At 38.9% G+C, this 122,466-nt stretch overlaps 3 protein-coding genes across 4 annotated transcripts; 2 read left to right on the top strand and 1 right to left on the bottom strand.

Moving 5' to 3' along the window:
* Nucleotides 1–835: 835 nt before the first annotated feature.
* On the bottom strand, nucleotides 836–52,267 carry myom2b (myomesin 2b). The gene is given in 42 exon segments (XM_034680027.1): nucleotides 836–1,543; nucleotides 1,876–2,001; nucleotides 3,964–4,053; nucleotides 4,149–4,204; nucleotides 5,229–5,251; nucleotides 6,753–6,789; nucleotides 7,426–7,522; nucleotides 7,946–8,012; nucleotides 8,944–9,049; nucleotides 10,651–10,689; nucleotides 11,457–11,544; nucleotides 11,842–11,955; nucleotides 13,012–13,079; nucleotides 13,467–13,529; nucleotides 14,214–14,358; nucleotides 14,600–14,736; nucleotides 15,054–15,098; nucleotides 17,054–17,160; nucleotides 17,267–17,429; nucleotides 17,584–17,698; nucleotides 19,049–19,227; nucleotides 19,434–19,560; nucleotides 19,767–19,954; nucleotides 20,104–20,225; nucleotides 20,409–20,583; nucleotides 20,726–20,909; nucleotides 21,358–21,485; nucleotides 21,610–21,663; nucleotides 21,978–22,177; nucleotides 22,783–22,924; nucleotides 23,120–23,281; nucleotides 23,700–23,831; nucleotides 23,834–23,863; nucleotides 23,972–24,022; nucleotides 24,546–24,634; nucleotides 27,843–27,929; nucleotides 28,079–28,233; nucleotides 28,426–28,483; nucleotides 31,359–31,448; nucleotides 46,168–46,324; nucleotides 49,476–49,613; nucleotides 52,107–52,267. Coding segments are annotated over 40 exon segments (4,293 nt in total). The 5' UTR covers nucleotides 46,215–46,324; nucleotides 49,476–49,613; nucleotides 52,107–52,267; the 3' UTR covers nucleotides 836–1,336.
* On the top strand, nucleotides 37,671–42,224 carry rnaset2 (ribonuclease T2). Its single transcript, XM_034680031.1, has 9 exons — nucleotides 37,671–37,883; nucleotides 38,744–38,906; nucleotides 40,261–40,310; nucleotides 40,409–40,466; nucleotides 40,794–40,858; nucleotides 41,240–41,353; nucleotides 41,528–41,573; nucleotides 41,733–41,807; nucleotides 41,987–42,224. The coding sequence occupies exons 2-9, from the start codon at nucleotides 38,751–38,753 to the stop codon at nucleotides 42,188–42,190; spliced, it is 768 nt and encodes a 255-aa protein (XP_034535922.1). The 5' UTR covers nucleotides 37,671–37,883; nucleotides 38,744–38,750; the 3' UTR covers nucleotides 42,191–42,224.
* On the top strand, nucleotides 45,348–67,557 carry LOC117810279 (ribosomal protein S6 kinase alpha-2-like). Of its 2 annotated transcripts, XM_034680030.1 has the most exons (22): nucleotides 45,348–45,452; nucleotides 49,507–49,623; nucleotides 52,726–52,807; nucleotides 53,539–53,619; nucleotides 54,071–54,150; nucleotides 54,821–54,927; nucleotides 55,012–55,049; nucleotides 55,141–55,283; nucleotides 56,605–56,675; nucleotides 57,094–57,182; nucleotides 57,518–57,582; nucleotides 60,307–60,409; nucleotides 60,605–60,750; nucleotides 61,048–61,170; nucleotides 63,436–63,525; nucleotides 63,631–63,789; nucleotides 63,895–64,056; nucleotides 64,268–64,344; nucleotides 64,700–64,817; nucleotides 64,949–65,005; nucleotides 65,324–65,404; nucleotides 65,674–67,557. In XM_034680030.1, the coding sequence occupies exons 1-22, from the start codon at nucleotides 45,348–45,350 to the stop codon at nucleotides 65,839–65,841; spliced, it is 2,262 nt and encodes a 753-aa protein (XP_034535921.1). In that variant the 3' UTR covers nucleotides 65,842–67,557. The 2 variants fall into 2 exon arrangements, with proteins under 2 accessions (XP_034535921.1, XP_034535920.1); XM_034680029.1 differs by lacking the exon at nucleotides 45,348–45,452 and having other exon boundaries at nucleotides 49,495–49,623; nucleotides 57,091–57,182.
* The last annotated feature ends 54,909 nt before the right edge of the window (nucleotides 67,558–122,466 follow it).

The following is a 122,466-nucleotide window of genomic DNA, read 5'->3' as shown; positions in this document are numbered from 1 at the left end:
GCAAGTCTGTGCACTGTCACATTCATTTGCCAATAAAGATGTCAATCATAACGTAATATGCCACTGTTATAATCAACTAATAAAAACCAGAAGTCTCAGGAAATTAATATTTACACCTAAATTACCACAGTAAGAACTGACCATAGTGACAGAAACTCTGTTTGAGAAATTTTTCTTTGATATTTTTATTTTTTATTTTAAGTTTGACCCATGTCCCATCTGTTAACAGATGCTGCCTGTAAGTGGGGGGAGCACTAAATATTTTGGCTTCAACTTTGGGGAGCTGTCTGTTGTTGTCCATCTTTTTTATGTATTTAATGGTTTTAGCATGTTCTCTTTTAAAATTTGCATTATTTCTAATGATTAGGCTTCACAAAGTATGGTTTGGATAATGTGTTATTAATAATAATAATAATAATAATAATAAGGGAGTGAGGCACTTGTTACATGCCCCAACATCCTGAAGTAACCATGAAAGAAGGGAACATTTTCTGAAACATGTAAAGGAAATCCTTCATGTATTAAACACCTTTCATAATCTTCACACTGAGCCAAACCATTGATCATATGCTGTGCCGCCCCTCCCTATAGGCAGAGTGGGCCCACCTCCATCCAAAGTCATGACTTGGCTTGGCCTGGTTTTCAAAGCCTGATGTTGTGTGAGGGCTAAATGAAAAACTCTGCCAAGGGCTATAAGCACAATGTTTTGAACAACAACAAAAAAGCAGAATTGATGAAAAACAAGACTTTTCTATGCAAGATATTTATAAGGGTTTATCCTAAAGTGCTAAGTTTTTATGTCATGTTAAAGTTGTTATCAAATGTTCAGAAACAGTTATCAATCAATGAATCAGTTTCTTTTATTCCTTTATTTGAGCCAGACACACTTTACATTTATTTGAATGTGTACACAATTGTCCATGAAAACTACACATTCAACTGTTCTGCTTCACCTACAATCCAGCGTCAGCTTCAAACAAATTCTTTTCATTTCTCAGTGACGTTTTTCATCAAATTTCAGCTCTATTTAAGTTTCAGTTCATCTGTTTTCAGTTCAGCTCTTTTTCTACTTTAGTCATCCTCTGATGAAATAAAATAGCTTTGTATGTTTTTTTTGTCTTCATACTATGAAATCACAGTAAAACATTTTTTTATTTTTCATACAGTTTTTATTTTAGCGATTTATTTCATTAGTTTCCAATTTAACGCTAAGTTTATTGGCTCATTTTATTGAATGTGGTTAATGTTTTTATCCAGACAAAGAATACTAAAACAGATTGTGTGGACTGCATGTGTTTGGACAAGTTTCTTCCTTACTAATGTTTATCAATACGTTCTACTTCCTCCGAGTAGGAGTGGGACTCTTCACTCCTCTACCTGCTGCAGCCTTAGGGGCGGGGCTAGGAGAGGAGGGGGCGGGGCTGGGAGCAGGCTGCGTCTTTGGCTGAGGGAGCTCAATGGGGAGTTTGGGTGGGATGAGTGTTTTAGGGGTCAGAGTTGGCTTGGCCTCAGGGATTTTCTCTCCATGACGGTACACACTGACCTGAAGAGATGAAAAAGAAAAGAAAAATACATTAAGTAAGCAATACATATTTGAACATTTTCACATGTTTACTTATTCTTACATCTGTTTAGGTCTCAGTTAAAATATCCTACGTCAGGATGTTCGACTAAATTGCAAATTGATGGCTGGACAAATATCACAAGGTCAAACGTGAGCTCTGTGGCAGCTCTGAGTAACACTGGAGTGTCATCACAAACACCTCTCACTGTCAGGCCCCCATGAAAAGACGAGATTTGTGCCACAGATGGTCGAAAACAATTCGTGGCTCTGAGTAAATCCAGTAATTTGTGGCACACAGCAGGGACACTCACCACTATATCCACAGACTCCCCTCCGTATTTGTTCTGGACAATCATGGTATATCTGCCGGAATCCTCCATGGTAACACCTTTGATCGTCAGACTGGCAAACCTACCCTGGTCCAGGGAGACCACGTACTGAAATATGAAATCAAAAGGTAGGAAGAGTGAGGGAGGCAGCACAGGGATTTTTTAAGCATGATTTAACATTAAAACTCCTGTCACTCCAAGCTCTATTAGAAAAAGATTTATCTTTCACTCAGAGCAGCAGCTTTTGCTTTGAATACTCCCTTAAGCAGAGACAGAGCCCTGCTGTGGACATGAGGACAAATTATCTGATTGAGTCTACTGTCTCCCATAATCTGCTCAGCCCTGCTAACTTAACCAAAATATGACCACATGACAGTAAAACCTATTTCCTTAAATGTTCTTTAGACCACAAAATGTGATGTTGAAAACCTTTAAAGCTGAGTCTTTCTTTTTCAAACACCTGAGACATGATAAATATCTCCACTTGTACTAAGAGTGATGCCGGTAATGCAGTAATCCCTTCTCTAAAACCAGCCCACTCATTGCAAGTTGCACTTGTAGCAAGATAATCACATTCTTATTAAGAAAAACACACTTGTCTTTAATTATGAGAAATTAAAAGCAGACATTTAAGTCAAATAGACAAAAAAAAAGGAGGTCACATACTCCAAATGACCCCCTTTTAACTAACACGTTATCATCTTTTGGATACAGTCAGCTCTTATAACACATGCTACTTTTTCTTCAACAAATGGAAGTAAAAACTGTGATATCATCCTGTTATACTTGTTTGGTTGAGATGTTATTACTCTAAGCCCCAAAAAAATCTTATAAATATCAACAAAATGTGTGTGATGATTTCATTCTGGTGCAGCGTTACAACACTACCCATTCCTATAGTCTCAGTTTCAGTGGATTAATCTCTAGATCTGTGCATGTTACTGTTTGTTTGCTGTTCATATCTTTAGTAGCCGCTGTTCTAACTTTGGGGAGACACACACTCCTGAGGTTTGGAAAACACATCATCAAGGATGTCTGTTCTTGTTTTCGACAGATTATTAGCAGGTGAGGGGATGAATAAAGGAGAGGGCAAACTTCAACACATATTCCACCTGGACCCGGGTTTCTCAAACTTCAGTTCTTCAAAGCTGCAAGGAGCCCCAGGATGCTGATACGCTTGAAAGAGCCGTCACTGACTGGGGAAAGACTAGTGTAGACTTTTACTGGATGGCAAGTAGGTCAATGAGTTATGAGAGGAAGATTTGTTCAATTACAGACCCAGGAGCGTGCTGATGATACTGACCTCACCCAAAGGATGTCGATCCCTCCAGTGAGGGATTGTAACTGATGATAAAGAGTCAATAATAGCACATAGAGGCCTTTTGTTTCTTTTAATCCTGACCATCTCTGTAGCACGTATACGCTGTACGGAGACTTCAAGCAGTGCAATCTGTCTGCTTCCAACAAGGAACTAAAGGAACCAAACTGTATCATTTGAGATCCACTAAATTAACTTAGAGTAATAATTTAAACTTAATTGAAAAAATACACCATGTGAAGCACCACCTTGATAATCCTTCTTTATTTCCTTCTTTTCATGTTCAAATATTACTCTCCACTGCTTGGTGTGAGTGTGTGCATAATTTAAGAGCTGGAATCTTTTTCTCTCCCAAGATTCCTGCCCCACTATTAAAACTGTTATCTTAGTCATGGTTATGCATTGCATTTTGACTGAGTATACTACATGCTGCTCTTTAAGATTCTATCCATATGACTCCAAAGAGTTTCCAAAATATTTAAACAATAAGGGGGTAACACAACAGAATCCAGTAGACATGCACAGAGTCTGGAAAGCCTGTAGTATCTCAAGACAAGTTAATAAAAACACAATGTTGCAATTGTGTCTGATAAATTAGGTCGTTAATCATAAGAAGGGAGTGAGGAACTGGGGTTAGGGAGGGGGAAGTGAAGGCTTTTACAGTTAGCAGCACTGTGTAGCTGCAAGAAAGCACAGGAATAATGATCCAATGTCCAAACTGCTGAGTCCGTCTGTGTGTCTGAGGCCTTTACCTGATCATCAGGTTCAACTTCAGTTCCGTTCTTAAGCCAGGAGACTTGAGGCTTGGGGTCCCCACACACTGTACATGTAAGACTCAGGGTCTACAGGAGGAACAGAGAAAGACTTCTGAGACAAACACGTATAGATTCACAGAGATTTGAACCATTCAGTCACACACATACACTGAGAGACTGACCTTCTTTTCCATAATGGTGACCACATCAGGAAGTCCTCCCACCACCTGTCCACGGTCTGAAATAAACCATTAAAAGTTGTCTTTTGCTCATTAAGGTGATGATGAACTTTTTACTTAGTCAAATAAAAAAAGTAGTAGAGTCAACTGCAGACCATAAATAAACAACAATAATTGTGTAACAGTTTTTCTTAGTTGCTTTGGCTTGATTCTTAAAGTGATTTTTGTCACATTTTCTCCTTGTGCATAACAGCAAGACCATTAGTTATTTTCTTTCAACATTTATACATAATTAAATCAATTAATGCAAAAGAACAGGCACTGAAATATACTGCAACTTTGTAAATAAATAGTTGTGTATTTGGTCAAGGAAAACTGTCAGGTGCTGTCAAACAGAGTGACATAATGTGTAGTAAATCTTGGCTCAACTGTATATCAAACATATGATACTCCCTCAAATATATAATACAGTATAATGATTATGTATTATTTCTAAAGTTTAGTTTAGTTTCCAAATTATCATTGTTGATATTTAAGATTACGTAGTTTTGTTTCCTGTAATTTATTTTTCCTGTCCACTGTATTTTACTACTATGTCTGACCAGTGTAGGAAAAATAAATTGTTTCCTCATGTTAAGTGCTCCTTAGTTCCACAAAGGGAAATTGGAAATCATGGACTCTTGAATCACCATCTGAAGAGTTCTCACTCTGTTTCACTGAATCAGTCGATAAGCTTGAGATAAACAGTCTGAGGGTGACTGTGGAAATTCAGTCAGTGGAGCAAACAAAGACACACCTCCAGGATTGACTGTAATCCGAAGAAAGCATATATATATATGAAAATCAAGATGGTTTACCAAATGTCAAATTAATGTTATTTGGTGGTAATAACTTCTATATTGGCACATTAACTCAATTCCTTAAAAAAAAGTCAATGGTTAATTATTTTGCAAGTGGTTGTAATATTTGTACTTTTGAGTGGGTGTTGACCTTCAGTGCTGAGAACTTTAACATTTTTGGAGGAATGTGACAAACCAATTGAGACAAACAACCATAGAAACAAGAAGTAAAGAATGAACTCACTTTTCTCAGCATAGGCCTCAGCTCTGAAACACATAGAGAAAAGTTAGTAGTCCTACTCTCAATTTCTCATTCAGCATAACAGCAGCACATGTATTATAATCAGCTCTGAGTGCAACACTGGTGTCTCAAATATTCCATACAGTATTAATTTGTCTTTCAGATAAAAAACAGTGACTAATAATCTCAGTGGTTTCAGATAAAACATTGTGTTGTTATGCCAGGTTTGCTTCAGGTCTGTCTCCATTACCTGGCTCTGCTCACTGACCACACACATAATATTTGTTCCATTTTTGGGTCCGTGGCAGTGGTCAGATGGTTTGCCACAAGGCATTCTGGGTTTAGAGCCAAACCACATTACACAGTAGTTCAGTCAGGGACTTAACAGAATCTTTTCTAAGGGAAAAATTATTTTGCTTTGTAATAACTGGGTGAGGTCTGTCGGAGCAGCATGAGTGGAGCAGAGGTCAGCTGCAGGACCAGATGGTCGGAGGAACTCTGCTCTCCTCCTGGCGTGTTGATGCTCAATCAAAAAGGGCAACAGGGTGTCACTTGTTCCAATGTGTTTGGAAAATCTTGTGCTTAAATGTCTCTCTTTGAGTGTTAATTAGAGGAGGGATATGGATAATTTCCACTCTGCATGCAGAGTTTAGTGTTCAGAGTTTGAATTGATTTCTCTAAATGGATTTGTAAAATTCAGAATGTGGATTTTTTTGCTTTCGCCTAATTAGCCTCAGAACCAAAGAGTATCTTAGCTACCTGACAGCTTCCATTTTTAACATTGATTTTTATCTCAAACTTTGATAAACTGGACTTTTCAGACAGCAAGGCTTTTGGGATTTTGTGTTCACTTTTTACATCCGAACCTGTAGACAGGGAGCAACCTTTACTGCAGCTGTTCTGACCATCATACAATATTGCTTACTTCAAAGTTTTGAGCGTTGATGGGTTCATCAAGAACTGTGTCAGAAAATACTCAAAAAATAAAATAGGGGCATTTTAGTATGGGAAAGAATATTTGTTATCTAGACTAGGATGTGACCTCTTGTGCATGTATATACTAGATCAGTTTAGTGTTGGCTTGAGCTTGAAGGTGCAGCAAACATTTGATACTTCAAATTCATCATAAGACAAGTGTGTTGGAAAAGCTTGCATCGTGCGTGTATATTATTGGATAGTTTGTGTGTGCAGAAATTTAAGTTTTCTGCCTGAACTGGTCAGCAAGCTTTTCTCCATTTAACCCTCTTTAAGAGAAAAATGTTATCAAAAAATTGAAATGTTGGTATTTAACTATAAATCAGATTCATTGTGGAAATGTTATTGTTTGATATCCAAATCTGTTCATTATCTCGCAAGGATGAAGAATAGGATATTCTGTGAATTAATTGAAAGTATCTGGGAAATCACTTGAAAGTACTTTGGGCCACAAAATGCTCAGCAGGCAGTGTTGAGGCAGTGTCTGTGTAGTGAAGAAAGAACATGCACTAAATGGCAAGAAAAAAACACAATCTTAGTGTGTAGTCTTACTTGAGTTTCTGGAACTCAGTGTAGGCTTTGTCATACACTGTAAAAGACAAAAGCAGAATTTCATTCTCAATGTGAACAGCACATTCAATATCTTTCAGTTCTAAGTTGGATCGTACACACGTCTTAAAACACAACCTTAGAAATGTTTCTCTGTCTATATCATTAATTGGTTAATAAATTCCAGTTAACCAGCAAATGTTAGCTATAATGATAAATATATGACAAATCCACAGAGCTTTACGTGTCCCTGGAATCCATTATAACTCACTGAATCAAAGTAGTTCAAATTATTTCACAACAAACTTTCAATATCAAGAGTATGAGACTATGGACATGAGTGAAGTTAAAGTACCAAGAGCGTTCATGGCCTTTAAAGTGCGGCCCATATATAGAGGCACCCCATATATAGAGGCGCCCCATATATAAAGACTATAGCAGTGTTTGCCAGCTTAACTCTCAGCCCTGTGCTGTGTGTTATCCCCGATTCTCTACCCCTGTCTCTCTTCAGATGTCCTATACAATAAAGGCAAAATGTTAAAATCCTAACTTTAAAAAAAGTTAAAGCATCACAAATTGAAGGCAAGAGATCCATAGAAAACAAGTCAGTGTGTTGTTTTTTTTTTTTTTTACATGTTTCAATTAAAAGAGCCGGTGAGAGAGAGAAGACACTGACCATCGCCGCTGAGATCCAGTGAGCGCTTGTGTGAGTTCTCAGGGTCGGTGATCACGATGGAGTATGTGCCTTTGTCCTTGTCTATCGGCTCGATCACCTGTTAATTAATAAACCAATTTTACATGTGACAGAAAAAAACTCGAGCCCTGAACACTTTTCTGAGTCAGCTGCTTATTTTCCATTTGTCTTTCATTCATAGTTTAACATATGAAGTTAACTACAAGTTAATCACAATTGTAAGTGTTATGATGATAAGTTAAAGGCAGACACAGTGGTTTACTAATGCTTCATGAATTTTAAACATTTGCTTCTTCCATTTATTATCTACTACTTCTTAGAAAGAGATTATCTATTTGGTTTTGATTAAAATTGCCCTGTTAGCACATCTAGAACAGCACTCTGAGGACTTTTAAGTAACACCAATGGGAAACAGAGCTTTCCCCTTTGTACTATCACAGATTTACCCATAATCCACCTGTGATGTACACACTGTTCAGCCCTGTACAGGATAGACAAATACCTCCATTGTTGCCATAGAAGGATTTCCTCCAATCACAGTCTTGTCACTGTTGGTGAGTTTAGTATCACTGAGGAGAAGAGAGCAGACGAGAGGTTAGCGTGTATCTGCATGTGTGTGTGTGTGTGTGTGTGTGTGTGTGTGTGTGTGTGTGTGTGTGTGTGTGTATGTGAGTAAGAGTTTATATGTGGGTGTGAAGTTCAGAGCTAATGGAATTTCATGTTTTCATGCTTGCTTAATGTTACACATAGGGATACCAGTTTCCCTTTCTTGCTGTCTGTACTTTGCTCTCTCTCTCTCTCTCTCTCTCTCTCTCTCTCTCTCTCTCTCTCTCTCTCTCTCTCTCTCTCTCTCTCTGTCACACACACACACACACACACACACACACCGACTCACACACACACACAGACGCTCACACACACACACATGCAGGACAGAGAGGTTAAAAATCTCATCTCCATAATTTTTGTTCTTTGAATAATTGAATAACACAAAACTCTCCATTCACCCCTGTCACTGTTCTCTATGTCTCTCTCTCTTTATTCCTTTGTCTTTATTTCCTTCTTTCTTCTTTCTCTCCACTCTCTCCCCCCCCCCCTCCCTCCATGTATTGTAATCTCTAGGGTATGACGGAGTGCTTTTAAGTGCAGAAAAACCTTGCTTCTTTATGGAAAATGATAAGGGTGTGATTTTGTCACAAAGCAGGGTAATTTTACTGCAATAACCAGGATAATGAAAACACTTGCCAAAAGCCATCACAAGTTTTATTAGGCAGCTTATTGTTTTTGCCACTCCCAGCGATTTAATGTGGGAGAAAAGAAAAATTATGTGTTTGTGGTCAGCACTTTTATATCAAGACTTGAAAGAATACTCTTATTCCTCCTAAAAAACTCACTGCTACATCTACAAGTACTCTACAAGTACCCTTATTTTCCTAATTTTCTCCTATGTACCTCTTTTGTCATAGTAGTGTTATTTGAGTTGTAAATATCATTTCATACCCACGATACCAGACGATGTTCATCTCTGCTGTGTAGTACTTCATGTGACACTGCAGCTGAATGCCTGTTGCTGTACAGTTAATCACCAGCTCGGCAGCACTGGCTCCTGGAGGAGGCGATGGAGGTGATAGAGGTTGAGGAGGGAACATTTGAAATCAGAATCAGATACATATTTTCCATCTGCTGCAGGATAACCTGGCGTCTCTCTGCTGGGTGAGTGAAATAATGCTTTTTCTTTGCTCAAAATTAAAGAAAGTAAAACTTTATCTCTGCAGACATTTGCTGAAAGCCAATCTGTTTTGAATACAAATGTTATGTACCACTTTTCCTTCCAAATTCTGATTTGAATAAAGTGACCGGAGTATTGACCAATGCTTAGCACCCATCTGATACCAATGCCATTCATGTATAAATATTACAAATGCTGTCATTGTATGACAAGGCTCAGTACGCTAAAGGAATGGTAACCTGAAAAATTGCCAGGCAGTCAAAAACAAGCTGAGCTAATGAGCTACTACTAGCAAGGTCTTGTGTGACAGTGGAATTCAACTTGAACTGTTTTTTTTTGTTGAATTTTTTTTATTTCAAATGAAAACTATATCATTTAAAAACGTGCAATGGAACTGCTTCCATTTGTTTGCCTTGCTAACTGGACAGCCCATGTTCGCACTGCATTGTTGTTGTTCACTGTTGGTAAACGATAACTACCTAAAACCTGTCTGTCTACCCACTCTAAAAGAGGAGTTGCTGGTAACAACAGTGATTCATATTGTAACATATTGCTTTGTAGGCTGCTGTTTAGAGAAGAAGAAACTGTTAGATTTTGTTGGCTAATAAATCAGTGTATCAGATTATTGAATTGACCACTTACAATCAAGACACTGTATTCTGCACTGTATTCTGCACCAGAGGATTTTCCTTTACTTGTGTCTGAATCATAACAGTTCTAATTTTAAAATGTCCCTTTTCATGCTACCTTTGCCCAGCTTGGAGAGCAGAATTGTAAAAATGAAGCACAGACTGCCTATACCCTGCATTCAGTAAAATGCTTCAATCCTCAGAAGCTTTAATAACTTTTCTATTTTTTAAAGCTGTTATACCTAAAAAGGGGTTTCACACTCCACTATGTCTGTGTGGGACTTTGCTCACTGCACATTACAAGTGTACAAGTGTGTCATGCACCTGGTCACATCACCATGGTTTCCCATTATCACAGTAATGAACCCTCTTCTCCTCTGCAGCCGCTGCTGTAACAGTTGCTGCAGAGCTGTCAAGTGACTGTCTCTTAAAATAGGAGTAAGATGCTCCTCCACACTGTCACTGTGACAGCGCAGTGGAATTTTAAAGTGATTTCTCCACATGATGGCATGATGGCCAAATGCTTCCAGCATGACAACTTCTGCCACATGCTGATAAGTATATGTGTGTGAGTGTGTATGTATGTGTGTGTGTGGCAGTGGGATTTTAAAACAGAAATATATCAGCCTGGTGATGGATCTGAATCTCTTATCACCGAGGTGTGAATGTCCCATGTTTTAATTTGGACAATTTGGACTTGATCCTCTCAGTGGGTAGCAGATGATGAAGCCGATGTTCAGGACTGTTTTAAATGTGGATGTCTGTTAGCGAGATATCGATTTCTATGTATTCACCTCTGTGCATCTGTGTAGGTGTTTGTGTATGAGTGTGTAAAAGGCAGATACCAACCGGCCAGCTGGCTGATCTTATTGATGGCATCCTCAAAGACTAGAAGAAGGGAGACAAACATGAAATCAGGGAAGGTTGGCAGGGAAGATGGTAAGACACGCTGCTGCCCTCTGGTGGCTGCATTTAAAACTCAGTAATGAAAGATTTGGATTAAAAAAGATGTGTTAATTCCCTCTCCCCTGGTTAGAGTTGATGGCGACTCTGTATAGCTAAAAACAAATTTATCAAATATAAACAAATCAGCTTATATTGCTGTTTATCAGTGGTAACAAATGTATAACAAGGAACATGTATAAATGTACGAGGAGCTGTATCCGTCAGCTTATCTCTACCTAAAGTTGTGAATAAATACTTAATTACATCTTTCCCAGTGGTGAAAAAAGATGATATAAATAGGACACGAATGCTCAGTTCTGCCATCAAAATGCAAAAAACACTGCTGAGTACTAGCTTAAGTACATTTCACACAAACTTTTCTAGGAAAATTCAAATGGGTTTTTCAGGATGAAGCATTTCTAGGAGGTGAGAGAACTGTCAAATGGCAAGATCTATTTTTATGCAGGAGTCAGAAAAACAAGGTTGGGGTTAGAGGGTTTTTTAAAAATGTATTAGTGTACTATGTGCACTGTATAAGTTCAGATCATATCTTTTTTTTTCTGTCTCCTACTTTCTAATGAGCATCAAGCTTAAACTTTTCACACACACCAGTACACACTTTCTTAGTTAAAAGTACAGCAAGCTGAAAAGTCAGTGAATTGCTCCTTTAATACGTCTTTGAGATGGATTATGTAAAAATAAATGTCTACCTTTTCCAGAAATGTCAATTTGGCTCATATCTTTTCCTCGGTCATCACTGATGGTGGCCTTATAAATTCCTGCTGTCTTCAGTGAAAACTGGAAATGAAACCAAACAGCAAACAGATGAAATCATACTGGGGGGAAAAAGAAGCATGAAATTGTTGAATTATGAATTTAAACGCCATTGGTTTTGAGTGTTCTTCTTATTAATTGGATACTAAGAGAAACACGTATGGAACAAAGCAAATCACTTTGCAATGTAAGCTTCCTTGCCTTGACTAAGGTTGGCCACAACTTTTCACTTATCCTGGTACATATGTATGCACATGATTAATAACACTGTACATGATTTCACAGCATCCAAAGTGATTAAAAGGACCAAACGTTGATTACCAGTTTAATTGGCAGTTTGCAGACTCCTGATCCCAGGTCAGGTTTCACATCGGGGATTATCTCTGTCTCTTCTTTGAACCAGTGGAAAGCAGATTCCTTCTTCAAGTTAGCCACCTGCGATGAAAAAAGATTGCGTTCTTGAAAAATGTAACATAATCATCATTAGCCTAGTAAAGAGAGTTTAGTATCTTTTGTAGCTTTATTTAAGGATTTGATGATCTGCTAATAATAATACTAATAATATAGAGAAACTGTGTTATTATTATTAACAGATGATCAAATCCTGATGGATGCCATACAGTCTCAGATGGCCCCAAAAGCCCCAAAATTGCATTTCTGCACCATATCTATCAGTCAGCCTTTAAAAGTTATTTATCAGTCTGAGTTTAGATGTGTTGCAGCTTATCTTTTCATGGCAACCTGGGCTATATGCTAGCTGAAGTGTAACAGATCCATTAGAGATGTTCTGTGGGTAAAATCACCTGGATGAATTCACTTCAGTTCCACCTTAAAGAAACCTAAAATGAATGTCATCAGCATTGCATACCACACATTTTAAAACCCATTACAAGATGCAAATTTGATTACTCAGTGATGTGTGTGAAGATAAATTTATGTGGTGCTTCATTAAGACCAAGAGATACCTAAATGTTTGTACTTTGGGCACTTAATTTCACCCAGTTTGATTATTTAAAATTGACTCTCTCCCACAAGACAATATATGTCTGCAGTGATTTAGTAGGAATGTATTGTGCTATAACAAATACTAACACAAACTACAAATGAAGTCTGAGGAATAATTGACACTTGAATCCCTGTATGAACTCCTAACTTCACCCACTGTATGTTTGTTGTGTTTTTAGATAATTCAAAATGCATTTATTTGTAGCTAAACCAACAAACAGATTGAATAGCTTCAGATCATCTCCAGGGATATGCACAACACTTTGATTTGAAAATTGCTTTAATTATAGACCTCAAGCTGATAAAGCCAAGACAACATCGTGACAGTGTAATTCTGGTTATCTTAAAAATGGACTTAATCATCGCACAGCATTGCTGCATCCCACACACAGCTTCAATAGAACCTCTAATCAGCTACCCACAAGTCAGCCCCTCATTTGTTTAGAGTGTATATATTCAATAATTATTGAGTTTGTCTGTGTTTACCTTGCAGACCACAGTGACAGAGCAGTCGTCTCCCACCTGAATTGTCAGGAACTCACTGAAGTGAGGACCTGCGGTTGATAAACAGGAGAGAGAGGCCAAGAGGAAAGACATGAGCTCAAAACAAACTACTCATGAAGCTTAATAGCATGAGCTCAGTTACCTGATGTGTAAATTATGCACAGTTTAAACTCATAATGCAAAATAACACTGTGGAAGCTTCATGTGCACATACAACACCTGTCTACATTCAGGATTGATTTTGTCATGTGGCATTCTATCTGGGACATGGGTCCATTCTGAATTTTCAAGGGTTAGAGTTTAAGTGATGCTGCTTTCCTGTACACTCACTGATTAGATTAGCTGTCTCCACGGAAACAAAGTGATGTTGTGGTCTCAAGCTAAGTAGTGTAAAGCTCACAGAAGCTTTAAAGTGGATGGTGCTTTGTGTTTCTCACCCTCCTTGACTCTGATATACTCTCTCCTCTGGTATTCAGCCTCAGCCAGAGCTGCCTTGAAACCTGTGGGCGCGCGCACACACACCCACACAAACACAAACACACACGCACGCACGGACGCACGCACGCACACACACACACACACACACACACACACACACACACACACACACACACACACACACACACACACACACACACACACACACACACACACACAAATGCACATAAAAAGAACGTAATTAAAAGATCAAAGTGTTGCCAGTAGTTGACAGATTCTTTCAGTGGATTAGCTCGCTAATGGCCCCTTGTATGAGATTGATATCATCATTTATAAAAAACAACAGCATAACTTTTTTATGTTCACCTATACGTTTATCAGCAGAATACATTTCTGTAATGTAATCTCCAGAGATGCTGCAAGGCTGCTGCCAAACACACAGGCTTCAACACTTCAACACAAATATCTCTATAGGCAGTGCTCTTTCTGCCATGCTCACTGATTAGCAAGGACGACAAATAGGGCAGTAAGAGTAGCAAGTACCTTTTTTCCCATCATTGCCTCAATTACTATTGAATTTTTAATGCCATTTAAATGTGGCGGTGGATAAACATCGTACTTTCTGTTGTTCACTGGTCTTAGTGAGATAGATTTGAGTCATTTCTAGCAGGGTTTGTATGCGATTTCCCATTTTAGAGAGACATTGAAGATAATGATAGTGTGAATTTAGACCTGGCCTCTCTTACCATCTCCAATCAGAACCAGTGAGCTCTGTCCTTTGCCTCCTCCATCTGTGATCTGGCAGGTAAATGTTCCCTCATTCTCCTCAGTGAAATGGTCCATGATGAACTCAATGATACCTGTAGCGACATCATGGCCCATCTTGTTTGGCTGCAGAAAAATAGAGTTAAATGCTGTAAAAAGGCCATAACGCAGCCAAAGAAAAGCTCCATGAATATGGATACGTTTTTTTTCTTTACTGTGATTATGGATTTAATATTGCACCATGCAGCTTACTGAATCACGAACAGTGTAAATCGAGTGCAGACAGACAATTATTTCAGCTTGAAGCCAGAAAATCTTTTTTTCCATTTCTCTTTTTATCCATGCTTTAAACCACAGTGTATCTTACATCAGCTCCAGACAGTTCCTTGTTGTTGGCAAAGAATTTGTAGGTGACTTTGGGAGAAATCTCTTCAGCCTGCAGCCAGAACCTCATTCTGCCTCTCTCCAAAATCTTATAGGCCAGGTCCGATTTCAGCGGTATGACTGGAGGTGAGACGTAAAGAGGAGAGGAGGCAAACGAACAGGAGACATGAATATTGGTTAGGCAGGTGATGCAAAAGCAGGTAAGACCTTGTTTGGATCAAATAAAGAAATGTGCGTCTATAAGAAGAAAGAAATCTGAAAGGTTCAAAGCAAGTCAGAACAAAGAAAAATGAGGCGTAAAAGGGAGAAAGCGAGAAATGGAGAGAGTGGGTGAGACAGATTAAAGAGGCAGCAGAGAAAAGTACAAGAGAAGAGAGATTAAAAGGGACAAAGAGAGAGATTATGAGAGATGGAAAGAGTCAGCCAGAGGTACCTACTTGGGTGTCTGATATCATAGCTCAGTGCTAGCATCTTTACCAACTCTGTAACAAAGAGAGATAAGTTATTCATTTCACGCAGCCATAGGCACACACAAGCCATCCAAATACATTTTTACACTTTGTACATGGATGTTATTTTATCACTTGCTTTGGTAGAGCACTTATAATACCAATTTTGACGTTTGAGAAGTCTGTATCATAACTGTGTTTAATGGGCAGAGATGGATGCCCCAACACTTATAGACTGAAGGAAACAAGGAGGACCTACATTATATTTTAAAGCCTTAAAACTGAACCCAAAAGTCCACTTAGAAATTCCACTAACAAACTGCATAATGAGTTAGTATTTTTATCGCCTAAGCTCTCCCAAACACCTGTGGTATAAATGAAAGAAATTAAGCATTTTATCCTCTGAGTTTTTTTATTTTCTTCTCTAAGTTAGGCTGAAAAACTTTAGGCCGAATGGGAAGCAATCAGTGAAAGGCACACTGAATAACGTATTAAAGCCTGGTAGGGAAGTGGTGCAATAGCAGGAAAAGTATTGTGTAACTCTCTGACAGAGAGCCATTTGTAATGTCAACGAGGCTTAAAAACACACACACATACACACTGCCTAAAGCTTGGAGAAATTATGGGAGCATTGTGCAATGCTTGTATTCATCAGATGTGTATTGAAAAAGCTTGTTGCGTATATAAAAGTGTGTTTTTAAAGCATGGTCTTGCTTCTTTCATCATGTTTGAAACTCAATGCTGCTTCAGTTTTTGACAGTTGTTTTACTTGTCTGATGAGATATTGCAGTGTAGTCGATATGATATGAAAAGATACAAAACGATACTATAAGATGTCATACCATACCATACCAAAGGATGCAATGGGATGATAAGACACAACACTGTATGATACTATGCAATTCATTAAAATACAATACGATATGTATTGCAAAATTATGATACAGTACGATATGACAAGGTATAGGGATAGGATATGATACGATACAATACGATATGAAACGTTACAATTCAATAAGATACAATACAATATGATACAATTTAAGACACAATATAGGATATGATATATGATACAATATACGATATGTGATAAGATATGATAGGATACCTTAAGATATGATATACTTTACGATACATTTCGATGAGAAACGATACGATGTGCGATATACGATACACGATGCGATATACGATACCATATACGATACCATATGATACCATATATGATACCATATATGATACCATATTAGATACGATATACAATTCTACATACGATACAATATACCATACAATATACGATATGATAGGATACCTTACGATATATGATATGATATACATTACGATACACGATTACGATACATGATACGATACACGATACATTATACGATTCCATATATAATACAATACAAGATACTATAAGAGATTTGATACGATTCGATATGATACAATGCATTCGAAAGGATACACGATACAATATTTTTGATAAGACGCGATACAACTCTATATGATAACATACGATAAGATACAAGAGATAAGATGTCGAACCATAGCACACCACAGGATATGATGTGACACAATCCAATATGATACAAAGAAATACGATATTATACAACACAGCATGATATGATACGACATACTATGATACATTACCATATGATGGGATACGATATGGTACAGTTTGACACAATACATATAGTATAAGACACAAATGTGATATGACACAAAAGTGATTTCCCCTTCAGGAAGTTTGTCTCAGACCTAAGCGCTGCACACATTTGGTGTCCTTCACGCTAGAAGCTGTTCAGATTTCGATCATACAGGCATCGAGGATACTTGCATGAAGTAGGTAACACAGCTTTAATGTACTTAATTAAATGTAAGTGCTCTCAAGATAATGGCGATAACAATGGAGTAAGTTTAAATTAGTATTTCAACGGGCGAAAGTACTCAGATAATTGGCTGTAAATCAGACTGTGATGGGTAAATCCTACCTTCAGAAGTGATTGTATAGCTGGATGACACTCCTACTGTGTTGGTGACAGAAACACAATATGTCCCAAAGTCCTCTTTCTCTGCATTCTTAAAGATCAGCTTAGAACTACGACAGGGTAGGAGAGGGACAGAAAGACAAAGTAAGAGAGATTTGCATTCATTTTCTAAAGAATTAAAAACACATAAATGCATTGCTGTATCTGTGGTCTCACTGGCTGCCTTCCGTCTTTATCTCAACTCCTTTGGAGAAATCAGTGATTTCTTTATAATCCTTCTTCCACATGAATTGAGAGCCTTCATTCAATTGGCAGGACTCAAATGACAGAACAATGTCTCCAGTCTTCTCATCCACACAACAGGACACTTCCTGGGAACCTTGGATAAACAGAAAAACACAAACAAAGAGAAAATTTTTAATTTAAAGCACGAGAGCAACTGCCAACAGGTTTATATCTAAATACGTATCACCACTTTTTTTCATTCTGCAGTTTCATCAATCAATCTAATAATCTCCTACTATCTGTGTTACCTTCTACAGCTTTGGCGACCACAGGGTCAGAGGGCATTGAGGCCATGCCCACTCCTGCGTCATTAACGGCTCGCACTCTGACCACATAGCTAGAGCCCTCCTTCAGACCTGTTACCTAGGGAACACATTGACATGAAAATGATCCTGTTATTAAAAGGGGTTAAGCAATGATTGCAATGCTTTTTATTTGTTTATACACCTCTGTTGGACAGATTTACAAGAAAAATTACTCTGATATTAACTTGGTATTGGTATGTTTTTCTCCTGCAACTTGAAGCCATAATTATTTCCCTTGCCAAAAAGGATCAATCTCAATTCCTAACTATTAACGTCAACCACTAGATGTCAGCGTCACACAGTTTAATGTCTGTGTAAACGACCACTGTAATGTACATTAGGAATAAAAGAAGGCCATAAGCTGGTACAGAGAGCAAAACTTGTATGTTTCATGTTTGAAAACGCTATTATGTTCGAGAAGGAGCTAATAATGCTCTGATAAGAAAAATGTAAAGATGAGAAGAGAGCTGAACATTTACAAAAAATAAGTCACATAAAATATTGAATCAGCAACATCATGTACCAGTGTTTAAATGTTTCTCAGGAGGGCAGACATTAAAGATCAGCAACAAGTTTCACTGAAATAATATTTATTAAAGTTATTTATCAAATGAAAAGCATTACAGGAATGATTTCCAATTGTAAGCTATAAAAAGGCTAATACACAAATAATCTCTCTCAATCCTTTCTTGTGACCCACCAGAAGTGCTCAAGAGACTCTGCACTCCGTTCTCTGTTGAAGACATTTCTGTAAAATATTCTTTGGCCTGTAAAAGTGGCCATGACAAGAGAAAACGGCAGGAGCCTGTTAAAAGCTTGACCACCAGGATCCAAATTGTAAACATCCAAAAGGAAGTTTCTGGTGTTGTGGAGACAGGGATCAGGAGCCACTTTTAAATGCTATGTTAAATAAATTCACAAGACAAATCATTTTCATTCTGCCCTTAAATTAAACAATTTATCTTCATTGTGTATGAGATATTGTATTTCAAGAAAAAGTTTTTCATTTGGAAAAAAAAATCATAAAGATATTGGACAACTTAAGGTGCTTCAATTAGATATGATGTCAATTGTATCAATAAATCAAAAAATGTATGAAGCTGTTTATCACAAATTTCTAAATCTGAAGGTATATACTCTGATAGTTAAAAACTTCAACATATTAAGTAGGAAAATGGGCATGCATTTATAATCTACAAGCTTGACAAGTGATTTGTGGCATTGTTGCTTTAAAAGAGGGAACAAAAAAATATGAAATATAAGAATAAAAAATATTTAAACTACCAAATGTTCAGCTCTTAACAACAGTTAAGTCAAACTGCATTGTGTTAAGTTATGAAAATCATACAAGTTATCTTTTTAAAAAATGAACCTTTATAACAATAAACCACGTTAGTAACGGCCTTACCTTGAGGAAGCGATGACTGACAGCGCTCTCATTGGCTGTGGTCCAATCAGAAGAGTCCTTCTGGGCATACTCTACGTGATAGCCTGTGATTGGTCCAGAACCAGTGTAGACAGGTTTCTTCCACTCAACCACCATTGAACTATCTCTCACCTCACAGAAAGTCAAGTCATATGCAGGGCCTAAAGGGCAGACAGAAAGAGAGGAGGATATTTATATCTCTGTATATGGACATTCATTTGGCAACATTACTCCATCCTTCATGACACTCCGGGATTTTGTGTAGTGGACAGAAGTATGACTGCTGTTAACTTATGGAGGTTTCTTGTTTTTAGGGCAGGTTTCAAGTTTGTCAGGGATGATGAGCCCCACGATGACATTTACTAACCAGGCTCAGGCATGTTCCAGGCCTCACAGGTGAGGTCAGCTGATTGTTTGGAGGCTGGTCCCAGACCAGCAAGATTGGCTGCATATACATGGAACTGGTAGACTGCTCCAGCTGTCAGGCCCTCCACCTATCAGTGAAAGTTACCAATATGTCAATCAGCAATTTCTTTAACAAACTGATTAAGTCATTTTACAGGATAACAGGAGCTGAAGGAAAACAATATAATCAGAACTAGACAGACGATGGTGGTGTTAATGAGTCAACACTGACCCACTCATTCCACTTAAACTATGCAAAAACAGTTTATAGTTAGAGCCATGTCAGCTATTGTACCTTATACAGTCTTTCTGTGAATGGTGGGATATTAATCTCTCTCCACATGGTTGTACCACTGCGTCTTTTGTCCACATAATACTCCTTGATGCTTGCTCCTCCAGTGAAAAGAGGTTTCTTCCAGTTCAGAACCATTGAATGTCCGTCACAGTTCAGCAGTGCGATGTCATAAGGTGCAGAGGGGTTGGCTAAAAAGACAGGATTGGATTTTATAAAGCAATAACAATACTTCACAATCAGGAATGATCACATTATAGAAAATTATATCATAAAAGTAGATAACTCATTCATCAACATAGTCATCAGCAATTAAGACCAAAAAAGTGCCAACACTGACTCAGAGCAGCTTTAACAGACAGAGGTGCAGACTCCTGGGATTCATCACTGAGTCCAATCTCATTGATAGCCTGAACACGGAACACGTAGGTTTCTCCTGTGGTCAGACCGCTGACCACAAACCTGGAGAAACACAATCAAACACTCAGTCTCTGCTGAACCACAGCACACGTTATTTACCTTTACATAACAACCAGGTTTAGATCAATCTATTTTTTTTTATGTCAAAACCATGAGGATGGCTTCCAAACACTAAGACCAACTGTCAAAGCAGTTAAATGTGTTTTTGTTCAGTTGGGAACATACTTGGTGTTCTTGTGTGGTTTGTGATTGGCTGATGTCCAGTCCTTGGATCCCTTCACACACTGATCGATGTAATAGCCAATCAGATTATTGGGTTCCTTTGGAGGAGCCCACTGGATGAGTACAGAGGTGTCAGTTTCCCTGGTAGAAATCACCTGGCCGGGAGCAGATGGCACACCTGAGAGCAGCAAAAATAGCAGTTAAATGATAAAATTACATTTTTAAATTTTTAAAATTACACTACATAATCTTGTGTGGATATTTTTTCACTTTTGTAGCATTACAAAGTTGAGGCAATACAAAAGTGGATAGAAACAGACCTTTGAGTTGCAGAGTCTCAATAGCTCCAGTTGGCTCAGATGGCTCACTGTTTCCATAGATGTTGGCAGAGAGAATTCTGAACTGATACTCTTTGCCCTCTGCAAGGTCAAAGACGGCGTACCGGGGAGAACGAATGGGGACCTGAGTGTTAACACGCTGCCATGCACCACTGCCTGCCATACTCTGTGAGGGGAAAGAGACAAATGTTACTTTACATCCACATATCTGATGATATGTTGTGCAGAGTTTGGGCTTTGATTTAAGATAAAATAGATTTATTGTCCCATTGAGACCTTTGCCTTGGACTTTATAGTGCTCTGATGCAGAAACAAAATACAATGGTACATTCATGCACCACTAGAACATGTCCATTTACATCATAATAAAATGCTACACATGGTAAAAATGAATTATGCAACAATTTCAAATATATGATGAGTGGTGGTGTTTAGGGTTTTAATGAACAGTGGGACTTGGAGAAGTTAGTAGTACTCATTTCAGTCATTTTGTGACACTAACATACATTTAATGTAAACGGTAATCTATCAAACACCCGTCTTAGTCTTTGACCATCTAGTAGTTTGATAGGGTTTGACAGAAATGGTGACAGTATGAGGACTTTTGTGGTTACCTTTTCTATGAAGTACCACATGGGAGCCTTGCTGGAATATGCAGGGGCTTTCCAGCTCAGAACAACATATGTCCTATCTATTTCTGAAGCGAACACGCGCGATGGAGCACCTGGAGGCTTTCCGTCAGCTAAACACAAACACAGACAGATGATAAAGCACACATAGACACCTGACTGAGAGACACCCACAAGAAGAATGTTACAGATATCACAAAAATACATGAAGACGTGTTCATGTCTTAAAAAGGTTACCTTCCACTTCATCATGGTAAGACACGACATCCAGTTTTCCTCCCAGTTTTTTGGCTACAGGAAGATAAAAAGAACAATTATAATAAAGAACAGACGATTTTTGATAATTTATTTTATCATTCTGAGCAAGTCACATGATAAACTTATTTTAGTCCATTCAGTAAAAAAAACACAATTTATAAAATGTTATTATGATACCGGAAGAGATCACTTTAGTTTCCATCAATCAAACCAAAACAGCAGTGACATTTGACATGTCCGCCTCTACAGGACACACTACTTCAAGTCTTGTATGATGTTAGTTTTGTATAATATGATGTAATAAAAGGCAGGATGACATTTCTCAGCAGCTATCCAGTTCAACCTACTATGGAGCCTCTCAAACTCAGTGGGGTCCAGTGCAGCGATAGGATCAGACATGCGGGATGGTTTGCTGATTCCTTTTGCGTTGACTGCTCTGACTCTGAAATAGTAGGAGTGTCCTTCAAACAGCCCAGACACTGGGTATTTGCAGATCTTAATGGGGTGATCGTTGCATTGGGTCCAGTTTTCAGTTCCAACCTCACACCTAAAAAAGGAGAAAGGAGAATAGAGAAAGTGATGTCAGAAAAATTCAAAATGCAACAGATAATTAAAAAACATATGATGGTGTGATGGTCTAAAATTTATTTAGCCTCACACAACTTACACAAGTCTCCCCAAAAGTCATATCATAACTGAACTGATAACTGGACTGACATTTTCAGAGGAAGTGAAAGTTTAGCCCACTCGATTTTTTAAAATGTTAAAACTTTAATTAAGATTATAGTAATTTACCAATCTCCAAATTTATGCAAGGAAATTTTAATATGTTGCAAAAAAAATAGAAGCTAGTTGTATTTAAATACAGGAACATTGGTTGCAAGCTTCAGATAATTTGTGTAATTTCCTGTCACATTCCTAGCCAAGCAGGTTTAAAGTTGTACCGTTTTCACGTGTGAAGTAAAAATTTGGTTATCAAATATTTTTTCTCATTTTGAACACGACAGAACAGCTTCAAATCAATCAAACAGTTTCTTCTGTGTTTGTACTGATAATCAATCAAACTCTATATGCTGACTTACAGTATCAGTTTGTCCTTATGTTGGTCGATTTTTTTTTTTTATTCATGCTGTTTACATTAGAAATCCCTACTTGTCCACAAAGTATCCCAGGATTGGTCCCTCTGTGGTGGTATTTGGGGGCTTCCATGACACAATCACATAGTCTCTATTGGCATCGTGGATCTTGATATCCATGGGAGCACCAGGTGCGAGGGGGACTGGGGGAGGACCATCTACACAGGAAGCGATACAATGACTTTTTATCGACACAAATATAAACACACATTGAATAAGGTGTCAAACCTAACAAAAATACATGTGTAACATTGACAACAAATCAGTGCTGGTTGTCTTTAAAGCTCATAAACTGGTGTTGATTTATAAGTTATTAACTTGTCATTAGCTGTAGTGTTAATCTCACACCTTACCTGAAACAGAAACAAATGCACTGTGCTCTGCGGTGCCTCCTTTAGTGACCATGCGGAGTGTGTAGAGGCCTTCATCGTCTTTGTACAGGTTAGGAATAGTCAAGGTGCTGACTCCGCTGCCAGTTTCAATCTTCACCCATTTAGAGTCAGACAGACGCGTGTCTGGGAATGAGACGAGATCCTGAAATTAGAATCACCTCCTGCATAGATCTTATGATCCTCCATTCTAAAATACAGATGATCATGAAATAAATACTTATATAAGCAAATATTAGATCTGACTGTATACTGAATTTAAATGATTAACCTTACAGTTTGTATTTATACCTCATGGCTCTTTTATGTAATGAAAACAGACACACATACCATATTTAAGCACTCATAATCAGGGGTATATCCCTAGTCTCTATTAAACTCAAACTCAATAATTAATCATGGATAAGATATAACATAGCTTACTCCCATTTTTCCACTGCTGAGCCTCTGGCTACATGTGGCCATGACAGCCAGACTGCAGTATGTACTACTAGCAATAATAGTGTAGTGACACTGCCATAGAATTCTACTTAATAACAATTACCATCTCTATACCACTGTGCTTCAGGCTGTAGGTTGGCCAGGTTGGGGCTGAAGGTCATGGTAGCAGTCAGAGTGGCAGAGCCTCCCTCAGAGTCAAACACTGGACCAAACTTCTCCAGAAAAGTGATGTTGATTTTGTGTATTGGATCTTAGGAAGCATGGCAGCTGAGAGATTGTGGTGGGAAACAAACACAGAATGGGAGATATATTTAGAAAAGGAGAACGATTTAGTCATTTTTGACAAATTTAGATGGACGTAATTTGGATGCTTACCTTCATAAGGCAACCAAGCATATGGGCATGACTCCTCCTCCATCTTGAACCCTACATGGTTATAAAACACAGGTAACTTAATAAGCAACAGTCCAACATGCTTCAGGATGTAAATAATCGAAAACTGAAAATCATTAGTGTGTACCTTCATTGATCCAAGTATCTCAAAAACTATAATTACAAATGAGGAGTGTAGGAGACCTCACTTTTACTTAAGATGTTAAAAAGGCTTTAAACTGTATCAGAGTTGATCCTTGGATTCTAAATCTGTCCTCATCTTCAAGGATTACCATTTAATGTAGTGTGTCCAGAAAATGAACTCTTGTTTACTTGGGTTATTTTGACGCTAGCAAACCATTAAAGTTGAGGTTTCATAGTCCATTTAAAACATATGATATTAAACGCCTAATATAAGGGATTCCTTTAAGTTCTGAAACTGAAATTGAAAATACTACAAACGTTTTAGGACCAAATACCATCTGCTCCATCTTGTGAGACTGGGTTTGAATCTTGCTTTAATGCAATAAGACTTTGCAACTAGAAACATTAAACTTAAGAAGACAGGAAGACTTACTCTTGACAATGATGGATGCCTGAGTGGAGGCCTGTCCATGGGTGTTAACAGCCACAGCAGTGTACTGGGCGGTATCATCAGTTGAGCATCTATTAGTACAGAATTTAAAATTAATCTTCAAGTTAAATATCAACCTAACCATGAGTTGTTTATTCCAAGCAGAGATTATATGCGTATCACCTGTAGATCCCTGGATGTTTATGAGAGTCAGTAGTTCTTTTTACAGTCTTTAACCAGGCAAATAACTAGATTCCAGATCAATCTTATACCCTCAGTGATCTGCTGTGACTGGACTTACTGCACCTGATGTTTTATTAGGTTTGTTTTCCAAGCTGTTTGAAATTGTTCACACAAATATATGACCTTTGACGGTGATCACAGGAATTCATTGGTTTGATTTCACAGCAAAAATGCCCGTCCAGTCTAATCCACTTGACATACTGTGGCAAGATTAAATGATGCTTGGAATAAACTTGGAATTAGACATATTTCTGGGAAACAGAGCCTCAAAGCTGTGACATAATCTTGTCGTATTTTTTTATGAGATTGGAGTTACTTTTGTCAGAACTGGTAAAAATTTTCAGGACATTTCACAGAAAAACTCATTTACAGTCAAATCTGCTTCTGCATGATGAAGACAGTTATCAGGTTCCCTCAAGAGCCATATGGCTGCAGACGTTTGACAAGCTTAGCGAGCCTTGAGAATGCAAATTGCAGAGGCTTCTAATCTAGTCAATTTTGTCCTCAGATGGCCCAGAGATAGAAAAATTACATCAGCCAAAGGTGCATGTTCGAGAGATATATAGAGAGAACACAAGGAGGCACAAGGGTGCTGCTCTGGGGTTTACAGGCCGACATTTTTCATACTTTCATGGCATGGGGTGATTTCATGGTTCATCCTCTTTCTTGTTAAAGCCTCTCTTTTTATCATTATTCTTTGTTTTATGCTACATTTTTATCTCTCTGTATTATTTTCACACCGATGCTCCTCACTGACTTTTCCAAGAAGACCTCATATGACACTAGTTAGTCATATTACATGAAGAATTCAGCCTGTGCAGACTGTGTAGGCTGAAATGGGCATAAAGAGATGACTTTGACTATATTAAGGAAGAGACTCCAGCCAGTTTCAGCGTGAAGCTGAGGGAAAAAATGAATTTGATTTTAATAGCTTCAGTAAATCTTCAAATGCATGTCATGGAGAGGGTGGTAGAATTAGGGAACAGGAATGCCATGGTATAAGAATTTAGGGACTGAGATGTAGGGGGGTAGGGATTCTGCAGTTTCTCTCTCAGTCATGAGCCTGTCTTAAAAATACAACAAGCTGCTGATAATTGAAATTCAAAAGAGTTTTTCCTCTCAGAGCTGTCAGGCTATTTTTAAACTTGAATACTCACCAATCCTTTCATAGTAACTATTTTCTGACAGTTCTGACTTTCAAATACAAAACATTAATTTCCGATGGTCATCTATTTATTTGTTTTCTTTGCCACTTAGAGATCAAGGGTATTTTCTACATGTAGTAATGGCTTTTGGCTAATATGTGTGTAAGTAACAGACAGATGGAGCTAAAGGCGACTGGATCTCAGTGGATAGTGATGACTTCAAGAATCCAGTAGTATCAGGTAGCACTAAGGTCAGCACTCGAACAGCTGAGCCTCCTAAGACTAAGACTGGAGGGAGAGTGGGATATGCCCCCTGTCTTCTCCCCTCCCCCCTATATCAGTAACCATGCAGTCAGTCAGCTGACTCTGACGTTATGACTCCAGTTGGAATGTGTGTGATGATCCTGAGGGGACCAACAAGAAAGATAATCAGAAGGTTCAAGACCGTCTTGGAATCAGCCATCAGTGGCCAAAGTTAAAAAGTGTAAAAATAAATTGGACTAGCAAGACATAAATTATATTGAAATGAAACTGTATCAAATATAATGAATTCCCTAAAGTCGACCAACCCATTAAAGTGTTGGGACAACTGCTGTGTTTACACTTACACTTGTTTTACACTTGTTTTACACTTTTCATGTATTTTATTGGTGCATTGCCATCCCACAAGGTGCACTACACTACAAAATATTATTTCTGCTGTCTGCAAAAGTGTGCATGATCCCAGTGAGCACTAAGTAGGATTTAAATAACCAAACATGGTTAAAATGATAGTGAAATTTGGTCTGGACATCCAAGACATGTACCAGTAATTATAACCATTTCTCAACCTGCTAAAATAGGGTTGAGGCATTAACGTGTCTTATATCAGATTTTGATTCAATCAACTGTATATTTGAGAGGTGAAAGGACGACAGAAAGTAATATTCTGATGGCTTTTCTAAAAAGTAATCAATCAGAGGTAGTTTAAATGCTGTCCACACAAAGACTTCATTTCAATGTTTTTATTTTTCGTTTTAAATTATAACCACAGCGCAATAGGGCAGTGCTATGTCATCATAAGGCTCAGGGACAGCTTAAAAAAAAGCACTTTCCAGATTTCCCCCAGAGGAAGAAAAATAAAGACTGCCCATGTGCTGATACGTCGGCTGTGTCACTCTGACTACAAAAGTAGAGAGATGCTAACGTAGTTGATTTCCTGATGGCACCTGTTGTAAAAGGGCTGAAATAGATTTCAGAGAAAAGTGTTGGGCTTGCATGTAAAGGTGATGGGATCGAAACCCAAATACTTGTAAAATATTCACTTTAGGTGCAAAATATGTGACTTGAAACCACTGTTAATCAGATTTGTGAATGTGTAATAAGAATGTGTGAATTCCTCATCAAAAACATAAACGTTTTATCACTATCAACAAACAGACTGTGTAAAACCTTTCACTGCTCAACCAGCTTTCAATGGTGGCCATAGCTGTCTTTAAACATTTTTTCAATTTTAAAAACTCCCTGGGATGTTTCCCATAAGCTGCAATATCACCACAAAATGCATACTCCTGTGATGTAGTATACTAGTAGCACTTAGAAAAATTAAGGGGATTGTCAGTGTAGTAATGGAAAACAAGAACGGTCAAAATGAATGCAGCAGTGGTAAGATACATTCAATCTCTATGGATACAGTTTGATGATTTGCATAAATGCTACCTCTAGCATCTTTCTCATTTCTAACTGTTAAATGGTTCTCATCTATCAACCTTGCATCTCATGTTGATTAAAAATGTGTGTTTAATATTTAATTGACTTTTCAAAGCTCCCCCTGATCCACAGATTAGGAATACTTGCTAACTTGCACAGCCGGGTTGTGCAAAGGCTGTTAGATTAAATGGTAAAATCAACGTTTTTTTTTAACATGCTGTACCTTGGGATCTCCAGAGAATGAACTCCACCTTTGTGTTGCACCAGACAATGTCCAGAGGACATGTCCATGATCACATCATCTTTATACCTTGAACAGAAAACATACAGCTCAGTTTTAAAACACATGTGAAACCATGATTTTTCAACTTTGTCATCTGTTTTCAATTAGAAGACCCTGTGAGTTATTTTGTAATATTCCTTTGTTAAAAGAAGAAGACGTTTCTGTTTTTTACCGACCATTTCACCACAGGTGTGGGGAAGCCATCAACACTGCAGAAGAGTTGGACAGGAGTATTTTCAAACACAGTGTGGGATCTTAGTCTGGCCATGAACTTTGGTCCCCTGATCATGGGCCCCTCACGCACATATTTGTCCAACATCTTCGCCGCAATCTAGACAGGAAAACAAAAATACCAATGAATAACAAACACATCAATAACACTCACATTCATACTTACCCACTTCTCTTTCAATAACTGTAATACACTAAACCCTGTAACAGGAGCTCAGGTAGACATGATTACACACTTTGTTTTTCCAGTGTTGTAAGTCTGGGTAGAGAAAGTTGTTCACAGAATTCTTACCATCTCCTGGATGTGAACTCGTGTTTTGTGCTCATATCTGTCCTCCTTCGACTCAGAGCTAAAGACAAACAGTGAGTCCGATCAACTACAGATTCAGGAAAACAGAGACTTTGTTGCACACAGTCTGAAGATTGTGTTAATTATCGATAGATGTGATTTAGAACATGTGACAACTTTAAATATTGATATTATAAAAATAAAAAATAAAAAATGTTAAGAAATTATTTAAGCATGCATTGTTTTGAGTTAGCAAATTAAGAACCGATAAACGATCAATGTTTCACCTACTAAAGCCATAGTTCTACGAGCAAAGGCTGAGGCCATTAGCCAGCTTACAAGCCTTTGCTTTGGGGATGCACCGATCTAATTCTGATATTGGATCAAGTGAAATAGTGAATCAAATAAATGGATCAGGTATTGTGTCAAAGGGGGTCAATCCTGGGCTGATCTACTCAATTCTATCTCTATGTAAAAATTCATCAAGCTTCATCAGTACTGGGTGAGCACATTGCTCCCAGGAACAAGGAGGGAGCTATTCTATCTCCTTGGTAAGAGCTAAAGTATCAGCTGTTTGGGCGCGTTTTGTGCTTGCTTTGCCAGTGGGTTCTTCAGCTGCTTGTACTATCTTAGTGTTTAGCATCAGTACTGCCATATTCCTCATGAATTGCAACACCAGTTAATATTAATAATCTTTTTAACCAAGTTTCTGGTTCAAAATCTTTACAATTGAAACAATAATGTATCTATCACTTTTATGTATGTGTTACATTCTGTTTATAGTTAGGAAAGCAATGATCTAATTAGGCCTGAAATTATTTTCCCATATAACAATGGACCCAGCCTCTTCCACACAGAGAGGCTTACAAGACATATAGAACACTAGTACTGAATTTCCGTTTGGTATCCCAGGTGATGGTATCAGAGCCAGAGAAGTCAGATGGTGCATCCCGATTTAAATCTGCAAAGCAGTGCACTGATATTATAAGCTAATGGTGAAGTTAATCAGCACTGAATCCACCAATCCAGTCCAATGTCTGCTGGAACATGGTCAGCATGACCCCAACCAGCATTCATGAAGACGTCAGTCCAGTCTACTACTGATACTAACACTGTAATGAGCTAAGAGGTGGTGTCTATTACCGTTAGGGGTTGAAACCTGCTTCATGCACAGAATGTTGATCATTAGCTTAGATCTCATTTGATTGGACAGGAAATTAAAGCATCTTAGATTGAGCCTGCTCTTAACTAGCAAGTAATCAATCACGACAAACTATAGTCCCTTTGTCAGAAGGGAAGTGACACCAACGTTTGGAAAATACCATACAAAAGCGCATGCGTTTGACATTGGAGAGCCCTTAACATCAACAGTGAGTTTTTTCACATGTGTGTTCCAGGATATAATCAAACTCAACATCTGTGTTCAGGGCATAGTGGTCTGAGCTTACCCTCTAGAGGGTTGATGTTATAATGAACATTTGTAATGAAAGAGCTGCAATTGCATCTTCATTCATTAGCTTTTGATAGCTGGCATGACAAGCCTTGTAATCAGGCTTTCAGTATCTCTACAGGGAAATACTTAACTTGCAATATATGAGACTTTCCTGGAAAAATTAACTGTCCATTTAGAGAGCCATGTTGTCATAATGTATTGTGCGTGAAAAAGTCTTAAAAATAAGAAGATGAAAATTCAAATCTTGCTGCTTTAAGTAATTCCCCTTTTTTCTTATGGCTTTAGTCAAATCTTATATTCGGCCACTTATAGAGTCCAACCTATGAAAGGCTGCCTGAGAAGTAGAAAAAGGACTTTTGCCTGAGAGTTGGAGATTGTCAGCAGGAGAGACACAGCCAGCAGTGAAAAGCTTAGAGTCTGTGCCTTTCATCACTGTTCCTCCATAAAGCCATCAGGCCTGAAGTCATTCTACTACCGGAAAATAAAGACGAGTGTCCTGCAGTCCAGAGAGTGAGGGCGATCCTGAGAGCTGGCAGCAACAGACAAGGCTGTTGGCTTAAGACCGCTGTGACGAGAATGAGGCAGGAGGGATAGGAAGGGAAGGAAATAATGCTATACTGTTAAAGCAGTGTTGGGACTGGATGGTTGGGGTCACACATACATTTACACAGCCTTTGGGATTTGTGGGTTCAACCTAACTAGCGAAGCAGGTAACATGCTAATTTCATGGTACTGATTTGCAGAGGACAGAGTAAACCTACAGGAAAAAACTTGATTACTTTATTAGTAAGGCCAATAATTGTGATATAAGCAGAGTTTATAATGCAACATAAGTACAAATAATTTAGCACTCTTCACTGAACACTGTTAAATGTATTGAGTAGTCCTCTTTAAATGAAGGTCAGACTTGTCAGTGCTCTGGTTAGCAGCTTATAAGCGAAAAATGATCAGCATCACACAGAAGACTCACAAAGTGGTATGGACAACAAAACACAGCAGCCAGAATACCTGCAGGTACTCCTCTTGATCACACAAAAACAAACACATAAACACTCCACGTAGTTCAAGAAAATGTGTTGCTTTTCTTCATGGTGTGTAACCTGTGTAGATATTACCTCTAATATGTCTACATGTTATGTCTGGATTTTCCTTAAATAGGTTGAATAGTAGAATTAGGGTTTTCAAATAAAGCAGAGCTGGGTGTTTTAGTCTGAAGTAATTTACCACAGACTGAGTTTGGATTTTGAATATGAGAATGGGACATTATGAAAACAATTTTCAAGTGTAGTTTGGAGTTAGTTTGTTTTTGGTGTTAGCTTAATATGTTAAGCTGTTATTATTTTAACCTTGTCTTGGTTTTTAATCAAGGTTGTCTGCACCTTATTAAGCATGTGGCAGGTTTAGCACAGCAAAGCTCGGACTACTGTTACAGATCTACTGTTAGCTCAATGCCTTTAGCATAGCATTGACATGTGACATATACCTGCTGTATTCTTTAACCACATATTGGCTCTGTTTGTGGTGGTATTCATGGTCATAAGTCCCACGTTTGATCCAGTCTGACATGGTGACACTGTAGATACACACACACGTACACACATAGAGACTGACATGGTAACAGAGTACAGCAGATCTTCACTTACAGGATGGACAATAAACGCAGCAACACAAACACACAGGGGCCTGAAACCTTGAAGAACTTTTGGAGAGACTTCAGGAATTAGACACAGCTGATTATTCTAAAGAGAAACAATGTCCTCTGTTCCTCCCCATTGAGAATCTGCACTTTGCAACAACGTGTGGTAACAATGGCTACAAAATAATTCATTTACAGCCTCACCCCCTGCGAAAAGAAAAACGCTCCCGGAATTTGGACACATGCACTTGGCAATAGAGTCACACACACACACAAACACAAAAGTCAGCTTCAGGAATGACAAGGTGACATTATATCTAAAATGATTTAAAGACATCAGGAACAAAGACACACACGTGATACATAAACATAAACAAAGAACTGAATGTGGGCTATTGCTGGACCAGGAATGTGCATGAGCAGTTAGTGACGCTACAGCTGTGCCAAAGATCCTCCATCATGTGACGACTCTAATTTAATCCTGGCCAGTTACGTATGATAGACTTCGTACCTTATTTCACACTTTGGAGATACATTGATGAAGCCATACATATTTCAATATAGGAAAACTCAACTATGTAAGTGTTTCTACCCTCATCATTTCTGAATGATTTGTTCTATCTCATTTTCTCTTCGAAAGTAGTGTGACCGACCAATCTCATAGTACACAAACCAAAGCAGTGGCGTCACTTTGTCTTACATCATAGCGGCGTTGAAACATAATTGCCTTACATCACCTTAGTCCCATGAGACTAAAATAAGGTCAATGGAAACGTTAAACCACTGGCTCCTCAACTACACTCTAAAAGCTCCCGAGACTTGCTCTACTGGCACAGACACTCCTGTTTCCACATCTCTGTACTAGCTTTCAAAGCTTCAGGGTCCCCAGAAGTATCATCAAAGTAATCTTAAACTGATGCCCCAAAAGTGCCAATCAAGCAGCCAAGCAGGGAGATGGACTACACTATACTACCCTAACCCCTGATCTCTAACCTCCAAAGCAAATAGCAGTAGCCAGGAGATTCCCTGATGGCGTATCATATGGTGCTGCAGTAGAAAATATTAGAAATGACTGAGGTTTGGACACTTAACACAGCTTAAATATAATTCAACCAGCCTGTGTTGCAGAAATGTACCACAAATCCAAAGTAGTCTAACTTGGCTCGTGAATGTATATTAAGTTTATTTACATAGCAACATCCAGCGCAGATGTCACAAAATCTAAATCAAAGCAGTTGACATATAGAAAAGCATTGAGCTTCTTAATTCAAATGCCCTCAAACAAACTACAGTCCTATCAGCCCTGTGCCGCGGTGGCTGTTTCTGTCAGTCCGGCCAACACTGGAACAGCAAAAATGGCTGCCAAATGACACCTGAGCCTCTCTGTATGTAACTAAACACCTCTTAATATCCAAACCAAAACCACACAAACCCTGATATTATTCATCTTCATCATTAACAGCTGCTTTTTGGACACAGTCACTGGTTGTAATGCTAATAATGATAATGATGATAATCCCTTGTCATTTTATTAGTTTAAAATGAAAGATGAAATCAACACTCAATTAAGTCAACACATTAAGAGTCCCAAACCAACACAACAGCAATTTGTCCACTGAAGCAAGAGTCCCAAGTGTCTGAAACCTAATTTGAGTGTCCAGTAGGAGCCCATGTAAACCAATTAGTGTCTCATAAACACACTGAACCCCACTGTCTCTCTGTATTGTTGCAAAAAAAGAAGCAGTAAAAGCCACTATCCTCAAAACAGTGGTTAACTAATACATCCCAAATACATTGCTTTGTCATCTGTATCCCATCACTCTGGTTCAAAGTCTTGTCCGCTTTGGTAAGGGTCTTGCCTGTGCCTCAATCTTCTCTCCCGTCCTCCTCCCACTGATCCCGTTCAGGTTTCAAACAAAAGTCGATTAAAAAGCGGAAGGTGTAGAGAAGGTTAGAGAGAAGATAAAATTATAGTTTAACTTACCCCTTGAGGTTTCCCTTGCAGCGACTTCGGTTCTCAGCCTGAATCCACAGGGAGTCAGCCTAAACCAAGTACCAGGCCAACAAAACCACCACCCGTCTCCAACCGACCCCCACCTGCCTCTCTCTGAGGCCTTAAAAGGAGAGAGAGCTGCCTATATATAACCAGCATCCTTCAAGACTCAGAACCACTACAACCAGTCATCTATTTGATTAACAGAGTTTGACCACTGTTTTGATGCAGAGGCCTCGTTAGATGTTATTTGACATTTTAGAGCACCAATTGATGCTAAACAACTGCTAGGTCAAGCACACCATGGTTTAATCAAGGCAAAATCTGACCATCATGGTGAAATCGAACACACAGATTTTAAAGCAGTGTATTTTTTGCTTGACAGAATTTGAAGTTACATGGTTAGCTCTCTTAAGAGCTAAAGTCACTTCATTTTTTTCTAGGAAAAAATGGCATTGACAACAAAACATACTTCAGACAGAATTTCCGATCTTATATAGCACGTACTGTCCTACTTTGACAATCAGTGCAAATCTGAATGCTGCAATGGAAACTCATGTCTACAGTATGTGGTGGTTTTAATATACATCTAAATTGCTCTTGATGCACTTGAGACAGTACTGCAGTCCTCTCCTTCTCCATATGCAATGAGAAGCTTCTTCAGACACTGTGTCGCATGCTGAACTTTGGCCAGGCCCTATTTATAAAACTAGCTACAGTTACAGCTTGGCTATTCCTGACACAGTGGAAGAGCTGTGAAACACATTTCCCATCTGAGGGGAAATTGTATGATGTGAGAACATGGAGTTACTTTAGAGAGAGGGAAAGAGAGAGAGTGAAAGGGTGAGAGGAGGAGATGCATGATGTGAGTGATGTAGACAGGTATAAGAAATGGAAAGGAAGCAACAAAGAAGATGAAAGGAAAGATGGTTCATTTAAAGCTGAAATCTGTAACTGCCTGTGTTGTTGAAAATCTCCAACAAGTACAACATTGAACACCAAGTTCATAAAATCTTGGACAATTTAAATGAGAATTGGAAAAAGGGAACTGACTGTTTTTTATTTTATTCCACATTAATGCTCAGCTTTTTTAAAAATTGAAATGGATAAATTTAAAATAGGAAATAAACAGGTCTAAAAAAATTGAAGTAAACATTTTAAGGCAGTAAAATTTTTTGACTGAATACTTCCCATTCCAAAAAAATTGTTATAGCATCCCAAAATGTAACGATTCATTATAATATATGATTTTAACACACATGACTACAAACTTCTTAATACATTTGAACATAATGTAACAAAGAAATCATTATGAGTTATTGGGCTGTGTATTAAAAACGATACAGTAACATTAGACATAAGAGTGTTATTGTTGTGTCAAAGCGTCTTTTGAATGTCTAATTGGGTATTGTATTCTTGATACAACTGCAATCTTTACTGCCTCCCTTTTGTCCTTGTACTGTGTGTATGTTAAACCAAAGTGAATGTCAGTCTGTGGTTGAAAAGAGCCCTCTGTTGGTCATCTGGTAGTACTATCTGTAACCAAATCCCAGTGATAATTTTGGTACAATATGCTGCTGGCTTACAGTAAGACGTTAGTAATCCTAGGCTACAGGGTAATGACATGGCAGTGAATTCTTCAGCAAGTTGATTGAATAAGCAGTAACAGAAAAAACTCATCAAAGAAAATTAAAAGGATGTCTGCAGTTTTGTTGAAGGATCAGTCTCTGTTTCTTTTCTTTTTCCAGATATTTGCATTTTTTTCCCATTTGAATGTGTACTTACTTCCTGGAGACAAAGAGGGATGATGTATTTAAATATAAGTCATTTTATATATCTTACTGAACACATTGTCTTATAATGATTAATATGGTCTCTCTGGGCTGCCTGTCACATTTAATATTGAATATTCAGTACAGCACTATACAAAGAGACATCTAAATAAATATTTTGACTTAATTAAATATAGATAAAACTTCCATGCTGTACATTCAGATCACTGTTCCTCTAGACGTTTTTAGAATACCCATATTCCTGCAGGAAAGAAAAACACCCTTTTAAAAACTAGTCTTCAAGAGCACATTATTTTGGGTTACATTTTTTTTCATAAAAACATATTGACTCTCTTTGACAGCAGAGGAGATTCATTCTGGGTATTGCACATCTATTTCTTTCACATGTTTTCTGTTAAGCCTGCTCAGATAATATATAGAGTAACAATGGAGAAAATCCTCCAGCATGCTATGAGCAAAGGTCAACTGTTAATGTCCCTGCAGGACTCTTATTATATTACCTATATGTACATATCATGACAATATAAACACCCAGAACACGCTAACACATTCAAACATATCAATTACTTAATTTGAGGAGTTTGCTTGTTGAAGAAGCTGTAAATATGACTACAGTGTGATTTATATGTACAATTTAAATGAGATGTAAAACTAGAAAAATATTTTTTTTTGAATACCAAAAGTATAGACATGCTATCTGTAGTTTTAGAATAAGTAACACCTGGATCCCTAAGGTCACTGGAAGGTATAAAGGCCTGGATAGAAAAGATAGGATATTTAGCCTTTGTCATGGTAATCGTATGGACGATGAGTACCATATTTTGTTTGAAAGCAGGAAAACAAGCATTCTGAATAATAGAGAGAGGTTCATACCCAGGTATTATTTCCAATGTCCCTCTCTGTTTAAATTAATTCTACTTTTGCAATCAGACAAGCCAAAACGTATGTGTAAGTTAGGGGCTTTTCTGAAGAATGTCCTTCCTTTGTTTGAGTAAGATCTGCTGTACTTCAACCATGCTGTGTGCCATCATTACATTGTTTTGTTATTTGTAATTTATGTTCTGCGGCTCCATACCATGTGATCATGGTCTGAGCATCAAATTAAAATTAAAAATTAAAATTAAAATAATTTGTTGTTATTCCTGTTAAACACAATGCCAAATTAATATTCTCGGTCATCTAAGGATGGAGATGTGACAGACCATGCTTAATCTGTAAGGTGTATCTATTTTTTAAATCATTAATATTATTTGAGGACATTTCAGAGAAATCAGACTCAAAGTAGAGATGCTAAAACTGAACTAATACTAATACTACCTCCGATTGACCATAGCTGACCGGCTTGGATTTCACTGTGGAAGAAGGTAAAGTTGTGCACACCGAAAATAACAGCAGCATTTCTCCACATTTAGCTCCAAAACATGAAAGTGAATTTTTAAAAGTCACTTTTTTTATCACATTTAGAGGAATATTTCTGCTCTTCTTCACATTTAATTTTGTTGTAAAAAATATATTAAGTTAAAAAATTGTAAAATCCAAATGCTAAATCTAAATCTAAATGATAAATATAAATATAAATCTTAAATATAAATATAAATCTTAAATCTTAAATATAAATATAAATATTAAATATTAATTTAAAATATTAATCTAAATGTTAAATATAAATCTAAATGTTAAATATAAATCTAAGTGTTAAATATAAATATAAATGCTAAATCTAAATCTAAATGTTAAATATAAATATAAATGTTAAATATAAATGTTAAATGTTGCACTGCGATCCTAAATATTTAGCTGATATATTTAGATTTAACATTTAAAATTTAGATTTATATTTAACATTTAGATTTATATGTAACATTTAGATTTAGATTTAACATTTAGATTTAACATTTAGATTTATATGTAACATTTAGATTTATATGTAACATTTAGATTTATATGTAACATTTAGATTTAGATTTAACATTTAGATTTATATTTAATATTTAGATTTAGATTTAACATTTAGATTTAGATTTAGATTTAGCATTTGGATTTAACAATTATTTTAACTTAATATATTTTTCACAACAAAATGAAATGTGAAGAAGATCACAAATATTCCTCTAAATGTGATTAAAAAAAAGTGACTTTTTAAAATGCACGACATTTTTATGACGTTTTGGAGCTAAATGTGGAGAAATATTGTAGTTATTTTCGGTGTGTACAACTTTACAAACGGCGCCTAATAAGAAGGTGTCAAAAACATTGACGACTAAATACAGTTTACATCAGCGACCCGGGTTTCAAAAAGCCGAACTCATTATTTTCAATTCTTTAAATTTGGTGGGATCCGTGCCCGGACAATAAACCACGCCATCCAACTCGGCACGTGATGACGCATGACGTGTGCGGCGCTCCTTATTGGCTAAAAGGAGACGTTCAGGTAGTAAAGCTGCAGCGGGACACAAACAAGAGACTGTTCACCAGCACTCACTGTACCCTGAGTAATGCACAAATCTAGTTAAGTTGTTTTAATGATCTACAACACGACGCCAGGGTAAACATCTCTATTTTTTGTTCCAGCGTCTCCAGCACAAGGTAAGACCGATCCAAGTTATTCAAATGTACACAGTAGCCTACAGATTGGGACTCTGTTTTTAAGTTTTCTCTTCCTGTAGACTTGGCAGTACAGCTAGTTAATGTTGACGTCGAACTGCCAACATAAAGCTTTCAGGTCGGCTTAGCATGTTATCATGAATTGAATAAAGTACTGTGGCATTAGAGCAAGGGCTAAGGTACGAGAAACACGCTTTAGAGAAACATTTTCATGTCTTAGGATTAGTTTCAAAGTTGCCCGTCAATAAATGCCACTTATTCTTGGCTGCATCTCATTTTTCGATTGATCGACTAAAATAAACATAGCCCTTAAACGGCATTCATGACTGAACATGCAATTAGTTTTCATCCAGTGTGTTTGTGTTGGACGCCATTGATTCCCCGTGCCTGCTGCACTCTGAACTGCACTGTAATGCAGAAAGCGATATGTTCAGAGGAGGGATTGATAGTTCATTCCGTGTTTGCTAAACGTGCCCATGTATTATGTTCAAAGTGCGCATAGTTCGTCTATTTGAGGAATAAAAAACTACATTTTTGCTGATGGACCAAGTAAATAGTCACGAGGTTTTGGTTACCACACACTTCTCCAAGTCAAAACTGACACCTCTTTGTTCTCTTTATGTGCATTACGTTATACTCCCCTTTCTTAGATCTAAAACATTGTGATCATTTTTTGAAAGTCGATTATTATAAATTAAATCTTGATTTTCACACTAACATCTTGATCATTTCTGCCCTCTGGAAATGTCTCTGCGTTTTGTAAGGTGGACCAGAGGCCTGCATTGTGTCTGATGTTAAAATAAGAAGCATCTTTTAATAACACATCTGTTATCTTCTTTTAGGTCCAGCATGAGGCTGTGCTCCCCTCTTCTGCTGTGCCTGGCAGCAGTCCTGTCCTCTGCCTATGTGATCACACATCCTCATCATCACCATCATCATCATGAAGATGACAGCATTTGGACAAAACTGATTCTGACTCACCACTGGCCAAACACCTTCTGCAGTGTGAGTGTCTTTATGCCTTTTCTGTGTTGTCTTTGACATCTTGACGTTTTTATGGTACACAGTTTAACACATTACTGTAGAAGTTGTACAGGTGTTATAAACAAAATAACACCTAGTTGCTTAGATATCCCATAACCTTACAACAATGTTATTTATGTGACCTGTGCATAGCCAATGAATTACTCTCTCTGGTCAGAGTAATTCCTGCACAAGTGTTTTTTATAACCCTGCACCCAAGCAGGCTAGCCATCGCTTGAAAAGGGTTCTGCATCAACTATGCAAAGGTTTACATTGTTACTTTAGTCTATGTTGACAAATGTCTAATGAATGATAGTGTGGATATTATAATATTTATCTAACAGTTATGATAAAGTGTTCAAAGATGTGGTTTATCAGCCTTATACAATGTTGGCTTCTGATACTTCCTGATCTCCGGGGACTTCAACCATTTATTTTCTACATAGCTTATTCGGTCTTCTGTACATAATTTGTTATCATTATCTTCATTGTATTTGTATTTATATCTCATTAATTACTTATTCTATTAATATAATTTGATATTCTTAATTATTGTGTATAGGAGCAACTTGAATGACTGAATTTCCCCCCGGGATAAATGAAGTATTTCTGATACTGATTCTGACTGTTGTATTACAGAGTCAACATTAGAACCCCTTCGTGTCATGTGATTTCTAAGTCTGAATCATGAGAAAGACTGTGTGACTGCTAAGCACTGTGGTTGGATTAGGAAAGTTTTTGTTCTCTCACTGACGCTGCAGTTTCGAACAACTTGAGAAGTCGCAGCCCTCAAAATAACACCCTTTTCTACGCTCTTTGAGTGCACTCTTGTTGCGTTTCATTATTTCAACAATAACAAGGTACAGTTTCAGGTAGAATATTATGTCTTGTGTCATATTCCATTTGTCCAACTGTGTGTCAAGAAGTGAAGGCTTGATTTGAAACATTATCATCCTATATGAAAAGTTTTTGTTTGGTATTTTTTGCTGTTAGCTCTAGGTCTCTTCGTACTTAATGATTCAAAGGCCTTTGATTTTTAGAAGTGCATATCTAGTTCTGGGAAGAAATTTGGACTCAGCAGTTATACCCTGTCTACCGTGAGCTGTTCCTGAACCGCAAAATAAACAAAACTGTTGCAGTTCCCCTTTCCATTGCAAAATGCCACAGTCTTGACAGGAAAAGAAGGAACTTGTCTATATAGTTAGTTTGAAATGCAAAAAAAACAAAAATGCCAGACACACTGTATCCATGAAGTGTCAGATGATAATTGTGAAGAAGTATTTTCTTTATGTGTCCAGATAGATTAACAACAATCCCTTTCCTTCATAAATCTCAGATGGAGCACTGTAAGCCAAACATTAGCTACTGGACACTACATGGACTCTGGTATGTATTACAGTGGTTTGTGTTTGTGCTGTTCCATTTGCATCGGTGTTTTTATTCATCAGCATGTTTGTCTTAATCATAATTTTTCTGTTTTCCAGGCCTGATAAAGGCATTGACTGCAATTCATCATGGCATTTCAACTCCTCTAAAATAGAGGTACAACTTTGTTCTTTATCTTTATAACTGTGTAACATTCATTAGTCATTTCTTGTCCTTTTAAGATCAGATCTGTTAAATTTACTGGGAAGGAACATAAACATACACTCATTTACACCTCTGACAAGTGGAAGAAAAATTTAAACTAAAAGGAGAATTTTTTTAATTGCATCTGCATGTAAATATCTTTTCATATAAAGCCACGTTTATAGAGACGTAGAGTAAAGTTTGGGGTTGGGAAACTTAATTCATGATGTTTTTCCCTATTTTCTAAAGGATATTATGCTCAAAGTTTGAAAAACAAATCTTTTCTTCATTTGTTTTCAGGATCTGCTTCCAGACATGAGGAAGAGTTGGCCTGACTTGCTGAAACCCACTTCTAGTGAATTCTGGTATGGATCAATAAATCCTTCAGTTCTAACTCTGTCAATCAAACTTCACCTGACCTATGGCTGGTTACAAGCATTTACCTCCAGGTTTTTGGAAAGATGGCAACATAAAGGCATATCATGTATATTTCCATGGCATACTATAATATGAAGAATTGTGCATTTATCCATTGACTATCAAATAAGTACATTACTTCATTAGTCATTAGTTTTATAGAAACAAGCCACTTACATTCATGTTTTCTAGCTTCATCTGCACAGTTGTTTTCAGATTTCTCCAAAGTCTAACCATATAAATTACAGAAAGTGATACAGCTGTGGCTAAACTCAGATACAGTTACTTTACATTAAAAGCTATTGCTACCTATCCATCTGTTTCAACAGGAAGTATGAGTGGCACAAACATGGAACATGTGCAGCCAAAGCAGATTCTCTGAATAGTCAACATAAATATTTCAGCAAGGCACTGGAACTGTACCATAAAGTGGATTTGGACAGGTACGGCACATGTACACACTTTTTACTTTGAAACACTGAAACGTTTTATTGTTCTCATTATTGTCTCAAGGTACGTGGTCTGTGTGAGCCCTGTACATTTTTACTCTTTCATTTACTTTTTCTATATCCATCTAAATGAGAGCAAAACAGGATTCTGTGTTTCTGTTACTGTAGAGTCCTTAAGAAGTACAACATCACCCCCTCAGAAGACTACTACAAAGTAGGTTTATTTATTATTTAATTTCAAAACCTTTTTTTAGAATTTGTATTCTAAATCATTCGAAACATTTAATGTTGATAATAGTCTGTAGTAAATAAAATGTCAGTAAAGTGATCCTCTCACCTTTGTTTTCTCTCTTTGTAATGTGTATGTCTATAGTTATCACAAATTGAAGACGCCATAGAGAAGTCCTACAACGCCAAACCAAAGATCCAGTGTGTCCACCAATCAAGGGTATGAACTTCTAATTCTACATTTTCATAATAAAATGATATTTTTTAGTTTATTTTTAGCACGTTACTATTCTTAGGCATATTAAGTATATGTATTGTATCAGGTGTATTTTTATTTCAGGTGTTTTATGATTCAGCTGACAGTCTGTTTGATTGTTAAATTATGTTTTTGTTTGACAGAGAGATGATGTCCAGGTTTTGGGGCAGATTGAGATCTGTTTCGGCTCCGACTTCACCCTGCTGGACTGTGAGAGACATTTTGCCATAGACACAAATGGGAATGATCTCATGGATGTTGACAGGCCGTCTGGGTTCAGTGTGTGTCAGCATGATGTGCCAGTTTACTACCCACCTCTCGCTAAAAGAAATAATCACACAAAATAAAAATAAAAACACACTACAACACTATTTTCACACACTGAAAGACAAGTGTCTTCTTTGTTTACCAATCAGCTATACTGTAACATGCACACAAACACGCACACACAACAGTTTTCTTTTCCTCATGCTTAACAGTAATCATAGTTTCAGTGATAGTGAGTGTCAAAAATAGCTTCAATCAGTGTAGTCTCGAGTAAAATGTTAACTTCATGTAAATTCTAGCAGTGACAGCTACCTGATTTAAAAAGTACCTTATGTGCAATGTTATTTTTATATCTGACAGATACAGGACACCCAAACACTCCGCTACCACCTAGTGCTTTAATGGGATTATGTGCCATTCTGACCCTTTATAGCAGATCAATCCAATAGTGCACAGCTTGTTTTTTTTCCGCAGCTCAACAAGGGGACAACATGGGGATTTCAGGTCAGGCAGACGGGCAAGCATGCAGCTTACTGTGCCTGTTAGACAAATAAGTGAAGCCTCTATGCATGTTTGCAGGTTCCCCTGCCTTAATGCTGTTGAGATTTCAAACTCAAGTGTAATGTGTGACTCTGCTGGCCATATTTTATACCACAGTTTGCTCAAATATGTGCCACAATCTTTTTTTTTTCTTGCAAAGCTTATCTCACTTTTAGATAACGATTCATTAGATAATGTTTTCAATAATATTTTGATGACTAAATTTGTCCAGAACATATAAATAGCTATTTCTCATTATTGTTAAATAATGAAATAAGTAACATTAAATGCACAATTTGAAAGCTTTTGGAACAAGAGTCATATTCTAAAACCACTACTGCTTCTCCCGTGTACAGAAGCCATAGACCTCGAAGCAAGTTGACCAAGTTTAAATCTGACCTGTGGTCGTTTGCCGCATGTCATCCACCCACTGCCTCTTCCAAGTTTCCCACAACATGCACAGTCCTTCCCTCTAAATAAAGGCATCAGGGAAAAAACAACTAGTAGGAGTTATAACTTTGATGTTTACCAAGTACATAGGAAGTTCTTTAGTTTTTACAATTTGCAGAGTTTAAACCTAGTAAACTATATTATGCATAGACTTAAAGGTAAATATAGTACATGGTGGTGAATGGAGTATTTCTTCAGGTGATTAAGTCTTAAGCAGACATGATGTTGCACAGTTGTCGAATGTATTTATAATTGTTACGGCTCTGAGGCCAAAATGTTTGTTCCTCATGGATGTTGCTCTGATAAATACTATTTTTAATCACAAAATGATTTGTACAGTGATTTGTTTCTAATGGCTGTGTTTGTCTGTGCATAGATAAATCAATTTGCTGTAACTGGAAAGTAAATGATAATTCTTCCAGTTACACTGGAGAATTGCTATGGTGTAAAATAGTTGAAATGAACATTTTTTTAATGTCAATAAACATTTTATACTCAATCTGCCCTCTAGTCATGAGTGAGTTATTAAAAAACACAAGATGTTGATGGAAGTGTAATTATTTGCATTTTTAATATATGAAACTCAAAGTGAATTCAACTTGTAAAAATAACTTGTGAATAAATATAGGAGGCTTAAGGTGGCTATACGCTTTTTACGTCTATTAATGTAGTGCAATAGAACACTAATGGTTCTACATATATCAACCTGTGTGTGTCCAGTGCTACTCAGTGTTTATGAATATTAATGCTATGATCTTCTTACTGAGCCATAATCCCGCCAGGACAAAGACAAGTAATAATCCTGAGTCTTCTACAACACAACCCCACAGATTGACCAAACGCAACTGCACTTCCAAAAGTACTGAAACTATAAGCTTACCATGTTCTAAATGTGGCACAAATCCTTCAGAAGACTGGAACACAATACTATAAACTTTGTGTTTAATGATGTCCAAAGTTATAGGATCAGTGTTTGAGAGTTTGAGGTGAAGTAGCCCAGAAACCTAATTTCAGAGGATATTAGAGCTCAGCTTAGATACAGACACTTTGACATTGGTAGAGCACAAATCCGGATCTACTCTCCTCTTTCCCCCATCAAAATGCCCCCCAGTTGGTAGCCTACCCTTGGTGTCTTATTTCAACATCTCTCTCTCTCCCTCTCTCTCTAGTTATGTAACACTGCAGTTGTGCAAAGCTGCTGATGTGACGGATTCAAGCACCTACACACACACACACACACACACACACACTAACACTGACACCCATGCCCATTGATCCTACACACCACACCGTACTCTGTGTGATTGCTGTCCTTGTTTCTGTCATCATTATTGACATTCACATTGATTGCTGTCCTCAAAACTCAATTCCTATTTAATGTTATTATTGTTCAGCATTCCTGCACAATTAGGACTATTTTGTAATTTGTCAGAATCTTTATTAGTCTGTGTTTGTCATTGGATGTCATATGTGAGCAAAAGAGAAAGAGGGAGACGGAGAGAGGTAGCTGGGTTACACCATGTGACCTCGCCAGCTGTTGCTGTACGCCAGTGGGAGAAACAGGGAGGGAGGTGAGGAGCAGGAACAGGGGGCAGCGAGGGAGGGAGGGGTCAGGAGCTTGCCGGTACACAATGTGACTGGTGACAATCCCTTGTTCTGCAGAGCGAGAGGGAGAGAGTGAGGCCGCAGGGGATGAACACACACACACACACACACACACACACACACACACAAACACAAACACACACACACACACACTAACACACACACACACACACGCTCAGGCTGAGATGTGAAGAGGACGCTCGCTCACACACACCTCTCCTGATTCAGCGGAACAGATTTATTCGTCACCTCTCCCTGCAGACTAATGCAGCAAGCCTGCTGCATAACAACACAATCCAAAACCCAGCGGCACCTGCCCCTTCCGCCATCCCGCCCGTCTGTCTGCGTAGATTAACGGCTCTGTTACAACTCTGACTGCGTGCTCGCTGGCGTCCACTGCAGCTGAGAGACAGAGGGGGGAACACGACAGGCTGAGACTCAGCAGAGATAGACAAGCAGCGAATGTAAATGATGGAGAAGCTAAAAAGCCAGGACCGCATTGAAGATGGGCTAATGGACAAACTGCAGGACAAATAGATTACCGCAAAGGAAAAGAAGCTCTGTCTGCACGTCTCCACCTTAGGACCTCCTGTAGGGAGATGTTCATCATTATGGGATAGATGCACAAGTCTGCCCATTGCCATGGATACCAGCACGCGAAAATTCACAGTACGGAGATGGTTTTCTATCTACCTGAAGAACAAGGCAGCAAGGAACAAGAACAACACAGGCTTCTGTCAACTAGAGGTTAGTCACACTGTATAGGCACACATACAGGAGCCGAACAAACTTCTACTAACTACACATTAACACATGTGTAATCTTGGGGGTTGGGGGGGTTGCATCAGTGTTGCACCATGTGTTTGTGCAAATATTGGAGTAATGAAAGAACAAAAATGAAGCAGTCTGATATCATCAGTAGAAGAGGATGTGAGGACAGTCTTTGTGCACACGTGGATGGGTGTGGGTGGCATGTGTGACATTTTGTCAGGGGTTCAGGAGTCATTGCAGCATCGTTACAGCTGTTGCTCTGCCTGCCTGCCTGCCTGTCAAGAGTCCAGAAAACAGAAGGGCAAAGAGACTCAGTGTTTTGACTAAGAGAGAAAGAGACATGGGATAAATGGGAATGTAGACAGACAGACAGAAATGCTAACAGGCAAACAAGGAGCCAGGCAGGCAGGTTGATGGATAAATGGATGCAGACAGATTGATTCAGTGGACGGCCACAGCAGTGGAAGTCTATTTTTAGCCCAAACAAGCCGGCAGGGAGGAGAGGGGGGCAGAGTGCTGTTTGCAGCACATCTACCTGTATGTTTGGGATATAAATAGAAGCAGCTCCCCCACCTCTTTTGGTCTTCTGTTGTTGTGATTGGGGAAGAAACAACATGTCAGACCATCTACCTGTTTGTGTGACTGTTGGTCTTCCAGGCTGGAAAATATCTGTCTGCTTGTGTTTGTTTACCTGCTTGGCTGATGGTCAGTATGTGTTGAAATGCTTTGATGTCCCATGTTTGGGAGTCCTCTTTTCACTTCCACCCTGCTTCATGGTAAGGTCAGGTTTCAGGGTCAGCATCCCAGAGGCTAGAACCAAGGCCTTGACTGGGGCCTCTTCAGCTGCCCTGTTTCCAAAAGTCAAAAAGCAATAATGCACTTTACACAAACTTCTCATGCTTAATTATTTGTAGGTTGAAACTTTCAAGCAAGTCACACCTCATGCAACACCTCAACCAGTGACATCACAGCAGCTGATAGGTGCTAAAAAACTATACAAAGAAAGCTTTGACTTCACAGTTTAAATGTATGAAATCCATAATTACATGCTTAGTGCTAAGTACAGCTTTCTCATATTACTATTATGTTCATGTGTTTTCTCTTTAGGGTCTTTGCATCATATTTTACCTAACTTAAATGATGTGCTAACTATAATTTGACAGTTTCACATAGCAGAATTTGAGCCTCAAATTGTTTTTTATATTTGCAAAAACTCTGTGAAAATTGAGGCAAAGCATTGGGATAGAAAATCTTGTTGAGACGATAACTTTGGACAACAGTGATTGTGCTTTGTGGAGCTAAGAGCTGCACTGCTGTTATGCTGTCAGGTTAGAAGCTGATATGCTGTCAGGTTTGTTTCCTCTTCACCTCAGATGAACCTGCAGATCTCTGTGGTTCAACATTTCCTTTAGGATTCAGACTAAACTAGGATTTTAACTTTAGATTTAAACTAAAAAATGTATTTATCTCTTTTATCAAAATTAAATGCCAGAAGGGTTCGATCATTCAAGACACTTTCATCACTTTATTTACACAAATGAAATATATTTCTGACCCTCAACTTTTAAAAATCCTGATACAAGGGAAACTGCTTTGTAACACTTTTTGATAGATTATTGTTATGGCTGGAAGAATAATTATAATTCTCAAAGGCTAAATTTGACAGCTAATAACTTGCTTAGCTGCATGTTTTTGATGAGGGTACACCAAGGGGAAACAAAGATGCAGTCTTAATAACACTGCAGAAATAGGATAAAGTAATTTGTTATCACATCAGAAGCAGATCTAACCTTTATAATCTCCATATTGACTTTGCCATAATAACTTTAATGCTATGGTGTAACGTGATTTTTCAGTCTATCATAAAACTAGTATACAGTTTGGTGTATTTCTGTTGGTGTTTTCACTTGTTTGAAAGTGATGTTTTAAAGAATTACAATGTTTTGTCACACTGACTGTGCCTGAGGTTGTCAGTTTCTCATTTGCTTCACTGAATGGACAAAACAGACTTAAATAGAAAGCTCTTACTATTTCACTACCTGTGACCTCAGCCAATAGCCCCCAAGCAACAACATAAAGGGACGTAAATATCCAGGGTCTTTATGTATTTATTCATATGAGTAGGGATGTCCCGATACCGATCTCAACTATCATTTGATCATTTACATCCACTGTCACTGAACCCAATTTGCAGATTAAGGCTGATGCGTGAGTGTAATTCAGTATTCTGAATTTCCAATTTCGGAAAGCGGAAGTAAACAACGGCCGAGCTGATAGCGAAACTACTTCTTTAGCATCCACTCATGATTTAAAAAGCTAGGAAGTGGTTTATATGGAATTTAATAACATTCACAGCACATAAAAACGGAGTTCCCCCCGTCAAAAAGTAGAAAAAAAGAAAAAGCAGAACAAGTGCTGTGCATTGTGGGAAACAGTACGTGAGGCAGATTGGTCCGATACATGGGGTGCATCTCAAAGCTCTAAACGTCCATCCTTGCGTCATTTCCTCACGTCTTATTCCCGCCCACCAGAGATGTGAGGAAATGAAACAAGAGGAGAGAGGAAACAAGGAGATTTGTATTTGGAGAAATGAGACGTCCTCTCCTCCGGAGCGTCACATGAAGCGACGTCGGTTTGTGATGGCGGCTTTAACAGCTGTTTGTGTCTGCAGACATGTTCACCGTAATAACTCTGATCAATATAAAGAGTAACAGAGCTCTGTCTCTGTGTTTACCTGTTTAACATGCTGTTAAGTTTCGGTTAAGTCCGAGCCGCTGCAGCATCCAATCAGTGAGTGATATTCGATACGGGAGCGTGTCTGTCAGAGAAAAGACTTCTGCAAAGTCTGCTCTCGTGTTTCCTCGATTATCCCTCCTCCGATCAGTCTCCTTCCTCCTCTCTCCTCCAGCAACGTTTAGAGCTTTGGGACGCAAGTTAAAATGGCGCGTCAGTAACTACTTCCGGTTCGGCCGAGGAGCGAGGAGCCTGCAGTTTAGAGCTTTGAGATGCACCCATACCATAGACCCATACTGAGATTTTTTTCCGAATCAGTAGACATCCAGGGAGTTTTGGCCTACTGCAGATTTTGCTCTTTGTCACATACTACTTACTACATTCTGAATTTTGGCCAAATCAGTACGTACTGCTAGTGTAGTAGGCAGTTTCGAAAACAGCCTGTGTATACATAATGAGAAAATAATAAATTGATGTAGAATTCAAGCCGTGATTTACATTTTATGGTAGAACTCACATGTGCACTGCCAGACACATAACAGAAAAAGCATATGCTCTACCCACCCTACGGTAACTCTCCAGGGACATATGGTTCAAAAAGATGAAAACATAAACCAAACACAGGACAGTCTGTTACATTAGTATTAGCAACTTCGTGGCTACTGGCAGCTGCCATTCTCTGTACCGGCATGCTGCTACGTAGCTAGTGTCATGAAACCGGGCGTGTTTCGATCTCGCTGTCACTCCCAATATTTACGTTCTCCGTCTCTCAGCCTGCTGCCATTGTGGATCACGCACTGTCTCGTGAGAGTTTCATTCAGAGCAGCCTCGGATTTAAGTGTGCTCGAATGAAGCACAACAGTTTTGTAGGTCTCATACAGCAGAGCTTGTAAATCAGATTAGGAGTTTTACAACAATGCTAGCTGGATTAAGTGAAATGGAATAAATATAAGACATATTTTAGTTATTGTTTTAATTACTTATTTTTGTTATAGGAAAAAGAACACTGAGCAGCTCAACTCTCTTATCTCTTGTGCAACTATTATCTAGGCAAACACAAGTATCGGATCGGGACTCTGTATCAGCAAATATTCAATATTAAAAAATCGGATAGGGGGCCAAAAAAAACTGATCGGGCCATCCCTACCTATAAGTAATAAAGAGATTTTTCTAAGGTTGTTTTATCTCTATGTATGTTTTACAGAGAATACTTGTACAGCTGAAATGTTGTGAAATGTCATTTGCTTAGTCTTAGTCATGTCTCACTTTTTGAGATAACGTGTCTCTCTTTCCTCAGGAGGACAGCATACTGAAGGAGATTGACATCAGCCATCATGTTAAGGAGGGCTGTGAGAAAGCAGACCCCTCTCAGTTCCAGCTGCTCAAAGTGCTGGGACAAGGCTCCTATGGAAAGGTAAAAGATACATGTGTATTACTGTAACATCTTAAAACTGAGCACTTTAAACCAACCTTATACAAAAACATCACAAAAAGCAGGTTCTTTCAAATCTACTCGATGTGGTTGCTGGGACAGGGATCATAAGGAAACTCAAGAGATGAGTGTTGACTCGACCATCCAAAAGATAAGCCTTGACACTTAGCCAATGCTGACAGCTAGATGCAGGCTGTCCTCACTTGCCCAGCTGGCCCAGTAGGTCATCACTAAGGAGAGCTGATGCAGAGGGGCAGCATTTCTTCAGCTGCATTCAGTCTCTATTTTCATTATCATAACACTTTGATTTGTTATACATTTTAAGTACAACAGTTTCACCAGAATATCTTGACTAAACACCTACAGCGTATGGCCTAAAGTAAGTGCACTCTTGTTTATTAAATTGGTGCTATAAATGAAGAAAAGAGGTGAGCATTGAAAACAACCCAAAGGATAATCCTTGAGACGATACCCAATGCTGACAGCAGATTGGGCATCCAATTACTTTAAGCTAAAGTTGGCATTGTCTGTTTTTTCTTCCTCTATTGTTTTTAAATAAGGAAGTGATGGAGTCATAATAAGAGAGACAAGTACGTGGAAAGTTGCTGAGCTGTATTCAAAGGATGTAACTGGCAGCACAACCACCAGTTTTAATTTCATAAAACTGTGATAGAAGACTGTCAGCGGAAAAGGGGATGTGAAACTGAAGTTAATCCGATAAAAGGTTGTGAATGCTGTACATGGTCTTGTGGTTTCAGAGATATGTCTATAAGGAAGTGCCTCAAACCTGAATTTCTGTATGGCCAGGAGGGTGATGCTGGTTGCAGAATAGCTTGTTTTAAGTCTACTTCAAACAGTGTGTTTGTAAATGAATCTTAAAGATGCAATATGTGGGGTTTAGTGGCATTCAGCACAAAAGACTAGGAAGAAATGTGGTGTAATATTTGTAAGTTTAAATTATTGTATAATTACCTGAATACAAAAATCATTTTGTTTTTATCATCGTAGAATGAGCCTTTTCTATCTCAAGTGAGTGGTTATATATTAAATATATCCCATATATTAAATACCATAAGTATTTAATTAGTGGCCATTTTGGAATATGAAAAACATACAGATTGTTTTTCTCAAAATAATTTCTAAAGATGTTTTTGATGGTAAAAAACTTCACAAATGGAGGAGTACTTACCATGCATCATAGGAGCTTTTTATCCTAGAAGGCCACCGTACATTTACCAAATGGAGTGGTGAGCAAGGGAGCGTTCAATAGAATCTAACCGCAAGATATCTGTGAATGTTCCCTTTTCTACAAACTGAACCTTTGAGGCTTCAAAACATTAGTCAACAAAACAGTTGGTGATACCATGGTGTTCATTTCAGCTCCTTTGCCATAAATATGTGACCTTAATTTTGATTAAGCATGTAGTAAACATTAATCCCAGATAATTGAAATAGATGCCTTGATGTTTACCAAAGAGTAACAGAACAATAAACAATTAGGTGAAATAATGACCCATTGTGTTGTGACAAAAATAGTTCTTAACTGAGTTAGTTAGTTCCTCTTGAGTCCAGCTCAATTGTTTTCTGCTTTGTTATATTCCTTTTGAAGTTTGAAGTTTTTCTTCCCCAATAAATGGGGAAGTGTGATCAGATATGGGATGGCAGCTTGGTTTGGCTCTCTATCTGTTCCATGTAAATCTAAGATTGATTTTTTTTTTTAAATGTGCCATGAAAGTGATGGTAAATGACCTGTCCCTTCAAAATATCTTTGGAAATACTGTTGTCAATCAGGCACAAAAAATCTTGAAGGACTCTTCTCATGTAATTTTTTTCAGAATATCAATTACTGCCCTCTGGAAGACGGTTCAGAGCGAGCAGATATGAGTATGAGGGTTCACTTACTCTGTATTAATGTTAATATCATATTGCTTTTTACAGCCACATTGGTATCTTATAGTTATTTATTGTATTATTGGTATTTGTTGTGTCATTGGTATGCCACAGTGACATGGTTTCTTATCTTGACAGTGGGCATGTTATTGTGTATTGGTATGATGAATGAATGTATTGTTTGTGAGCAGCACTGCACTTATGTCCACGACAAATTTCCCCCCAGGACAATAAAGTTTATCTTATCTTATCTTATCTTAAATAATCTGTTTTGACTTCAATCTGAATATGCTGTTTTGCAAAGTCATGCCAAAGATAATACTTTATCCAATTTTTCAAGGCCGATGAATCATAAGTGTTTTAGAGATAGAGATATGCAAGGCGCAGAATTGAAACCACAGCAAATGTTCACGTGACTACATTTCACAAAGCTTTAGGCAAGCACGAGGACAGGTAGCCTTCAGCTGTAAAATCGCGCTATTTGTCGTCTTCGTGCACATAGAAACTGATGCGTGTCTTATCGCAAGGCAGCATATTTGTAACTATTTAATTAAAGTGATGGTAACTGCACTCACCTCAGTTTAGTGTTAGTTTGGGCGTAGCATACAGGTGTAGCATTTGAGACAAAAATGTAGCAACAGGTGCGCATGCGCTCAAAACGGTTCTTAGGGGAAATCGGGAGACTATTCAGATAATCTATGACATCACTCTGTGGAAGTACTCTAAAAGCTCTGAAAGAAAGGCCTGCTTTCAACCTGAAGTAAATCTCTATTGGATTTTTCAATGAAATGTACGTACATTAAAAGTTAAGAACTAATTATTTGGGTGTTTAATCTGACATGTATGATTATATTACTGCTGTTGACCCATGGTTACATTATTTGATGAGGTTGTTGTATCATATTGTAAGAGAACATCATGTTCCTGGAGTTTCAAGCTCCTAACTCTGGGATGGCAACTCAAGGACTTGTTTGTTGTTAGTACAGACTAGTTATGGAATAGGTCATGTGGGATTAGGGTAAAGGTCAACCACTAAGACCTCCTCTGTGTAATGTATTCAAATAAATTCCTGCAACTTGTTTCTTACCAACAACAACTGGATTTCTTGGATTTTAAACCTGTAACTATGGTTTTGATTTAAACTGATGCTATTCAAGGGGTGATGATTATTATGATGTTTGATGATGATTCCAGGTTTTCCTGGTGAGAAAGATCAGAGGAGCAGACAGAGGACAGCTGTATGCCATGAAGGTCCTGAAGAAAGCAACACTGAAAGGTAAAAATGACTACTACTACTAACTATTAATACGCTAGAATACAGTTTTAGTTGTCTCAACGGCCTCAAAAATGTTTGTTTCTATGTTTTGTTTCCACCGGCAGAGACTGGGTGCTTTTTTGATGGTGGATAAAGTATGTGTACTGTTGATACTGTGGTGCAACCTGCATCCAAACTGGAATCAAATACTCAATCACAACACAATACACAATAAGCTGCAATGACAGCATTAGCTGATTGGTTACTTTTTTAGCATCAAAATTTGTTATGCACAGAAGAGATGAGAGGTATCTGATTGTCTCAGATTGTCCTACATTCAGGAGGATTATGGGTAAAAGAGTTTATTTTGTACTTGTGAAACAGATGAACTGTTTTCGCGTCAAATGGGATTATTGTAAACGAGGATGTACCGTGAAAAAACAGGTTGAGATGCCATGTGCTGATTTAGTGTCTTTGTACAATCCTTAATCCTCTTAACCTGCACCTCTGGAATTTAAATAGTTATGGTTTCAAACTGTCAAGGAGACAGATGCTGCAGTAACACAAACGGTACTGTTTCCTCTACACCAGCAGCTGAATCAATCTAATTTAAGCAACATTTTTTAATTAAGTTAATGCTGTTTCATTCTACAGAGAACCTACTCATGGTATTAGAGGGTTGTCATGATGCAGTTATAAATAACAGGGTGCTATGCTTTAAACAAATACTTCCCCCACTTTGTCCTTTTCAGTCCGGGATCGTGTGCGGTCTAAGATGGAGAGAGACATTCTGGCAGAAGTGAACCATCCTTTTATAGTTAAACTGCACTATGGTGAGTCTGACTGTGTGATGGGCTTGGTTGAGATGTTGTTATAAATATCTGTCTTATTGAAATCATTAGAAAATAGGTTTCTTTCAAAGCGAAGCTGAGAGGAAGGGTTGAACAACACTTACGGTACATGACCAACAAGGCCGTACAGCTTTTTAGGGAAGTCCTTTGGAGACTGAATGCCACAGGGCAAACATGACACTTTCATAGCAACCCTCTTGTTTCACTATGACTCAGTTTACATGAACATTGATATGCCTGTTTTGAGCCTCTTCCTATGATAGGAAACACAGGGGAAAAAAGGAATACAGCACTGAATATGTTAACTTCTGCAATAATGCTAATATTGCCCCACACCCGTATCCATACTGTGCAACTTTTCTCGTCTGTAGCTTCAATATGTGCTGTGAAACTCATACAGTGTATTCATGTGTGTGTTTATGTGTGTGTGCAGCCTTCCAGACGGAGGGAAAGCTCTATCTCATCCTGGACTTTCTCAGAGGGGGAGACCTTTTCACTCGTCTGTCTAAGGAGGTTGGTTTGCGCCTCATGGATCCCTCGCTCTTTACCTTTAATATCCACTATGAAAAAAAAGCTTTTTCAAGTCTTTACTTTTCCAAGGTTTATTGTGGGTGGTGTAACACCATGGCTGCAAGGACTCTGTAAACCTGCTATTGAGACTTCACGAGTATGTTGGTTGAGCGCATTGTTTGGCTGTAACAGGTTTTGAAACAATGGTGCTATTTTATTTAGTTTTCCCTCTGGGACACAAGAGTCTGAGCCAATCCGTCAGCAACATGAGGCTATTTTTCTTAAACAGGAAGTTTATTAAACAACTAAGTAACAACACAAGGCAGTGAAGGTTACTGTCAGAGGAGTCCTGAATACAGCTTGTGTCACCAAGTGACCTATAACCATAATTATCAACATAAACATGAGCATTATTTCTTTGAATAAGGTGAAGTTCATAAATTAATAAAGATAAGTATATATGTATTTCTCAAGGGTTGAGTTTAAAGTAATTTTTCCTTAAGTCTTAACTCTTTCAATTGTAATATGGATGAGCAGGAGCATACCTCATGTTTATGAGGAATAAGTGGTAATAAGTAATTTTTTGCAGATATTTTTCCCATCCTGTGATTTTCTCTTATGTTTTTATCTTATAATTCCAGGTGAATTCATGAAAACTCTTTTATTGTTGCAGGTAATGTTTACAGAAGAGGATGTGAAGTTTTACCTGGCAGAGTTAGCACTGGCCTTGGACCATCTCCACAGCCTGGGGATCATCTACCGGGACCTCAAACCTGAAAAGTACTTTAATAGAAAGGCTCCATTTTAGTTTATTTTGTTTTGTTATGAACTGAAGCTGAATCTAATGCTTACTTTTCTCAACAGTATTTTATTGGACGAAGAAGGGCACATTAAGATAACGGGTTAGTGCAGACACTTTTTTTTCTGTCTCTAGATATTTTACCTCATGTCAATCCTTCTTCTTAACCTTCATCCAACTTCTTTCTGTTTCAGACTTTGGATTAAGTAAGGAAGCTATAGACCATGATAAGAGAGCGTATTCCTTCTGTGGAACAATTGAGTACATGGCTCCAGAGGTTGTTAACAGAAGAGGACATACACAGAGTGCTGATTGGTGGTCATTCGGGGTACTCATGGTAAGAGATGTCTGCTGTTAAGAATCTTTTCCGACAGCTTTTTTCCCCATTTATCTACACATTTGATCTTCACTCTGAGAACATAGTCCCTCTCTCTACTGACTTGTTAGTTTTGTCTGATTATGCCTTCAAAAGCAGCAGGCATTCATTTACTTTTACTGCGCCAAGGACTCAGCTCTTGGATAATGAGCCAGTGTACTAGTTTTGAATTTGTCTTTCTTCTGGCAGTAAAGCTGCTGCATTACCATATCTGGCTGATAAGGTTCTGTCACCTCCAGTGATCATGCATCTGTTGGATTTTGCTTGTTTTGTTTGGCTGGTGGCTTATCTTGCAAACACCAAGAAGGAGGTTAACATTCATTGATGGCGGGCAGCTTAACAGGGGCAAAAAGGGAAGGTTTTAGCCCTGTCTGACCTTGGCTAATAATAGAAAGCATTAAAACAAACAAGAAACAGCTTCTCAAAATAGTCTCTGCGGACTTTGGATGGACTGGACAGTTGCATAAGGAGCCTTTTTCTTTATTTTAGGGCAACATCTGAATCTTAAAGCAGTGATGTGGTTTCTTGACATGACTTGAGAGGACATTTGATACATTCATCAACACAGACAATTTTCAATGTTAACACTTTTTACAGATTAGGATTCAGATTCACAGAACTGTATTGATCCCAGAAGGGCAATTTTATTTGCAGCCCACCAGCTAGTCAAATAAACAGTAACAGTAACAAATAGACAAACGCTAACAGTCACAACACTCAAAACTTGACAAGTCAGTGTCAACAGAAATGCAAGAAGGAGATAGTCATAAAAGAGTAAAAGAACAAATTGAACAAAACACAATTGCAAGGAATAAATACTGAGAAACAACACCATTTTACAGGAACAATCTATCTAGGACAGCTTTCAGTATTTAGCAGTCATTGGATTATTTTTAAATGCATCATGATCCACTAATTTCTGATCATTAATCAGGCAGTTTGTCTGGTTTGGAGTGTTGCAGTGATCTGAATGTCAATAAACATTTCCTTAAAGTTGTTCTTAGAAATCACTGAGGTTGATCAAGATCATAGATATCAATTACTGTCAGTCTTGACACATTTTCATTACTGCACATTTCTGTGTTCTTATTCATAACATCACAGTATTAATGATGCGTGTTCACGAGCAACATTCAGGATATATTCTAACATGCTCACAATGAGATGTGCTGTTTCTCAAAGACCAATAACTCAACATGCACTGAGAATAAAACGCTCTGCTTGTGTTATTTTATTGATCACCTGCCTTTGTTTCTGACATTTTTAACCATCTGTTTTCCAGTTTGAGATGTTGACAGGATCATTACCGTTCCAAGGGAAAGATCGGAAAGAAACAATGGCGCTTATCCTAAAGTAAGACCAGTTAATACTTCAACATTTTTTGTTTTTGGTATTCTCTAAGTTTAGTATTTTTGGGCTCAAAGTGCTGATATCTGAAGAGAAATCATACAACACAGTTCATATTTTTTCTCACATTTTTGATGTTTCATTGTGTCTTGCTTTTAGTTGTTTTGTCTGACCAACGCAACATTTGTTTTTCTAGGTTGTTAGAATGCTGTTGAGTGTTGGTTTCCAAGCTTTACTTGAGTAACTGCTTTCCTTATCATATTGCTCTAAAAGCAAGTAATTTCCTGGTGTTTTAATATATCCCACATATGTTATTAGTCCTAGAATGTTCCTCTTGTCCTGAATACACAAAAGCTGAACATGTGACCTTAGAAGGGAAATTAATAAGTGGATATAAATCGGTTTCTTGTCTCGTTTTGAGCAGGGCAAAGCTGGGAATGCCACAGTTCCTGAGTCCTGAAGTGCAGAGCTTGTTGAGAGCACTCTTCAAGAGGAACCCTGCTAATCGACTTGGTAATGCATATGAACCTGGAGGGATGCAAATTAAAAAAGACACATAGTGCTCCACTGAGACAGACTATGAGCGCTAATGCTATCAAACCTCATCCCGATGTAGGGAAATAAAAAGACAGGCCTGTAGAAATGTTACTTTAACAGAAGCAAGCCTGGAGCTATAACACAATTGTCAAAGCTCTCACAGTCTCTTCTCATTAAGCCAATAATGTTAAACAATACCATTTATATCTGCAATGTCCAGGCAGCCAGACCATATGGAAGTCCATTAAGAATCTGGCAGAACATAAAAAAGACTGATTGTTTCAATTTGTCTCATTCTGTGTGACTGATAGGAGCCGGACCAGATGGAGTGGAGGAAATAAAAAGACATCGCTTCTTTGCATCGATAGACTGGACTGTGAGTACAATTTATATCCTGAACTCTGCATCATTCAAGGAGTAATCTTTGTGCTGGACAGTGGCCACAGACTCAGCTGCAGAAACAGATGTATGCTTGTAAGCAAATAACTCAAGTTACAAAAGTTGTGGGAGACATTCCTTATTATAAATCCCATCCTAGTATGCACACCAAGTTGAGTACACACGCTCACGAGAACACACATACACAGACTGTGATTCATTTATCACCTGCCTCATGTATTTTGATTTCCTTTTTCCCTTGAGGATATATCTCCCAGAAAACCTTTCTCTCCTTATTCTTTGACAGTTTAATTGTTTCCCTGAAGTTGTACTTCTGAGATAAATTATTTAGGGTACTACTCTGGGTTAAGTTGATCTGAATCCCAATGAGGGGACTGTAGTAGTTGTTTTTATGTCATTAAAAATACACTGCGCACAATCATGACTCATTAAACATCCTCAGCATGAGATTGTTCTTAGGGGTAAAATCCTTTCCCTGCTGCCCAACTTAATTGTAATTAATCCTCTTATCTATAATAGCCTTTCTCACAGAAAATTTGCTCATGCACAACTGTTCTGGTTACACACATTACCTGTGCTATCATAATCTAACCTTGACATTTACTCCTGTTACATGGGCTGCATTCATTTGATAAGTTTTTCAACAGAGAGTACTCCTGCCTACAGCTTTGATTTGAAGTAGCCTGTCAAACATCACAACATCTCACTCTGAAATTCCCTTTGCTTCTGGCAAACTTAAGAGTTATTCTTGCAGCCTGAATAAATGAAAATAAAGAAGAAACTCTGTCACATAGATTTAAGGACTGGACTCAGGAGGAGATGTTTTGTTATCGTACACAGAGGATTAAAGTCAGAACAAGTCGATGATTTATTGCTTTGAAGTAGAATAACACTTTATTGGTGTACTGCAGCATATTTTAATAATAATGAAGATCATATGTGAGGTATGCATACGGCGGTCGATTCCCTAAAATGTAGGTTTAACTTAGAAATTCAGCTAAGAAATCCCACATTTATTGTTATTAATTGAAGAACAAAATCTTTCAAATCACTTGATGTCAGGCTGTTCATCTTTTGGTTTGTTTCAAAGATTAAAAAAAGTCTTGTGACATTTGTTTATCCATTGTTGTGAGTAATGGCTCTATAATTTTACTACTCACACCAAAATCCAATTTCATTTGCTTTGCATGCCCACTAATCTCAGCCCATTTCCACTGGCTCTCATTGATACTTGTCCTTACAGTACTACTTGCTCAGCAGCACATTTTGACTCTAACAGAAGGTGTTTAAATGGTTTGAATTGACAAGCTATCAATAAAAGGCGAATGTCCACCTCCACATGCTGCTAATTAAATCTGGCAAAATGCTTCCTCTGCTGTCCCAGAAAATTTTGACTATTTCTCAGTGCACTCTGCACATTTTCTAATCTTTGAGGAGATTCTCTTATAAAACCTGACTGAAATAAAGACTGCAGCCTCTAACAATCTCTCCATACATGAAAAAAGATCTTCGTCCAGTTATGTAAATGCTGCGGTAAATGTTATTTGATGTGAGAGCTATCCAGACTGCTGGAAATAGGAAATGACTACCTTTGCAAGGGTGACACCTGCTGGCCATACTGAGTTATACATTTAGGTGAAAAAACAGGGCATGAGCATACTAGTTTATCTGTTCTGGTTAACAATGCAAGAATATATTATAAAAAAAAATATCATAAAGTCACATCACATCTTTTATACAGAGATCATTTTCTTTATCTTTGAGTCGATGAAAAACATTCATTTGAATGTGATGTGGGTATTCATACTCCTTTTATTCCTCTCTTCTTATTATTGGTTCTGTTTTTTGTCCTCCAAGTTTAAATTGCAGATTAATTCGTGGTGCAGGTAAAAAAATGAATAGATTTAGAATCAGTGGTTTGGGATGTATGACAGGCCTTTTAGTGAAACAGTTATTTAACCCTCCTGTTATGTTACGGGTCAAACTGACCCCTTTTAAAGTCTACTTTAGGCAATATATGCTTTCCAAACCAGCTAAATGCAGCATAACAATCTGGGCAGCATGTGACAGAAGAAGTGTCTCTTGTTAATTTATCAACATCGCTTCATAAAAAATAAAAATAAATAAAAATGTAAAACAAAATAAACAAAAATCTATGTCATGTAAAACTATTGTATTTATTTTTCCAATGTACATAAAAAAAAAAGTTTTGATATTAATTATAATGTAAAAATGAGTGAGTTATCCTCATTGAACCATGACCTGTGAGAATTAAAGAACACCAATGGACTAAAGCTTGATTTAAATGGGTAGTAATGTAATGGAGTTGAAAAATATATTTAAAAAAATGTGTATTGGGATTTTTTTGGGTTCTGAAACTTTTGGATAATTGAATATGCCCTGGGTCAAATTGACCCAGAAACATTATTGCTGTACCAGAGAAACAAACATAACAGGAGGGTTAATTTGAGTGTTGTAGACCCAAAAATGTCATGTTAACGTTGGGCCTGTACAGATGAAGAAACAACAGCTTAATGGAAAGAGATAAGAGTTCTGTTGACATTTTGTACGTGTAACTACAAGCAGGGATTTCAGTCTTTCATTCATCTGATGTGAATTTGCCACACAATGTGTCTGTTTATGGTTGAAGCTGATGTTTCTGACACACTGATACAATCTTTGATGTTGTTGTTTTCTGTAGAGATTGTACAAGAAGGAAATGAGGCCTCCATTCAAACCCACTGTGGGAAGACCTGAAGACACTTTCCATTTTGACCCTGAGTTTACCTCAAGAACACCCACTGGTAACTTACACACACAAAACACACTCATACATAGTTTGTACTTCAACAAATGTGTGTTTGCATGAAATAAGATGAATCCAATATCTGAGTAAATATATCCAGTGTTTGTTCTATATGATGATGCATTTGGACTTAAATGTAAGAATGAACAGTGTTAGTATTGCAACATTTTTGTATCTGCCTTTCCCAATCCAGATTCTCCTGGCATCCCGCCCAGCGCAAACACACACCAGCTGTTTCGTGGTTTCAGCTTTGTTGCCCAAAATCAGAATCCAGAATCCAGTGTTGCTACAGTAGCACCTTCTCGTCAGGAGTTGAGCAACATCAGCCCTATTGCAGAGGTAAATGTCTTTAAGCAAGCAGCTCATATTCTTTCATCACATCTAAAACGATAATGGACATCAGACTGATCAGATGAGATGTGTTTTATTCATAAGTTAACTGTTTGAGTAATTAAGAGACTGGCTCTTTAATCAGCTTACTTTTCCAAACATTAGCCTCATAAATCAAAGTCAACTACATGACTACAGATGACTGCTAAGAAAAAGCAATTACTGTCTCTCAAGTTACACATGACTCTGACACATCTGACTGTGACAGATTTATGGGAAAGGAGTGTGTGTTTTTGTTCTCCACAGCATATCCGTGGTGATGTGGCCTTTAATGACGTTTATGAACTCAAGGAGGAAGTCGGACAGACGATGACTTCTGTCTGCAAGAGATGTCTGCACAGAGTTACTGCTGTGGAGTATTCAGTGAAGGTAGAAGACAAAAGACCTTTTACCAGAACTTATTCACAGATTTAAGGGTTGCAATGACTACTGTAGTGTCCACGGTATCCTTTTGTTTTTCCCCTTTGTGCGTGAATCACTCCTGGGCTGACTGTTTTCCTAGACGCTTCTGTTGCTTGAGAAAAAAGGGGGAATGTCCAGAGGAAGTGGTTCAAAAATATAAATTGGGATTTTATTTGTGATCAAAGAAATGAAACATAAACAAAAACCATGGCCAATGCTTGATTTTCAACAAAGACTATCTGCAAGGTCCTCAAGGTCCGCAAGGTCTAAAGACTGTGCCCTTCAGTCAGCCACACCACTAGACTGCAGCACCTTACTCTTAAGCACTCGGACCTGCGGGATCACAACCATTAGTGAACACACCACACCACACACACACAGACACACAGATATTTCCAAAATATAATTAAATTATTAAATATAACTTTCAACTAAGGAATTGGCTCCCACAACTACTCGACACAAGAAGTTTTTGAACTGCTTGATTAGATTTCTCCGGTTTTCAGCCAGAAAACAGCCTGTAAAAGCTGCAGTGTATTTTTTTAGAGTCAATGTTCCTGATTAAATCATGACTACTCAAAGTGCTCCTTTTGCCACTGACTCGTTCAGATTGTTTCTTACTAAGTGCTAACATTATTCTAGAACAGATTCTGAAAAAGATAGGGTTTCGAATGCCATCAGACTCCATTTTTAAAACATTACATTTATTTTGCAGAGTGCCATAGTTTCTAATCTATCCGTGCCTTGATTTGTTAGCTGATTTATCTCTTTCTTCATTTTTTGGTGTTTTAAATTGCTAAGTAAGATCCAACACATTATGTGTGTAATACTCAATAACACCAGCAACTCAATTAATCAAGACAGGCGTTAACTGTTAAATCTCATGCTCTGCAGGGAAGAAATTAACTGCTTCTGTTAATGGATTCTAGTGACTGTGCATATAGTAATCAAACAGCTGTTTCTGGTTTAAACTGACACATCTTTCTCTGGAGGAACCTTTTTTGTAGTGTGTCAGACTGAAAATAATAATCTGAGTGTGTCAGTAGACAAAGCATTTAGTGGGAGTACTTTGGTTGGGTACATTTGCTCAAAAGGATTACATTACATCCATTAAATCCTGTTTCACTGCAACCTACTAAAGCAATTCCCAAATTGCTGTAACTAGCAGATGTTAAGACCCCCAATATGAAAAAATGCCAAGGTTTTAAGATGTCAGTAGAGATGGGCTGATAATACCAAAGCTTGTATTATCAGGGTGAACAGCACTGTTTGAATATAAACTGTCAGAGTCTGCATCAAACATGAAATGTAACGTGGCAGCTGATGTTTGAAGCTTGAAACGCAACTGGTATTTCAAAAAGTGCTTTATTCAGATTAGAAAGTGTGACAAAACTGTGTGATCGGCACATTTATGAGATAAGAAGAGAAGCGATTACTAAGAGAAAAAGCCTTTTACTCTAAAAGGACAAAATGATTTTACCTGAATCTGATACCACTTTCAAATGTAATAAAAATAATCAACAAATTAAAACCATATCTGTCTGTCAGACTTAACTCCATCACAGCTGGCTTTGAGAGCCATCACACTAATATTAGTCATTAAGCTAAAGATTTTAACCCCAAATGAACTCAAACAACTGCACCAAAAATACTCTGTTATGTTTTGCTTTAAAAAAGTATCAAACATTAGGGCTTTGTTACAATGCAAGGTGTATGGTGAATGTAATTGCAACATATTGTACTAAAGTATGAATATTAACTGCAGTGCTGTGCATCAGAGAAAAGTATACAGTTCCATTTCATAACACACAGGCTTCTGAGACTTCATATGTAACAAATAATTCTCAGACGCCTGTGTGTTATCAAAGCGGCAAAATGTATTGGTGCTTCAGACTGTCATAAAGAGGGCTGCCATACGTTTTACAGCCACCAGATGTCACTGTGTTTGCGATATTTGAAAACTCAAATCTCTTTCAGCACAAATAGAAAGAAAGCCCCAGAGTAGCACGAGACTTTACCCCTCCATCACTAGATATCAGCATTACCCTGTAACAGTGTGTGGTTTTTAAATTTGCATGTTAAGTATTTACAGTCTTTTTTTAAGTCATGTGAGTGATGCACTGTGTGGAAAGGCTACACATATGCAGTAGCCTTCTTGTCGTGTCTACTGTATGTAGAGATTCAGAAGTTGCAACTAATACGGTATCCTGTTTTTTGGGGGTTTTTTGTCAGATTATTGAGAGAGTGAAAAAGGATCCATCAGAAGAGATTGAGATTCTGTTAAGATATGGACAGCATACAAACATCGTTACCCTGAAAGATGTAAGAGAAACACTCCTACCATGGACATAAACATACAGAACTTTTATATCATCTTGAAAACAGTTATTAATGACTTGTGTGTGTGTGTATGTTTTTCACCATCAGGTGTTTGACGACGGCCAGTTTGTGTACCTGGTTCAGGATTTAATGAGAGGAGAGGAGCTGCTGGACAGAGCTCTGACTGTGCCAATTTTCACCGAGAGAGATGCATCAGACATCGTCTGCACTCTGACCAAGACTGTAGAATATCTACACTCACAGGGGGTAAGACAGAGCCCACTGAGACAACCCCAAATAAATTATCACTTGTGGCTCTTGTTTAATTAACTTTGCCACATTTGTTTTTATTTACCTGTTTTTTCTTTACAGGTTGTGCATCGAGACCTGAAGCCGAGTAACATTCACTACTCTGATGACAGTGGCCTCCCAGAAAGCATCAGAATATGTGATTTTGGTTTTTCCAAACAGCTCAGAGCTGAGAATGGCTTACTGATGATCCCCTGTTACACAGCTACGTTCATGGCACCTGAGGTAGTCATAGGAACAAATCTCTGATATCTTTCTAGAAGTCATGACATGACTTTCAAAACAACATAAACAAGAAACCAGTCCCACCATGCACTGTTTAAATTACTTCTATGCGTGTGTGTGTGTGTGTGTGTGTGTGTGTGTGTGTGTGTGTGCGTGTGCGTGTGCGTGCGTGTGCGTGCGTGTGTGTGTGTGTGTGTGTGTGTGTGTTCAGGTTCTGAGGAAGCAGGGTTATGATGCAGCCTGTGACATCTGGAGCCTGGGGATCCTGCTCTACACCATGATAGCTGGGTCAGTTCATCATCCAAGAGCATTTAAAACTATCAACACTTACAGAGTGTTTAAGTATGGTTCAGCTCTCTCCAGTAAATGAGTAAACTATCTAAAGCTCTCCCTGCTGCTCTAAACAGGATGCACTTTAAATACACTCCCCTGGTGAAATAACAATACTAGTAATAGGCCATATATTTTAGACCTGTAACATCGGGGGTTATTGCCTTTTACTTTCTGTTCATTGGGTTTTATTGTCTCTAGATTAAATGATACTAGCAGTTTTATTATTAGTTTTCAGAGAGCTCCGCTAGTGTATTGTCTGATTCATGCTATGTTGAATTGCTCTGAGTAATTTTTTCTTTTTATTGTTTAGTTACAGTCCGTTTGCCAACAGCTCTGAAGACATAGCTGAGGAAATTCTGGCTAAAATTGGCAGCGGTAAATTCATCACCACAGGAGGGAACTGGGACCTGGTGTCAGATGCTGCCAAGGTTACTATATTACATATATATATATATTTAGAACCTTGATATGACATGCAAATAAAACCTTTGTGTTTCTGAAATCCATTTGTGTCTTAATATATCATCTCATATCACTATTTTTCTTCATATTTCTTCAGGACATCGTGATCAAAATGCTCCATGTGGACCCTCACCAGCGCCTGACCGCCCCCCAGGTACTCTTAGTCTATAATATAACTTTGTATGCTTTATTTGGTCATAGGTGCCCCACAGTATTATTCTTTGTGTTAGTAGTTCATACATCAGCACTGATCATCTACACTTGAAATATTGTAACATGAGTAAAAAAAAAAAGTGTAACGCATGTATGCAGAGCAAAAATAGAGGAAATCATTTGACACCAAATACATATATCCATTATACCCCTACATTATTTCACCCACACAGAATCACTTAAAATCATGACAGCAATCACTGCTGACTCTACGATAACTTTCTGTAACATATTTATGTCACTGTATGACTCTCTTTAGGTTCTTCGTCATCCCTGGATTGTGGACAGAGACCAGCTCTCTGACAAAGCTCTAACCAGAAAAGATTCACTTACCGTTAAGGTCAGACCTGTGTGATTAAAGAACACATCACTGGAATAATATCAGTCAAAATACATGTTATCCTTAGACACTATATGTTTTTCATGTGTTTGCATCCTAATTGTAAGAGATGTGTGTTGATGTGTTTAGGTTATCAATCAGAAATAAAATGCCAAAAAAAGTGTTTCACATTCTGTCCATCTGGTGGTGCTGTCTGCCAGTAATTACATTTTTGGACACATTAGTCTTGTGTTGACATCATCTGATATATTCTCTCTTTTTTCCACCAGGGGGCACTGTGTGCCACTTACTCAGCTCTAAAGCGTTGTGCTCCTGCTCCTGTCCTGGAGCCGGTTCAGTCCTCCAGCCTGGCTCAGCGGAGAGGGATGAAGAAGTTGGAGAGTCCCAAAGTTGAGTCAGACACTAAAGAGAAGGAGCAGCCTCACCTATCCAAGTGAAAATATATGAAATACACACCTACATGATTAAAGATCTGGACTTTTGCACAAGCACAAACCTTGTTTCAAAGTGTAACACTGACTTCAGGATCAGTTTCAGTTGACTCAATAGAAAAAAAACATGTGAAATGAATCCTATGCTGTAGGATCTAAAATTCAGTATGTGACTGTACATTTTAACAAACTCAAACTAAACTTTTATGAGCCTTACATTGATCCTCAACACGGAGGGTTTGATTTTACTCTACAGAAGTGTCATTACTAACTCTTTATTAAAAAATAAATACTTGTATAAATCAGTCATCTAGCTATAACTTTCAACCTGGCACTGAGACAATACTTTCTAGTTTGATCATGGCAATAATATTAGAAGGAATTAAACTGATCTGATAACTTATATTTAACTAAAACACATGGATTATTATTAGTCTTGCCATGCATGTCAGAGTACAGCAAGAGCTGTCCAGTGCTAACATACCAGATGTTTTCAACTTTGATCTGTATCATAGCTTCAGCAGCTTGAGAAATGTATCTTGTCACCAAAGTCAACATGCCAAATTATTGGTGCACTTACATGTGAAGCACATACATGTACCAGGAGTTCATAAACAATCAAAAGTCTTCTGTCTTCCACTTTCATGACTTTTAGATCTAACATTAGATATAGGCATCTATGTAAGTGGGGCGATGTCATTCAGATTTTAATGTTTCCTTGAATCCAGCATCTGAAGTCGGCAGAGTTTTGCATGTTAAAAGTGTAAATGTAAATACCAAAGGGACTTACATTAATAATGCCATTAAGTCTTACTGTTGATAATATGGTTAATCATTTTACTGTATGTATTGCTGTCTTCCATAAACTCCGCCTTTGACTCTTACAAAGCTTATTGTTAAATGTATTACTCAGTGAGCTATGAAGGTAACTATGTTGAACCTTTTTCTCGTTTTTTCGTGACTATTCAAAATGTTCATTGGATTGACTAGTTTGTATAAGGAACTCTGTACTGTAAGTGTGATTGCCCATTTTCCTGCGTGTGCTTGTGTCCAGTGGTTGCAGTAGGCTCCTGTTTGCTGTTAGTGTCTGAAAGATGAGATGTTAAAGAAGCACTGTGTCAGAGGATTGTACATACTGTCTATTGCTGCTGCCCTGGTGGTCTCTGAGAAGTTGTATAATCGCGAATACGAGGTAAGGCTGAACAGGGCGATTTGTAGATATGAGTAGCACACATTGTGTTGTACAGTTTACCAGTAGAATTGTAGATTACGATGCTCTATTATTAAGACGCACAATCATCAGTTAGCACTGTATCAGCGTTACAGTAAGCCTGTAAATATGTTTTCCTTAACCAGACCATATTTGTTGTGATGCAATACACAACTACTCAAAGAGGAGCTGGGGCTCATGCATATAAGGTTGTAGATATTGTGTAGTATATGTGAGTAGTATCGCTGTAAATATTGTTAATGGATTTAGATTGTACATACTGTCCTGCTGAGCCACCATTAAAGAGATTAGATTGTTTATAAATGGTGTTGCACAACTTTAGATAAGCTGTGAGACTGTATATATTGTGTTTGCAGATAATATATTGAGATTGTAAATATTATATTGTGTTGTGCATCCATTGCTCAGAGTGTACATACTGTCTATACCTGGCCAATCAAGAAAATTATTGGCGAGAAAGCCAAAGTTTTACAAATAAAGGAAAAGACTGGAAACAACAGACAATTGAGTTTTTAATCTCATTTCACTAGCAAGGACCGCGCCACACAAGGATATAAATTGAACATTTAATGAATTAGTTGTGCGTGGTGTGCCCAGCAGAAGGAGACTCAGGATGGGGGTTCCGTCTCAGCGTTATCCTGTCGGAGCTGATCTTGACCCAGGTTGTACCTGGAAGTAGACAGGGCATAGAAGGAGCGAGCACGAGTTGAGTAGGAGAGGACAAGGAAATAGGTTAAGTGCAGTAGAGTAAGGTGAGGGAGGGTGGGTTGAAGAATCACAGACAAGCAGTTGGAGTAGGCTGGCTATGTTTAAGAAGGCTTGTCAGGTGATTGAGGGTGTGGTTTAGGCGTGGTCCTGCTCCCGAATCTAAGTTAACACCTTAACTTCATTTATGAACCAACATGTTATGCAAAGGTATTTTAGGCAGTAAATGATTTTACAGCTGACGTTCTGTTAGTGATTTATGGAAGCAAAAAAAACAGACCTACACACCTTGGATAACATCTTTTTTAAAAGCAGATATTAGACCTAGGACAAGAATAAAAAGATATGTATAACTGCTCTGTGTCTCAGTAAGTCATGATAAAGTGACTGCACCATCTTCACAAAATACCCATGCTCATATTCACAAACATTCTGAGTTTCTAACTTATCTTAAACACTCTTGGCAAGGAGTCCTAGTCTATGAATAATCTAGGAACATTCTTAGAGCAACTTTGAGCAAGTAGGGACAACTTTTATCTTAAGCAGATAATAGAAAATGTTTTATGAAAGAAAGATCTCTTTGTGATAACAGGCATAGCGAGTATGGTGAAACCGTTCTGCCTGCTCATAGAAACTGATCAGATATTGTTTCATTACCATTCAATGTAATGAATGTCTCAGTTGAATACATTGTAAGCCAAACTTTAAAAGTAAAGAGCCTAAAAACAGCTTTAAAACACATTTGCACTTTTGCAGTAGCCTCTTAGTCAACGCAGTGTTTCCAACACAAAGGCCTTATATATCTGGGCACTCAGACCATTTCCACATTTTTGTTACCAGTATGTAATCGGCATCTAAGATCAGTAAACTAGTGTGTGATCTGTTGGCTTACTCGCTCTGCACCTTTTTTGTAGATGATCAGATATAAAGTAATGTCTGCTGTTCTGTCTCTCTTTAAATTCATTGATAGCAGTGTGATGTCTCATGTTGAATAAACACCTCTAATGCAGCTGTTTAAAGATTTAGTGCAGCTTGTTGCTGTCAATGTTAATCTGCACTCTCTTGGTTTTGTTAATAACAAACCTCCCTACACGAGGCTCACCTGTCACAAGAAGAAAATTAAATTGTTGCATTATCTGTAGATGAATACCTTAATATTTCAGTCAATTTTCTTTCTGGAGATATTGTGTTGTTGCATTGCCTTTGTGTGCAAACATGATCACTAAAGCCTGTAATTACCTTGCTGTCATTCAGTGTCTATCTCTAGGTTTCTCCTCTACTTTGTCCTCTACTTGAGAAACTCCTTAGCTTCATAAAAGTCCTCCTCACTACTCCAGTTTTTCACCTCACAAGCTCTCTTAAGTGCTGAGATGTTTTGTGAATAGCTTTCATCTTTTTAAGGGGAAATTCTTAGAAATGACAGGATTCTAGTAGCTTTCTTAGAATTTCATCACTAGGAGCAACTCATTATGCTCGGAAGCTTTGTGAGTACAGCCACAGGACCCTGAAACTGAAGCAGTGAATTCAAGGAAGAATTAGATCATGAGTAATTATCATCCACGCTGAGACTTGTCACAATGACATCTCTGAAAAAAAGTTTGAGTACAATTGATAAAGGATTAGCAGGCATGAGGCGGCAATAAAGCAGCTAAAATATTAATAATAACAATAATAATGATAATAATAATAATAATAATACATACATTTTATTGAAAGTGCCTTTCCAAGCACTCAAGGACACTTTACAGAGAGGATAAAACACAATAAAAACAACACAATAAAATAAATAAAAACAACAAGCGAAGTAACACCAAATTAAAATGAGGCAGTGAAGTTAAACAGAGAATGCAGAATTGAACAGATGGGTTTTGAGTTTTGATTTGAATAGGAGAAGTGAATCAATTATTGTATATATAGTTCTCAACAGACACACCAACAAGAAAAAAATGCAACACTGAAAGGCATTTACATGAAACAAACTAATCCATCTTCAAACTTCTGTTTTACAAATACAACATTTGAGACTGCGATGGGACATACCATGCTTGGCATGCATGTAAAGTTTAAAAATAAATCTATTTAAGGTTATCTCAAGACACGGTGTAGCACCCCAAAGACACTTTTTCCAAACATTGACACATTTTCTCTCAATGCATAAAATAATTCCCTGTCAGATGCTGAAGAACACTGGGAAAAAGTTATTCCTCCAACACGAAGTACAGACGTATCACAACATAATTACACAAATGATATGGCTGTGAAGTTAGACTGTTGAAAATGATAACCCTGTATGCATCAAAATCAGTTGAAGATGATTTATAGTTATGAAGATGGTTATAATCTTTTTTATCTGCTTTGTCTTTAATGAGTTTGAAGTGCAAAATCATTTCTTGCAGTGATATAATGGGACAGTGAGTTCCTGACAAAGCCACTAGATGGCAACCAATCATCTCTCTATCACCTTCCCCCTCGCACTCTCTTCCTCCATCTCATATCAGAAGTTGTCCCTTTAGAGCCATAATCCCTAAAAAAAAAAAAGAAAAGTAGAAAACACTTTAATTTATATCAACCACCGGGCTCACACTCTGGTCCATAAAAGCTTTTAGCAGGCGCTGAGCTGATGTGTCAGGTGGGTGTGACCGGCTCATCAGCCCTGACATTTAAGTGCAGTAGTGCTCAGAGCAAGAGGGAAGGTAGGATATGAGTAGATACAGATGACAAGCCCCCCTGCAAAGATGATTGCAGTGGAGTGACAAGAGGAGACCAAACAACAGATAGAGGAAGGAGAAGGTGTCGGGAGGGGAGACATGAAAGGCAAAAGACAGAAAAAGAGCTTTGACAAACAATAACTCAACCCAACAATTACAGCTCTGTCAGAATTTAGATTAGCTTTCATAAAAGAAGAACTTTAAAATAGTTCTCTCATCTCATAGCAACTGTGTATAAGGTCATTGATATTTCATTGTTAAAAACATGATTTTTTTAATTTCATATTTTAAAACAGTCAAGCAGTTTTAGTTTCAATAATTGATCTGTGGAGCTTCATAAATTTGGGCACATATAAGTGAAATTGATTGAAATGGTGATCAATGGTTCCGGTTGGCACCTGGCCGTTCTTCATCAAGACTGCCATGCATTGTTCAAGTCCTTGAAGTGTTGTTCTGTAACATGACTTAACCTCTGACCTCCCTGCAAATAAGTGGTACTGCAAAGACTTTTAGATTTATATCAATGGAAAGCATTGGCAAACTTTACCTCTGTAGTTTATGTATTATTGGGATGACCTCCAAACTCCAGGGAAGGTTTGCATTTTTTGAAAACTGCAGGAGAGACAGTCACATTGAAACAGATAAGTAACATGACTGGGTATAAAAAGGGCACTCCAGAGTCTGACTCTCTCTGAAGTAAAGATGGGACGAGGCTTACCACTCTGTGAGAGATGGGGAGATGAAATAGTTTAAACATTTAACAATAATGTCCCTGATTGTAAAACTGCAAAGATTTGGAGAATTTCATCAACTATGACATTTCATTAAAAGATTTAGAGAATAAGGAGACATCTCTGTACAAAAGGGACGAGGCCCAAAACCAATATTGGATGGCAGACCCTCCGGCAGCACTGCAACAAAAACAGACACTTGGTGGAAATCACTGCATATACTCGCATCTAAAAACATTTGTCTGTGAACACGTGTGTCACTGCATCCACAAAGAGGAAAGCATATATCATTAGGATCCAGAAACACTAGCAACCTTTCAGGCCTGAGCCCATTTTAGATAACCTGAAGCGATGTGGAAAACCTTCCCGTGGTCTGACGGATCAAATTTGGACATCCTTGGATCTAAAGAGGGGAGGGGCCATCCGGGTTGTTATCAGCACACACTTCAAATGCCAGCATCCCTGATGGTAAGGGGATGCAGAAGTGCCCACCGCATGGGTACCATACACATCTGGTAAGGCACCATTAAAACTGAACAAGAAACACAGGTTTTGGAGCAACATATGCTGCCATCTAGACAATGCCCTTTTCAGGGAAGACCTTGTATGATAAAGTAAGAAGATGCAAAACCACATTTTTCATGCATTACAACAGCACGGCTCTGCAGTAGAAGAGTCTGGGGCCTAAACTGGCCTGCCAGCAATTCTAACTTGACACCTATCAAAAACATAGAGTGCGTCGTGACGCAAAAATCACAACAAAGGAGACCCTGAACTGTTGAGCAGCTGAAATTCTATATCAGGATAATGAGACATTTAACTTTGAAAGCCGAGAAACTGGTCCGGATGGTTGAAAAAAAAGAAGTGAAATAACAAAATGGTACTTCTGAAACTTATTGCTGAAATCAAATTTAACCTGAGCATGCATTTTGTATAAAACAATTCATTTTTTCAGTTGAAATATCTGAGGTCTTGTCTTTGCACTGTTTTCAATTAGATGTAGGCTTTAAATTATTTGCAAGTTGTAATAAAAAATCTTATTTGGGTCAGAATTTATTCAAATTTGTGAATTTGCAAATGTAAAGTTGGCTTTTTTTTTAGCAGCAGTAAGAGGCCTAGCTTCCATGCAGCTTCTACTTCAACTGACAACCCCACTTAAAAAAAGCCTCTCCTTAGCTACAACAGAAAACAATATGCTGAACTATAATCGGGATTATCAGTATCAGTCCTTGACCATTTTTTTCCCTATATCCCTGAAAAAATCTTGACCTTTTGTTATTAACTTAGATGGGAGACAATTTTCAATGTTGCTTAAAGGAGAGGCTCATCAGGTTGCTCTCAAATCTGTGCTTGGTAACTGTTATTTATTTATTATCCAACCCTCAAGACCAGCCTTAGACAGAAGCTAACGTTTTTGCCACAGTGTCAACAGGCAGAGTAAATGTGCTGCACTCCTTTCTGCTGACTGTTTTTTGAGGTAGTTCTAAGCTTAAAGGAATCTTCTGGAAGGCTGTCCCAAATATCAAAGTTTCTCGAGGAAAGGTAAACCTTCATATTCCCATCAAGTCATGAATGACAGGGCCAGTAAAGATAAAGATGGATTTAATCAAACCACGATGAGTGTGTTATTTTAAACTGGCTTTAGAATGTAAATTGGAAACCCTCCTATTTGTATCTGTATCTTTTCCTCTCATGCTCAACATTCCTTCTCTGTCACTAACAGAGTTCTGAAGACAAGCGACATATACACTCTGACAGGGGCCAAGATCCCACCACCTATGGCACTGGGTGGGCACACTCACAAACACACACACACACACACACACACACACACACACACACACACACACACACACACACACACACACACACACACACACACACACACTCACATATACTTGCACACACACAGAGCCTCGGACACCCTGTGGCACTACAGCCAGACCTGCCACTCGGACGTTCAGCGAATCAGACGGACAAATCTGTAACAGACGGCTCCTGACAAAGAGATTATCACCGTGACAGGAGAAGCGTGTGCAGCTGTGGGTGGTGGAGTTTACAGCGGCGAGGTGGGGGTGGGGAGAGAACTCTTTGTACATTCACACATTTGGCTCTCCTCTCACCATGCTGGTGTTTGGAGTCAAAGTCAAACTTACTTCAGTCTGGACATGATAGGACTCTTTGTGTTCTGTCAATCATATAGAAATGTGATGTGTGTGTGTATTTGTGTGAGCGTACAAGAAGAAAAGAGGACCAAAGTTTCAGAGAAGGGGGGGATTGACTGGGATGCAAGACAAACCAGTTGAATACAGCTTGCCTCACTTGTCTTCAGTGAAGAGCGTTTCGGCAATCAAATGAAAGGATGACAAGCTCTGTTTGTAACATTATATATGAAAACATTAGCTCTAAATATTTTTACAAACTGGGTATCCAATTTTGATAAGAGCATGTTCCCTCTTTTGAATCACACATAGTTCACAAAAAAGCCTCCATCATCAAGGTTTGCCACTGAGTTGCTGCTGAGACTCATCCATGGTCCTTTGACATCAAACAAACAAACCTAATAGAGTTTCTGACCACTAAAGGGTTTGCACCCATGGGATAATATGTTTTGTGTTGCATGTATAAGAGGGATTTTTGTGAGCTGGTTATTTGAATTATTATCCAGACAGGATGCGCAGGTCCACAACATGAAGTGAGGGGTCTTGTTTCCCCATAAAGAAGGGGTTTTAATTTAATTTGTATGACTGACATAAAGAAGTTGACAAAAATATTGATTCAAAGATAATTTAAGTTCTCCCTCCAACTCCTCGGTCTGTAACATTTCAATGACAGTGGATTCTTGTCTTAACATTAAACTGAACATTTCAATTCACTGTCAAATTAACATATAAGCCTGCTTATTTGTCATAATTCACAATAAGCTGAACATTTCCATTGACGAGTTAGTCCTCCCCCTTGGAGATTTCTGTTATCGCAACCACTTATGGATTAAGTTACTTTTTTGTGATTGACAACTTACAAATGTTCTCACCAGGGGCGCTGGCAGCCTAGTGGTCTAGGCGCCCCACATACAGAGGCTACAGTCCTCGTCGCAGAAGTCACCGGCTCAACTCCCGGCCGCGACCAATTCCTGCATGTCTTCCTCTCTCTCTGCTCATGTTTCCTGTCTCTCTTCAGCTGTCCTATCTTATAAAGGCATAAAAAAGCCCAAAAAACAATATCTTTAAAAAAAAGAAATGCTCTCACAAGCTCTGCTTTCGTTGCCTGGATCACAGGACAGGATCCACTTTTCACATCAGAGATGGTTAGGGCCCAGTAGCTCCTCAGGCTGCTTTAAAATCTGTGTTTGGTAACTGTTATTATTTTCTGACACTCGAGACCAGCCTGAGACAGGCATCAAATGTTTTTGCCACATTGTCAACAGGCAGAGGTGAAATGTGTTGCACTCATTCTGCTGATTGATTTGATGTGATATGTATGAACAGGTTGTCCCTGACGTCACTCTGTATTGCAATTAAAAAAATAATGATTGGCTACTGGGAGAGGTTGATCACAGGTAAAGAAAGTAAGTTAAACCGTATTATGTACAATTATCTGCTTAACCTGCACAACACAGGTGCCTATGCATCACCATGGGTTTTAAAGGTTAAACAGATACTTGATGACTGTGGCCTGTCTTACCTCTGGATCACACAGCAGTGTAACAACATTAACTGGCTTAGACAAACTGTTGAACAGAGGCTTAAAGATCAGTTTCTGCAAAAGTGGCAAGGTGAACTGGAACAGGTGAAATGACATCATGTGATGTATATGTACAATTTAAACGAGATGTAAAACTAGAAAAATATTTGTTATTTGAAAACCACAAGTATAGACAGGCTGTCTGTGATTTTAGAATTAATAACATCAGAAGGTATAAAGGCCTGGATAGAAAACAGAGGATATGTAATCTCTGTAATGACAATCTTGTGGGCGACAAGTACCATATTTTGTTTGAATGCAAGAACGCAAGCATTCTGAATAATAGAGAGAGGTTCATACCCAGGTATTATTCCCAACGTCCCTCTGTGTTTAAATTAATTCTACTTTTGCAATCAGATAAGTGAAAAGTTATCTGTAAATTAGGAGCTTTTCTGAAGAATGTCCTTCCTTTGTTTAAGTAAGATCTGCTGTACTTCAACCATGCCGTGTGCCATCATTATATTGTTTTGTTATTTGTAATTTATGTTCTGTGGCTCCATACCATGTGATCATGGTCTGAGCATCAAATTAAAATGAAGATGAATGAAGATTTTTGCTGTTCAGAATTATTAATCACTTTTGGGGGGTTTGGAGTGATCAGAATTTAGCTGGGTAAAAACTGGACTTAAAAACTTCCTCAGCTGAACATTTGAAAACCTATAAAGAGATGAGTGAACAAAACTGTTTATCACATTAATAATCTATTATCACAAAATATTTCACCAATTTATGCCTCCAACATTTGCTCTGATTGCACAAAGGTAAGCGGCCACTGCAGATAAGATGGTTGATGGCACACAGTTTGATATTTCCTGACACAGTTTCGAACAAACCCACAAACTGCTGCCATAATGGTGATATAATCATGTAATCCAAACACAAATACACTCACAAGTCAAAAGGTGCCAGCAGAGGATAAGTGAAGCTCTGCAGAAAGTCAATTAATCTTTTCAGCGGTCTCCCATCCCTCCACCCTGCTTAAAAGCTTCATTTACCTCCTATGGAGAAGAGATAGAAACACCATTAGTGAGATGATGGCAGGACTGGAAAGGGGAGAGGAGAATCTCACAGTTGGATGAGCTGAGACAGTATAGGCCCCCGTCTCCTTAAAAAGTGTGTGTACATGTGTGTATGTGAAGAGGCGAGAGCATCTTCTGCATGGGTGAGCTCAATTAGTTTCTATCTTGATTATCAAAGGTAGTGGTGTACAACTTTCAAGGCGGAAGTACGCCTCAAAACCCGGGGACGGCAAAGGGTGGGCTGACCTGCAGAGTGGAGGAAGAGTGGAACTGGAGAGATATTGCTGAGGGGTTTTCTGACACACAGAGGAGCCACGCAAGGTGGACATTAGGGGATAAGACCCCAACTTCTATTTACATATCCAAGCCCCTGTCTGTGTGTGTGTGTGTGTGTGTGTGTGTGTGTGTGTGTGCATGTACGTATGTGTGTGAGTCGCATGGGGACCCCAGCTGGATAGATGATATTCATGTGTGTTTACATGCACGCGTTTGGGTGTGTGAAATGCCAGTGAGCATATAGGCCTTGCTTGACTGAGCGCGGCTGGCTACAGGAGCACAATTGGGGGTCTCTCTGTGTGAAAGAGGTCAGGACACACACACACACACACACACACACACACACACACAGATACAAAACACAAACACAAATAGGGAAGTTTGGATGAATACCCTGGACTTGGATAATCAAATAGTATGCAAATTTGGACAACTTCCTTTCTGTATGCTGGCAATCCATTCCCATATGATTGTCACAGAAAGAATAAGTCACACTATGCTATTGAAATTCATGCTGTGTACATGTGACACAAAATTGTTGTATTATTTTGTATATTTCCTGACATTTCGATCCACCCTGAGGTCCTCAGTTTTAAGATCATGCAAGTCAAGGTGCAACATGTTCCCCGTCTCCCCCACTGGTCTTAATTACTGCAGGTCTGATCTGAGGTCAGTCAGGATTTACTCTGGTTTTTTAAAGTAGCGCTAGGAGGAAGATTAATAAAACTGATTTGTGCCAAATGTAACAGAGTGAGAAAAGACAACATGTGTGTGTACGTTAACACACAAATGATTTAGTGATGCACACATATACACACACAAAAGCACAGACATACAGTACATACATTAAATCCATGCCATAGGTAAGGAAGGGAGTGAGTGGATCTTAAGACAGTCTTACGAAGGATCTTCAGACATGTTGTAGAAGAGTTAAGAGCAGTTCTTTCATTTTCAGGTAGACCTTTCCATTGTTTTCAAGCAGCTACAGATAGGGTCCTGTCTCTAAAAAGTATTTGCTGTGATTGTAGGATAGACATCAGACCTTGACTTGAGGATATGAGGAATTTGCTGCATGGGAATAAAGGTTCTGTAAGGCCAGTCAGGGGGAGATTTTGCAGGATTTTAAATTCAAATCTGAAGATTTAGTACAGAATTCTGTGATGAGCGTGCACAGATGCTGATATATGAGTAATTTGATCATTTTTTTTATGTCTGCTCAGGATTATGTCAGTAGCTTTCTCCACCTGTTGAAAGTGATCTTGCTTACAGGGATACAAGGAAATGCAATGATCTAGGCAAGAAGGTCTACAAAGAGCCAAAGGTAATACCCTGAGCTTGAAGGGATCAAGCCTGGACCTGAGATTGATTCCAAGCCAATAACATGTGCCACTCCATATGTGCTCTATGACATGCTCCATGCAGCCTATAGTCCCTGAGGGAGGGACAGACCATGGGCTAACATCAGGACTGTCAAAATCTAAGTCAGGATTCAGCACCAGAGACTAGCTACAGTATATTCTCTTTATGTGAATATAGCTTTACTTCTCATGCTATGTGAATGTGTCAGTCTGCCTGTCTGCCTAGTGTGTAAACAAATGTTTTGTCCCAGTTAACTAGGTCCCAGTCGGACCAAACCTATTTGGCATTGGTCCACTGATGTTGGTGTGTGCATGCGTTAGGGTTGCAACAATATATATTCAGGGCATATGTGTATGTGTGTGTGTGTTGTGACTGTGTCAGCCGGGGGGATAGCATGCTGCTGACACTGGGCCTGTCTGCCTGGTGTGCCCCTTTCTGCACCAGTAGAGCTGGCACAGCCTCCTGCCTCTGCCCAGCCGAGTCACAGTGCGCCAGCTGGGCACTACCAGGAGAGGCCCTGCAGAGAGAGGACGCAGGTCAGCCGTGACAGAGGGATACATACAGAGAGAGAGAGAGAGAGAGAGAGAGAGAGAGAGAGAGGAGAGAGAGAGAGAGAGAGAGAGAGCAGGGATACAATCATGCTGAAAGTTATAGAGGCACTGAATTCAAAGGATGGAAAAGAGTGTGTGAAATTTAAGACTCAGAGCATTCCCACTACCAATAACAAAATACAACCCCAGGAAATAAGATGTTATATTTACACTTGGTTCCTTAAGTTTTCTTTGGCTATGTCTCCGATTGCACTTCTATCCATTATTGCCTTGGTGCAATTGTTCAATATGAACTGCAATGTTCTGCAAATGTGAAACAGAGAGGTTATAATCAATAAGTTGCATAAGTTGCATTTTTCAACAATTATGTAAGCAAAAAAATGGAACCCTATGTTTACTGTCTCATAATCAAGGTAAATCATATTGTATAGAATAGCTCCCATTACTTAAAGATTGCCAAACTGTATGACACTAAATGGATAAGCATCATACAAACAATACAGAAGTAGTTCACTGAGCAGTAGTTAACCAAGTTAGTTAATATAGTTAGAAGATCTTGATGCCCAGCCTATGCAGTCACATGTGGGTGTATAAGCTGGGGCAGGACACTGAACCCCAAATAGCTTCCAAAGACAAAGTCAGTGGTGTGTGAGTGCATGTAAAAGGAATAAGTATGGCCACCTAAAGTGCGTTATGATGCATCCTCTGCTCTCACTGTATGAACTACAGATGTGTGCGTTTAGTCGACTACACTAGTAAACGTTGTCACCCTCACTATTCAACACCAGAATTCCTAGACAGTTTAGCGAGTACTATAAGTCTGAATTGTTAGCATGTGTTGTGTTTGAGCAGTAGTGCAGCCATTAGCAACTGTGAGCAACTGGCATGTTGACATTATGCCGGTGTTGCTATAGCTCGGCTAACATTTGCCAAACTCAGCAAATGCCTTGACATTGTTTACACCCAGACTCTGTGATCTAGTGTACAGTCGTGTAATGTAAATTGTGCACAATTTTGACTCTTTTCCCAGAGTTGTTCTTTCCTTCAGAGTAGTCAGCTAGTCAGTTTTTTTTTTTCATATACATCCTTAGTATTAACATTGATGTGTGATTGCGTGAATGTGGCATGAAGCGTGGAAGCACTTTGAGTGGTGGGAAAACCTTGAAAAAAGCTATGTAAGTACAATCCATCATCATTTAAAAATGTTCAGTCAACACTAGTATGCTAGCTAACATTACCTACTGGAGCCACAACATGCCTGTTGCTCGGTGAAACTGTAAGCAGCGTATGTCATTTAGGAATTCTCTTGTATTGGCTGAAGTTGTCTCATATGTGACACTGACCTTATAATCCAGATTTTACATCCTAAATATCAAAAAACATTTGATATTATTGGAACAGCCCAAAGTTAAATACAAGATCTGTTAATGCTCTCACATTACCAGAAAATCTGAGCAGAACATCAATACTGACAAAGAGTAAAAACCAAGTACATCTCCTCCAGTTGTTGTGAGGGGCAAAAAGGGCTACAACCTGCTCAGGTCTGACTCAGAACTAATACTATGAATGTATGAGAAAGATACAAGAACAAAGACTGTCACATTATCCTATGCGTTACCAATTTTATGCATATCTGAGAATTATAATATTCCAAACATATTTCCAGAAATAGAACCAAAGTGTCTCTCATGTTTTGCATGTCTTCTAAATAAAAGATAGGACAACTTTGAGGAAAAGTCAAGTTAGAAAGTTATTTTTGACCCAACATATAGATGCCAAACACAGCACATGTATGTCACCTTTCTGGCTTAAAGGATAACAGCTGGTTGCTTACACCTCTACCATCCCATCCCCTTGCTGTCCTGTATCTGAGAGCCAAGCTGCGCTGACTTTGACATTGTGGAGCTGCAGGACCATCCCTAAAGCACCAGAATCAATGAAGAAATCGTTACACCGGCAAGAGCAAAGGCCCCCAAACACCCTAATTTCTTTCTCCTTCCACCCCTTCGCTCCCTCCCCACCACTACTGACACTCTCTGAACACCCTACTCGAAAGCCAGCACCCTCTCCAAAGCGGCCTCTCTCCTCCCAACCACCCCCACCCTTCCGAACGGGCCCTGGATCTCTGGCTGGGGCAGGCTGGCACAGCTGTGCCGGGAGCCGTGCTGTCACAAGCGGTTAAGGTGACAGCCACTCACACTTCATAATGTCCCTCTCACAGGTCACCGAGCGACAAGCTGGGTCACCTCGCTCCAGCAGGCAGCCCCAGGGGAAGCAGAGTGCCCCCCACCACCACCTCTCTATCAAGCAAACCCCTCCACCCTCCTATTGCCAAGGAAAATTTAGAGACGCAGGAGGGGGCAGGTGGAGGGAAAAGGTGCTCCATTGTGCCAGCCTGGGCTACAAGAAGCTCTCCACACTGGAGACTACTGCAGGGTCATGATTAGGGTGGCCATGCCACTGTCAGTTCCTCTGATACAGAGGATGCTGGCAGTGTGAGTTTCGGTCTGTGTGAGACACTCAGATAAGAGGGACCTAAGAGGGATATGATAAAGCACTGCCACACCTTGTACTGTAGCTCGCAAAATCTGTTTATGAGGGACAAGATCTATATTATAGTGTTCTGTTTTCATTTTGTAGTCCAAGTAGTACTGTTCATGATTGTTTTAGTGGGCATAAAGAAAAACTACCCATGTGGAAAGCAAAACAGGTAAAACACATTGGACATAATGTTATCGGTGAAAAAAGATTCTACATATTCAACAAGATTCTTGAAAGTCTTAACCTACCAGTTGTGGTGTCATATAGCATTTCAGCAGGCTTTGGTCATATGAAAACAGTCCATGTGCAAAAGATGTGAAACACATGATCATAATCCAGTCCTGAAACAAATATATGACTATCTGAAGATCAAATGGCTTTAGATATTCTATATGAACGGATATCTATATGAAAGTGCAGCTAACAACAATGTCGTCTTGCAACTCCAACTTCTTCAATAGATGTAACTAAGGGATGAACTGGTAGCCCCAAAAAGCTGGCCATCACTCCCAGAGGATATACTGTATCTTTATCATACAATAGCAGATGGGTTAAGCTATAACAATTCAGGAACACATTAGTTATCAACTGAAGATAATTTAGCTTATTCTAAATCTCTTAAAACAGGTATCTGCATACCTATCAGCTCATAGAGGTCAGCTTTCAGCTCCGATCCCATACGTACCTCTCAAGTTGCTAGTTAGATTGTAAATCATAACAACTGCACAGAAGAGGAGTCATGGCCCAGGAATCTTTTATTGCCAATCCAGATCAAGGAAATTGAAAGCCCCCACAAATTTTGCCAACATCACCAGGGATGGGTTACTGTATTTGTTTTTAGGTTTGTACTTCGACGACAAAACAGTTGACTTACAATAATTGTTGAAGTAACCCATTAATTAGGATGAATCAATCACCTAAAACATGTTTAAAAATGTAGATTAATAATACTGTGTCATTAGACATCACTGATCATACAACCTCCCACAGCAGCTTTATGTAAATTATTAAAACAATGCTGTAGGGGTATCACTGCACTTTGAGTATTTATTTTCAACCTGAGAGATGAACATCAACTGTGACCACTTAATAACCTCTCCTTGATCGCTGCCCCACCTGCCTTGAGTAGAGCGACACACAAGTTCTACAGAGAAACACATAACCTACACATACAGAGACAACTCAAGGTACATACCAACTCCAAATGCATTGATAAAGTACAACCTTTCTCGTTTTAAAGGTTTAATTGTACTCCTGTTGCTGTTTTACAAGTTTTCACAAAGTTCTGATGTCATTCAGGATCGCGTTACTTGTCATCACCAGATGTAGCTAATATGCTTGAAACCGATTCATGAGGAGAAAACCTCAACTTGTTACTTATAAAACATCCCGCAGATGGTGAGAGAGATAGAGGAACAGAAATGTGATAACATTGAAGCAGGCAAATGTGAATTAACACTTAGATTAAAGAGTAGGCAATCAAAATATGGAAGTAAGTAACACTTTATACAGATAAGATTAAGCGATATGCCGACACATGCAGTTAATTGTGATTAACTAATCCTAAGCCTGTAGTTTATTGAATATTTCAATTGCTCGAAAGAACCACTATGAGAAAAGGACACAAGATAAAGCATAAATAACAAAAAGCAGCATCATTGATGCATCTTTAAAAGAGTAGTTCTACCTCAAACATTTTTCAAATGACTCGTCATCCTCAATAAGTGCTTATGATGGGATGAACTTGTAAATGAAAATAGGAGCGCACCATGTGATCTTGACATCTTCCATCCAGCTGTCATTAATGTGCATTACCTCTGCTCTCAACCTTATTGTGAAGACTCATCTGATAGCACTGTAAGACTGAGGGGACGGCATTAAGATTCACATTAATGGGCTCAAAGAGACGGTCTCTCTAATTGGTTTGCCATTTGCACCTAATGCATAGCTTTCAGGTCATCACCATTACAACTGTCCATCTTAATATGTCACTTGAATTAGACAGATGGTCCTTAATTTTTCTAAAAATAACTGAATTATTTAATTAGATTATTTTTTTGAAAGAGGTGGAAATATATGTCAAAAGAGTAGTTTGTGTGGGGTTTGAAGGCATGGGAACTTTAGCAAAAACAAGAAAAAAAAAAAAAGCGGAAATACAACAGTAGTCAATGTGTTGTTCACTAGAGTGTGTTCCTTCATTCTGCACCGACAAACGACAAGTTAAGCATGTGAATTCAAGGCCAGATAAGCTAATTGGATCCAATGCCTGCAGTTGGCTTCAGCTGTGAGTGAGAGGCCTCATACCTAATTCCTGTTATTCAAACAGTCACACCCTGAGAGCGCTTAATTCACTGAAGGTGCACACACACACACCCACTGAACATTGTGTAGCAATTAATTTCGCTCTCCCTCCCACATCTGGCGCTTCGGTGTGACCCTGCCTCCGCTGCACCGTGTCGCTCAGGCAAGGCAGGCCTTTGCAATTTCACACGTAAAGGACCCCAATGAAACGTGAAAAGAATATGTGGCATTGTTAAATTGCATTAAAGAGTTTAAAACAGTAGATATGGGCCCCCCTCCCCTCCCCCTGCTCCCAAGAAAACAAAGCAGTAAATGTGCTCAAATGCTCAGTGACGAGACATGTCATAATATGCACAGGGAACGCATTTTCACAAGGGGGAAATTTCATAATTAGGCCTCATCCAATCCTGCTGAACACATCAGCAGAGAGACATGAACTTGATCAACAACGAGAGTCACGCCAAGAAGACCTCTCCGGGTCCTGCTCCAATTTGCCCCCATTTATTTTGGATCTTCCATTTTAACATTCTCCTCAGAGTTAAGGACATAATGATCACTTTACAGAATAAAGAAAAACCAAAACGTTGGATCAATTACCTGATTTATTGAGCAACAGAGAGTAACAACTTTTATCTTAAGCCTCTCAGATTTGAAAATTTGGTCCTGTGTTTGAGATGTATCCATAAAAAAAAAATCACCCAAGCGAGCAGGGGTGATGGCATTTATATCAAGCAGCCGTTGTTCTGTCAAGTTCTGCTGCTTGCTTCCATAGTGTGAATCGATAGCAGATGCTGTCAGTTTGGGCAATTTGAATGAAAAAAATTGGACACAAACTAAGATAAGTGCACCGTTGGAAAGAGGGGAGCATGTTTTGGTTCTTTATTATTACACTTTCATTATAGATTTGTCATATTTACGTCATAGTAACTATATACAAAATTACTCAACCACATGAAAAAGTTATTTTAAATCATACAAACTCACTTGACAATCAACACGGGCGACTGAATTGAAGGAAGTAGCTTGTTAGCTTGATATCAGACTGTTGGCAAAGCTAGCACACTGTCACTGGTTCTCTGAAATCCAACACAAAAGTTCATTACTTCAAACGCACTTGAGGCAGATTCTTGTTTAAAGTACTACAAAGAGGGGTGCTGGTGGCCTGGCGATCCAAGCCCACGTATAAAGACTATAGTCCTCGTCACAGAGGTTGCCGGTTCGACTCCCGGCCCGTCGACCATTTGCTGCATGTCTTCCCCCACTCTCTCCACTCCCCACGTTTCCTGTCTCTCTTCAACTGTCCTATCCAATAAAGGCAAAAAATCCCCAAAATATATCCATAAAAAAAAAAAAATACTACGAAGAGGAGAGAAGTTACACAGGCACATTAGATATCACAGACATTCCAATACAAATGAATGGACTCCTGGGTGACTCACCTCCTTTTACATACGTACGTGGAAACGAGGCATTACACACACTGCTTTTCTCTAGTGTAAATGTTTCCAGTCATTTGTTTATAATGTGGATACAATTAGTTATTTGGATTACTGATATGAAGGCGAAAACCATTTTCAAAGTATACTCCGTTGCTTAATCTGCCATCTTTTTATAAAGAAACTTTATTGACATTTACATGAATTGATTTACACGCACACACATGTTCCAATGTTAGAGAGACAAAAATAAAGAGAATATGGGTCATACATATAAAGTACATGGAGGAAAATCAAAAGATCAACAGATCTAATCTTGAAAACATTACACCCGGATTACTGCAGTGTGATTTGATGTCATGTTTCACCTCCTGAGATTTCCCCCAACATGCACACATCCGCTCAGACCCAGCAGGGAAGTCTAAACACTATGAAGGGAAATGTTTGAAAAATCAACTCATGAAACTTTCTGGGTCAGGTCATTTTACAGAGTGCATGTCTGAAACAGCTAAACATTTACATACACAATATAGGCACCCGGTGTCATTGCACGAAATGACAGAGCAGTAGAAAGACAAGGACACCTATCCAAACAAACAAAAAACAGCCAGTCAACAGCAACAATTGCAAAAGAAAGATGACTTTCCCTTTGTCTAAGAAGAACAGAGGACGACAACAACAAGGAAGATATTTTTTATATTAATCTCAATTTATTTGAAGTGCACTACACTCCTCATTCATGGTTAATGGCTGACCAGTCAGCGGCAAACAAAATGAAAACGAAAGTGGGAGTCTTGTCTCACCCTTGTGGGATTCTATTTTGCATATCAACCTGCTCACTCTCCATTGTCCCCTTTTTCATTATGCTAATCAGTTGAATAGGAAATGTCTTGCTGCTCTGAATGTACTTCAAAGTTTTCCCTGCCAGTCACTGACTGCATTCACCAAATGCCTCTTCTCAGGGGCTGAGTTTCTCACTCATGTCTGTTTCATCTTGATCTGATTTTTCATTGTCTGTCATGCCTTACACTGATGGATTTTCCAATCGTCGTGTCTTTATACTATTGTTCCATCAAGTCAAAATCCTGGATGTTGTGGAGGTGGCAAATAAAGATTTCCCCAAATGTATTAGAGTAATGTTGATGTAAGGAATACACAGTTTGTTGAGAAGACTACTTACAATTTAAAGTGGAAACCTTGATTGATCATATTTTTAAAAATCATCTATCTGTGGACAGAAATGCATCATTATGTTTGTCAGGCCGTGAGCATGTACCATATCTTCAGGAGACAATGTGAATGTAATTTCTGTTAAAAAGAGAAGTGGATTCAGATTTTAGTAGTGAGGACATTTTTAGTTTTCTGACATTTTATAAACTAAATAAATGATTAATCAAGTGGATACCCTAAATGCAGTAATTGGTTATTGTAGACAGTACAGACACCTGAACTGTTCTTCAAGTGAAACAAAACAAACCTTTGCTTTTGCTGTCAGCATTTGATTTTCATCTTTTCTCCTTTGCCTTTTCTTGGTGCACTCCATCTCCTCCCCCTCACTCCTTCTTTCTCTCTTCCTCTCCCTCCTTCTCTCTCAGTGCCACTGTGCCAGTCACCCTGCTCTAGGGCTCTGGAGATATTTCAAACATATCTGGGAAATCAATCTTACAGCAAACTGAAGGAAAACATCGAATGTCATTGAGCAATAAGTATGAAGCCTGTCAGAGGTAGAGCTGAGAGCTCGGCCTGCGGCGGGTTAGGCCTGCCAGTGTCCCAGTGAGAGGCCTTGTCAGCTGGGCCCCCTGCCTCTGCACACACACACACACACACACAAACACACACACAAAAACACACACAAACACACTTCTGACTGAGGGAATTAGATTGCAGTTTATGTTGTTATGGTGTTTGGGTTCACACCATTTGCACATCTGTTCAGACTCTTTTGGATTGAACTGCGTGTCCCTTCAACAAAGTTATTTTGTCATTGTTCTCTTTCTCTGTATTGTAATCAAAGTCTGTGTATATACAAAATTAAGGGGCATCAAACTAAGGTACACAGGTTGTTAAGTTCTAATCTGAAAAAAGGTGCATAATAAACAATCAATGATGACAGGACATTGGGGTGAACAGTAATGTAGTTACCTTTGGAATCATCAATATTTTTTGTCACAAATAAAAGGCAGTTTTTTATGCTTTAGATTCCTCCATTTAGATGTTTTGGATTTCTTTAGGAATCACCTGCAACAATCCCTAAAGCTGACCCTTCTCATTCCAATCCCCACTTTCAAAAACTTATTACACCCCATAACTCCACATCACTGCACTTGCTTTTAAGTTGCTTTTAAGTTGTTCACTCCTGTCATATGTTTGTATTGTATTGTTATGTTTCTAGGTTTCTCTATATGTCCTCTCTGTTTTTTGTTTTGTTTTTATTTATTATCATGCCACCTGTGTTGCCTTTTCGCCCAGGTCTTTATTGCAAATGAGAATTGGTTCTCAATTGACCTACCTGGTTAAATAATGGTTAAATAAAATAAATAAAAGTTTGGGAGAGTGGATAGAGTAGGAAACTGGGAGGAGAGAGTGTGGAATGACATGTAGCAGAGGGCCAAGGGTTGGTCTAGCTCTGGCCGACTGGCTGTTTGAGGAAATCTGTATAAGGGGGTGGCAATTTCACATCTGAGCGAAACTGTGATCCATTCACAATCTCTAAAAAAAAAAAATTACGTAAAATTGTTTGTAACTTTTTTTTCAATTTTAGAAAACTTATTTAAGGACTCAGAAACCAGCAGATACTCGCACAAAGGAAGCAAGAGCAGCATTTTTTGAGCCATTTTTCTATAAAAAAAAATTAACATGGGGATCACTGGATCATCAAACTTGAAAAATTAGTTATCGAATAATCTTCTAAATCTTCAAGAGTCAAATTTAATGGTGTCGAATAATTGCTTGCTACTAGGATTGTTGTCAAAAGTAATCATTTCAGACACCTTCTAATTAATAAGTCTCAAACTAGCTCTCAATGAAGTTTTCGTTTCATCAAGGTTTGTCTCATGAAGGCATTATAGACTTCTTTGATTATGTATGTTGTCTTTTACACACATATTTGTACATGCTGATCTGTGCCTTTGATCTTAACCGAAACGCCCAGGAACACTGAACCACACAAAACAACATGTGCTGAATCTGGGCATCCTCGTGTACATAGTTCATGGTTCTCCTCTACATGCATTGAAGGCTCACAGACAGTTACACTGATATGAGAAAACATGAGAGAGGAAGATGGATTTCAGGAGGCAGGAGGGGAGAAGGGCAGGAGAAAGGGAGAGAGCAGGCTCAGACAGACAAGTGAAGGGAAGCAGAAGTTGATGAAACAAGATGTCACCATTGATGGGTCATTACACCCAAGTAAGCATGGGACACTAGCTGAGCCTGTGCTGACCCCCTCTCTTTTTGTCTCCCTCTCTGACAATGCACTACAAAACATGCTATTACCTGAGTTTCTCACGATTACTTTTAAGGCTCTGCTGTGATTTTCCTCTCAGGACAACAAATCAGTGCAGTTCAGTTCAGTTCTGCAGCCCTAATTGGCCCTCTTATATCCTTGCATACATACATGTTTACATCTCCAGGTCAACTGAATTAGGTCCTGGGTGCTGAATCTGTAACGCCGCTCAGCACATTGAGGCATAAACCGGCACAAATCAGGTGAATCCAGTTAGGAGTGTTTACACTTTACAGCACATGCACGCAGTATTTGTCTCACGGTCCCTTGTTGCACCGATCCTGTTGCTCATTATCATGACTCCTAGCCTGCATGAAGATGAGGGCAACAGCGTCTGCGATAACACATCAGGGGTCGAGAGTATGAGATCGAAACAGCGACACTAATCTACAAATCCCTAGTGTGAGAGTTTAATAGTAAAGCTCAGCCATTATTTGTATTAAAGCTTACTCATTATTCAGCAACTACGCACACAATGCTCAGATCACATAGCCACTGACCACATCCCCGAGCTCAGCCAATTAGGATCTGAAGATGCAAGAAGTGAGATGTCGACATAAGGAAGAACTTTAGGTGCAATTATTCAAAAACGTGTCTTGATTTGATGGATGGAATTACTTATCTTCCAGTGATTTAAAGTGATAAGGAGATGTTTGTTTCTGTTGATGGACAAAGACACTGGGATAAGCCCTGTGATGGGAATATGACAGAGTGGAATTAGGATTAGACGGTCCTTAGGCAGCTCACTGGCAGGGAACAGAGAGGTCATCGTTTAAGTAACAGGACTGGAACAGATAGAGCCATTGGAGGGTGAAATGTATGGTTTCATGTGTGTTAACTGTCTTGAATCAGATACATTATTTTCATTGCACTGTACTGTAAACTGATTTTAATAAAAGTCACTGATAAATGCTAACTTAGAGGCTTATTTACCTTATGCCATTAGTTGATTTAATCTTAGATATCACAAAATATCTTCATTATGGATGAAAGTGTGCAAAATTCTGTGTTAAAGCATTATTTTGACTTACAAAGTAAAATCATGCATGCACACAAACAATCCAAGCCGGAAATTCTTCACCCGGGTCTCACTGTTTCCATCACTCCAATGAAAAATACAGAACTAATGTAGTCAGTATGGGCTAAGAGTTTCAGGTTTTAACACATGAAGAGGGGAGCAGCCCAGAGGGACCTCACATCTGCCTTCATGTGTGCGTTTAGACCAGTGAGTGGAACTAAAACCTAGCCCCTGAACCAACGCGCCTCGGCTCCATTGGGACACACATAACTGACAATAACAACCAAATTAACCATGCACATACAAGCGTCCGCGTGTTGAGCTGATATCGGTGAGCCGCAAGCTCAGTGGCCAGTTTGGTCCAGTGATTTTTTTCGAGGGACTTCAACGAGCCGAGGTGCAGCCAGGACTCTGTACTGTGAAATTAGACCGGGGTGTGAAAGTGGAAAAACCAAATAAGCATGAGGTTGAAACACGGTATCACGCTCTCTCGCCTGTCTCATTCCTACGCCTCCACACTGTCAAACTCAATAAAGAAGAAAATTGTCCATGATCGGAAGTATCCTGGTTTCTCTGTTGTGACTAATGTTCCCATCTTTGCCTCAAGCTTGTTGAAATAATGTCTCCTTTGTCTCTAACTTGAATTACTTAACCGTTCACATATCTCTCAGCCAACATGCATGCAAGGGAAAAGTAGTCTGAAAAACAAAGTGAAACTAATTTTTTCACTTTTCTAAAAAATGTCTTTTGTAATTTGAACAAAGGTCAGGACATGTGGACATCATGAAATAATGGACAAACTCCTACAATGGAGATTGAGGATGTAACTTTAAACTTTACTACCAGGACATTTTTTCTGACTTGGTGTCAGTTTCAAATTTATTTTGACAAATTGTATCCGTCGGCTCAACCCTGTCACAGTTTTAGATGTCCTTAAATCCTCCTAAGACCTTTTGTACGCTGCCACCTTCAGAAACAAGAGCTTTAACGCTCTGTCACAAAGAGTAAAGTGAGATTTATTTGTCTTTTGAGTTTAGAGTTGTTCAAAAAGAGTACCTTTTCTTGTTGAATCTTTCATCTAACTGAAGGTTTAGCTTAGTGGAGTGATATTTTCATCTTTTTGTGTGCAAGATATAAACATTCTTCAAGAAATTGCCAGTGACAATCTATTAACTACATCCTCATCTTATCCCTGACATGTTGCTTCTCCCTTCATGCTGCAACACTGATAGCATCCAATCCACAGAGCCCCAAACAACATTGCTTGATTCACACCCACACATGCAGACACACAGTGAGATTTCAAACACACACAGAGGTCAAAGGTGTATTAAATAACAAAATGCACATGAACAATCACATTTGACCTCACTAGAGGAACAACTTTTTGCTTTACAACAGACTGTGAAGAACAAATGACACATACACTGACACCTCTCCTTGTTACCTTAACCTTTCAGGCCTCCGCTTTCTCGGCGCTATCCGAAGGTGGAGTCTCCAATTTTAGTATCCATGACCACACACACTGACACAAAAACACACACACTCACACAATGGCTGAAACAGTCAACATGGGCCGGCAGAGAGCTGGTCTACAGCCCTCTCACCACACCAGGCCTAGTTATACTCTGCCTGTTTGAGGTACACTGATTACTGATATTACATACACACACAAACACACTCACACACACTACCTTCACTGCAGGGTATGTGTAAACTCACCATGCAGAAGCAGGTCGCTGCATTAAACACAAGCATATGCTAGCAAGGAGTCTTACTATGATCTTGCACAGTGTACTCCACTAGACTGGGCTTCAACACGCTACACTAGTCTGTATTCCACTGCATTACATTGGGCAGAGGCAGGCTAACACTAGCTGATGCACTGCCACCATGTAACAAGTGCAGGCCCTTGCTAGCAGGATGCTAGGCTAAGCTAAAGCAAATCAAGGCCTCCTGCAGTCATTGGTGTGAGAGCCCATTTTCACAGTTCACACCCGACCTGCTAATGGCTGATCATTCATTCACGCTCTCTGTTGATTGTGCAGGCAGGGGGTTGGCCAATCGTACAGTTCGCTAATGTAGCGTACATAGTGAGGATAATCGGCAGGAGCAATAAGCATGCTAATGTTCTGTTGGCCATGAAAACTGAGGTCTGGTTTTACGTTGGAGCAGGATCATCATAAAGTTGTGCTTTGAATGGAAGCCACAGGTTGGAACAAGCTGTGGACATGTTAGTTTAATCAAGACAAACTTTTTTACTCGTTATCATTAAAACCAAAGGATGTCTTATCATTTCCATTGTGATGTCTGTTGATCATGTAGGTGTTTAGAGACCTTTGACCATTTTTGTCATTTCAGCATATAAGGTCAATATATTTTAGGGTACATATGATGCTGAATACAGAGGAAGAACTCTAAATCAAGAGTCACTGTTAGTGTCTGTCCTGTTTTTTAAGTTGTTGAGTTTGAAGTCACAAATGAGGGGAACTACTTAAACATGCAGTAGATATATAAAAAATGGCACTGCTTTTCTACAAAAATTATTAATTTACATCGTGACAGATTTTTGTTAATGTATAGATACGTTCTCTAAATCTGGACATGAAACTGAATGACGTTACCTTTATTTTTACACCATAAGTAGCTTTGGCCATTAGCACGTAAAAATTAACATAGGTTTTGAGTCAACATCCTTTTTACTTTTTTTTAAGCAATTTCTGTCAGACAGAATATCCTGAGTGAATCAATATGTCACCTGCGTAAAACCTTCTATAATTCTGTGGAACAACAAAAGTAGTACAAACACACATTTTAGCTCTTATTTACAAGGCAAATCTGGCCCCTAGTTTGTTAGATCTGTCCTCAAACAGTACAGTTACCTTGCATGGTGCATGAGAAGGTGTGAGGAGAAGAATTTACAGAACTTTAGCTTGAGCTGCTTGCCTGCATGTATTTGGTTTTATTTTTCACTCTATATTATTTGATCAGCCTGTTCAGTCTGTGGATGACTATCATCAAAACCTCAGTAGTGACTTCTAACAACAATGACTTCCTCTATCGCAGGAAGTACAACCCAGGAGGGTAGAGTGGTCATCAATTTAACCATTTTTACCACTACACCAGTTGATGTGCTGACTGTTCAGATTCAAGCAGAGGAAAAAGTCATGAGGGAAATCAGAGCAGTAAAAAATCACTATCTTCAATATCTTTCGGACTTAAGTAAAATTAATGTATAGTACAAAAAGGAATTTCAAAGTGTTGTGCAGAATTTTTGAAACCTTCACTTGAACTCAATTTTTTGTCCAGTTAACTTTTTTGTCATAAACTAAACCTGCTTTAAGATATTAGACAGCAATAATGTTTTAGGTGATGTCTGTAGTTGAAAAATCGCTCACTCACTTTTTGAGAAACACCCTCCGAAATCTCCAAAATTTTGCACACAGTAATGAAGCCTCTCCTAATGAGACAAACACATTAATCTAAGACATTTAGTAAACCTGATTGCTGCTAATTAGTGAAAAGAGGAGATGGAACTGAGTCTGAAGAGAAAATGAAGCCTTTATTTGTTAAGGCAGCATGCTTCAGGCAGTTTGGGGTTGTTAATTATAAAAGAACATTTCACTCCTTATAATTAACGTCAGCGTATACCATGAAACAGTGCGCACATCCTGCACTGTTTCCTCTCTTCGACTGTTTTTAAAACTCTAATTGACACAAAGCCTGTATCAGTTTAGCCTCCTCTGTGTCAGTTGTGAGCTGTGAGGCGTGCTGACGTGAACATGTTGCATCTGCCTCGCTCACAGGTTTTTCACAGCGCATTAGGAGAACCTCGTAGAATCAGACTTTGAGATCATACCGCATTTTCTGTGCGACTTCACATCCTTACCCTGTGGATGAGCTCCGCTCCGCTCCCCTGTCCATCTGGATATCCCAGCTCACCCCGCAAAGTCCACTTCCGCCAAACATGACAAACTTCCTCAACTAGATTGGATCAGAGCATGAGAGGGAGCGTGCAGCCGTGGCCTTAGACTTAAATGCTCTCAGGGCTAAAGAGAGAGTGATAGAGTTAGTGCCAAGGAAGCATAATTAATTATCTTAATTGGGCCTTTCCTTACAGTGGAGACTGATAGTCCACTCATAGTCCTCTGTGGCTCCAGGGCCACTACCATGCGCTGTCAATGACATGTGTCCTGTGCGTGTCTGATCTTGTACAGTTGCTGGCTGTTTCTTAAGAAAGATCTGTCTCAGATGGCATTCGGCTGTAGTCAGAGAAGGTTGTGGGCTCTCAGACATTATCAGAGATGTTTGTTGTTCATACCCCATCATGATTAAGAATGATCTCTAGCTGTAGCTGCTGGATCCAGTCACAAAAAGTTCCCTCTGTGTCCCTTCTGATTGTGCTTTTGTCCACTACAAGATGGATTTAACCTCCTGAACCTACTCTCCCCCAGAGGTCTCACTTACAAGCTCTCTCCTCCTCCCTGTGACCCTGGGCTTAGTGGCATCAGATGGGCAGCGAGGTGTAAATCCGCTGCTCCCAAAAACCCCTGCCTCAGTTAAGTCAGGTGTGATACACATGCCTGTCTGACGGACAGGAAATGTAAAATGTACAGTATGTCCACTTGTGCAGAGAGAATGCAGGTATACAGACTTGGTTTGATGTAACTGAAAAGACTATCAGTTTGATTTGAGTGGTCCTGGATAATTACAAATGAAGACTTTGTCTAGTTGTATCTTCTTCCTCAGCTATTCTTACTGGGGTCAACACATATAAACATGACATTAAAATGCACAACAATCAAATTATTGAAAAGTGGAGGCAAAAATGCAGACAAAAACAGCAATAATAAAGCTTAAAAATGAATTATGTAAATGAAAAACCACATGTAACTTATTATTTTGCTCAACACTGATTTAAGTATTTCATAACCTTAAAAACAATGACTCCAAAAAGGACAACAATCAACTTATATCTAACAAGCAGTAAAACATTTACGCCAAAATCTGCTTTTGTACAATTCAAAAGAGCCTGATTAGTGAGAAGGGGAAAAAATTACTTTGTTTATTTTTGGAATCATATCTAACTGTTGCTCTTAGATAACTCATGACAAATGGAAATCTGTGTTGTTTTTTGTCTCTGCACTAAACTAATGGCATCCAACACAAGTAAAGAAATATCATAAATAGATTCTTTATTTTGTTGTTTTGATGCAATAAAGTAAAAGTAAAAGTCAGTGAATGTCTGGTCCTTCAAAATATTAAAAACTTTAAGCAATAAGAAATAAAGGCATGAAGTATTTTCATTGGGTAAGAGTGTTTTTTTTCATGTTCTATGACACACGTTATTCAGGTTAGAAAAATGGTGGTATACAAAAATGTCTATGTTTTACTGAGAAAGATTATTGAAGACTTTTAAGTTCACTGGATTCTTTTTTCTGCATCTTACCAGCAGGGGTCAGTAGTGCACTTCTATTAGAGCTCATCACCAGCTGAAAACACTTCTCCCACAAACCAGCTGCTCCATCCTTTACATGTCCGACACTGTTTTTTATTTTGAAAGTAGAAATTATATTAGTAACATATTGCTGTGGCCTGCATTTCATGTCGGTATTAGATACTTGACGTAAACATCCAGTAAATCAATTGGAATGCAGCGAACAACAAAAAGAAACCAACATTATAAAGATGATTATTTTAATGCTGAAGCTTCATATCAAAAATGTAGATGGGGGTCAGTTACTCACAGACAAGCATGGATTGGAAAGCCCTCATTTTGGCATTTTTAAACCTTCATGAACTTAGGTTGAAGATGCACAAAGGTAGAGACAGACATTACCTTGTAATTGTTAAATTTAATCAGCATTTATAATTTTCATCTCACTGAATCCAGATATCGAATGGCATTCTGGCCTAAATTTGAATTCACTTTATTTCTGCATCTAATTACACACCATTAGACTGCATGTCTAACTATCTATTTTTGCTGTCTCTGTGAGGGGCTGTCACTTTTGATTCTGCGGCATTTGCATTGAGTGACAATTAAAAAATCATGATGAATGGATAAAAATGAGAAAAGGGAGGCTGACTTTAGGATTAAAAAAAAACATTTCTGGGGGTAAATAAAGCTACATGTTCACAAAAGAAAGGATGCTGACATGTTCCTCAGCTCTATGGTCAGAGGAGTGGGGTGGCAGCTTAGTGTCCAACATGGAAAGAGACTGACACACTTTCTCTGTGTTTCCACCCTCAGGCGAAGGCTAATTAAGAAGGGACTCTGGTTTTATTTACTGTCAGCTCCTGGCCCCTGGGTTCGTGTGTGTGTGTGTGTGTGTGTGTGTGTGTGTGTGTGTGTGTGTGTGTGTGTGTGTGTGTGTGTGTGTGTGTGTGTGTGTGTGAGAGAGAGAGAGAGAGAGAGAGAGAGAGAGAGAGAGAGAGAGAGAGAGAGAGAGAGAGAGAGAGAGAGAGAACAAGAGAGCAGGACTGCCCTATCTGAGACTGTTCTCAGTCGCACCAGTTCAGTCGGGTCTTGCCATTTTGCCCATATTCAGCCAGCGGCACAGGGATTGTGGTGACCATTACCCATTAGCTACAGCTTCTCTTGGAGGGGTTCTCCTCAGAAATGCAGGGAAGTGCTGAGCAAGGCCGCCAGCACTGCAGGGAGAAATGTTTTTACTATGCCCTCAATATAATGCATATACTACGGATATATCAAAGAGGTGACGTGGACATTCACTGTAAGTGAGGGAAACAGGAACAAAGGGTTATCTTATAGAGCTCATTAATACATCATCTTTATCATAGTCCACACGAAATGATTTAATTATTTAACATCCAACTTCTACTCCTTTTTGCCTGAATATAATCTACATCTGAATATAGAATGAATTAAAACATACAAGTCAGCCTCAACAGTGGACTTATTTAAGTCTGTCTATAAATAAATCTAAAGTCAGTGCACGTCGAAGGTATAGAGACTATTTTTTTCTAGATTTGGATTTAGACAAGTGTCTTTTCTGTCTTTGAAATGCATTAAAGCAACAGCAGTGTCCAAAGCACTTGACAGTATGATTGCATCCTTTAATTTAATTCAGCTGTTACAAATGGGTTCAAAATATTGTAAAAAAAAAAAAAAATTGAAACCCAAGCGAATTAATATGAGTTTTAAGTGAATGCTTTGATTCATGTTTTTAAAACACTCCAGTTATGATAGCTAATCAGTTTTTTGGTTTGTACTAGTTTTAAACAACTAAATTTAACTGGAAGTTTTAGAGTGTAAATTTAGGCAATGTGCAGGAGAAGTCTGTGAGAGCTGGGACGCCATGTAAGCTAGATTTTTGCTGCGTCATCATCAAGTTGAGTTTCCTGAAGGTAATTAAGAGCAAAAACTAAGCCAGGAAGTTTTTATAAGCCGAGAAATAATAAGTTAAGAGTTAAAGTTAAGAGTTAAGTTCAGAGTGATTCCCTGCAGTAGCTATATAACCTCTAAAAGTGCCAGTTATTAATATCTTCACTTTGGTTAGCTAGCTTTTCGGTTCATTTTGCTAGTTTAGCTATTTAGCTGAAAAGTTTTTGAAAGTCATTCTAACACTTTACTGTGGTTATTTCACTATCTAATATCTTAAGGTAAACATGTTTGATGCTTTTGATGTAATTTTTTAGGTTGAAAATGTATTTACTGAAAGGGTAAAAACGAAATTTCATGCATGTGGAGTGAAGTGTTAGAGGCAAGTATGAGTTGGAAACTGATAAGAAATGTGAACCCCAGAAAAATAGTTATCTATTGCACCCACAAATATTTTGCAGAAATAACTGTTTACTCCATCAGTAAACAGGTGATGTGTTGTATTGGAAAAATATAGTTATGTTTTTGTTGAAAAAATACATTTTACTTTTGTTTAGAAGATGTATCATTGACTGAAATATCAGTTCAACTGTAACAGCTGAATTATAATTTAGTGTCTAAAATTTAAACAAAGTAAATATTTTTTACACTGTGCTATTAGAGCAAAATAGTTCAGATATTGTTCAGGCATTTGAATACAGAACAAGAGGGTACATTTCTTGTGAGGTGTTGTGATGTGGTGACAAACATTAGAGAACCACAAGATTTAATATCAAGATAAGCAGAACAAAAACAATAAGTCTATCTCTATTTGTAATGGAACACAAAATCTGATAATATGTTGTGATGCAAAACAACACAGTTAACACCAAGTTAGGACAATCAGTATGTCACTGTTAACCTCATCTATGCACCTCTGTAGGAGTCCTGATATGTTTGCTTCTTTAAAGGCCTCATTGTCTCTATATGTGCACATAGGAATAGCATAAACTCATTTAACATCTAGATTAGGATTTTTTGGCCTTCATATTGGGGAAAACCATTGTACATACAATGTTATTACTGTACCATAAACAATAGACTCAAAGAAAGTGTTACATCCAGTAAGAATGAAGCACAACAGACAGAGAGAGAGAAAATTAATCATTCTTGACAGAGGCCTTTGATTCAAATATACATTTTTACAATTTTAGACTATAACCCTTTTTTCAGCTATTTTTGTTATTTCTCCATGTGTAAGTGAAAATGTATTATTTTGTGTATTAGAAATGATATGGTAGTTAGACGGGAGATGACTGGAAAGGATCTTTAAGCACAGGTAAAGCATCTGGTGAATTTGTTTTTGACATGTACATTTTTCTGCAATGCTTTCAGTCAATATGAGCTTGTTTCAGATCTACTAGACAGCTGTCATTACAAACCCTTCAGATCCTTTGTTTCTCATCAAACCATCATATCCATCAGTAACCATGTCAAAGAAATATCACAGATTCATCATATTTCAAATTTAGGACTCATTCTCCATGCTGTTCTCCTCTACCTTGCACAGCCACTTAGGATAAATCCTCACAGTCTGTGTTGACTGTGGATGGTCATTTGTGGTTAAGCTAACAGTGGACATCCTCCCAACATCCGCTGATGTTGATCAAACAGAACCTGCAGTCCCCCACTGGCCCCAAGCTGATTCAAACAGTACCTCAGCAGGACGTTCTTTACAGGGTTCCTCCACGGCTCCATTTGTTGGTGACAGCGCTGCAGCAAAGGTGACACACCATAGTGACAGGGGCAGCCCTCCCTCTCCACCAACATCCACTCACCCAGCGGTGGTGCCCCTGTGAGCCCTGCACCTCGGTCACGTCAGTCAATAAACTGCAGGCGGTCCCACACACATAATGCTCACGTAACACACATAGACAACCTGTATGAAGAGAGGGAGAGGAGGAAGAAGAGAGGAAGTGATGATGGATGAAGGAGAGTGTCTCAGACTCTCATTATGTGCTGTTGTGTCTGACAGCGACGGTGCTGTAGCTGTTACGGGGAGTTGATGACCCAAGTGACCCGGAAAGTGAGGCGTGGCCCACACAGCTGTGGTCACCGTGGTGATCTCACACAGTGTAATTAATGCACACAATCAGAGGTGTCTGCATGCGTGTGTGTGTGTGTGTGTGTGTGTGTGTGTGTGTGTGTGTGTGTGTGAGTGTGTGTGTGTGTGTTCATGTGCGGACAGCGTGCAGGGGTTTCGCCTGCTTATTACAACCAAACAGTGAGTTACAATCTGACAACAGAGAGCTCTGGGTAATTTCCCATCATGCCTCATCAGGAACAGCAGGGGGGCCAAGAGCCTCGCCACATCAGCTCACACTCGGACCTGGGTAGAAAATTACCGTCATTAAACAGCGATGTGTGAGAGAGAGAGAGGGAGCCAAAAAAAGGGGGAGAGCCGGGGACAGACAATGGGATAGATGGAGAAAGGCAGGATGGAGAGAAACAGATGAAAAGAAAGATGTAGACTGAATACAGTAAATGCCAAAAATCAGGATGTGGTATCGATCAGAGTGAAATGGAGTGTCTGTGGACCTCAAAAGAGAAAATCTATGACACAATTCCACTCTACAGCGCAGGTCTTTGCCAGTTTTCTTGTCTTTTCTTTTCTCTGTCTGTCTGTTTGTCACTCCCATTAGTGGGTGGCTGTGATTGTATTGGATTGAACAGGGACTTTGTATTGATCCGGTCAGCTCTCTGAGGACTAATGTAATCAGTGCCCTCTGCCACTGCAGACTCAGAGGCAGGTGGAGGAGGGAGAGATAAGCAGTGACACAGGTGGGAGAACTGTCTAAAGTTAACCACTGAGGGTCTATTAAACACAGATTACTATATATTTACAGTTTGTATGTTATGTTGTTCAAGGCAAAGGACAGAAAACATAGATGAGTTTCTACACTTCTGGAAGAAGTACTTACACCTTTAATATGATTAAATGTAGTAGAACACCAGTGTCAGTATCAGCTTCAAAATAAACTACCACACGTGATAGTATTCAGAAATTAGTTAATTGTATTCAACTGTTCAGCTGAGTAGAAGTGACAAGACTACAGAGTAAAAGTGTTAAACAGTGATGGCTTCAAATTAAAATAAGAAAAATGAAAGGACTCATAATCGTGCAACTTGCTCTTTTCATAATAACACATGACTGGATTGTGAGTCATGATGCATTTGGTGTAAAATAACTTTGGGGTTAAAGCTCCTAGGATCTTGCTCTTTTTAAGTTTTCTATAGGGCTGTCTGCATGAATATACTAATGTCCAGAATTACCACATCCATCTCTGTAATGCCTTTTTTTAGTCCCTTTCAGCCCATCATAGTTAAGCAATGGGAAACAACAACCCCCCTGCATTTTTGAATGTTCACTTCACCTTGAAAAAAAACTGTCAGATAGCTCACTGGAAAAGTAAAAAGGAATATACACTTTGTATCAAAAGAAATTAAAACATCACCACAGTGCTTTAGGTTTGAGCTACCACCTATGAACTAAGCATACAGGTGCAGCTAATCAGACTGATGTCTGAGGGTAACGGCATTAAACTAGCTGGCAAAGCTGTTGCAGGGAACAGTTGTTTCATTCAATCAGGTCTTGTATGAAACAGAAAAACAACCAAACTGGAATTCCTGAAAAGTGCAAATACTGCAGCATTAACAAGACATCAGTGGACTTCATTGAGTAGCAAAAGTGTCTCAGAGTAACTGCACATCATATTGAAACTGACTTGACATTTTATACATGCACTCTTGCATATTTAGTAATCTTTAATAGTGTTACCCTTTGAAACAAATCAAAATAAACCCTGTGTTTCATAAAGTAAACACTTTGAAGCTGCCTTCTACCTCCCTGTTTTCAGATCATAGAGTACATTTCATTGCATCCATTTGATTCCTAAATCAAGACACTAGTAACAAACACTCATCATTGTGAATATTATCTTACAAATTGTTTTGAAATGCATATAATGGGATTTTTAAAATGTGATTAATCACAGTTACCAATTGAAGTTCTGCAATTAACCCTTTAAAAAAACGAATCTTTGGACAGCCCTGAATGTACTGAAACCTATCAAAATATCCTAATTGATGCGTTGACCAAATGTTGTGCCAAAGTCACTTGCATTTTGAGCTTAAAAACAATGAAAAATGCACAATATGTGTTTAAGAAAGAAATATAGAAAGTATAGAGTATAGCATGAAATTGAAATACTCAAGAAAAGCTTAAAATACAAGTACATTTTTGGAGGTGTTAGAGTGAAATCATTACTTGAAGAGAACAGAGGGCAGGCTCTTTCCTTTCTATCATTTGAATCTTTGCTTCTTCACAGAAAAACTCAGTCTGATGGATAAAAGATCTGCGGCCAAGCTCCGAGCTGAATCCCACTCTCTCCTGTCTCATTTCAAGTCTGCTTAACGTAGAAAAGACATGTTAATGTCTGACTGGAATCTAACAGGGTATATTTAAAAAAGTGCTCTGAAGCTGTAAAATCACAGCCACTCTGAGAGGAGACAAGTTCTGGTTGTTCTTGGAGGGACACGATGTTTCCTGACAGTCTGTAGTCCCGCAGCTCCCCAGCCGTCTTGACAGCTCTACTAAGGCCCATGGCTCTTCTTAACTCCTTCTGTCTTCATGTCTTTTTCCTCAGCCCCGTGTTGAAAGTGTTTACCCTCCCATCCTCGAACATTAACTTCTGTGTCCCTGCACATATGTCTGCAGATCGCTCTCACCCACCTTGACTCCCTCTTGTTATTTCCCTCCTTTTCCTAATCCCACACCACTCACTCATTCTCTCCTCTGTCTCTCGTCCTACATTTCTTGCAAAAACAGCATCACTTGATCACTTGACTGAATGTTCAACCTGGCTGCTCTGCTGGCTCTAGATGAAAGGAGCAAGGATGAGATAAAAAAACAAATGAGATAGAAAATAAACAGAGAGAGAAGAGAAAAGAGACACAGGGAGTGGAAGACCCAGGAGGCGAGATGGGCATATGCAGAGCTGAATTTATGTTTTTTGGAGGAGCTGCATCCCTTAACATTTCTACAACCCATACTGTATTTTACTAAAGCCACACACACACACACACACACACACACACACACACACACACACACACACACACACACACACACACACACACACACACACACACACACACACACACAAACACACATACACACACACATACACACACATTTCCCATGTAAAGGCCTACACAGATGCGCTCTTGGTGTGGAGGATGGATAGAGAGAGAGAGAGAGAGAGAGAGAGAGAGAGAGAGAGAGAGAGAGAGAGAGAGAGAGAGAGAGAGTCTTTGCATGGATGACCCAGTTGGGCTTGTGCCAGTTCTGGAAGAGCCTGGAGCCAAAGTGTAGACCTGGAGACACCCACACACACACACACACCATCTGGTCCCATGCCTTTTAATAACTGAAACAAGGCACAAGATGTAGGCAGCATGGTGCATGGTTTCCCATCAGCCTGGCAGCGAGAGAGCAGTAAGTAACAATAGCAACAATCGCCGTGAGAGCAGTAAATACACAAAGCATTACAGGTGTAGATGGAAGCACAAGGCTGTGCATGAGGCCTTTTGTGTGCAGAGAATGTGTTGCAGGAGAGTGTATAATGCCTTTATGGACTGCAACACACAGGATGTTCAAAAAGATGCAGCCCCGCTTTCTCTCCATACACCCAGCATAAATTCTTTCCCTTCCTTTGCTCTCTCCCTCTCTTTTCTTCCTCTCGGTCTTCGTCCCCCGCTGCGTACAGGAGTCAGTCTGACTTTTGATCCTGACATCTGCGTCTTGCAGGAATGTCTGTGTGCTCTCCCTGCCCTCTGATGTAGCTCCAGGAACTAATGGAATGTGAAAGAGACAGACGGGCTTCTCGTCTGAAAAACACTGCCCTCTCCCTGCACACGTGTGTACATATGTGTATATGCTCTCTACATGCATGTGTGTGTGAGAGTGTGTGTGCATGTGTCTGTGTGTATGAGGGTTGTGAGGGTAACTCTTGCTCCCACATATCTACTGTCTGCTTCCATAGCATGTAGAAAATAAAATGAAGAGAAAAAGAGTGATACAGGGAGGGGAAAGGCAAGTGATAAATGAGGAGAACAACTCAATTTTTGATTTCTGCAAATGGCAACATGGAGCATAGATTTATGTCGGCTAACCTTTGAGCTGTAGTGTACGGGGTTAATCCCACTACTCTTTCACTTTCTTTCTCTCTCTCACTCTCCCTCATTCTGCCGGGAGAGTCTGAAGGTCTAAAAGGGTGTTTACAATTCACTAATCTGACTTCAAAACCAGCTTAACTCTGGGAGACATCAAAGGTGCGCGCGTGATGGCCCCACTGATCCCAGTAAGGGGGGGATGTATAATAGACTGGAAACATAGTGAGGAGGGGGGAAAGAGGGTGAAAAAAAGAGGAGGAATGAGAGGAAACTAGATATTTCTGAGATCTTGTGATGACTCTCTCACTTGACCCCCCCCCACACACACAAAAAAAACATGCTCCAGACGTATGATAAGGCTTAAAAACGAAAAGCGCTTCATGAGGATGCCAAAAATACACAATGTCAGATTGATTGGTTCTGGATCAATTATTCCAATAAAATAATTAACAGAAGCATATTCATTTCATGACAAGGATGTGTAGGTCAGCGACGCACATTTCAAAGTCTAGCCTTATAAAAAGTTTGCACTCCAATTATAAATGAGTTCATCTGGCTTTACCATCCTAACATAATCCATCATAATAAAAGGGGCAGTTAATATATCTGCCTCTCTGTTTCATAAACATATTCATTAAGAACTGAAAGCTGGATTTTCCAACAGTGTTCCCGTAAGTGGACAGGGGAACGTCTTTGTCCTAGCGAAGGCTAACTAATGACCAAGAGCTCATTTAGTCAAGACCTGCATGAATATCTGCACAGGAGGAAAACGCAGGCAAGGTAAAATTAGCCAGTAATAAATGAAGACTGTGGAAATACATCTGGCATTAATTGTCATCCAAAAGGTCACGGTTCATTAAATTACCATTAAAGAGTTTGACAAAATATATTTGGTGCTCACTGAGGTATGCTGGCTTTGTGAAGTAAAATATATAAATAACTGAGATAGCTGTAGCTGTGTTTCCAGGCCTATTAATATCAGATGCAGAGGAGAGGCCTGTTCTGCAGGAACGTTATCAAGGGATTTGCTCTATTAACAGATGTATTTTTCCTCCTCCTTGAACACATAGAAATAATGCAAATTATAATAAATTGTCATGTAATGAATAGTCAGGCCACAAAAATGAGGACAGAGTGATTTGATGGAGATAAAGTGATCGCAGTGGTATTAGTTATCCTCTATGTGTGCCGGATACATCTCAGAGCAGAGTTCTTTTGTGATTTCAAGTTTGTCCCACATTCCCATTGAGCTATCAGGGACAGACACACGAGACTGCCCCAAGCAAACATCTGCTCTCACATGTACACATATGTATAAACAGACACAGGCTGACATACATGCCCATGCTCAAGCCCAACACTTAGACCAAACAAAAAAAAGGAAAAGGGAATGTAAAATAGACACACATCTGATTAAAACGAGTAGGAAAAGAAGGAAAAAGAGAGCAAATGTGTGTGCGTGCGTGTGTTCGTGCGTGTGTTCGTGCGTGTGTTCGTGTGTGTGTTAGAGAGAGGCAGAGCAACATGAGACAGAGAGACTCGGGTGGACAGACACTGATTCCCCCAGGTGCATGTTGGGTAAGTCTTCAATAATATGGAGTGACAAGGAACAGAAGGAGCCGATTTCTCCTCATGTCATATCCTCTTTCTCTTCTCGCTTCCTGCTTCTTGTCAACAGGACTTTAAACTGGTGTTTGTTAAATTGGATGTCAGGGTCAGCGGAGGACTTTGTTCCATCGAATGCTTGTCTGTTTGTGTGCATGTGTTAGCCTGCGTGTGTGCAAATGTGTGTGTTTGTGTGTGCAGGCACGTTCAATGCCGTCGCTTAAATGTGGTAACATGTTGTCTCTTGATATTAAAGGGTCTGGGTAGGAGAATAAAACATGGCAGAATACCTTAACTTAACCAGATATTTCAATTCAATGGCAGGATATTTACACGCATGCAATTTAAAACACAAATCTCCATGACACTGATTCAGAATCCCTGCTGTATTGGTTTGGAAAGCCCCTGGAGCCTCCAGTGTTCAGCCACGCCACTGTAGCAGGTCTCCCCTGTCTTTCCAGGAAGCCTCCGATGAGTAGGAAGCCCCTGGACATCTCTGCTAATCACTCATCCCTAAACAAGCACTTCCTAAATGACCTCAGAGAGAAAGAAACAAGAGACAGACAAAACCACACAGCCAAACAAGGCCCCCAGGCCTCTAACCAATTTAAATCCCAATTAGATTTTTCAGATACTCTCCAGAGGTGAGTGTGTGTCCGTGTATGTTCGTGCATGCATGTGCGTATGTTTGCATGAGTGCATGCGTGTGGATCTTCAGACAACCAGCTCTACCGTACAAACAACAAAGGTCATTCCCTGTCTGAGTCGGTGTATGTTATTGTTGCGATTAGTGTCTGTGATTTTGTTTTGACTGTTATTGTTACGATTGTAGGAGCGGCTGACCTTTGATTGTAAAATATAGAGGATCACATTATTGTCATTGTCAGAGGATTTCCCTAAATTTCTTTACATGCAAGTCCATACTACTATAGAATATGTACTGGCCATAAAAATAAGAATTAGTATCAGGATGGGTGAAAACAAAAAGCCAAAGGTTGTGCTCACACAAACACGCATAAACATGTGGAGTGTTAATTTGGTTGGTCAACATTTGTGAGAATATTGCCTCAGTGCAGAATGAAACACAGAATAATAGTGTAAAGGTCAAAAAAAGATTGATTAGGAGGTTTACTCTTTCTTCTGTCTATGTGTTCTTACTTTCATTCTACCCGCTGAAACACTTCACGGCTTTCAGCTTCCATCACACAGGAAAGATTAAACTGGCTTCAGTTTTTCTATCTAAACATGCAGAATAAGAGGATGATAAAGGTATTAGGTGTTAAAATAGTTCAGCTCCCAAACCCCATGTACTGATGATGGTAAATATAAATGGTCCATGTTATTAATAAGGGTGTTGCAAATGGAGATTACTCCCGAATGTATACATTTTGATGGTGTTTTTAACAGTATTTGCATGTTTTCTAATTGAAACAGCTGCTCAAAAAAATCATTGGCCTATTAACACCTTAACATGGCTGCATAAACAAAAGTAAACACGCGCACACCACAGACAAACACACACCAGATGGCCACTCCCCCCTCACCTCTTACATTAGGGTCCCAGTGGCAACAGGTCAAAACAGGTCCCACCTGAACGGGGCATTTGTGGTTCACAGGTGAGCCCTCTCTCTTCCTCTTTTTTCTCCTCTTCTTTATAGTCCCATCCACGCATCCTGCAAATGAGAGCAGGTCAGCATGTGCCGGGTTACTCCTGCAGGCCAGATGGGATTCAATAGAGATGACACTCGGAGGATGACCCACCTGATGTTACCATAATGCAGCGAGAGAGGCCTTTTACTATCCTTTTGATAAGCACTACAGAGAGGTGAACACATGCAGGTGCACATAAATGCACCATACACAACCGCCCAACAATATATACTGAGTTTTGGTGTTTATACTGTAAAAATGGAGACTGCACACATATGCAATTGAGCACTGGCCTTTGTCGTTAAGTGTAGCATGACTGGATGAGGTTTCAGTCTGTCCTCATTCCCGCTCGTGCCTCTAGGTGGCAGTATTGTCATATCAACCTCCTCAGCTGGCCTTGTTGTACTTCAGCTTGCAAAACTCTACACAAAATTTCAACTGACTTCAACCATAGAGGAATAAATGACTGCTCCCAAAAGCTGATCATCTACCTTGCACCTTCTTTACATGCAGACTAAAATATAAAGTGCAGCATAAAAACATTTCATGTCTCAGACATTGCATTAACGCCATTTTCTGCACATTTGATCCTGCATAGAAGCTTCTGTATAATCCACATTTACCCAAAACTTACAGCTTAACATCCAGATAACATCTATTAACCAACCTTTCAACACAAACAGTCGCTTGACTCCAGTTTTAAAAAAAAACATGCTATCTTTTTCTTTCCTTTCAAAATTGTTGTCCAGTGTAAAAATAATTTTCAGTTTTCAACAGGACGGACAGGACACATCAATATCTGTGCATGACCCAAAGGTGAAATTATCCCACTGAGGCTATTAAAAGCAGCATCTTCACAACAACAATGTATCCACATCCAAGCCATTTTTGTCCACCTCTTGTGTATGCGCATCTCACTTATGTTATATGGAGGAGGTGTTTTAGTTTGAGGCTGGTTGGAAGCTTTGCGTGTAGAGCAGCTCTTGTCCTGGCGTTAAAAAGAGAGGCAGTAACAGCTCAACAATGTGTACAAGAGCAAACACAAAATTAGACTCATTATTGTATCCTGGAGATGAGAGAGGTGCAACGCTGGCACTCTCCGGCTGTGGCTTGGCACCCTTTGGAGACAGTGATTCATATACCCATGTACACATGTACACGTTTTCCCACAACAATGCAGCAGAAGCACTTCAAACAACCCTACTCCAGCCAGCAAAGCACACAATTTACATTTGTCAGTCATTGGTGAATGGTATCGAAGTATATAACAACTCACCCACCTCAGACAGGTACCTGTTTCTTAACTGCAGGCCTGTCTTCTGTCCCAGAAACACTGTCATATAAGCACAGTATCCTGCATCACAAGTCCTAGGCCTAGAACTCATGCCAAAGTAGAGTAGATACAAAGAGCTGGGTGCAAACTAATAGTAACCTTTAATACTGGGGCTTGAGTATTTATACACACATGCTGCAGGACGCCTCCTTGCACCCTTTTACCTCCTTCCTTGTCTGCAGGACTGTGGGATGCACCTGGCCTTCGCAGCAGAGCACCGGTCTGACAGCTAACACTACACTGTGTCACGGTGTGCACTGATTGTCTTATCTGCCCATTTATCACAGTTGAATTGGAACCAGCCTTGCCTGAAACCTGCTTTCAGACTTCGTTCGGGTGACTTGGGATGCATGATGCTGCAATTGTTGCGCTTTCAGAAATGGGGGTTCCGTTGCAAATGTATTCAGGGTTATTTTTAACATACAGAGATACTTTGTGAGTTTAGTACTGTATTTCAGTGGCCTAAGATAACAGCTACAATTAGCCTGCTACTAAGGCATGCTAGTGGACCTCTTAAGTATTGGCACTACATGTCTTGTGCTCATGCTGCTGCAGCAACTGCCAGTAGATTACTTCCTGACTAGTGGAAGTTTGTCCTGCATTAAACTGCCCCAAATGGGATCTTGCATGATTGTAATTTACTAAAAAATGCATCAGTGTGGTAGGCTCCATGAGGCCATCCGCACAGGCTGTTTGCACACAAACCAGCACTGATGTCTTCTGTCAGCCCTCATTTTGGTAAACACTGATGTGTACGTGAGGAAACGGAGTGACAGGTGCATGATTGAGGTACTTAAAAGCAGACACTCTCAGCGACTCTCCTCCTCTCTGCTGATCTCCCAGGGTCCCTGTGATTCTCCTTGTGCGTTTCCATCCTGACATTACATGCATCAGCTCTCTTTCATCTCCTGCAAGATTTTTTTTTTGGTCTTGTTTAATTGATGTAATCCAATCTTTAGTGTTAATTGTAAGTTAGTATTATCACCTCGTTATCATTCACAAAGTCACATTCCCCGTTTCTTGATTTAAAAGAGGAGTGTTGCTTCTTTGAGATCTGGGGCGAACTTGTTTGATTGTGTCAGGTGGGCGCCAACTTCACATGGACTTTGCCACCTTTTCAAAGACTTTGCTTTAAGAACAGGTCTGCTTAAACGAGATCTGTAAAAGATAAACATTAAATATGCATCCAGATCTTCTGCTTGGGCGAGTGGACTGAATCTGTATGAATGGCTAATGTGTTGCTGTGACGGCAAGCAACTAGATTGATCACTCATTACGATATCTGCTCCATTGGCCATTAACACCCGCAAGGAGCCTAACCACGGGCCCCATCACACACACCAGGGTTAAATTGAGAGTGAAGAAGTGAAGTGTGTGTGTGTGTGTGTGTGTGTGTGTGTGTGTGTGTGTGTGTGTGTGTGTGTGTGTGTGTGTGTGTGTGTGTGTGTGTGTGTGTGTGTGTGTGTGTGTGTGTGTGTGGAGAGGGGGGTGAAAGGAAGAAAGGTTTCAGCATGATCCAAATCTGGTCATCTATAGGCTGCTGCAGACTTTGATAGTGGAGGTGAGTGGGTTCAGGTGTCCTGGTTTACATAAAGTGTGCAATACATCTCTATAGTTTCTCACCAGGGATACTGTCCTCTGTATTTATCACACTCACTAAGCACATTAGGCCACAATGCTGCAGATAAAAGCCAAATCATTTACCCAGGTGGCTCTTCAATTGAGGAAAAACACGTGTGATAATATTAGACATGGACTTCAAACTGAAGCTGTCTGCGCTCACATGCGTCCTGCCTGAGACTTCCCCTCCTGGTGGCCTGTTCACAGCTGATCTAAGAAAAAAAAAACTACACATTTTAAGAGTCTCTTCACTCCCACCGCTGTAGGGGTGTTGTCAAAAGAACAAAATTTAATAAACCTGTCCATGACACCTGCACACACACTTTCTTTCTCTCTGTGTCCCTTGTGTTTTCTTTTTCTCCCAATCGCACACACACACACACCTGCCTAAGTGAAGGATTTACTTGTATTACACACAGCACATTGAACCTGTCAATCAGTGCACAGTGCAGCTGTCTGTGTGTTGTCTGTGAGCTGTCTGCATTCCTTTAGAAATTAACTGCACACCTCAAATACTCTCAGACACGCAGCTTTAAAATGCTAAAGAGGGGACAAATGTCGTGACAAGCTGTTCCATCACATACATGTCAAAATCACTCAAAGAGTTTCCAATTAGCATAACTGAATGACTAATGCTGAATACTTTCTAAAAGATATTAAATTCAAAACTGTAATGATTCAAGCAGCACACAAATGAAGGTGAGAGCTTCTCTGCTACTGTGTGCTTTCACACCCCTTCACCTGCTTTAATCCAAGATTAATTTCATGACGACATGCTGTTTAAGATTAGCTAAGTCTTAAAGCAACAGACAGTTGTATGAAATCTTAACATCAGTTCAAAGTCAAAAACTAACAATACTCCAAAATTCATTGATTTGTTTTGTATCTAATAAAATATTTTCCTTTTTTGTTACACAAATATGAAAAATATTGGAGGTAATAGACATAATCAAGGATAGACTCTTTCTTTGTAACCCCATCGTACAAATATTTAGTTAGAGATCCATCAATCACAGAGCCAGAAGTAGCTATGAGGCGGTGTGTTTTCCACAGACATGTCAGAGATGCTGGTGTTGACATAAAGCCTGTTTATTCCACTGTGCTCCCTCTGTAAAGATTCTGTCCACACAGACCTCATACGGGGCGAGGGGACCCCTATTCATCTCCTCCCAAATGGGATAGCATCCTCCAGGGGAGAGGGGTGACACGGTCCCTGCCAAGGCGACGGGGAAGTCCTTCAGCTGATAATAGCAGTCGACGGGGGGAACAACCTCAGCAGGCACCAGGCCAGACAACTGTCAATCAAAGTACCTCTCCTCTTTTTCCCACTTTTGGTTGCGACTTGCCCTCCTCTCTGCGTGTCTCCCTCTTTTTTCCATCTCAACTCCTCTTCCTCACAGTGTGCGCACTCCAGAAAACTACAGTTCACATTTCCAGTCTGAAGATCCTCACAGTGAACATAATGAGCATGATGCTCCAACAAGACTCGGCCGGGGGACTGATGAAGATCAACAACATCAATTACAGATGTGTAACTGTAAATAACAAGGCATTTTAATGGGACAGCTAATTGAGCAACAGCATCAGACAGAAGTCGAAAACAACATCAGATCATTCCGTCCAACTTTTTTTCCTCTCATTCCTTAGTGCATTAGACAACAACAAACAACAATTGTGGTTCCTCTTTATCTAATTAGTAATCACCACAATGATAATTACACAACGGTGCAATGGCATGAAATAAATTGTTATGAGAATAAAGTGCATTCCCCTCTCAATTTGCTTACTTGGAGTCGACATCATCCATCCATCCATCTATTGAAAACAACAAAACAAACCGAGCCTCAGACGATAGAAAGCTTTGACTGATGATTTGCAAAATAAAATAACACAACTAAATAAAAGTAGCCTGTTAAAATGTTTCATGTTCCACAAAAAAAAGCTGAGTTACAAGAACAAGAGTAACAAGAATTTTGCAAGAAACCAAAGTCTAATTTAATAAAGCAGTCAGCTCTGGTCAGGGAATACAGGTTTCTAAAACAAATCATGTGCAACAGGTACAAGCTAGCATGTACAGTGTGTTTAATTTTGTATTTTCTTTGGCCCTTGAAAGCTAGAGAGAGACTGAAGATGTGGGGGTGGAGAGAGAGGGTGCAGCAGAGGTCCTGCATTGGAATAAAACCAGGGCTGCTTTAGACTAATTCTCCAGGTGAGCTATTGAGGCCATTACACAATACATTCATCTGTTTCCATAATGTCATTGTTTTCATGTTGCAGAGATAGTTTACTCTACTGGGAGAGTGAGTGCCTCTAAATAGCTACGGAAAGAACAATTGTTTGGTTTGTTGAGCCAAAAGAGATACAAGATGGCCATGAGATTATCCCCTCATCATAAACTTTAAGTTTTCTTTCAGTGCATCATATGAAAGAGTGCTATGTGAATTTAAGTTTCTTAGTTTGTATTGGAGGAATCACAGGACTACTGATCATTTTGCTCATTTTGCAAGATGATCATTTATCAAACTCTTTAATTACACTTCAAAAAAATTACTTGTGTTTTTTGTTTTTGTTTGTTTGTTTCTGTTGTGGTTTCTCCTCTACCTTCTTATTTTGATCCTATTTTACTCTGTTTTATCTTTGTTTAATCTTGACTTTTTAGGGAGCCTTTTTAACATCAGGCAAGGGACTACGGATGTAAACTAGCCTTTTGGCTAATTCTGGCATATTTACAGAAGTGTCAATTAATATGCATGGTCCTTTTAAATGATACATAGAAAAATAAAAAAATAAAAAATTGGATCTCTTTTAACTCAAGAAGTCAGTGTTAAACCGTATTGTTCAGAAACACTTAGGAAAACAGCCTCCTATGGATTGTATTCTGCCTCCACAGCCTCACTCTGCTGCATAAAAACTGAATTCACAATAAGATCTCATCAGGTGGTGTGTGGCAGAGATTAAACAGAGCTAACTTTTAGAGCAGAAAAGGACGATTCAGTACTCACAGTATCACTGAAAATCAAATGTTTTACATAAACTAGAAGAAACATTTTTAATATTTGGTTGAAATGTAACAGAATTTGTGGATGTGTCTGGGCTGAAACAGTGCCCAAAAGAAAACACTCATTTGTAGATTAAAAGCAGATCTGTCACCATGGCCCAGGAAAAGTGGGAGAGGTAACGGCATTCTTTGGCTGCAAGCTGTCCATTAATGAGACATCAGTCCATCAGAGTGGTCCATTATGACAACTACCAGAGGCATTTCTGTGTTTGTGTTCATTTGTATGTTGTATGTGTATGTGAACATTTGAACACTCAAGGCCAAAAGCTAACACTGAATAATGCAAATTTCCAGGGTTTCTTTTGGAAACATGTGAGACCCGTATTTGTCATCACGATGGATTTGAAAATATTGATGTGAGGGAAAAAGAATAGTAATAATCACATTCCTTTTGTGACAAATAGGACACAGTCATGACCAGGGCAAATGTTAATGCTATACAATATTATCATGAATGAAGTTGGAATAGGAATAATATAATACCATTAAATATGTTATTTGAATTTTAGTAAGACTTTTGTCCATCTTTTTTGACGCAAAATAACATTTCAGAATCATGTTACTCATGTAAAAAATATGTAATGTATGGATCATCTGCAGTTGCTAACTACATGTGTCAATTAGACTTGCGTGAGTTACAATGACCCACCTATGCATCGCGGGACAAATCAGTCTTCTTGAGGTGGACCATCCACTTCCTTTTCAAAGCAAGCTTTTACACTTACTAGTCATCATGTGTGCGTGTGTATGTCCTAACCAGCTGTATGTATAGCAGGTATTTGCGTGTCTAAGAGTGGTATGGTATAAAAAGAAACCCCAAGGCACATAAAATATGTATCACAGCCCATCTTGCAGATTTTCCGATTGGAAACATTGACAGACACAGATTCAACTTGCCCCCACACACCAATTAGATATCATATTTGTCCATTTGACCTGGCTTTCTTGATCCATTATAACTCAATAAAAACATGTAGGAAAAAAGGAAACCTTTGTAGCGAGAAGGATTAGGCCTCCTTCAGATTGCGCTGTAAGTAATTTTACCTAATTACTACACAAACTCAGCTTAATCAGCCCTTGTTTTAGTTCAAGGTTCAAAGTTCATGTGCCCTTAAATTGAAATCTAGTCCCAAGTTTTTGCTTGTAGTTCAGCAACTTGCTCAGTTACTTTTATAAAGGTCTAGACACTCTGGTTAAAATGGATTTCACAACATTCATTTGAGTGCATAAATTTCCAAAAACAAGAATTTTCATTTTGAATGTGTTCAAAAAATGTGTTCGCTCTGAACTCTTTATAGGTTTGTCTTAATGTTTCAATTTAGTTTTATTTTAGATTACAACAAGGTCAAATAATTCATTTGACAACAAGTGGTCACATGCTGTTTTTAAAAAACATACATCCTCATGTTCATGGGTATCATAAAATTTGACAGGGTCCAAAAAATGCAAAATACTCATACATAAAGTTTGAGATGCTTGTTTAATGGCCTTCAAAAGCATCCCAGACCATTAGTAACAGGACTCAATGTCTGTCCTGTTTTTTTTTAAATATTTTAACCCCAATGAGGAGGTTGCCTTTTCACTTTTACTGCAGCAAATATACACGGTGAGAGATGCATTTGACTTAAAAAGAAAGAAGGGTGAAACTGTTCTTCGGGAAAAACAATTTATACTTTTACAGGACAAGATAAGAAGAGATAAGAGGTATGACTTTGTCCACAGGCGCTGCCAAAATTGACACCAATAGCTCCTCACAGGAGCTTTAATCTCCCAAAAAAGAAAAAAAACTCTGCTTTTGTAAACATAATATCAGGTTCAGTTTGATAACAGTCTTTTGTTGAGATTTTTTGAACAGTCTGGATGTGGGAGTGATATTATTAACATTCCTATGAATGTGAATTTTTAAACCACAAAAGAGGTATAGATTATTTTAAAGGATTATCTTTTTATTACGTTCTTATTGAGTGCATTAGTGTACTCCTGTCTTATTTCCTTGCATGACATAAAGATATCAACAATTTAACCCAACAAACACCAAGTCAGTAAAAGATCATATGAGATTAATACTGCACTTTCTTCATGGATAGTGTTTTTCTTTCTTTCTTCTCAAAGCTCCTAAGAGGATTTTTTTTTCTCTTGAATATGTATATTTTAATATTGGTACCCCCCATGTCTCAAAACTACAGCCTTTTATTGCCTTCTGGTATTGTCCTGTACATGCATAAGGATTTTTTTCTGACAAAAAAAACCCCAAAACAAACAACCCTCATCCTTCTTCATTTTGAATGTTTATTGGCAAGTCAGAGGTGACATGTATACAAAATAACTATATAGAAGTAATCAGTCATCTCTCTGACCATCTGACTTACTTTTGTAGTTCATATAGAGGCATTAGTATTAATTTCAGTCTGCTTCATGACCAGCAAGAAACTCTTCAAAGGAGCTTTAACTTTGATGCATAGCATAACTCAGACTGTTAGACTTCTTCACATCCACCTCTTCAGCTCAGGGTCTCCTCTGATCTGTGGTCTGTTTACGCTCTCACAGTATTCAGCTGACATTGCCAAGAACTTCTTTTAGCACTTTAGCAAAATGTCTGGCATCAACACACTCTCTTACACAATGGATTCCCCCCAAACCACCATAATGACCAAGTCTCTCCATCCATGGCAGCGGCTGATGTTTGCCTTGCACTTTTGCTAATATCGCCCCCCTCCTCCTCCTGCTCTCTCCTTTCAAACCCACCAATTTGACAAAGTGAAAACAGCAAGAAAAACACAAACAAAGACCTCCCCCGAGCTCAGGCACGCACAGCTAAAACCTGACATTCTAATTAGTTTTAAAAGTAATTGCTCGAAATGATTAGTTGAGTTGGGCCACTTTCCCCTGTTACCTCTGAATTGGAAATATAATTGCGGCGGACAGTAATTGGCCAGCCATAGACTGTTGGTTATTGTAGTCTGTGGTGGCCGGCTGCATCATTACCAAGGCTTGGACGCGGTTCAGCTTTTGAACTACAGTGACCGAAGAGGAACACAAACACACACGCACGCAATGCTCTGCTTCCCCATGCCAGCACTCCATCGCTACTCGGGCCCATGCCCCGCTCTAGGGATCTAAGTTGTTTTCCATCCTGACCTCCCTTCTTCTTTTCTTTCTTTCTCTGATCCTCCTCTACCTCAGGGGCAAATGGACTGCTTGTTGAGAGATGGGGGAAGCTGCAAGCTCTGACCCAGAGAGGGGGATCTTCAGAAAATATAGGGGGAAAAAGAGAAGAAATAAAAGACAGGGCTGGAGTAGACAGTGAGGTGTCATCAGCATAGAGGGAGAGTAGGTCTGCTTCATGCCTGCAGCCGCTCTTATTCCAATCAATTCCTGAATCAGCCATGAGGTATGTACTCATCTATGGCCTTTGTGTATAAAATGTATTTTTTTCCCCTATCTACATATGTGTCATTGCCTGTTTGTGTGTTTTTCTCTCTGTTATTGCCTGGATCAGTATGTTGTGTCTGTTTATGTTTTGTTGTGCAGAGTTTCCTTTGCTAAATTGTCTGGAAACTGAACAGCCCCCATCAGTAAACCAGGCAGAAAGGGCCGCATATCCCACTACAGGATCCAGGACATGCCAGTGGGACACACACAGAAACACAAATACACAGAGAATGTACCTTAATCTGTCTGACTCACATGAGCACACACACACACACACACACACACACACACACACACACACACACACACACACACACACACACACACACACACATCTGACTGACTAAATGACTGACAATAAGAGAGAAAGACAGACACACAATTTGCTTCTACCATTAGCCGTATGAGCATGCAAATTACGTTTTTTGTGTGACAAATCAGGACAAATTGAGAAACAGCTAGTCCTATTTACTCATATCTCTTCCAAAGGTGACAAACAGATTTTCTTAAGAGTGTGCAGATATGAGGGAAATTCCCTCACCCTTGCTTCCTGTTCTACATCAACTATGGACTCCAAGAAATAGAGAGCGTTCATATCTACAAATGTGGATCTGCCAATTACTCTCTTCGTCTCTCTATTAGGGTGGAGATATAGGTCAGGCCTGTCAGAGTAAGGCTTCTGTCATCCCCCCTTCCTCCTCCCCTCCATGCATCACTCCTTGCCTGGGGATAGAGGTCCCATAGCTTTCCATTAGGACCCTCTGTGAGTGTACTGTATGTACAGCATTCACATAATCCCAACCACACTCGCACCATTAGAGGGAAGAATAGTGTTGACTGCCTTTAGGGGGGAAAACACCAAGGCCAGAGACAGGCTAATGTCCCTCAGCTTCACACCATGTATTGACACAAGCAAAGTAAAACATAACTTACTTCTACTGTTGGTTTTAAAAGTTTACCATATCTTTGCTGCTTTAATTAAATCAAGTTAAAGTTAAGTTTGCCTTCTTTATAGTCTTTGTGTTGTTGTTTTTTTCGCTCTCACACTCTTTGATTAGTGGACTGTGATTATTGACAGCCTGGTGTGTGTGATCATCACAACAAACTGACAGTAGAGAGCTCAATAGCCTCCAATACCATCTGTCTGGTATGGATCTCTGGAGGTTGACGCCTGTTGGCTTTGGGAGATGTACACACTTCAAGCCTTGAGAGCTGGCAGAGTTTGGAGGAGGTGTATGTGTGCACACCCAATTGAAGCTGTTCAGTCATCTCCACACACAGAAGAAGAAGAAGAAGGAGGACTGGAGGAGTATTCTCAATGCTCTCTTTCTCTCTATCTCACATACCGGAGAAGAGCGAGTGATCAAACATGCCTGTGATGTCTTTAATTAAGAAGTACTAACAGGCTTGATTAAAAGGGGAGAATGAAAGGATCCGCCAATGAAAGGAGCAATTCCCCGATCAGCTAACGGCAACACAAGTGGATGGAGGAGAAGAGAGGAAAACAGAAATATGCAAAAAGAGAAGGTGTAGGAGAACTGATTGAATTCAAGCAGCAGTGTGATTGATAGGACCTCAACTTATTCAACAAAAGTTTTGTTTGATATAGGCTACATACCTCCTGCCTGTGTGTATGTGTGTGTGGGATGGAGGTATTTTTGTTTGCAGACAGCCTTGAGAGAGACTGTCACAGTAATGGCGCAGCGTTACTTTTGGGTCACGTTCTCCACCATGGATATGAAAACAAACAAACCAGGCCATTACCAGTGGCAGGCGGTTCTCTTACTCTCTTTACCCATACCTCCCACTCTCCTCTTTCACGTGTCTCTGCACTTTTAAAGGATTCAATTAACCTGAAATGAACTAAAGAACCAAGCAAACAGATATTGCCCGTCTCTTCGACTCTGCCCCATATTCAACTATTCTCCACTCCACAGCTCTCCTGTCCCTTCTTGCTCCCTGCTGCTATGTCTCATCTCCCTCTTATTTATCTCCTTTGTATTGTTTTGAGCAGCAGTTTTAGGACATACAACAAAAAGTAAGCGGATCCTGTGATGAACTTTAATTAATATATTACGCATAATGTCATCCTCTAACAACACGTCAGTTCAAGTTGTCTATGTTGGAGCATAAACCAAAGAGACAAACTCTGTAAATACTTTCTTGCTGTCCAAATGGCCGGAAAAATATCAGACTGTATATATTTCACAAAAATATGATAAGTTATTTGACTCATTGCTCTGCATCGCAAATTCCAACAATGTATTCATTTAAAAATGTGACTTCACGAAACTTAACTTTTCAAAGAAATTTGACAGAACTAATTACAGTTAATTATCTCTACTTCTAAAGTTAATAACTATAGTACTCATTCATTTTGATTTGCGCTAATTTTGATCGATTACATTAAGTAACATTAACTCATTTCATCTGAGCTAACTTCACTGACTTATGAAAATTGTAAACTCTGCCCACTTACGCTGCTGAAATGCCATGACTGTTTTTTAGTGGCTAAGAAAGTCGTGAAGTGGCACAAGAGAAAATAAGACATTATGACTGAGCAATATGGTGCCTTCAATGGTGTAATGTTAACCATGTCCATTAGACATTATTGCAAGAGACCATATGAATTAGGCTACCCCCTCTTATGATATTCTTATGTTATTCATTACTTCGTACGTTGAATTTTTCTAAAAGCTTCAAGTTCACGAGTTGTGACGTGCCTGATGATGTTTTCAGATATGCAGAACTCATAGAAATCCAGTTTTATTTAATTTCTTTCATTATTCTTCTTAGTTTTGATATTCTTCAGTTAGTTTTGCTATACTGTAACATGTTAAAGTTGTTTTACAACAACCTTCCTCTTGTAATGCAGATGTAACATTAACAATATATTTCTAGCTGTCCCATCTTTTCCTAATGTTAGCTTAAATTTATATGTTCATGTTAGCCAGATAACTTTGAGTCCATGTTGCCATTGTGTTCGCATTCCTCTATCATGTGAACTCCAAGCCTTTCCTGTACAGGACTTAACGACATGATGTCACGACTGTACAAGTTTCATTGAATTTGCACTACATCTAAATGGGACTATGAGTATTTTTGGAGAGAAACCTGCATTTTATGGTTGCTTCTGGAACTGTTCGCCATGGTTTCTACAGAGGGTTTATCAACGGACACAGCAGCATTCCAGTTTCATTTCAAGTTAGTGTCAGGCTAAATGAGGCTGTCATGAAGCAAACTTTAGCTGCATTATTAGCAGTGACTTAAGCTAACATTAGCAAGCAGTTCATCTTTGGAGGTTAAGATAAAAAATATTGAGAGATAACTCAGAAACTTGTCTTCCTGTTAATATTCAAGGCTTTTAGATTTACTATAAATGTTGTTTCACTTGTTCTTGACATATTAATGTTGCCATGTGTTTTTGTTCTGTGATCTAGCTAAGGTATCTGACATTAGCCTAATGAGCCTCAGTTAAGCTAATGCTTAACATAGTTTAGTCGGAATGATTTTGCTTTAAGTCATGTCTCTAATCCTCCCAGACATACCGAGAAATTATAGAGACATGAAACTAATTTTGTTCAAGGCCCACAGATATACATATGTTCGTACTGAGCATCACAGACATCAGCAGTGTGATCCATGATGTCCTCTGACAGTAAACTTATGGGCTATGTTTTTTTTTACTCATCTACAGGTGTATGTCTTGGATCAACTGTGAAAAAACTGGACACTGATAATATTCAGCTCTATGGCTATGACCAGGGTGACAGGATGTAAACATTTGTAATGGTGTATGGGGGAAGGTAAGGATGCATTAATGTATGTAATGTAATTTCCTAGTTTAATTAGCATCCACTCATGACATGAAACCAAACACTAAAATATACTTTATAGAAGAAAGTAGCAGGGCCAGCCCGTGGCAAAGGCAGACTAGGCAAATGCTAGGGGGCACCTAGTGAGGAAGAAAATTTGAAGTCAACACGAAAAATAATATTGTTTTATGCCATATAATTTGGGGTTAAATTGCGGAGTGATGCCAGTATACATTTAAAATCGTGTGATCCACGTTTGGTTTTTAAAAAAATGGTTTGCAGAGCAGTTTTTGAAGGTTATAAGTGCTCATGATTTACTGTCTTTGTTTTGTTTTATTTACACTTTGGTAGCTCTTAGCTTAATTAGACAAATAATGTAGGCTAGGCTTAAATATAATATACTTTTTTTTTTCCTGCCAAGTATTAGTGTTATTACCATTTTATTAATGTTCTTTTAGAAGTAGTTTTTATTTTAAAATAAAGAAAACCTGTAAAACATAAAGCTGTATGTCAGTTTCTTTAAGTGTATATGTGATGTGATTGTTGGAGTTGGTTATAATACAGGGGGCACCATTTGAAATCTTGCCTAGGGCACCAAGTCGGTTAGTGCCTTTCCTCTGGAAAGTAGCATCTGTGAAGGCAGAATGACCAGCATGGTTGTCCTACTAATGTACATTAAAGAGGATTCATCAGAGGCTTTCAGAATTTACAAGATAATGTTGATTTGCTTGTATTCTGTATTTATTATATTTCTCATGATGATGAACTGTTTTGCAGAATAATGAAGTTTGGAAAATGATCATATAAACAATCTTTTAGATTTTCTGGTCTTACTAAAAAAAGTTGCTGTTGGTCAGTCTAGTTTCGGATATACGTATAGTCATAGTCTGTAATTGTCAGTGAAGAGGAGGTTTCCTGTTTCCATTGAAACTCAGCGTGTCCCATCATCATCATCAAGGATAAGGTCGTACTGTCTCTCAGACCTCACTTCATGGTTGTCTCATTACCTCATGGTGACATCAACCCCTTTTTCTTAGTTTATGGAACCACCAGTCAGCGGCAAAGTTGCACTGTGGGTACCAAGTTCCTAGTTTTGACAAGGCTGATTAACTAGTTAAACACATAAGAAAACATCTCCAATTATGTTGTATTATCACTTCATTATTTTTGGCATAATGTATTATAAAGTATTTCATTCAAAAGAAGAGTTCATTTTCGAAGTTATAAATCCTAATCTCAGCAATATTATTCATCTAGTGCAAATAATAAACATCATATTAAAGATATACAGCTACAAACTGCACTTTGGCTCTGTCCCCCTCCTCTGCTCCAGAGGCAGCAGACACACCTCAGGCCTGCTGACAGCCCACAGCCTGACTCTGTGCTGCTGCAGAGCTCAGCACAGCTGTCTGTTGTCCGTTTCTTCTGATCTCCATCTCTCCCTGCTTTGTGCCCACTCAGCATGACAATGATATACACCTCTGCCCCGTCATCTCTTTGAAACTACTGACACAACTTAGAGCATGACAGCAAAACATACAGAATGTTTCTGTATCCTTTGAGTTACCAGCAGTTTAAATGTTGCGCTATATGAGAAGAGTTGGGTCAGGCATTATTGTGACACACTGTGATTTTTGTACAACACCAGAGGTGATTTGAACCAACAATCTTTATATTTAACCTTGTTAACTTGACTTAAATCATGGCCTGTATTCATCCACCAGGGCTGGAGTACCATTAGTGAACAGTCAGAGCTCCCTCTATGGGGCAGTCTCTTTTAAGGGACATGCTAAGATTACTTGTGTCAGCATTTCAGCTGAACACTGGCACCGTGTTGACACGCAGCAGATGAATATTAAACCTTGAGAAACAAAGATGTGCTGGAAGCAAGAGCCTGCATAAATATTTTTCATATGCACACATACACACACTCACACACACTCACAATCTTGAGCGTCCCTCCCAGCAGGCACAATCACACTCAGGCAGATAATTCAGTGTCACAGGGAGCCTTGTCTCTGACCCTCTGGCCCCCTCCAGACAGGGAAGCAGCTGGACAGGGACCCACGGCTGCCTGGAACTCACTTCCCCTGGGGAGCTGGAAGGAGAAGAGTCCCTCTCTGCCTCGGAGAATGACCAGCTGAGCTTCCTCGGCTCAGTCTGTGAATGTGCTGTTATGTGTCTGAGTCCAGGAAGGTTTGAGTAGGAGAAGCATGCCTTAGAAATGAGCATACAGCAGAGTAGGATTGTTTGTAGAAGTCAGCTGGCTGATGAAATATACAGTAATAGGGTGTGCTTGGTTTTCCCATCTGGTAAGATTTCTGGGAAGTTGCTGTTTTCTAAAAAGTCATCCAATCTGCTTCAGGCTCTATAGTGACTGTTTTTCCTGAGTTTGGCTGCTTTTAAATTCCTTGCTGTTTAGAGGTTGAAAATGTTTTAATTGAAAAAAAAAAAATCAGTTTTATTCTGATTTTGGTTTACATTTTTGGATACAAAAAAATAATGTGTGGCTTACTTTACATTACTTTACATTCTGATTTACACAAGCAAACTGAGAAAATCCTGCAACCTGTTTGACTGTATTCAACGGATGCAAGTTGAAGATGTAATTTAAGTGTAGCTTCATTTTATCACAAAGACATTTGAAAAACAAGGGTTTAGCTTGGTTTTTGTGTGGATTAGTGTGATTTTTTGAGTTTTGACATTATATTCAAAAATGAAATTGAAATATTATGAAAAATAACCTGTTCTATGATAACCAAGCAGCCAGCTCTCTGGAGGAGAAATGTTAAGTGTGTGTGATTACCAATTTTATTTGATCCATAAACATGATTACTTAAACTGAAAGCACACCATAAAGCTTTTGGAAATAAGTGCATGTAACATACTTTGTGTGAAACTCAGGTTTGTTTACACACATAGACACAGACCCACACAGACACGCACACACAATGTATTCAGTGGTGAGCGAGGCTCTGACTAAGTGCTTATTAATATTGTATGGTTAAATGGGAAATGTTAACATTTTTTCAATTGCCCTGGCAGCTTAATGAAATATTAAACAATAAGAGAGCTTTTGTTTTACCATATTACTAAGAAAGGGTAAACATGAAATTAATAACATCTTTCTGAAGAGAATGAGACATGTCTTTGCTGAGGTCAGTTTGTATATTTACACTGGTGTTTGAAGCACATGAACAAACATGTTACAAATATGGGAATTCGGTGTTACAGAGGCAAATAAATCCAACTGGATTTATTCATTCAATTATATTTACTGCTGCGCATGATTTTGTCTTCATCCTGCCGATTTGTGACTTTATCATTTATGTGTTTTATTTGTAAATGAGACATAAACCTTGTGCCTCCCATCTTTGCCTCTGACCCCCTCTCCCATTAGCAGCTCCGCAGAGACACAGCTTTTCTTTGCTGCTC

This window comes from Notolabrus celidotus, chromosome 3 (assembly GCF_009762535.1).
Source record: "Notolabrus celidotus isolate fNotCel1 chromosome 3, fNotCel1.pri, whole genome shotgun sequence".
Classification (NCBI taxonomy): domain Eukaryota; kingdom Metazoa; phylum Chordata; class Actinopteri; order Labriformes; family Labridae; genus Notolabrus; species Notolabrus celidotus.
This window is presented reverse-complemented; position numbering and strand designations above follow the sequence as displayed.

Coding starts and splice junctions, on each gene's coding strand:
- rnaset2 (XM_034680031.1), top strand. CDS start 38,751: ATGAGGCTGTGCTCCCCTCTTCTGCTGTGCCTGGCAGCAGTCCTGTCC. Junction 40,467..40,793: donor TCAACTCCTCTAAAATAGAG/GTACAACTTTGT, acceptor ATTTGTTTTCAG/GATCTGCTTCCAGACATGAG. Junction 41,808..41,986: donor AGTGTGTCCACCAATCAAGG/GTATGAACTTCT, acceptor TTTGTTTGACAG/AGAGATGATGTCCAGGTTTT.
- LOC117810279 (XM_034680030.1), top strand. CDS start 45,348: ATGGATACCAGCACGCGAAAATTCACAGTACGGAGATGGTTTTCTATC. Junction 52,808..53,538: donor GAAGAAAGCAACACTGAAAG/GTAAAAATGACT, acceptor TGTCCTTTTCAG/TCCGGGATCGTGTGCGGTCT. Junction 64,057..64,267: donor CTACGTTCATGGCACCTGAG/GTAGTCATAGGA, acceptor GTGTGTGTTCAG/GTTCTGAGGAAGCAGGGTTA.